The sequence below is a fragment of the Prionailurus bengalensis genome, chromosome A3, assembly GCF_016509475.1.
Source record: "Prionailurus bengalensis isolate Pbe53 chromosome A3, Fcat_Pben_1.1_paternal_pri, whole genome shotgun sequence".
Classification (NCBI taxonomy): Eukaryota; Metazoa; Chordata; class Mammalia; order Carnivora; family Felidae; genus Prionailurus; species Prionailurus bengalensis.
The window spans coordinates 55,301,539-55,445,717 of record NC_057354.1 but is presented as its reverse complement, the minus strand read 5'-3'; the positions used below and the strand labels follow the sequence as shown (position 1 = coordinate 55,445,717).

Genomic DNA, 144,179 nt, shown 5'->3' with positions numbered 1-144,179 from the left:
GAGGATGCTTCACGCTCCTGCCTACGCACCCAGCTACACCCAGAGAGCTCTTCCTCTCTCCCACCCCACAGCCCTCACCGCTGCTCAAGCCACAGGGGAGACTTAATGGAGCAGACTGATCACACTTCCTATCCAGCTTCCTGTGGAAAGCCAGTCAGCTGAGACCGGGAAGGGGCGGCCACCACACTCCAGAAGCCCCGTGGAAATCAAACGGGGAGCCCGGCATGGGGTCAGCTGGCCCTTTCAGGCTGTAACTTTGATACCTTTGATACAGGCTTGGGTTTCTCTAGAAAACACTGGCACTGCCTCACTCACGTAGCTGGGACAGAACACCCATGCCCAGTGTCTGGGCCAAGCGGGCCCAGCAACTCCGGCGGGCTGTGGATTTCTCAAAAGTATCAACGCCTGGATTCAGGAAATTAAGAAATCCCACGGCACGTCTTCTTTGGCAGTTTTCAATACGCGGTTTGATATCAACTTAGCCCCCAGATTAAAGCAATGAATATAATAATCACAAGGCAACAAGGTCAATGTTCTGGTGGTTTTCTCTGAAAAGCATCACTCTGTACAAATGGGAACTAATTGATAGAAGTCTCGTATGCGCGCGCACACACACACGCATTTGAGAGAAAAGCCCACCCTGTTCTCAGGAAAGGTGAACTATAGGGAGCGGGCAATTTCAGGTTGATTTATGAACTGGCAAAGTACTTCTGATTTGAAAAAAAAAAAAAAATTTTTTTTTTTTTTTTTTTTTTTGGCCAAAATGGTCAGGAGGTGATGAAGACTGACTTCCCAGCCATGCGCTGCCAAATCTTAACTGCCTGAAAACTTACAGAGATGCTTGATTAAAACTAGAATAAAAATCTCCAGTTGCCTTCAGCAAACCACAGCACCAGGGTGGGAAAAACAGTGCCAGGTTGTAGTTTAAGTATAGTTACTTGGCGCCTGCTGAAAGTACCGCTCCCTTCCTGTTTAATAATTAATTCAACTTTAAAGCCCCAAGGATCTGGACTCAGCACCAGCCTCACAAAGCAGCACAGAAACAAAATGCTTCCAGAGCTGGAGGGGGGACAGAGGAAGAAAGAATCTAACATTTCAAGAAACATCACCACATGGGGCCGGTGAAGGGGGGTGCTGGTGGAGGTGGAAAGAACCCGGGTGGAGAAATTCGAAATAAAATAAATAGGCACCAAAGCAAGGTTATTCACGGCCACTGGCACCAGGGCTGGGAGCCGCACAGTGAGCCAGAAGTCATCCATTCGGGAAGCAGGCTGGGCGCCCGCAGGCTAGTGGGGACCAAGAGGGTAATGGGCTCAGTCTCTGGAAAAGGAGAGACCCAGCCTCGCTCTTCATTAGTGGCCGCTGCTGATTAGTCGGAGCATCGCTCTGGAAAAAGCATCAAAGGTGGGGAGTCATTCCTGCCTGGGCCCCCCCCCATCCTCCACCCCTCTCCCCCCAGCCCTACGATTCCTCTACCAGGGGATGGCCAAGGAGTGCACTGATGCGGGGGCAGCCGTGGAGGGAAACGTGGACACACACACACACACACGCGCGCGCGCGCGCACACACACACACAGAGGGGCAAGGGCTTACTGAGTGGTAGCTGCCCTGTGTGTTAAAACCAGCACAGAAAACCGAGCAAGCGACCAGACTTAAATATTCACTTACAGAAGTTGACATCCCGTAAGCGCAAAAGGGTGCCGGACATCCAGCGGGGTTACCTCGCATTGTGCTTTGTGCTGTCTCTCTAAGCCGGTGAATCCAGCATGGAAAGAAATACACCGCGGCCGCTTCACCCGGGCGGAAGCCCCTAACAGCTCTTGAAATCTCTTATCACACAGGCCCGGGGAAGAGCGTTTCCAGAATACGCGCAGACCCACGTGCAACCACACCATCCAGTGTCAAACCACACGGATCGTTCCTTTGTACGCCAGGAAATCAAAGCTTCCCAAATCATTGCAAAGCGGTCGTAGGCACCAGCAATGAACAGATTAATTAAACGAAATGAAGACCCGGGTGGCCAAAGAAAAGAGGAACGCTATTTAAACACCAAATTGTATTTACTTTTTGCTTATTATTATTGTAAGGAACACATGGCATGGAACATTCACACGTATCCTCTGAGACTGTAGTAGGGTATTTTGAAAAAGACATTCACGTAATTAAATGGTTGAGTTGAACAAATAACGACCTGAAGATTTTCCCTAATCCTTAACAAAGGATGTTTTTAACGTTGTACACTCGTCAAGCTATAAGGATTGTCTTTTATATTTTCCTGTATACGTACGTTGGTTATAAAGTGTTGAAACTACACCTCCTTCATACCTATTTCCTCCCCACTCAGGCTGAAAGCATTGCCTTGAAAACGTAGCAACTCCCTTTTTAAAATAAGCCTTGTATTCCTCTCAACTGACCCCTCAAAACTGTGTGCCAAACTCAAGTTTGAAACTAGTTTCCAGTTATTAAACGATTTCAAAACCAGAAGGTCAATATGTGTGCTCTATTTTTGAGTCAGTGAATGTCTAGCTTCTGGGTTTTATTTTTTCATTTCCAGTTCAGGTTCAAGCTAACGTCCCTGTTTTCTTGTGATGCTAACGTCCCCTGTTTCAGGGAGGAACCCGACCTTGAGCGAGTTACTTAATCTTCCTGTGCCTCCGTTTCTTGACCTGGGAAGTGGGGAGAAACATCATGCCTGCCTCACAAGGTTGAGAAAAGGATTCAGTGGCATCGTGCACATGGAGTGTTTCGCGCAGTGCTTGGGTAGTGAAGCGTTATCCCTTCCTCACCTGCCCTTAGCTGACCTTCCTGGGGTGTGATTGTTGACTGCCCTCGGTATGTTCTGAGTCCTTGTGTGCTCCGTTTCATTTTACAAAATAGGTGAGTTTTAAAGAGTTGTCAGTTGGATTTCTATAAAGTCAATCATATTTCCGATACACGAGGGGGCCTTCCCATTTAATGGAGTCTCCACGATGCATCTTTTCTTAGGGTTGCAAATACCTTTGTGAGGAGAACGATCATCTTTCAGTCTTTCTTTTTTCTTTTCTTTTTCTTTTCTTTTTTTTTTTTTAATAGATCAGGCGTTTGTGGGAGTCAGTGCGTTGTAGTGGAAAGAACCCTGGACTGAGGCAAGCTAGCCTCTAGGTTGGTCCAGCCACTAACGGCATAAACGTGGCAAGTTACAAACTCAAGTACAAAGCACTGGGGAGAGTTTCCAAGCCGCCGAAGGAGTTCCCACACTCCTGGGGAGCACCTTGGGTTTGCTGAGCAGAGTGAGCCCTGAGGGCACTGCGGGGAATCTCCCTCTGAGGTGGTGGGGACTCACCTGCTCCATCGGTCCAGACTACTATGAGTCTAACGGAGTCATGAGTTAAATTAGATGGGCCAGAGGGTTTATGAGGCCCATCCATCCCCCCAGTTCTCTGATTCTGTGTGAATTATGGGTTCACCAATGTTGGGGTGATTCTCCAGTCACTGAGCCGACTCATACTCAGCAAGTTCTCAGTTGGTGTCAGCTGTTATTATTTAAGACAGTGTTTAACCCAGAGAGTGATTAGTATTACATGACTTGCCAAGCTGAGATATTTTAGCCTCTGTACTACTGTGCTAGGGCTCCCATAACAAAGAACCACGGACTGGGTGGCTTGAACAACAGAAATTTATTTTCCTACAAACCCTGGAGGCTGGAAGTTCGAGATCGAGGTGTGGGTCGGGTTGGTTTCTTCTGAAGATTCTCTCCTCGGCTGCAGATAGCCGTTCTCTCCCTGTGTGGTCACGTGGTCTTCCTTCCCTCCACACGTGTCTGGGTCCCAATCTCCTCTTCATATCAGGACACTAGTCATACTGGATTAGGGCCCATCCATATGGCCTCATTTGAACTTAATTTCCTTTTGAAAGACTCCCTCTCCAAATACGGTCATATTCCAAGACACCGGGGGTTAGAAATTCAACATATGGGAGGGGCAATTCAGCACACATCGGCCTCCATATCATCAAAAGCATTGTTTGCCTTAAGTTTTTAAAAATAACAGAAGTTCGGATTTGTACACACGGATGGACAAATGAAAGAATGGGCAAACGGCCTCCATCCAAACCCCCTTGAGACACTGTCCCGAAGACGAACCAGTGTGGGCTCTCTGACTGTTTGCCTATAACGAATAGGTTTCCGCAAAGGCGAGGGCTCGGATAACACCAGTGGCTGATGAAAGCAGTACACTTCTTGTCTCAACTCGTGAAGCTTTGATAACATAAACCAACCGGAATCTTCTGGAACGGGGTTCACCCAGGCCAGGAAGGAAGCTGTCAAGCTGCCTTGCTCTTTGGCTGGCTTGACCTACGTATTTTTCATAGAGAACTTTGAAAAGTCACTCTGGTTTTTTTTTTCATAGAGAACTTTGCAGCCTATCAATTTATGAAGAGACCGAAGAAATGTTTTACAAACACAGTCTGCAACTTCGCCTCCATAATTGTCGGTGACTGATGGGCCCTTGGCTTCCGGCCGTGTTCTCCCCTGGGAATGGCCCCTTAAACACTTTGTCCACAGTCTCTCTTTTGTACCATGGCTGTGGGAGCCCCTGTCATAGTGCAAGAGGAGACCGGGCTCATTATCTAACTAATTTCTGTTTTGTTTATTTTAAAAATTTTATTGTATTTTATTTTTAATTTTTTTAATGCTTATTTTTGAGAGAGAGACAGAGCAGGAGTAGGGGAGAGGCAGCAAGAGAGAGAGGGAGACGCAGAATCCGAAGCAGGCTCCGGGCTCTGAGCTGTCAGCACAGAGCCCGACGTGGGGCTCGAACCCACAGACCGTGAGATCACCACCTGAGCTGAAGTCGGACGCTTAATGGACTGAGCCACCCAGGAGCCCCACCAATTTCTGTTTTAAAACTTCTTTCCCTCAGTAGGTTTAGATGTCTGCTCATGCCCCCTTTATCTTTTTAGTCTCTCCTTTTGGGATTTGCTAAATATGTCCATGCAAGGAAGGTAGTTGAGCAGCATATCATTCCGTTAGATATTGGTCACCACATGGCTTGAGCATGAAGCTTTCAAAGAAAATTAAAGCGGAAAAAAAAAAAAAAGATCTGGTATTGGTTATTAACTCCACCTCAGGGTGACTTCTCTTCAGGGGCAATTAAATAGCAGCGCTGGGCTGTTAAGTTTAGTGGCTTTACTTGTCGATGGCACCTTTTCTTCAAGGACAACTTCAGTTCCGATCTGCTTTGATTGTGCGTGATAAAGCCAGGGCTGCCTCTGCAAAACCAGATTTTATTTGAAGTCGTAGGTGTGACCGCATGTATGTGCGCTGACCTTTCTTCTTTAAGAAACCGGTTTTGCATGACCAGGTAAATGCCCTTTCAAGGGGATTTTCATGGAACACTGGTGACATCCTGTGGTCAGCTCGGTTTAAGACAGCGACTGTCTCCAGGAATAGAGAAGCAAACGTCGTCCCACATAAATCCTACTGTGTTTTGCGAAATCAAACAGAAAAGACGAGACATTCGTAGCCTTCATCATCTTTTGAGCAACCCGGTTTCCCAGTGAACGGGGACCAAGGCACGTCCCGGTAATCGGTATTTGGGGGAAGGATCGATAATCCACGGAAACACAATACAGCTTCATCCGAACAGAAGACAAGGGCCATGATGTGAGGCGGAGTTCTGTGATCGTACCTGGTTCTGGCCATCTGCTACTATAAGTCCTCCGTACCTTGGCTCAACTTCTAGTCCTTGCAGGGGACAGCCTTCTGCAAAAGAGCACCCAGCGTGGCTTAAAGGGAAAACAGTGGGTATTTTGGCATTTTTACACCAGTGACAATAAATGGAAGCCATTTAGTTGTAAATGTGATATTACACTTGACGGTTTCCCCTGGCAAAGCACCGAGCGGCCCATACTGGAGAGAGAAGTAGAACGAAGGAACGGGGGAGCAAAGCCAGTCGCCAGAGTAGCCTTCCGAAGGGACTCGTAAAAGCATTTGTCAGTCGTTTTAGAATCATAACTCAGCTCAACACTCATGGACCAGGGGCAACCGGCTTGGTCTAAGCTGTGGCGAGCAGGCAGTGGAGTTTATGTTGTTCTTCTGTTTATTAAAAACGGATGGGAGCACTTGACAGAAAAATCAAACTTCTGGCCATGGCTCATTAATCCCTGTTGTATCTGTCAGGGGTGTGTGTGTGGACTTCCAACAAGCCTCCAGGAGTAAAATCGTGGCTGAGCATGGGTTGCTGTCTCTAATTTTGAATGGAAAAGGAGATGCCAATCACCTCGAAGGGGAGAAAATAGGAGCTTATTTTTAACCCACCTGCTTTGGTGAACATTAAGTATAAGCGAGTTGGTTAAAGAGAAAAATGATCATGGTGGATAATTTTACTGCCAATATTTGTCACCGAGCTGTCTCCAGGGAAAGCAGAAATGTAGAAGTGAATGTGGGATGAAGGTCTAACATTACGGCTCTTTTATGAAAAGAGCAGGTTGTGGAGAGAGATTGTCGGGGGAACTTTGCAGACTCCTACATGCATATGGTCATGGAAATACAGTCTTCTAAGAACTTACCTCCAGGCATCAGCCTCCCTGCTGGACATGGACATTAGATGGGTCAGTCCAGACTGTTTACAGCAACCCGGAAGAAAAAACCAGCAGCCCTTCTGTTGAGAACAATGATCATTTGTAAGAAAATGTGTGTTTCACAGCCTTCTCTGTGTGCTTGGTGTATCCTTAGCAGAGAAAGGCCACGGGCGCAGGAGAAATGCTGCTCTTCCCGCTGATTTGGGGCTTGGGCTCTGAATCTCCCAAAGCCTGAGATCCCTTGTGTGTGAAAGGCATATGAGGGCAATAATTGGGCATCCACCCCCGAGGCTTTCAAAGAGGAAAAATTAAATGAGATCGTGAGTGCAGGCCCTTTAACGCCAACACCCGGCTCATAGGAAGCACTCAGTGAAAGTTGTTCTTGAAATTAACAACGGTGACACCATCATCACCAGCATGGACCCCACTGCGCTTTCCCCACCCCACATTCCCAAGCAACCTGTCAAGAGTAGGGGACAGGAGAGAAGGGTGAGGTCGGAGAAAGGTCCCACTAGGTCAACTCACTCTACGGGCGGGGGCGATTACGAAACTAATCATTTTGAACTCTGCTCTGACTTAGGTGCTGCGAACTGTACAGAGAAGTTTTAAATATAGTTTCTGCATTCAATAAACTTAAATCTAATCCATGTTCGTGGATACAGGAAGTTTTCTGTGCAGGCGATCTTAAGTCAATAGCTTGAAAGCAAAGTAGGATGAAGCCCCTGAAGGGAGCCCAGTGCTAAGCGGGGCAAGAATTCTGGAGGGAGCAGGGGGTCAAACCTAGCACCTGCTACTCATTTGGGTTCACCCCCTAGGAGCTAAGGACAAGCTGGAATCACGCACTCCAGGATTTCCAGTAGGGCCCAGCACCTCCTTGTGTGTTCCTGGTTCTTTGTAAATTTGGCTTTTGTTTAGAAATGTACACGGTGGGTCCCCCTCTTCGGCTCATATTCTCTGCCAATAGCGAATTGAAACCAAATCGCCTGAGCAAGGAGCAAGTCTGACCTAGAAGTTAGAAGCTCTCATCACCCATTTCACTGTGGTGCTTCCTTCATCTATCGCCCAAATACCAAAGAGATCCTTCCAAAAATAGTTACTGAACACCCAGGATGGTGAGTAAAAACTATGGTGCCCCATCTGGCGGGAGACACCCAGACGGTATGGCTCCTCCACTGGGGAACCTGCATTCCAGGCAGAAAGGAGCCTCCTATACACAGAAGGGTACATCGTGAAACAGCAAATGTCTGTGGACTCACGTGAGCCAGCAAAACAGGACAGAGCAGAGAGGGAGCCTGTCTCAAAGTCACGAAAACGTTCTGAATCGAGAGGTTTTGTTTTAGCTGGGCCTTGGAAGGGACAATTAGGATTGGACAGTGTAATACAGGTGTCTGTAAGAGGGCGTTCCAAGAAGAGGGACTGGCAGAGCAGAAGCCTGGGGCCAAGACGTGAGGGTGTTTATACAGGAAAGACATTAGGAAGCCTGTGAAATGTCTTCTGGAACTCTTCCTTCCTGAGGACAAACGAAGACATTTCAAGCAATGCTTCGCATGGGAAGCTTTATCCTGCGAATCTGGTCGGAACCAGTTTATTCCACCCAAAGAGGTGAATCAAGATTCGGGAACTGAATGAACCCTGTGGTTCTTATTTATTGTTATAGCTCAAACCTGTTTGCCCCTCCGTTTCCCTCGTGGCCAGAGCCTGGGCATCGAAGGACCATGGGCAGCTGGGCCATAAAGGAGCATCGCGGCTATGAGCCACATTTTCAATGTTTATTAGCATTTCTTATTTGCCCACAGCCTGATTTCTTTTAGGCTGGGCATAATTTGCATGATTGAGTTAATCCAAGTGTGAAATGCACTAGGGGCCCCATTCAATGGGTGGCCGGAAAGGCAGCATTATAAGGACATAAACGCCTGAGCGGGGGCCCTGCCTCCCCAACTCCAGGTGCAAACAGACTACAATAGAACACTCAGACTGATCTGTGGGACGGAGAATGCTCCAGAAGAATGAACTGTGTGCGCTCGGCATCCGAAACGCATTGTTCAGCGCGCTTCTTCTCAAAATATTTTTCGGGTGAGGCGCTGTTATTGGAGCTGGGAAAGCAGACACTCTCCCTGCGGCGTCAGAAGCTCTGTCCTCTTGCGCTCTCGTCAAAGGGATCTTTTCAGGACTATACTTATTTTTTTAACCTTATATTTTTACGTGGTTTTACATTTACAGGAAAGTACCGCAGAGAACCTCCACGTACCCTTCACCAACTTCCCCTAATGTTAACACGTTACATATTAAACTTAGTACACTCCCTGTCACCCAAACGGTAGACTTCATTCGGACCTCCCAGTGTTTCCGGTAATGTCGCTCGATGCATTTGGAAAAAGATGGGCCACCCCTAACTGATTTGGGCAAATTTTCACCACCAGTGAATGTCATCCGTGATTCCAGTTTGCAAACTGATGGCCCTGCTTCACCTCTGGGTTGATCGGGGTGCAAAGTGTGCTCCCCATAAAGCTGAGCAAACCTGTTTGCTCAGGCAAACACGTGCACCCTACACCCTTCCTGGAACGTCTGAGGAGGACAGGTTTCTGCTCAGCCATTCTTAGGGCGTTGAGAGGGCCAGAAAGGTGGCTCCAAGGAGCAGCTGTTAATTCACTAGCAATCAATCAATTCTGGCTCCGAAGTACCAGACGGGGTCTTCAGACTCCCAGGGAAAATCCCGAAGGGTAGTAACACAATGATATTCAAAGAGAGGGCATTTGGTGGGGTTCTTACCAAGCAGGGGTTCTTGCCTTTTGCCTTTTTCCTGCACACTCCTTTAACAGTAATATATAATCCCTTATATCCGGGAATTATCCTTCCAAATAATTCCACTGTTGTGTGATTTTTCCGTTAAAATATTTTAGATCAGTGTTACCTTAGGGTTCATATTTTATAATCTTTACATCTTATTACCTATGAAATAGATCACATTTTGATTTTTTTCAAGAGGTGAATGACGTAGGATGTTTCACTATAAATAAGAACCGATTGATGAATTCATTTTGTTGATGAATTATTTTTTAATTTTTTTAACATTTATTTATTTCTGAGAGACAGAGGCAGACAGAGCATGAGGCGGGGAGGGGCAGAGGTGAGGGAGAGACACAGAATCCGAAGCAGGCTCCAAGTTCTGAGCTGTCAGCACAGAGCCCAACGCAGGGCTCGAACCCACGAACTGTGAGATCATGACCTGAGCTGAAGTTGGTCACTTAACCGACTGAACCACCCAGGCATCCCAAGCTAATTTTTAAATGATGCATTTTCCCATCCTTGGAGACTGAATGTATATTAAAATGCAGGTTGAAATTTAACAACACGTTATTGTGTCAAAAGGACTAAGAATCTAGTCCATGGTCTGATATTTCGAAATCTTGCATATTGCTCTTAAAAAATTAACTGGCATGGGGCACCTGGATGGCTCAATCGGTTGGGCGTCCAACTTCGGCTCAGGTCATGATCTTGAGGTTCATGAGTTCGAGCCCCGCATTGGGCTCTGTGCTGACAGCTGGGAGCCTGGATCCTGCTTCAGATTCTGTGTCTCCCTCTCTCTGCTCCTCCCCCACTCACACTCCTCTCTCTCTCTCTCTCTCCCAAAAATAAATAAAACTTAAAAAAATTAAAAAAAAAATACTGGCTTCTGTTTATGATTTTCACTTTTTTTCCTATCCATGATAAGATAAGGGAGAACATCTCACACTAACATTTGTAAAAACTTTGTAAACCACACATTGATTATATAAATAATTTTACATTTTTAATTCCCAGTAAGTTAAAAGCCCAATTGGATATGTTTTATCTTTTTAACATTGAATTTTGAAACTCTAGTGACATAATTGTGTGCAATATAAGACATTCTGTGGGTAATATTAAGAGAATTTGCGGACTCATTGCCATTTTATGCTTCTTATTAGTAACCATTTTGCAATGTCAATGTCTATTAAGTTTCTCTGTCTCATCAAACAGCCAAATACCAGTTTAAACAACATACTGTGCGACTAAGAATAAAAATTAAATCTGCGCAGTGGTCAAAACCATCCTGGAATAGGATGTGTTCAGGTGGGTGACGAAATCAGTTCGTCATTAGCAAGCTCATGAGATCCCAAGTCATCCCCAGGCAGGCTCTCTAGAGACCTATCAGAGGGCTCCAGTGTTAGAACAGAAAACCCCTCCGAGCGTTATGCCATCTATTTAATCCACTGAACAACCCGATGTTCTGGGACAACTGCCTGTACAGCTCAGGCCTCACATTGCAGAAGGGCCCATGAATGGGGACCACAGGCTTTGGACACTTGGGGACAGGGAAGAGAGGAATGTGGGAAGAAGGGAAACAAGATGGATGTTTGATCTTTTGCTGCTGATGAGCTCCCTCCAATTTCATCACCGTTGACCCCCTTCTCTCCTGTGGTTCCTGTTTCTGAAGATCCTTATACCCCAAATTCACAAGAATTCCTTACCGACACTTTTTTTTTTAAGTTTATTTATTTTGAGAGAGAGAAGGAAAGAGAAAATCTCAAGCAGATTCCATGTTGTCTGTGCAGAGCCCAATGCGGGCTCAATCCCATGAACAAAGAAATCATGACCTGAGCTGAAATCAAGAGTCAGATGCTTAACTGACTGAGCTACTCAGTTGCCCCTCCTACCAAAACTTTCTGAGAGATCATTCCACATGGGAAGCGACAAGTGGCCAGGTGGGGAGAAAAAGAACAGAGAGAAACTTATGTAGTCAACAAAAAAACGAGTCTCTAGCCTAAAGATAGATATATAGATAAATGAATCTGGTGGCAAAGACTTGAAAACATGTGTAACACAAGACATGGAACATTAATGAAATGATCCATTGTTGTAAACAATGCTACTATAATAAATTTTTTTTTTCAACGTTTATTTATTTTTGGGACAGAGAGAGACAGAGCATGAACGGGGGGAGGGGCAGAGAGAGAGGGAGACACAGAATCGGAAACAGGCTCCAGGCTCCGAGCCATCAGCCCAGAGCCTGACGCGGGGCTCGAACTCGCGGACCGCGAGATCGTGACCCGGGCTGAAGTCGGACGCTTAACCGACTGAGCCACCCAGGCGCCCCTCAATGCTACTATAATAAGTGAGGTTATAGAGTTTGGTATTTTGATTTTGTTTGTAGTTTTATTTTATCAACAGAACATCCCAGACTTCAGTTCTGTTATCCTCCCTCCACAAAATACGAGTAATTGAATTTCCGGGTCTTATACTCTGATCAAATTGTTGAAACCTCCTGGCACCTTAGCATGTGATACAACTTTTAGCAAAATATACAACTTTTCTTATGTTATAGGAGTTAACCTACAGCCTCTGGTGAGGGATTATAAATGGGAAAACATCTGGACCATTTGTAAAAGGGCATTTTTATATCATCTACTCTCTAATCCTCAATAGATGTGTGATTTCAGCAAACTCAGGTCTGATCGTCAATTCCCATCTGGTATTTGAGTTGAGATTGGGCTATGCGTAGGAAGACAAATCAGGGGCCTGTTTCAGGAGACTGGTGAAATACAAACTTCCCAGCCCTACACTGGGCCCTGCTATGTCCTTCTCACCCACCCACTGCTTCAGGATTGGGACTGTAGATTTTAAGAGGGCTCACTCTTGCATATTTACCTCACTACTGTATGCCCAGTGATTAGTTTTTAACTGGAACAGAGGAGAGACTCAGTAAATATTTATTTCATAAGTGAACGTAAGTCTACAAATGAACGGAGGGGTAAAAATGATGAAATCTACATGTCAATCAAGTAAGTCACACAAAGAAAAACACTATTAGAAGGGCTATACCCTGGGGTGCCTGGGTGGCTCAGTCAGTTAAGCATCTGACTTCAGGTCAGGTCATGATCTCACACTCCGTGAGTTCGAGCCCCGCGTCAGGCTCTGTGCTGACAGCTCGGAGCCTGTTTCGGATTCTGTGTCTCCCTCTCTCTTTGCCCCTCCCCTGCTCATGCTCAGTCTCTCTCTCTGTCTCAAAAATAAATAAAAGCATCCAAAAATTTTTTAGAATAAAAGAAGGGCCGTACCCTTTCTAGGCCAGTCAATTCATAAATTCAGATCTGCAAATGCCATTAAAAGAAAAACAAACTTGCAGTAAACCTGCCTTGTGGACAGTGGGTAGAAGAATATTTGCAGGAGAATGTTTCTTTTCTTTTTATAAGTCTGCTTTTTATTATGAGAATATCTAAATATATACAAAAGTAGAAAAAATAGCCCCCAACGTGCACATCACCCAGGCTCGATGGTTATTTACACAAAGCCAAACATCTGCTTCCCACTCACTCACCACTCCTCAACCTGCACTGGATTATTTGAAAGCAAATTCCAGACATTGTATAATTGTATCCATAAATATTTCAGAATATGACCCTATTAGTATTATTGTATGCAACTAAATTAACAAAAACTCCTTTATACTATCAAATTCTCAATCACCATTACCGTTTCCCACATGGTCTCATAATTTTTATTAAAATTTTGTGTATGTAATGTTATAAAATGTATAGAATTATTGAATCCCTATATTGTACACCTGACACTAATCTAACCCTGGTAGTTAGTAATTTAAAAAGGAAAACGATAAATAAAACACTTAACTTAAAGAAAAAACACCTCTGTTTAAGATTGAAACACGATCCAATCTGCATTTAGCTGATGTGTCTCCTAAATTTCTTTTAATACACTGTATCTCTTGAAGAAAACATGTTGGTTGTTTCGTAGAGTTGCCTGCCTTTTGGGTTTTCATTGCATTCCAACGGGATCTTCAATGGAGTCTCCTGTCTCCTGTATCTCCCATTAACCGGGGAGTAGAATTGGAGGCTTGGTGAGACTCAGGTTCATGCTGTGTACTTCCTATTACGTCACATCAGGAGGCGATGATATCTGGCTGTCTCTCTTTTTTTGTGATATTAAGAGCGATTAATAGGTTCAGGCATCGTCAAACTGATCTGTCCGTTGGAATGTTTGTCACCAGCTATTGACCTAGTGATTTAGACACCATTAGCGATCAATTAGCTAGATCCATTCTTTATCTGGGGTTTTAAAATAGTGATATTTTGTTTCTGCCATTTCTTGTGAAAAGACATTTAAAAAAAATTTTTTTTTAGTGATTACTTATTTTTGAGACAGAGACAGAGCGTGAGCAGGGGAGGGGCAGGGAGATCGAGAGGGAGACACAGAATCCGAAGCAGGCTCCAGGCTCTGAGCTGTCAGCACAGAGCCCGACGCGGGGCTTGAACCCTCGGACCGCGAGATCATGACCTGAGCAGAAGTCGGATGCCCAACTGACTGAGCCACCCAGGCGCCCCAGAGAAGACGTTTTTTAAAAACAAGTTGCTATTCTATGAGCATCTATATATACGTACAGTGAGGACAATAATACCCGCTTTACCTACCTCACAGAGATGCTATCGGGTAGATACATGAAGCATGAGGTAAACAGAAGTCACTATACAAGTGTGTGGTAGGCATCATGGCTGATCCCCCCAAGAGCCATTCCACTTTAGAGGAAGCATAAACAATAGTCATGCTGGTCACTGACTTGGGAAGGGGCTTGTGACTCCACCCTACGGATGAGTCGTGAGGAGAAGCGTCCCAAGAAGCTCTGGGGAAAGGTCCTTTCTTCTCAGATGGAGCCACAGGCAGAGACATTAGCTCTTTTTCTCCCCTAAACAACGTCATATCTGGGACGTCACCTGGAATGGGTGTTGTTACTTGCTACCCCCCTGAGGAGAGATGGTGAGCGCCTGGATCCTTGGCGACACTATTAATTTGCTGAGTCAGTCAACCCTGCCAGCCATCTGCAGAATCTCCTGAGGAGACATAGCATATGCATTGTTGATGGCCAGTTGGAGGTGGAGTTTCTGTTGCAACGAAAAATCATCCTAGCTAGTAAAGAAGGTCAGGAATGACCATGGCGGTGATGGTGGTGAATATAGCAGTGTAAGAAAAGCACTAAGCAGAAGTATTAGAGGTGTGGAGTAGAATTTAAGCGTGTAAACACTCAATGTTCGTCAACACTGACTGTATATGGATTCTGTATAAAGCCCTGTACAAAATGCTAGTATAATTTTAACCGGAGAGACTTCCAGAAATGACATACGCATAATTCCTAGGTAAAAGATGTCAGGACTGATTTCCACGCCGGGAAATGGTATCAGCGAATGACTTCGTGGTCCTTCTTGAATTGGGTATCCTCTCTAATCTTTAAATCTTGAAGTCTCTTTGAAGGGTAGTAACTTTACCCGAAGCATTAACTTCAGCTGCACCTTAGGAAACGGCTAGATGACTTCCCCATATTGTGACTTCCCACCCACAGCTCATAAGACACTGCCAAAGGTACTTTAGAATGTACAATGCCTTTCTCATTTGAAAAACATTTCTTTTTAGAACACAAAATACCGTGTCTTCTAGAAGATGTCTTTAAGTCCCAGAAATACCCTGTCTACACAAAAGCTTGCATCTAACGTATACACAACATCCCCTCATCTTAGATTGCAATGTAAAATTGTGTACTTGGGAGAATGGAAGAGAGTGACACTAAAAGTGCTTCAGGAAATGCTTAGACCTCCAAAATACTATTACGGGGCCTCAGTCTGAGAGGCCAGGCTAGATACAGTGGTGTACCGGAAACTGTCACCTAGCAGAAAACATTACAATTCGTCTCCGTGCCAGGAGGGACCTCATCCACCTGAAGAGAAAGGGTCAAACCAGGATAGAGTTGTGGACGTGAATGTAAAAAAAAATGGAGGAAAAAATGTGGGGGTAGGAACCAGGCCTTGGCTCCGTAGATGAAGCACAAAAGCCGACCCCAGCATCCCCGGAACAAATCAAATCAAAGACCGAACGTAGGACCCATCATCCAAGATGTCTTGACAAAGAGGAAAGGGTTCATGTTTGGTCCCAGGAGATGCGGTGAATGGGGTTAACAGACGGAGGCCCAGAAAAGATGAGGAAGTGGCTCTAAGATTGAAATCGATTTTACCTGACCCCAGCGTGATTATCTTGGACACCCAAGAAAACAGCCTTGCTTTCCGGGGTCCCGGCCCAGCGTGACCTACAAAAGGCGGTCAGTGTAGGAACGGGTGAGGCCTGGGATGAGTCAAGGCTCCCCGAGCATGAAGTCTATGGATATAAAGTTCCTGTCTCCCTGTTTAGTAGAGTCAAGCCATTTAGGGGGGTAGACATGAGAGTGCCCATGTCAGACACCAGGAGAGCAAGACAGCAGCCAAAGTTCAGTGACAGAAGGGATGCAGGAAGGGGCTAACGACTCAAATGACCAACTAGAGGGAGCCAAATCCTTACAAGAATAATCTTAAGACAAGGTCCAGGGGAAAGGCAAGATCAAGGTCATTAGGCCCTAGCAAGAAAAAGGGCAAGGATCAGTATTACCTCCGTCAGAACAGGTAAATGCAACGGAGGCCTATGTGCTAGAGGACCACCCGTGAAGGCACCGACACTTACAAGTGCCTCTCTCTCGGCCTTAAAGTCCTGGACGTTGACTAGAGCAGATAGCTTTTCACCCTGAAATCCTTACGGCGAGAACACGTATGGGATTGGTCTGTGACATTCCTGGCAAATGTGACAAAGCGTTTGGCTAGGTCTGGGCTGGGAAATCTTCCACGTGCCCCTCCAAATTCGCTGCTCCTCCTTCTTCAACCTGCCCCATGGCCAGGGAGGTTCACCTGTATGGACTGTACACACAGGCCCCATTGGCTTCTGGCTTCTGGTTGGTTCAGCCATGAGAGGATGCTGGTAGGAGGTCAGAGGGAAGGCAGAGCGTGGAGGAAAGGCATTTATTCCCTCAATAGCTTCCCTAAGTCCCTGTCTTCTGAGAAAGGCCACAACTTCTCCCAGCACACTCCATTCAGCCAACTCACACCCATACTTCCTATGCGCCCCCATCACACACACACACACACACACACACACACACACACACATGCACCCATGCATACACACACAGCTGACGATCATTCCTTCCCCGTGCCCCTGGTCAAGTTCAGGTGTGGTGAAGCTCCTGCTGTTCGTAGCCACAGAATCTGCACTGGCCCTTATTGCTTTTCCTAAACTTTGCCCGCGCGGTGGTAAAGAATCCTTTTATTAAGCTCCGCTCCGTTTCTCGATTCTGGATGTGCCATTACACGGGATTCTTACTGCTCCGTGCCAACCACTGTCAATAAACTTGGTTTTTTTGTTTCTTTGCTTGCAGGATGAAGTCTTCGAGGAGTTGGTAAGGCAATCTCCTGGCTTGTGATGAAAAAGAAAGGGCAAGATGACCCCCTTGTGGGAGTCCGTGGGTGGCAGTGATTGTAGGCTGAGCAGAGGGCCACGACCCCCTGCCTCTGCACCGTGCCACGGTGCTAACAAGAAAAATCAGCCTGGACACGCGTCACCAGGAGGTGTGCAGACACACTGCCGTGGCCAGGCCGGTCCATTCCTGCCTCAAAGCTGTTTCAGTGGGACAGCAACAGCAAGGTCATGGGGAGGGGGGGGGCCCAGTTTTGCAGGAAGTGCGGAGAACAGCAACAACTTAAGAGTGAGCAGAACCACGATCTGTTGCTGCTTTTGCATGACCTATTCGAGCCCTCTTTGGCAAAACTCTTTCTCCCTCTTCCTGGGAGGGTGGGTTCCCGGCCACCAGCAATCAATCACCTGCATGCGGGAAGTCAGCTCAGTGGAAAGGATCTTCAGGCCAGGGAAGGACAACCTCTTCCGGCATTCTTCTGCATCTTTACATTCTAGAATCTGGATCTCTGCTGGAGGTTGGCACATCATTGACTGCCTCACGTTCAACAGGACTCTCCAGTGCCTCTGCGCAGACTTCTACAAGACACCTTAGAGCTCTTACGTGAGGTCAATGACTCAGCGGTGAGCATTCATCAACAGATGAATGAGCTTTCTCTCAGTACGTTCTTTCTAACCTACATTAGGCAATCTCTTCAAGTAGCCCAGAGCCACCAGGTGATTGCAGATATTGTTTTAAAGTACACTATGTAGACCATTCTTCCACTCGTTTACTCACTTGACAAATATTTGTGGCTAGCTAGGTACTGGAACGGTACTTATGTATAAGAATTGATAAAGCCACGGTATGTGCCCCAAAGAGCTCCAACTCTCTTCAAGAAACGGAAAAGTCGACAACTGCCTAGAGCACAGTGTTCTTAGCACCCAGAGAGCCCAGGAACAAAGAGCAGTGGGGGGACAGGAAAGAGAGCAACCAATTCTGCCATGGTGGGGCTGGGGATAGGGAGTCAGAAAAGGCTCTCAGAGGTGGTGACATTTTAAATGGGTCTTGAAAGGTACTCGGGATTTTACTAGGCAAAGAAAGGAGACAAGGGCGTTCCGGACCAAGGGAACAGTATGAACAAAGACAAAGATTTGCCTCAGCCAACCTACCCCTGGTCCTTTTCTTTTATAACCTCCAAACATTGGAGGCTCTTGGACCTTGGGCCTGGGTCTTGAGTTTTCTTCTCTCCTCTATCACATATTCTCATCAATAAGCTCATCTGATTTTGTACATTTATTTATTTTTTTTTATAATATTTTTTAACATTTATTTATTTTTGAGACAGAGAGAGACAGCACATGAACGGGGGAGGGGCAGAGAGAGAGGGAGACACAGAATCCAAAGCAGGCTCCAGGCTCCGAGCCATCAGCCCAGAGCCTGACGCGGGGCTAGAACTCACAGACCGAGAGATGGTGACCTGAGCTGAAGTCGGACGCTTAACCGACTGACCCACCCAGACGCCCCTGATTTTGTGCATTTAAACCTCTGTGTTGGTATCTCCAGAACTCTCTTTTGTGCTCCAGGCTTATTATCTAACCATTGCCTGGACATTTCTTTTTAAAAAAAAAAATTTTTTTTTTAAGTTTTATTTCTTTTTGAGAGAGAGATAATCACAAGCTGGGGAGGGACAGAGAGAGAGAGGGGAGACTCAGAATCTGAAGCAGGCTCCTGGCTATGAGCTGCCAGCACAGAGCCTGACCTGGGACTTGAACCCATGAACCATGAGATCATGACCTGAGCTTAAATCGGACGCTCAACTGACCAAACCACCCAGGTCCCTGCCTGGACATTCCCATATGGATTTTAAGATGATCCCACCCAAACTGGCTCTCAAGAAAGGGCCACACAGTTCTGAAGTCCTTAAATCCATTCATTTCTCTCCATCCCTATTGTCACACTTGTGACTAAGCCACCTTCGTATCCTGTCTGGACCATTGGAATCGTCTGACAACTGGCCTCTCCAAGTCTATTCATATGGCATCCAGGCTGATGTTATTAAAACATAATTATTTTACTCCCCAGCTTAAAATCCTATGATGATTACTTATTGCATTTAAAAATAAACCCCAAGGGCGCCTGGGTGGCTCAGTCGGTTAAGCGTCCGACTTCAGCTCAGGTCATGATCTCACGGTCTGTGAGTTCGAGCCCCGTGTCAGGCTCTGGGCTGACGGCTCGGAGCCTGGAGCCTGCTTCGGATCCTGTGTCTCCCTCTCTCTCTGCCCCTCCCCTGCTCATACTCTGTCTCTCTCTGTCTCAAAAATAAGTAAAAACATTTAAAAAAAATAAAAAATAAAAATAAAAATAAACCCCACACTCTCTAGCCTGGCTTACGAGGGCAGCAGGATCTGGCCCTGCCCACCTCTGTCAGTTCCTAGAACCCACAGGACTCTTTCTAGCTTCAGGGTCTCCTTCTCCCAGAGCTGTGTATGGCGGATTCCTTCTTGCCCCTCATATGTTAACTGAAATGTTTCCTCTTCAGAAGGATCTCTCTCGACTCTCTTGCCTAAAATACCACCCCCTCCACTTACTGTCCAGAATATCCCCTTGTTGATTTCCTTTACGGAACTCACCACAACACAAGCAGTGCGTGGATTTTTAACTTAACCCTTATCGTGTGTCTCCCTCACTGGAGCTCAAGCTCTTCAACGCTAGAAACCCTGACTGTCTTGGCCTCTATCTTATTCCTAGAGCCTGGCTCGGTGCCTGGCACAGAGTAGGGCTGCACAATGATACTTGTCTGTGAAAAAATGAATCAATGAATAATGGCTCCCTCCTGGCTATCTCCTTGCCCTCATCACTGAACCCTTATCCCCTTCCAGGGTCCTCCTGGAAACTCAATCCTGCACCGGGTTCTGCATTGACTGGTTAAGAAATTCCAGAATGCAGATGTGGGGCGGACATCACAACATTTGGAGAGCAAAACTTCTCCCTGAGTCCCCCTTGCTACCCATTTAGAGAAGACCCATTGCCAATGGGGACATCCTCCTGGGTTAGGTTTGGTTTGACTTTTTTTAATCTAAATCAAAGCTTCTCCCCCAACCCCACTTCTACTCCCTCATTCCTTTCCTGCCCCTTGTCCACAATGGCTCAGAGCCAGGACTGACCTGCTGACTTCAGTGTACTTCTGATATGTTAGATCGAAGTGCTTTTGATGGGAGAGGTTGAAGGAGCTGGTGAATTACCTGCCTACTGAGTAAAGTCACACCAGGTGGTTGGACCGTTCTGACTCTTGCCCTTTTCTTGACCTTGCTCAGTAGGAGAGGAAGGCAAAAATAAAGATAAAGCATGAGCAGTAAGAACACGATGGTGAATATTAAGATAATTATTCATTCCCCTAGCGAGACTTACGAACAGCCTTCTGTAGCTTCGTTTACACTCCCCAAGTTTTTCAAATTTACTTTTCGTTTTCAAGATGATCATAACGAGTTGAAAAGAAGGAGATACCTGTTTGGGAAATATGTAATTTAATGCAGGACTTAATCTAACCATTAGGTGATATTCTCCTTTCTCAATTTATGTTGATTACAATCCACTTACTGTATGTGTGGACAAGTAATTTATGGTGGTTCAACCTTTACTGGATATAGATTATATGCTGGGTAATAAGCATAGCGGCCACAAGGGATCCAGAGATGAATTAGACACCTTATCTGCCTTGAAGAAAGTTCGGAGGGCAGGCGAACACGTAAACCACTAATTAAAAGCTTGCCACGAGGGTAGGGTGTGTGCAAAAGAGAGAAGGGGGAAAGTATTTTGGGCACAAGAGAAACAGAAATAACTTGCGGCCACGGGTCAGACTGTGGCAGTCTGTAAATGTGGCCCTGAATCCTGAGACTTCTTTCAGTGAGAGCAGATGTCTGTGTCCCCTGCCCTTGAAAATGGGCTCCCAGGGGCGCCTGGGTGGCTTGGTCGGTTAAGTGTCCGACTTCGGCTCAGGTCACGATCTCGCTGTCCGTGAGTTTGAGCCCCGCGTCGGGCTCTGTGCTGACAGCTCGGAGCCTGGAGGCTGTTTCAGATTCTGTGTCTCCCTCTCTCTCTGCCCCTCCCCTGTTCATGCTCTGTCTCTCTCTGTCTCAAAAATAAATAAACGTTAACAAAAAAAGAAAAAAGAAAAAAAAAAAAAAGAAAATGGGCTCCGGGACTACTTGATTGATAGAGAATCTGGTGAAAGTGACACGGCCGGTTCCCAAGCCTTAAGGAACTGGTTGCTTCCATTGCTTGCCTCTGATGTCGCTTGCTGTTCGAAGCTGATACCGTGCCTGGAGGAAGCCCAAAGTAGCCTTCCTAGAGAAAGCACGTGAATTGGGAGGCCTTCAGACTTGAGAGGAGAGGAAGAGCGAGATATGCTGGCCAGTGCCCCCACCTCTCTGTCCCTCACGCTTCCATCTGCAACCACTCCTTATTCTGCTTGTCTTGCTGGAATTTCTCTATACTTGCAGTCGGTAGGTAGCTGGCGCTGCAGTCATCCGAAGGCTTGACAGAAACACGGGGGGTGGCTGGCCTCTCTCCCTCTCCTTGCAAATATCAGGGCCTTCCCACGCAGCTACCCTTGCCTTCCTCATAGGACGGTGGCATCAGGGGAGTTGGACTTTTTCCACGGCAGCTATCTTCCCCCAGAGTGGGTGTCCCAAAAGGAGAAGATAGAAGCTTCAAAGCTTCTTATGACCTCGCCTTAAAAGTCTTGCTGGTTGGGGCGCCTGGGTGACGCAGTCAGTTAAGCGTCCGACTTCAGCCAGGTCACGATCTCGCGGTCCGTGGGTTCAAGCCCCGCGTCAGTCTCTGGGCTGATGGCTCGGAGCCTGGAGCCTGTTTTTACGATTCTGTGTCTCCCTCTCTGTCTGCCCCTCCCCCGTTCATGCTCTGTCTCTCTCTGTCCCAAAAATAAATAAACGTTGGAAAAAAAAATTTTTAAAAAGGCTTGCTGGCAACCCAGATTCAGCACCAAAGGGCCCATAAAAGGGCATGGCTACCAGGAGACATGGCCGACGACGGAAGATCAGATGGTAGCCTAGATATTACCTTACAGGTAATGTGGCATCATGGGAGGCTTTTAAACAGGAGCGGGATTTCATTTGAGCTTTGTTTAAAACACTGATTCTGGGATGAGGGAACGAGATCAGGAGGGATCAGTGGACGAGATCAGAAGCCTGTTTCTCTTCTGGGTGACACCGTGGTTATATGGGGAGGCTTGGAGATCTCTGAAATGCCTAGAGAAGGCGCAGGGCTGGAAACCCCGTGGCCTCCAAAGCAGAAAGTCTCGGCCCATATAAATGGGGCAGTCAGCGCTGCTGGGATGGAGAGGCTTCAGTATGATTAAATTCTCTCTACCACATTGCAGTGTAACTTCCTAATGTCCCAGAGGAAGCCAACAAATGGAGAATAGTTGGAAACAAAGTGGAATGTGAAACCAACTACGCAAAATGTAAACCACAAGTGGGGGAGAGGCAGACACAGAATCGGAAGCAGGCTCCAGGCTCTGTCAGCACAGAGCCCGACGTGGGGCTCGAACTCACAAACGATGAGATCATGACCTGAGCTGAAATCAAGAGTCAGCCACTTAACCGACTGAGCCACCCAGGTGTCCCTATATGGGTTTTTTATAAGCTCCTCTTTAGTGTCCTGTTGCCAGAGTGTTTATAAATGAAGAAGGAAAGGACCTTACAGCTGACCACAGTTCCCTGAATTCCAGATGCAACTCTGGCCACAAGAAGTATAGTAACGGCTTCTAAAAGCCGTAAAATCTGGGGCTTTGAGCTGCAGTCACTCAAACCCAGAGCAAAAAATTCTTTTCTATCATCAGAGAATTTAAGAATCCTCAGCAGTGCCCAGCTGGAAAAAAAAAAAAAAAATCAACAAATGCCACCTCTGTGGCTCCCATCTCTATTATTCCTACAGGGCTCGTATTGCACGGACTTTTTCAACCTGTTCGATATAAAGCAAGGTTTGGGGGGAACAGAGTTTCTCAGCCAGCAGCAACCACACCAGGCTGCAGTGTCTGTATCTTCACAGATCCGCACAGGTCACATCTCAGCGACACCAAGTCCTGGTCCATGTCGTCTCGGGCATCAGAAGGAGGCTGAAATCTCAAAGCCCCACGCGAGGTAGTCATCTTTGTGACTTTACGGCACCATACGTATGCATCCCTCGGTGTCCAGCCGGGAGAGGGAAACCACATCAGAGGTCATTTCACATTCACAGAGATAATCGAACATAAAGAACCGTTGGCTAGATAGCGAGAGTTGCAAGGGCAAAAGGGAAACAGTAAGATACGACAGGGGTAGCAGGTGCAGGAAGCAGCCCCCTCCTCCAGCTAGAAGCTGGAAGAAGAGGCTGGGCAGAGCTGGGCCCTGATGGTCTGAGAAGGTGCGGGCACCGCCCACTGCGGGGGACAAAGCTAGTCCTGGGAGCCTCGGCACAGCCACTGACTTGGTTCAAAGCCACCATTTGAATGAACACTGCTTGTGTGAGCGGAGAGGTGAGCCCGGCAAGGCTACAGGAGCGGGAGGCAACCGCAAAAGGACCAGTAACTCCCTCCACCTCCAAAGCGCACCTCCCCCGACTAGCACCCCCAACTGGCAGAGTGTGATTTGCTGATTCCCAGCCCCGGTATCGTAAATATTATGCAAGTGGGTTCTAGAGAATGGATCAAGAAACAATAGCTTAATAACTGGCACATTTAGTGAGACATCGGAAGTACAGTTGACCCCAGAATGCCATCCCTTACCCCCCCACCCCCCCCCCAAAAATCACAACACTAACAGACACTCATTTGGGAAAATGTTTTGAATTTAATCACTTGCTTTTTATATTAAGCCATTGCCTTGGTACGGGAAGAGGGGGGAAAAAAGTGTTACATTATTATTGGAAACCCTGCATTGAAGTAATGCAAATCTGTCTTCAAGTTCATTTAACAAAGTGACATTTAAATTACTAAGAAGAATGGAATAAACTCTATGTTATTTGCACTCTCCCAATACACTGGGATGAAATTGTCCTGGGATCAGCAACTGATTAAGCTGATTATATACCTCATACATGTAGGATGTGGTTTTCAACCGGCCACAATCAAAATACAATTTACTTCTGTTAGTATAATAATGTAGATACTATAAAAGCCATCTTTTGGTAAGTGTTTTTCATTTACATTTCTCCTACTATTAGCAGGGTATTTTCACAGCCTCACTCTGACTTCTCCCTGCCTTCAATTCCAAATTCTTAGAGTGGAATCTTTTTGACCTCCCTGGGTCAATACCGAAAGGGAAACTCGAGGCGCGGTGGGAGCGGAAGGGGGCCGAGCCTTGGGAACCACACACACGCCTATGCCAGCCTGGAAGGTGGGGCTAGAATGTGGGTGGTTCCTGGAAAGGTGTTGAGGAAGACGGTGTAGGCCAGCAGAGTGGCTCAAAAGTGCCAAGTTGAAATGGATCTACCCATCACAGTCATTCTCCGGGTGCTTCTGTTCTAAAAGAACATGGGGACAATGATCTCCATGAACACGGGCTCATCAAAAAGGAAGACAGCTGTATTGACTCACTCACCACTCGGATGACTGGACTCCTGTCTGCGGTCTCTCCTCTGATCAGCACGTCGGTGATGGGACGTGCTTCCTCAGATCATACGAGATCTGCAGGGCGTTATCAAGGCGTGGGCGGCTCTTCTCATTTGCTTCTAGTTGGTTATGCAGGAACACGTGCACCCCTAAGCCATCTGTCTGCATCCACTGTCACAACCCAGTCCAGGTGTAATTACTTTTGCCTATTACTACATCATCGGCCTGTTCTTGTCCCCTTCCAATTATTCTCCATTAAAGCAATCAGAGCGAGCTTTGGATCATCCCCTTCTCTTATTTAAAAGCTTTCAGAAGGGGTGGGCGCCTGGGTGGCTCAGTCCGTTAAGCGACCGACTCTTGATTTCCACTCAGGTCATGATCTCCACTCAGGTCACGACCTCACGGTTCGTAAGCTCGAGCCCCTCGTCGGGCTCTGTGCCGACAGCTCAGAGCCTGGAGCCTGCTTCTGATTCAGTGTTTCCCTCTCTCTCTGTCTCTCACCCACTCATGCTCTGTCTCTCTCTCTCAAAAATAAATAAATATTTAAAAATTTTTAAACACATAAAAATAAAAGCTTTCAGAAGTTTCAGGGCACCTTGGTGACTCAGTCAGTTAAGCGACCAACTCTTGATTTCGGCTCAGGTCATGATCTCACGGTTGGTGAGTGTGAACACCAGTGTGGAGCCTGCTTGAGATCCTTTGTCTCCCTCTCTCTCTGCCCCTCCCCTGCTCTCTCTCTCTCTCTCTCTCTCTCTCTCTCAAAATAAACTTAAAAAAAAAAAAAAGCTTTCAGAAGTTTCCATTTCACTTTGGCTGAAATAAAAAAAATGTTTAGCAGAACTTCCAAAGCCCTGCATGATCTTATCCCTGTTCAACCTGATGACCTCATTCAGTGCTATTCTCCTTGCTTAGTCTGTTCTAGCTTTGTGCCTGTCGCCCCGCCCCCTTCCCAGCTTTCCAGAATGTTCTTTGTTCCATGTCTTGTGCATATGACTTTTATGCATTCTTCATCCTTGAGCTCAGATGTCACTTACTCAGAAAAGCCTCCCTTGTTTCTTTCACCTTTTACCCAATTTAGAGAAGATCCCCCTCATCTTAATTATAACTCACCATCCAAATGAATTTATCTAGTTAGTATCCTGCTTCCCACCAGAAGCTAAGTCCCAGGAAGGTAAAGACTTTGTCTTTTTTTTTTTTTAATTGATTATTGTATTCCAGGTACCTAACCCAGGGCCTCACAGGCAAGGGTGTTCAATAAATACCTAATTCACTAAGTGAATTATTGGTACACTACCATACAGCCTGACTTAGCTGTCCTCGAAAGTTTTGTCATCCACTGACATAGAAAAGGCCAAATTTATCCCTTTGGGCCCATCATGTTGGTATCTTCTCAAACCACTTTCCCACTCAGGCATTCCTGACGTCTTGCCTCTCCTCACTGGCTGCCGTCTGCTAACATCCAAAGTCATACTAATTTATTCTCTGCCTCAGATAAGGTTTGCGAGGAACCGAAGCTGACCCAAAGCGCCAGATCGGCCTTTCCACATTCCCAAGTTGATGGAGGTGATTTGCCAAGTTAACAACTTCCTCTTCTGGCCTCAACCCCTTACCAGCGCTGGGAACCTCCCCACTGACAGTTTGTCCTTTTCGCCAAGGCCCCCTAACACTGTTTCTGTAAGTAAAGGGGAAATCGGTGGTGGTGGTAGTTGTTTTTAGTGTTTATTTTTGAGAGAGAGAGAGAAAGCACAAGCGAGGGAGGGGCAGAGAGAGAGAGAGAATGCAAAGAAAGCTCTAGGGTCCGAGCTGTCAGCACAGAGCCTGACGTGGGGCTCCAACTCACAGACCGCGAGATCATGACCTGAGCCAAAGTCGGACGCTCAATCGAATGAGCCACCAGGCACCCCTGTTTTTTGTTTTTTTTTAAAAAAGATCTTTTCCTTTTTCAATCTCCAGAGCAACCTCCTAAAATCATGAAAAAATGTTACTTCCCATTACACGCGTGGTCTGTGGGTGGTGTCTAAACCCAGACCGCTAGGTTATGGTCAGAGGACAGGAATTTTGTCTCTGAACTGAGAAAAACCTAGCCATTTGAAGGCGGAGTCTGGGCTCACTCAGATGCCAGGCACAATGCTGATAAAGCAAACAGACCTGGCCGCTGTCACATGCACCATGTGTTCTAGTGGGTGATGGAACCAGAAGAGAAACCTTCCCTTCCCCGGGGACCTGACGAAAATAGAAATACTCGTTTTCAGCAAGGAATTGACCTCATTGTTAATATTCCCTAAAACATGCCAAGATATTTAAAAATTAAGGGCCCTATGCTTTATGTATGTCATGAATATTTTACTTCTTATTTTCAAATATTCTGGCTCATACAGAGGCGGTGAAGAATATTTTACACTAGATAGGGAGATTTACATTTTCAGACATACACGTAAAGGAAAAATACCGAAAACACCCAAGAGGCCCTTTATTACCTTAACAACGATAGCAACATCCCTGATTCTATAGGTGGGCAGCAGTACGAATATACTTCCAGAAGGAAGAGCTGGAGGTCATTGAGCTTAAGGTTTTATAAGTTAGTAGCCGAGGCAGAATTATAATCTCAGTATTAACTAACACTAAACTAGTAATAATCGCTTCGGCGAGAATCAGATGTGTTTTCCTCCGCTGACCACCATCACGTTGCACCGTCTCAAACGGAATGCAGTCTTGTGCTAGCAGTGATATGACCACGTCCCTCCGTGAGACATCTGCCAGCGTGACTGCTGTGGTCCCGGATGGTAAGAACAGCAAAGACAGCGACGGAATTGGTCATACCTAAAAACAGAGAAAGGATGTGCCACCTAAAAACAGAGAAAGGATGTGCCATCATTAAACCTCTATAAAATAGGAACGTTTGGTGAAGCAACATAAAAAAAAAAAAAAAAGCAGGGAGTTTTCACTCCTACCAATTGTAAGCAGTTTGACTTTTTTTTTTTTAAGTTCAAATACTTAAAACAGAGACCTATGATCCAAACGGATAATCATAGTCGGAACGTCCATAAAAGCGCCTTTTTTTTCCAAGGCTTCTTTGCTCTCTTAATGCTATGCTGAGCTCTATGTGGGAAAGGTGAGCAGAGAAAAAAACAGTGGTCTTTCCCGGGTCATTGGGGACAGCCTGAACCCGCAGCTTTTCATCTTTAAGCAAACACATCGGCGCTTATACACTGAACCTGCGTTCCCCAATTCTGTGGCATTCTGGGAGAAAAAAGGGAGCCTTTGGGAACGGAGCCCGGAAGAGGCCGGAGCGGGACGCGGAGGCTGGTTAATTTCACTTTCTGCAACTTAAAAGCATGTTTTAAAGATTTTTTTTTTTATATCAGGAGGATTCTTGATCTAAAGAGGTACTTCAGGAAGTAATCAACTGTTTTACTGCCAGATTGAGATAATAGCTACTTCTCAGCCTATATAAACTTAAATAATATCCATATCTTGGCCCATGCACTGGAGAATGAAGCACTTCAGAACAGACTGATGGGGAAGGCTTTTGACAGCTAAAACCCCACAAGGCACACTGAGCAGGGGAGAATATGCACTGATCAAGCGGATGAGATAAGAGGCAAATTTTATCGACATCAGTTTATTCCTTATCACTCAGTATATGAGACAGAGAAGAGGAGAGTAAGTAAAAGGAAATGAGAGAGAAAAAGAATGAATGGGGATGTAAAAAAAAAAAAAAATCAGGGGCTCCTGGGTGGTTCAGTCGGTTAAGCGTCCAACTTGGGCTCGGGTCATGATCTTGCGGTCAATGACTTGGAGCCCTGCCTCCGGCTCTGTGTTGACAGGCACAGCCTGGGGCCTGCTTCGGATTCCGTGTCTCCTCTTCCCTCTGCCCCTCCCACGCTCATGCTCTCTCTCTTTCTCTCAATAATAAATAAACGTTAAAAAAAAAAAAATCAGCCTACTTGTGTCAAATATAAAGCATGTCTTCATCACTCAGAAACTTCCGGTTAGTTTAGTGAGTTTACTCAGTTTTAAAAAAAATCATTTAAAAATTCTTTTGTCTGTGTGCTTCCTTTCCTGATGATTTAATTCTCTACCCATTTCTAAAATACGTAAAAATCTGGAGACCCGGAAGCTGGGTCTTACGATATGTACTCATACATTTAAAGGTGGGCCTTTAGCGTGGAGCCAGACTGCCTCAGTGAACCGGTAGAGGTTAGATCTGGACGGCAGTGTGGACAGGGTGGCACATTGTGGAGATGTTCCCTGCAGAAGTGCATTTTACGCTGTTAGTCCCAAAGACTACTCTTCCATTCGCGTGCTGAACACATAATACAGGTTGAGTACACTTTACACAAAACTGTAAACTTCTTTCTTAGATTTTAAAGTATTTTTACCTGCCTTAACATCCATTTATAAAAATGGCAACCTTCTTATAAAAGAGCAGTAATTTTTCTTCTTCCTGTTTTGCAGCCCGAAAACTTAAGAGTGATGGGAGTTCCTTGAAATTTCAGAGCCCGTTATTGACAAAGGCCGAAGGGGATAAGACCAACACAAACAAACAAAAATTCCTTTCCACCAGAACACCTTGCCTTCGACACTAATAGCATCATTGAAATTCCATTCTGAACTCAACTTAACATAAAATTAAGAATTCTGTGCTCAGGGAGAGCTTTGAAAAATTAAGACACATCTTCCTAACCTTAAAAACTTCCTTTAAGGAATTGTGTTAAAAAAAAAAAAAGTTTCCACTCATTTTTCATTCACTAAGTAATAAAAGTAGAAGGAAGACAAATTGATATAATCAAGCCATAAACTCAAAAATAAGACTTAGTTTGACTTTCAGTTTCTACAGACATATTGCACGTGGCTCTTTAATTACCCTTCAACACCTAGGTGAGCAAGGGTTTAGGGCAAATCACTACCTTTCTTTCTGATGAAATAATGTTTACATTTTGAGCAGTAGCATGATATGCCCGTGATATTTACAGCAACAGCAACGATCGTTCTAAGAATTTTAGCATTGGAAACATTTTCAAGAACAACTATGTACTTACCTGTCATTCGCACCAGGAGGGGCTAACACTTCAAAGGAAACATAGGCTTTCATTCGCTAATCCGTTCATTCACGTATTAGTTGAGTGTCTACTACGGGTTTCAGGCACTAAGGCCATAGCAGTGGGGAAAATACCATGCACATTCACGGTCTAGTGCCCTACATCCTAGATGAGGAGACAGGCAAGAAACAAAGCAAACAAGGGTATAATAAGGAGATGATGATGAGTGTTTTGGAGAAACATGAAGAGAAGGAGAATAAGGGCTGCAATTTAAACAACGCGGTCAAGGGTGTGTCACTGAAAAGGGGACGTTTGCAAATATTCTTGGCGAGTGTCATATGAGTAACTGCGGTGAGGGGTGAATGTCGGGGGTGTGCGGGACCCAGGACGTGGGAGGAGCAAGGGGCAAGGTCCTACATGGGAGCATACTTGGCATATTTGAGAAAAAGCAAAAAAGAGCCAGTGAGACTGGAGAAGCTGAGCAAGGGGACCCAGTAGGAGCTGAGGTGAGAGAGGAAAGGGAGGGTTGGTAAGCGGGCAGATCCTGTGGGGCTTTTGTAGACATTGCAAAGACCTTCCTTTTACCCCGAGTGAGATGGGAGCCACTGGAAGATTTTGAGTACAGGAATGACAGGACCCGACTGACATTTCTAGACAGCAGAAGTGGAAGCAGGGAGGTGACTCAGGAAGTCATTGAAACGATCCAGATGAGATAAGATAGTCGCTTGAGCCAGGCTGGGAGCATGGAGGTGATGAGTCATGAGTCTATTCTAGGTATTCTATACATATTTTCAAAGTTTATTTATCAATTTGGGGGGTGGGGGTGGGAGTGGGGTGCTGGGCAGAGAGAGGGAGAGTCCCAAGTAGGCTCTGCTCTGCCACGGCTAGATCCCATGAACCATGAGATCATGACCCGAGCCGAGGTTAAGAGTGGGTCACTTCACCGACTGCGCCACCCAGGGGGCCCCTATTCTAGGTATATTTTTAAGGTAGACTCCACAGGATTTCCACTTGGGTTGGATATGGGCTATGACAAGAAGTCAAGAGCGCCTGCAGGTTTCTGCTGAATGCCGGAAAGGCAGGAAAGGGTGGCAGTGCAGCGGGGCTGGGGGAAGGGCTGAGGTCATCGGTTCACTCTGGGGAATGGTAAGTAAGTGATGAATACTGGACACCCGAATGGAGGGGTCAGGCAGGCAGTGGGATTTACCAGGCTATCATTCAAGGGCGTTCAGAACTGAAGATTCCAATTTGAAACGTGAAGCCCTAAAACTGCATGAGATTTTCAAGGGAGGTGAGTGCAGGCTGAAAGGCATGGAGGTCCCAGGACTACGCTCCGAGCACGCCAACCTAAAGAAGCAGAGAGATGAAGAAGAATGGGCAAAAGTAGGAGGAAGATCGGGAACTTGTGGCAAGCCGGAGCCCAACGAAGGACGTGTTTCAGGGATGGACCAATCAGCCGTGACAGACGGCTACGTGTAACCACTGAGAATCAGTGTTGCATTTAGCCAAACGGAAATCCTCATTGGCCTTGTCAGCAGACTGGGTTTAAGACAGGATAGGAGGAGAGCATTTGGCAAATTACCCAGTGAAAGAGAGCAGGAGAATGGCACCATGGCTCAAAGGGAAGTGGAACCAAGGCAGGGGATTGTACAAAATAATATGTGACACTGACTTCAGTAGGATACTCTGACATGGGCAGAGCCAAGGAATTGATGTCCTAATAACATTTTTAATTTCTTTTCATGTTTTTGATGTTTTTATTTATTTTTGAGACAGAGAGAGACAGAGCATGAGCAGGGGAGGGGCAGAGAGAGAGGGAGACACAGAATCCAAAGCAGGCTCCAGGCTCCGAGGCATCAGCACAGAGCCCAACGCAGGGCTTGCATTCACGGAGCGGGAGATCATGACCTGAGCTAAAGTCGGACACTTAACCGGCGGAGCCACCCAGGGGCCCCTAACATTTTTAAATATGGGCTTTAGGGGCCCCTGGGTGGCTCAGATGGTTAAGCCTGTGACTCTTGGTTTCAGCTCGGGTCATGACGCCATGGCTCATGGGTTTGAGCCTCGAACTGGGCTCTGCCCTGACGGTACAGAGCCCACTTGGGATTCTGTCTCTCTGCCCCGCCCCCACCCCCGCATGCATGGGTGCTCTCTGTCAGTCTCAACACATGCATGGGTGCTCTCTGTCAGTCTCAACACATGCATGGGTGCTCTCTGTCAGTCTCAAAATAAATCAATATGCTTAAAAACATAATAAATAAATATAGACTTTATTCTTCAGTGCAGTTTTAGGTTCACAACAAAATTAGGCAGAAAGTACAGAGTTTCCACATACTTCCGCCCCCACATAATGCACGGCCTCTCCACTATTAACACCCCACACCCTATGGCCCATTTGTTACAATCAAGGCACCTACCCTGATGCATTATCACCCCGAATCCCTAGTTGACATCAGGGTTCGCTCTTGGTGTTGTACATCCGACGGGTTTTTCACCAGTGTACTAATATTTTACATAATTTAGAATAAATTTGTGTGACAATGACTTTTTTACCATGGTAAGAACACTTAACGTGAGATGTAGCTTCTTAAATATTTTTTTAAAAATTTAATGTCTATTTATTTTGAGAGAGAGAGAGAGAGAGAGCATGAGCAGGGGAGGGGCAGAGAGAGAGAGAGAGAGGGAGAGAGAGAATCCCAAGCAGGCTGTGTGCAAGCAGCCCCACACCGGGCTCCACCTAATGAGTAAGATCATGATCTGAGCTGAAATCAACAGTTGGACCCTTAACCCACGGAGCCGCCCTGGCGCCCCCACCATCTTAAATTTTTTTTTAATTTTTTTTTTAACGTTTTATTTATTTTTGAGACAGAGAGAGACAGAGCATGAACAGGGGAGGAGCAGAGAGAGAGGGAGACACAGAATCTGAAACAGGCTCCAGGCTCTGAGCTGTCAGCACAGAGCCCGATGCGGGGCTCGAACTCATGGACCTGAGCCGAAGTCGGATGCTTAACTGACCAAGCCACCCAGGCGCCCCATAAATTTTTAAGTGCACAGTACAGTATGTGCAATATTGTAGGGCAGAGAGCTAGAACTTATTCATCTTGCATAACTCAAACTTTTCACCATTATGTGACAACTCCCCATTCCCTCTTCCCCCCAGCCATGACAACCACCATTCCACTCTGTTTCTAAGAGTTTGACTATTACCAAAATATAAAAGATGACAAATATTGGCAAGGATTTGGAGAGACTGGAACCTTCGTATACAGTTGGCGGGAATGTACAAGGGTGCAGCCTCCGTGGAAAACGGTACGAAGGTTTTCTAAAAAAAATTGAAGGGGTACCTGGGTGGCTCAGGTGGTGTAGCATCCGACTCTTGATCTCAGCTCAGGTCATGATCTCACCGTTCCTGGGATCAAGCCCCACGTCGGGTTTTGCGCTGGCCCTGTGGGGGCTGCTTGGGATTCTGTCTCTCCCTCTCTCTCTCTATGCCCCTCCTCTGCTCGTGCTCTCTCTTTCTCTCTGTGAAACTAAATAAATAAACTGTAGAAATAAATTAAAAATAGAACTTCCAGGCTCAGTCAGTTGAGCATCCGACTTCGGCTCATGTCATGATCTCACGGTCCGTGAGTTCGAGCCCCACATCGGGCTCACTGCTGTCAGTCTGTCAGCGCAGAGCCCACTTCTGATCCTCTGTCCCCCTCTCTCTGCCCCTCCCCTGCTTGTGCTCTCCCCCCAAAAAAATATTTTTAAAAACAGAACTTTCATATGATCCAGCAATCCCACTTCCGGGTATAAATATTCCCCCAAATTGAAATCAAGATCCCTAAGTGGTGATCCATTGCAGCACAAAGGCCAAGATGTGGAAAAAGCCTAAATGTCCACCGATTGAATGAATGGATAAAGAAAAGCTGGTATATACATACAATGGAATACTTATTAGCCTTAAAAAAAAAAAAAAAAAAAAAAGGAAATCTTGCCCTAGGCCACCATGTAGATGAACCCTAAGGACACGATGCTGAGTGAAATAAGCCAGTTCCAAAAAGACAAATACTGTATAATTCCACCGACAAGAGGTTCCTGAAGTAATAATATTCAAAGCCTTGTTTTCCAGTAATTAAAAACATTTTTAAATAAGTTAAGGTGGCACTCAAAATAACAACATTTTAAAAAGTGGTCGTATTTTATCTTCCACTGTTCTGTGGGCTAATCGGGATACATATTATCCACGAGAGTTTATAATTTCAAAAACAAAAGTACACAGGTCCTGCCTCCAAGGGCAGTGCTTCCCCTCCCCCCGCCCCCACACCATCCCGTGAGTACGCAACACTGTTAACCGTGCTCTGTCCCCACAGAATGCACTTAGATGTCAAACTGCTGTAAAGTGCTGCTGGCTAAGTAGCTATCAGGAATACTAACAAGCCTAACAGAATGTGGGAACCAGTTCAACGGGCAAACAAAATGCTTTATGTAGTAGATGAACCTTTCAAAGGACACAACGAAAAGAAGAACACACAAACACAGACAGCTCTGCACAAAGTACAATTGTAACAATATCTACTACGTGGAACACGCCTTCTCTCTGCTAAGGTTTCAGCATTCCTTGTTGCTCCCACCCCCCACCCCCATTGTTGGGGCTATTGTCCCAAGGTAGCGGCTGAAGTACCAGGGGGGTTGTAACTGAAAAGCTAGAAAGTGGCCGTGGTGGATTCTGGATTCTGAACTGAATCGTTGGTATCTGACAGCAAAGCCCACGTTGTTTTCACTGGCACCGGGACATCTTGCCGGAAAAACAAACAAAGAAACAAATAAAAAACACAGGAGTCAGTAACGTTCTCTCCATGACTCACAAAAATCTTCCTGGGAAAAATAGGAATTGCACATTTAAGACTAAAATGCTGGGGCGCCTGGGTGGCTCAGTCGGGTGAGTGTCCGACTTGGGCTCAGGTCATGATCTCGTGGTTCACGAGTTCGAGCCCCGCACTGGGCTCTGTGCTGCCAGCTCGGAGCCTGGAGCCTGCTTCGGATTGTGTGTCTCCCTCTCTCTCTCTCTGCCCCTCCCCTGCTCACGCTCTGTCGCTCTCTCTCTCTCAAAAATAAATAAACATTAAAAGGAAAACAATAAACTGCCACCCTAAAGGAAAATGGACAAGGGTAATGCAGCAGTCTGTAGTGTTGAATGCATTCTGTTCTTGCTGGAGAATAGAAAACGGCTCAAAGGAGGTCCCAGAGATAGTGGGTGACCAGAGAAGTTCAAATACTTTATGAACTCAGCTGATAAGATCATAGGTATCCAAACAGTTTCATCCTACAATTACCACAACGTGTGACTGTAGCCAAAGGAGTGAAGTGTGCCTTTGCCGTATTTTTTTTAACACTTTGCATGATTCTGTCATCCACCCAGAGAAACAAGCATCGACAATATTCAGCAGCGTGCCAAAAATCTAGACAGATTGGGTCAAGTTTCCATCATCATATTGCACCACATTATATTGCCATTTCAGCAATAATGTCAGTAATTAGATATTGGCTAAGTGCCTAAATCCTGGTTCACAGCTACGATTTAAATACATATCATACTAAATAGTGTCATTGTGCAAAGCCAAGAGGTATTCCGTGGTTGGTATTTTCCCCCTTCCTGAGACACAAAGAAGCCTATTCTGTTCTCCAGAATGCAGGTGTAACATTGGAAAATGCCTTGAAAATTCCACATGTGCATTTGCCTGGGAAAATAACTGATTTTTTTAAGTTATAAAAATATACCGGCTTTTCCACCTCAGCGGGCGGATGGAAGTGGGTAGAAATGTATCATTCCCAGCTGATATGTTTATGTTATTGAAACCTTGAAAACAGTTCAAAATAAACAGCCCTAAATAGTTAGGCTAATAGGCCGAAAGGTTTCTCATACTTACTGTTTTGCATTGAACCTTCGCTTGTACACAGGAAAATGAGATTAAGGTCATTTCAGTATATTTGGCACGTGTCTTTTCAAAAAGTTACTTGCTGTGGATGCCAGGTCAGGAAAAAAGCAAGTATCTTCTTAAACTCAAGCCCAATACATTTGTGGCAACCGCAGAATTTCCAAAAAAACACGGGTGGGAGGTGGGGACCGTGCTCTGTACACCTTCTCTACCCACGCGGAGCGTCAGACAAACGGGAAGTAGGATATACATCGGCGTACCATATCACTAGTTGACCCTGAATTTCATTGCAGAATGGCTTTGGTCCCAGCGGGCGCTATTTACAGAAAGCCTAGTTCAGTCCTCCTGAGCCCAAAGTAACCAGTCTTCGAATGTGATACTTACAAAAGGAAACAAAGGGCCTATTTGTCTGACAGTGTGGACCGAAAAGAGAAGAGATACGTGGCATGAACCTATCTTTCTGTCCTAACTCCCCTGGTCCTGAAAGGGCAGGCCTACGCTGGCCGACTCCATCTTGTTCTGTGTTCTCCACCTTGAGTGACTATGTCCCCGACATGACCCCTTTTCCGGGAAAATCGCAGAAACCTCAGATCGAGCCTCCTCCCCTTGAGTAACCTCCCGCTCACCCGTTCAAACTTCCTGATCAAAACACCCCCAGCGACCTGCGTAACAGGACTCTGACCCTTCCCCAGCCAATCGGCGGAGGCCACGGCCCTTCCCCAGCCAATCGGCTGCCCCTAGACCCCTATAAAATCTTTGTGCTTTTGAAACTCGCTCTCTCTCCCCGGTATCTCACCGCTGCCTCGGTGCAGGTAGGGGATTGAGCTCGAGCTAGCTCGAATAAAGGCTCTTTTGCTTTTGCATTGGACTCGGCTCCCTGGTGGTCTTTGCGGATCACGAATTCTGGGCATAACAGTCCCAAGCTGCACTGTCTTCATGGTCTGGGCACTCTTGCTCAGGATGGTTGTAAGTGGTCAAAGAAGTGATGTTAATGACCTATCCTGGACATTGGCTTGGCTACTGCTGGCCCCCTATTTTCTGGTCCTTCGCTGATTCTCTTGGGCGCATTGAGAAGGAGGCATATAGGTGAAAGCATTATGGTAGATCGCTAAATGCAGCCGTAATTTGTAACTCCACTCATCCAGACCTACCGTCTCTTTCTCCAGAGACTTTTTGTGTCTGGAGACCTTGGTGACCTTCTCTGAAGAGCAGAAAGCAGTGGAAGTGAGGTTGGCTGTGCTCCGAGCCCAGGCGTCCAGAAGCCTTGCTGCTGCTGCTTCTGGGAATCCTTTCGGCACAATGTGGACAAGCCCGGCCTGGCCTGCTGGACAAAGAAACACCACACGGAGCTGGCATCACAGCTGTTCCCAGTCGAGGCCCGAGACAGGTGAGGAAGGCTTGCCAAGAAAAGTCAGGCTGGGAACAGACCACAGAGGCAGCCGAGTGAGCTCAGCCCAAGTCGTCTGAGTTTGGGGTTCCTTATTACACAGCTATAGGTGACTGTTACAAGCCCTATAGGCCATAACAGCCCTCAACAGTGATTCCCTTTGCTCAGTCCTTTCCCCTGAAGGGAGGTTAGATTGTTTCTAACAGATCTTTATCTGCCAAAGGTGATTATATCAACAACTGCCTTATGTGACTTCAGAAGACAAGCTTCATTGTGAAAATCAAAAGGTTTCTCTGGATAAGGTAGGTGGGCTGGCCAACAAAGAAATTAACTCTAGTCTATCGTACAAATCAAGCCAAAAGGAAAGCATTGCCCTAGGTTGAAAGAACTATAAATCGAAGGTCCCCAATGACACGAATATCCAAAGACTCGACAGAAATGCCACCAACATAAAGATTAACTTTGACAACTCTACCAGGCTCAGGGGGCACAATACCATCTTAGGAAAGTGCCAGTAAGACATTTCTCCTCACTTACCACTCTCCTGCTCTCTGGCGCTCTCTGCGCTGATGGACAAATGGGGAGCCAAGCCCAGGGAAGAGAGAAAGGGCCATGCTCCGTTTCCTTGGCCTTCCTACAGAAGACACCAGCTGGGCGGGGAAGCAGTTTGCACCCAAGTCAAGTTTAAAGCCTTGATTATTGTAGAAAGGGTGGTACATCAGAGGGATCTAATCCTCAGCTTGAAGCTACAAGCTTCCCTGTAGGAGGCCATAATTCGAGTAGGTGATAACCAGGTACGACTGTGGTCTTGCAATCAGAGAGAGAAAACTGGCGTGCTAACCGCTTTGACCTAACTTTTGCTTTTGGCGTCCTAAAAAAATATAATTTAAAATGAATCATGGGGCGCCTGGGGCCCTCAGTCGGTTAAGCGTCCAACTTCGGCTCAGGTCACCATCTCGTGGTTCGTGAGTTGGAGCCTGGCATCGGGCTCTGTGCTGACAGCTCAGAGCTTGGAGCCTGCTTCAGATTCTGTGTCTCCCTCTCTCTCTTTGCCCCTCTCCTGCTCATGCTCTCTCTCTCTCTCTCTCTCTCTCTTAAAAATAAACAAACATTAAAAAAAAAGAAGAAGAATCAGAAAATCACCTGGCTCATAGATGGCAAATTATTTCTGAGCTTAGTAGTCTGTAAAATGTTCCTAGGGGCTATATATCACATCATATCACATCATATCACATCATATCACATATATCACATCATATCACATATATCACATCATATCACATATATCACATCATATCACATACATGTCAGAGAACCAGGCAGTAAGAGGAAGAGGACATTGTGGATGCCCAGGATGTTCTACTAGCAGGAATAGTCATGAGCTGGTGTTCGTAACATAACTGACAAGACAGAACAGGCGTCACTAAGCACCAGATTCAGTTCTTCGCAAAAGATACAAATGGATCACAAACCTGAAATTAAATATAACACCTCGAGGGAAAAAAAACAACACTAGTTTTTATACTGGACAACAAAAGTATGATCTACAAAAGGAAAATTTTGTAGATTAGAGCTCGACAAAATTAAAAACATTTGTTCTATGGGGCGCCTGAGTGGCTCAGTCCATTAAGCCTCCGACTTCAGCTCAGGTCATGATCTCGAAGTTTGTGAGTTCAAGCCCTGCATCGGGCTCTGTGCTGACGGCTCAGAGCCTGGAGCCTGCTTTATATTCTGTGTCTCCCTCTCTCTCTGCCCCTCCCCTGCTCATGCTCTGTCTTTCTGTTTCTCAATAATAAATAAACGCCAAAAAAATTTTATTAAACATTTGTTCTGTGAAAAACCCCATTAAGAGTATAAAAAGATGAACACCAAGCAGGAGAAAACCACATACCCAACAAAGAACTTCTATCTGGAATACGTAGGGGAGTCTCAAAACTCATTGTTAAAAAAAATTCTTGGGGCGCCCGAGTGGTTCAGTCAGTTGAGCGTCCGACTTTGGCTCAGGTCATGATCTCTTGGCTTGTGAGTTCAAGCCCTGCATCGGGCTCACTGTTGTCAGTGCAGAGCCTGCTTTGGATCTTCTGTCCCCCTCTCTCTCTGCCTCTTCCCCACTTGCGCACTCTCTCTCAAAAATAAATAAATCTTTAAAAAAAATTCTTGTTAACAAATAGACAAAAACATGAACATTTTCCTGAAGAGGATACATAGATGGCAAAGAAACAGGTGGAAAACTGTTCAATTTCATTAGTCATTGAAATCACCACGAAATACCATTGCACACCTATTAGAATGGCTAAAATAATTTAAAAAAAAACAGAGCTAACACGAAACACTGGTGAGGATGTAGAGAAACTGGGTCACTCATACATTGCTGGTGGTCATGAAAAATGGTACGACTGCTCTGGAAAACAGTTTGGCAGTTTTTAATAAAGCGAAATCGGTAACTATCATACAACCAGCATCGATCCCAGAGAGAGAAAAATGTATGTCTGTGCAAAAACCCATACAAAAATACTCTTTTTTTTTTAATTTTTTTAACGTTTATTTATTTTTGAGAGACAGAGACAGAGCACAAGTGGGGGAGGGGCAGAGAGAGAGACAGACAGAATCGGAAGCAGACTCCAGGCTCTGATGCGAGGCTCGAACCCACAAGCCATGAGATCATGACCTGAGCTGAAGTCGAACACTTATCTGACTGAGCCACCGCGGCGTCCCTATTAGTTGTTTTATTCATAATAGCTGAAAACTGGAAACAAACCAGAGGACCTTCAACAAACAAATGGTAAACGACCTGTGGTACATCCACGCCATGGGGTGCTACTCAGCAGTGACAAGGAACAAACTTTTGACTCATACATCCTCCTGCATAAACCTCCAGGGAATCATGCCGACTAAAAAGAAAAACAAAACTCAAGATGTTTGTGTCATTACATTTATATTAACATTCTTAAAATAATGTAATCACAGAGACAGACCAGATTGGAAGTTGGCAGAGGTTAGGGGCTCGGTAGCTGTGAGAAGAGGCTATAAAGAGATAGCATGAAGGGTGCCTGGGTGGCTCAGTCGGTTAAGCGTCCACCTCTTGACTTTGGCTCAGGTCATGATCTCGCGATTCTTGCGTTCCAGTTCTGCATCTTGGCTCTGCGCTGACAGCATGGAGCTTGCTTGGGATTCTCTCTCTTCCTGCTCCTCCCTGACTTACTTGTGCTTTCTCTTAAAGTAAATAAGCTTAAAAGAGAGAGAGAGAGAGAGAGAGCCTTTATAATTATGGAACTCTTGGGTATCTTGACCATGGTGGTGAGTACATGAATCTACATGGGAGATAAATCTGGACACACACTCTCTCTCTTTCTCTCTCTCTGTCAGTCTCTGTCTCTGTCTCTCTTCCTCCCCACGATCCCCCCCCAACAAAGCGCCGTAGAACTTTACAGCAGAACTTTACCAGAGAACTGGTAAAAGCTGATATAAGCTCTGTGGATTGTCAATTTCCCCGTGTCACATTGCTCCCTAATTATGCAAGATGTTACCATTGAGGGGAACTGGCTGAGGGGTACGTGAAACCTGCAAGAACGTTTTTAATTTTGCAACTGCGACTTCAGGCTGCAACTCTTTATAACTATTCTGAATCTTGTAATGTTTAATCTGTAATTATATCTTATTTGGGGGCTACTCTATATAAGGGTTTCAAAATAAAAATGGTAAACGAAACTAACAAAGAAGGATGCTGGACGGACAATACGGCACACGCGTTAACAACAAAGATGAGTCTCATGACCTGGTACAGGTTCCCAGACACCGGTCATTCATTCAGGATGGGTCATCTGAGATGGGGCTGAGTGGGTGTGGCTCGCGGCCACCTTCAGCTGGTTAGGCGCGTGCCTCTCATTCTCCATTTCATCAATACCGGTCACTCATTACTCAACAGCGCCGCCGGGGTGCTAGCCCAGGCACGTAGACCTAGGCTGAAATCTATTTGCCTTGCATCTCATCTAAGCCTCCTCCTAACGGATTCCTATGTGAGTGTTGGAAAGGGTGTGCAATCCACACCTCTGGCGTCCCTAGGGGAAGCTAGAGGAAAGGCCACCCGACCAGCTGCTCCCCAGCCTTCAGCCGTGGCAATACCACACAGTGACATTTACAGATAGCCGCCACACACTCGGAGCAGGGCTGTGCTGTGAATTCAATCTGAACTCTGAAGTACAAATGAGAATGAGATTCTAGCAAAATAAAAATGACCAATGCCTGGAGCCTGGGGAAATCTACACACCCTGCTAACTGGTGGAAATCAAGTCTTAGATGGATTCTGCCTCATTCTAGTTTAGTGTGTGTGTGTGTGTGTGTGTGTGTGTGTGTGTCTATATATACTTCTTTATGGCTCATCAGGGGATATAGAGCATCATTCTCAAAGTATAGAAGAAAAACCTATTTCTGGAAATGTCTATAGAAATCAGAAGAAAGTTTAATGCTTATGCATCTGATTAGACTGAGAAAAGACAATCATGTTCTCAATGACATAAGAAAAAGAAAGTCCTAATAAAATGCTATTAAGAAGTCTCAGAGAGATAAATAATTGTTTAAGGAACTTACGTAGCCACTAGCTCATTTATGACTTCAAGTTTTTTTAATAATTTTTAAAGTTTATTTTGATAGAGACAGAGACAGAATGAGCAGGGGAAGGACAGAGAGACAGAGAGACAGAGAATTTCAAGCAGCTTCTGTAGGGTCAGCATAGAGTCCCACGTGGGGCTGAAATTCATGAAACTGTGAGATCATGACCTGAGCTGAAATTGAGTTCGACGTTAAACTGACTGAGCCACCTAGGCGCCCCGAAGACCTCAAGTTTTTTTTTTTAATTTTTTTTTCAACGTTTATTTATTTTTGGGACAGAGAGAGACAGAGCATGAGCGGGGGAGGGGCAGAGAGAGAGGGAGACACAGAATCGGAAACAGGCTCCAGGCTCTGAGCCATCAGCCCAGAGCCTGACGCGGTGCTCGAACTCACGGACCGCGAGATCATGACCTGGCTGAAGTCGGACGCTTAACCGACTGCGCCACCCAGGCGCCCCAGACCTCAAGTTTTTAAATGGTGGGGTAAAGAGGATTGCCCTTTCCCCTTCTCAAAAATCACGCTGGAGTACTAAGAGAATAAGTACCTATAAGAGTATTAAAAGAAGAAACAGAAGCAAAATCCGTTTCCACTGAAATGAGGAGACATCTGTAAACGTGCACCTGTGAGGAAGGGTTGGCAAGAGTGGGGAAGGTCAAACAGAAGTGTGAAGCTGCCCAGTAGAGGTGTCCGCAGGTAGACTCTGGTGACCCAAGCCCATCGTGAATCTGCTCTCAGCCTGCTTCTCAGCCACACTTCCCTTAGCTGGTACTCTGCAAACCACATTTCTCCTGCTGGAGTCTGCCAGTAGAGGGTGCTAGAGAAGGACCAGAAGGAAGAAGAAATGGTGACCGCTGGTGCCACGGTTAATTCCAGTTTCCAGTTGTTGGTTTCTTCTACAGTCCCAGAGCATCATCCTATCCCCTCTGAAATAGCTGACAACTGCTTCTCCACGGAGGTCTGTGTCTCCCGCCCACCAAGCCTCTAGGTTATAATGACCTTAGGCTCTCCTCCGATTTCCTCCAGAGCTAAGAGTGGTGGGGGCCTCCTGCAGTTCCTATCGCTCTGTTAAGTTAGCGTCCCTTTCCCCATTTTCCATCTGCCCAGGATCTGTTTAATCCAGCTCTTATATGAAACTCACTGCTAAAATAACTTGTGGCGTTCTGTTTTCCTGACTGGACCCTGACAGATATAAAATCACTGTCCTCAGAAGTAAGTGACCCACTGAGAGGAGAAAAATTAATCATTCTTGAGGGCTGGTTGATCTAATGTCCCTGGCCTTGGTTTGATGGGGGAGCTTCCAGAAGCAGAGAGGGTGATGCTGCATAAACCATCACATAGAGCACCATTGCAGAAAGAGGTGTCTTGGTAAAGCGGGAGGGGAGGACAGTGTGCTGAGCCTCACGAACTGACTGCAGGGCTTATATTTCTTGTCTAGGGAGAAGTCACAGCCGAGAGAACAGTCATACAGGGTTCTGTCACAGGAATCCTTGCCAGCCTGGGGCGTGATCCTGCCTGATGTCTGACCTGCACCTCCCACAGACAACTCGTCCAGGAAGAACTCATCTCATTCGAAGATGAGTAACAATCCAAAATGAATTTGCCATAAATTATATGCAGACACATACCATGTTCTATGTAAGAAAGCAATAGCATAAGAATAAATAACCAAAATTCTAAGAAAGATATTAAGCATATACAGTCAAGCAGTACATTTTATAATGATATAAAATAAATAAATAGGATTTATTTTTGGATTGATAAGATGCTTCAACATTAAAATATTCAAATATTATGTTAATAAATCAAAAATAAAAGCCAGGGGTGTCTGGGTGGCTCAGTTGGTTAAGCGTCTGACTCTATTTGGGCTCAGGTCAGGATCCCAGAGTCGTGGGATTGAGCCCTGAATCTGGCTCCGCATTGAGTGTGGAGCCTGCTTAAGATTCTATCTCCCTCTGCCCCTCTCCCCTGCTCATGCCCTCTCTCTCTGTAAATAAAATAAAAATAAATAAATGAATGAATGAATGAATAAATAAATAAATGCCAAATAACTGGTGGTGATTTTTTATAGGTACAAAATATGAACAAAATTCTATACCTATTACCAAAACGTTTAATAAAAGTAAAGAATTTTTCTCAAATATTTTGAACAGTATTTATCAGAAATCAATAGTAAACAATTCTGAAAATTTACAGGTATTCTGACTGTCAGGAACAAGAGAAGTATGTTTACTATCTGTATTATTCACTGCTACGGTACTTTGGACAGTCTATTTAATGGAATAAATCTAGAAAACAAAATGAGAGGAAAAAGTGAAGTGGCAATATTTACATACGATATGGTTGTATACATAGAGAAAAACCGCCTGAAACAAATATAATGTTACACATCAATTGTATCTCAATAAAAAAATAAAGATTTACAAATTAATATCTTTGTTTCTAACTAGCCATAACTAGTTAGAAATGAATTGAAAATAAAATTCCATTTGCAAAAATGACAACTCAAAATTCAACAAGAAAAAAGTATATATACATATATATATATATGTATATATACATATATATATATATGTATATATACATGTAAAAAAAAAAACTATGCGGCATTAATGACAAACGTGAAATAAAGCCCCAACTGAATGGGAAAACATACCATTCTCCTAGACAGGAAGATTCAAATAACATAAAAATGTCAGTCCTCCCAAAGTCATATATAAACATTGTGCTTTTTCAGTCAGAATATCAAAGGGATTTTGAAGGAACGTAATAAATTGATTCTAAATTTCATCTGGAACAATAATTCCATCAGAATTGCCAAGAAATATTTGAAAAACAGAATAATGAGTAGAGGCATGTCTTATCAGATATGAAAATGTCCTTGAAAACTATTATAATTAACGTGCCATATTATTATACCAGGAATAGACAAATAGCTTGTTATAGCAGAATATAATCCAGAAATATGTATCTATTTAATACATGAAAAATGTGACATTTTAAATCAGTAGGTAAAGAATGAATTATTCAGTATTTGGATAATGGAACAACTGAATATCCATTTTGAGTAAATCAAACTTAGCTTCCTGCATTATGAGATATATATATGTATATGTACATGTATATGTATGTATATGCATATATACAATTATTTATCAGTGATGGTTTACAAAACCAGTAGAGAAAAATTTTAAGAAAGTTTTAAAAAATCTTTATTGGAGAATGACCTTCTACATAAAGTCCAGAAACCAGACAAAATTGGGCATAATTCCTAGATTTTCCTACTAAAATTTAAATTTGCTCTATGTTGAAAAAAATACCATCGACAAAGTAAAAAGATGAAATGGATTAAGAGAGAATGTTTGCAACTCAGAAAACACAGAGGGGCCAGCAGGGAGCTTCAGTCTGCTTTCAACTTGAGAGTTTTGGTGACCTGGTGAGCCTCATCATCAATTTTCAACAGCTCGGGAGAACAGGGGTAGAAGAAAAGGCCCAAAATGCGAGTAAGTAGGACCTGTTCGCCACCCCACAAACCTGGAACATCAAAGGGCTACACTCTCACAGTAAGGTTAAACTAGAAAAGACACTTCCCCTACTCCATTGGTCTAGAAAGACATGACCAATCTCTTTTTTTTCTTTTTTTTCTTTTTTTTTCTTTTTTTTTTATGTTTTTTTTTCTTTTATTTTTTTTATGAAATTTATTGACAAATTGGTTTCCATACAACACCCAGTGCTCATCCCAAAAGGTGCCCTCCTCAATACCCATCACCCACCCTCCCCTCCCTCCCACCCCCCATCAACCCTCAGTTTGTTCTCAGTTTTTAACAGTCTCTTATGCTTTGGCTCTCTCCCATTCTAACCTCTTTTTTTTTTTTTCCTTCCCCTCCCCCATGGGTTCCTGTTAAGTTTCTCAGGATCCACATAAGAGTGAAACCATATGGTATCTGTCTTTCTCTGTATGGCTTATTTCACTTAGCATCACACTCTCCAGTTCCATCCACGTTGCTACAAAAGGCCATATTTCATTTTTTCTCATTGCCACGTAATATTCCATTGTGTATGTAAACCACAATTTCTTGATCCATTCATCAGTTGATGGACATTTAGGCTCTTTCCATAATTTGGCTATTGTTGAGAGTGCTGCTATGAACATTGGGGTACAAGTGGCCCTATGCATCAGTACTCCTGTATCCCTTGGATAAATTCCTGCAGTGCTATTGCTGGGTCATAGGGTAGGTCTATTTTCAATTTTCTGAGGAACCTCCACACTGCTTTCCAGAGCGGCTGCACCAGTTTGCATTCCCACCAACAGTGCAAGAGGGTTCCCGTTTCTCCACATCCTCTCCAGCATCTATAGTCTCCTGATTTGTTCATTTTGGCCACTCTGACTGGCGTGAGGTGATACCTGAGTGTGGTTTTGATTTGTATTTCCCTGATAAGGAGCGACGCTGAACATCTTTTCATGTGCCTGTTGGCCATCCGGATGTCTTCTTTAGAGAAGTGTCTATTCATGTTTTCTGCCCATTTCTTCACTGGGTTATTTGTTTTTCGGGTGTGGAGTTTGGTGAGCTCTTTATAGATTTTGGATACTAGCCCTTTGTCCGATATGTCATTTGCGAATATCTTTTCCCATTCCGTTGGTTGCCTTTTAGTTTTGTTGGTTGTTTCCTTTGCTGTGCAGAAGCTTTTTATCTTCATAAAGTCCCAGTAATTCACTTTTGCTTTTAATTCCCTTGCCTTTGGGGATGTGTCGAGTAATAGATTGCTACGGCTGAGGTCAGAGAGGTCTTTTCCTGCTTTCTCCTCTAGGGTTTTGATGGTTTCCTGTCTCACATTTAGGTCCTTTATCCATTTTGAGTTTATTTTTGTGAATGGTGTGAGAAAGTGGTCTAGTTTCAACCTTCTGCATGTTGCTGTCCAGTTCTCCCAGCACCATTTGTTAAAGAGGCTGTCTTTTTTCCGTTGGATGTTCTTTCCTGCTTTAAGACATGACCAATCTCAAACCGGTTGTTGAGTAGCAAAACTATAACCCATCCTTAAGGCAATGAAATACCCTGAATTCAATTTAACTAGGGGTTTCAAAAAACCTCAAGGCAAGAATTTAACCTAGAATGCTTTGGGAGTGTTCCCAAACATTTGGCAAGAGCAAACATAAATCCTTTCTTCAGAAATGCACCTTTATCCAAGGTCCCAAGTATTTCCCTCCCTCTCCAAAAGAAAGAAAGAAAGAGAGAAAGAAAGAGAGAAAGAAAGAGGAAAGGAAAGGAAAGGAAAGAAGGGAAGGGAAAGGAAAGGAAAGGAAAGGAAAGGAAAGGAAAGGAAAGGAAAGGAAAGGAAGGGAAGGGAAGGAAAGTCCAAAGAAAATGAATGTTTTCAATCAAAACAAAACAAACCACAAAAACACAAGCACCATAAGTGAGCATAGCACCAACAATAGCGGAAAAATCTGATCTACAAATACTTTAGATGAGTTATTCTGAAAACATAGTCCCTAAACTAAGCAACATCAGCATCACCAGGGAAGTTGTTGGAACTACACATTCCTAGGCTCTGCCCTGACCTGCTAATCACAGGCCCTAGGCATGACACCCAGCCATGTGTGTTTTAACAAGTTCTCAGGTAATTCTGATGCACACTCAAGTTTGGGAACCTTTGCTTAAATATTAAATTTAAAAACCCAATGTATGGTGCAAATATATTTGATGTGTTTCTCAAGAGAGGCTTGGAAACATGACAAAAGAGCAAACAATTTTGAATAAAGCCGAGCAGGGCTTTCAGAAATGAAAAATACGGTAACTGGAATTTAAAATTCAATTGATCCATTTAGCAGTAGACCCGATGGACATAGCCAAGGAAAGAATGAGTTACCTGAAAGACAGAGCCCAAGAATAGTATGGAACGAAGCATGGAGACATAAAGGAGACGAGGATGAAAGGCAGATTTAAAGACTTCGTGATGCACTGAGTGAATATGCATGTATTGCATATTTCATGATGTAAAGGAAACATTTTAAATTTTTTTTAACGTTTATTTATTTTTTTGGGGACAGAGAGAGACAGAGCACGAACGGGGGAGGGGCAGAGAGAGAGGGAGACACAGAATCGGAAAGGCTCTGAGCCATCAGCCCAGAGCCTGACGCGGGGCTCGAACTCACGGACCGCGAGATAGTGACCTGGCTGAAGTCGGACGCTTAACCGACTGTGCCACCCAGGCGCCCCGTAAAGGAAACATTTTTAAATGCTTGAATGACACCTATAATTAATACAACCCAATTAATGTATACGCATTGAGCGCTGCACCCCACAGAGAAGTCCAAAATCATAAAGGAGAAATGTGGCCTTCAGGCCATGGTCACCCAACAAAGGATAGAAGTCACAGCAAAGGGTGAAGGTAAAAAGGTGGGTATGGTGAGCCTACAGCAGCATTCCTAGAAAGGAACACAGGGCCAGAGAGACCAGAAGCTTCTCTCCACACCAGAGGAGCAAAGGGTCTGAATAGGCTGTTAACAATATTGGATTCGGCCGTGGTCCCTAGGGTGGGAGTAATCTTATATTTGCATTGCTTTTAAGATATGAATATGACAACTTTCAAGTTTCAATCAGGCTTCAAGAGAAAAGGCAGACTAAGTTAAGGGTCTTTGCACTTTCCTACAAGAGAATTCAGGACATTTATTTCCTAGTAAATTGAGTGTGAACTAAAAGTTGTTGCTCATGGCAAGCAATCAGGACCAACGGTACTTGCAAACTGCATTATATGTGGGTTTTATATGCTTTAGACAGTATATGGTTGACACTAACATCTAAATATAGTGGAAAAACAAAAACTCTTGGAAAACTAAACAAAATGCTCTCTCCTGCACATGATGAAGAGTATCCAACATAAGGCATACCTGGCTGGCTCTGTTGGAAGAGCGTGTGACTCTTGATCTCAGGGTCATGAGTTCAAGCCCCATGTTGGGTACTGAGATTACTAAAAAAGAATAAAATAAAACTTTTTACAATAAAGAATATCTAAGTTAAAACAATAGCCAACACCATACTTTCACAAATCACCCAAGAGATTATCATTAAGTAAAGAAGAGGTCAAAAATGGTTGCTATCTACAAATTACTCCCATTGAAAGTAAAACCAAGAAGATTCACTGAATAACTCTACCAAATTAATTTATGGGCTATGAGAATTTAAAATAAGTATGGTAGAATTGATACATAAACTTTCTCCTTGTCTTTGAGATTCTTCAATTTTATGGTACTGTACTCAGAGGAAGGATTCATTTTATTACCCAGCCCGTGAACTTTTCCAACCTGAGGTCTTTCATTATTTCTCTCCTTCTAGAACATGGAATATTAAATTCTATTTAATAACAGGCAATTATTTTTAACAAGAAACCAAGTGGAAATAATAATTCAGAACTGTAATTGCTGAAACAACTGAATGGAAGGGGTGAATGTCAGCATGGATTCCACCGGAAGCAGATTTTATGAGTTGAAGACCAGGTCAAGAAATCCTCTCATCAGCAAGTAGTAAAGGATCAATGTGCTGGTAACAGGAGCACCAAAAGGACAGGGGAAAACAGAGGGGAGGAAGCATTTGACAAAGAAATGATAGGGGTGCCTGGGTGGCTCAGTAGATTAAGTGTACGACTCTTGATTTCAGCTCAGGTCATGATCTCACAAGTTCATGAGTTCAAGTCCTGAGTTGGGCTCTGCACAAACATTGCAGAGCCTGCTTGGGATTCTTTTCCTCTCCCTCTTTCTGCCCCCTCTCCTGCTTGCACTCCAAATACACACACACACACACACACACACACACACACACACACACACATATATATATAAATTATAATTAGTGGAAATTCTCAGAACTTTACAGAGAAAAAGCAAATCACATACAAAGGACCAAAATAAATCACGCTTTCAACAATACCACTGGCATCAAGAAGGCGGTGTGGTAAGACATTGAAGACCCCCAAAGAGATTGGCTACATGGGATTGCATCCTTGCCTCTGAGAGGCAGGAAGAGGAGAGAGGAAAGATGTGTAGAGACAAGTTAGTGGGGGAGAGTGAGCTGGTCTGAGGCTGGACAGGATGCCACCACATGCAATCACAAGAAATGTCCCAGTTGGTGAAATAGCCAAAGAGTATTTTTAAGGACAACAATTTTGAAGAACTATATGAGCCACGGCTCAGAGATTTATAGTAGAATATTTTCTTCTGATGAATGCTTTCTATGAGTGTGTGTGTGTGTGTGTGTGTGTGTGTGTGTGCACGCACATGAAACATTCACAGAAGGGGTTGAATGTACCATCTGGATTGATGTGTAATAAATAAGACAGCTTCTCTGAAATGAGGAGCTTGGAGACAAAGGTGATCAAAAGGGTGTGAGCTCCTAGGAATTTTTAGAAATCTTCAAAGGCAAGGAGGGTAGGACATGCGCAAAGGTTTGAGTCAAGCCCACCTGGACAGCCAGGGTCTGGGGGACTTCATTCCAGCTGACATCTGGGCGACAGAGCACTTCTACTTCCAGAACAAAACTGTGCTCTCCACGGTGGTTCCTGCACCTGGGTTCTTTTTTTTTTTTTTAATGTTTATTTGAGAGAGAGAGAGTGTGTGTGTGAGCATGTGCACACTAGTGGCGGAGAGGCAGAGAGAGAGAGAGCAAGCAAGAGAGAGAATCCCAAGCAGGCTCAGTGCTATCAGTGCGGAGCCCACTGCAGGGCTCGAACTCAGAAACCTGTGAGATCATGACCTGAGATGACATCAAGAGGCAGAAGCTTAACCAACTGAGCCACCCAGAAGCCCCAGCCTTGGGATCTTTCTGTATGAATTCCCTGATAAATGTCCTCACTATCTATGGGCTCGTACAACTTCCTCAGTTTGCTCCCTCGTACTCTGCCTGTCTTCCTCATTAGCTTGCTTTTCCTTCCTTCCTTTTGTGGAAACGGCATTTTCCAAGGGTTCCCAAGCACCTCCCTTCTGCTTTCCCGAGCTCGCTGATCCAGGAGGTGAGCCCGGAAGCCGTGGCTGGCAGAGTTCCATCTCAGGTACACGTGAATCACCTTGAACTCAAGGGGCCCGAATGGCTGCAGATTCACCATGTGTTTGGAAAGAAGGGGGACTTTGTTGTAATATTCACTTCATTTCAAACTTTTCCAACTTCTTCTGTAAAGTTTCGTAACTATTTTCGATTTCGCAGGCCATATGGCCTCCGTAGCAACCATGTAGTTCTGCCATTTTGCACGAAAGCAGCCATAGATGATATGTAAACAAATAGTTGTGGCTGTGTTCCAGTAACATTTTATTGACAAAAACAGGCAGTGGAAAGGAGTTGGCCCACACGCCTTCTTTTGATGTAAGCAAGCACTTGCCAAGATGAACACCCCCCCCTCCTCCAGGATGTTAAGTATAGCAAAGGCCTGGGGAATATTGGCCCAATCTCCCTGTCGGTGTCCAATCCCTCCCCCACGGTTTTTGCAGATTTCAAGATTTCTCAAGGTGAATTTTAGCTCTAGACTTTGGCTTTTGTGTGAGTTGCCTCTGTCGTGTACCTGATCTGCCCTGATTTATGTATATAAGCCATTCACTGACTTCCTGAACCTTCCACATGATATTTTGATGACTGTTATCATTTTACTAGGGCTGCTGTAACAAAGTACCACAGACCGGTAGCTTAAACAACAGACATTTATCTTCTCAAAATTCTGGAGGCTGGAAGTCCAAGATCAAGGGGCCGGCGGGGTTCGATTCTTCTGAGGCCTCTCTCTTTGGCTTGCAACTGGTCGTCATCTGCTCCCTGTGTCTTCACGTGGCCTTCCCTCCGTCTGTGTCTGTGTCCTAATCCCCTTCTTACAAAGACACCAGTCATTTTGGACCTGAACCACCCTAATGACCCCATTTTAATTTACTTTCTAAAAGATCCGGTCTTAAATACAGTCTTATTCTGAGGTAATGGAGGGTTAGAACTTCAACTCCCCCTTCAATATGAATTTAGAGATAACATAAGTTAGCCCATACTCATGAGAATATAAATTTTATAAGGTCTTATGGTTATAGCAAGGGGTTCTCCATATATATTACATAGCAAAATTGTTAAATTGCTTATGAACCATTCCTATTGTTAAAAGCCTTTTTTAGGAGCGCCTGGGTGGCTCAGTTGGTTAAGTGTCTGACTCTTGGTTTCAGTTCAGGTCATGATCCCATGGTTCATGAGATTGAGCCCCGCGTTGGGTTCCATGCTGAAAGTGCAGAGCCTGTTTGGGATTCTCTCTCTCTGCTCCTCCCCTGCGCTCTCTCAAAATAAATAAACTTAAAAAAAAGCATTTTAAAAAAGTTTTTATTTAAATTTCAGTTAATTAACATACCATGTAATATTAGTTCCAGGTGTACAATATAGTGGTTCAGCAATTCCGTACATTACTGGGTCATCATGACAAGTGGATTCCTTAATCCCCATCACCATGCCCCCACCCACCTCCTCTCTGGTAACCATCTGTTTGCTCTGTAGAGTTAAGAGTCTGTTTCTTGGTTTGCCTCTCTCTCTCTCTCTTTTCCCCTTTGCTCGTTTGTTTTGTTTCTTAAATTCTACATATGAGGGAAATCATATGATATTTGTCTTTCTCTGACTTATTTTGCTTAGCATAATACTCTCTAGCTCCATCCACATCATTACAAATGACAATATTTCATTCTTTCTTATGGTTGAATAATATTCCATTATATATATATACATATATATATGTATATATATACGTATATATATATGTATAATATAACATATATATACCCCATCTTCTTTATGCATTCATCAGTCAATAGACACTTGAGCTGTTTCCATAATTTCACTATTGTAGATAATGCTGCTATAAACATTGGGGTACATATATCCCTTTGAATTAGTGTTTTTGTATTCTTTGGGTAAATACCTAGTAATGCTATCGCTGGATTGTAAGGTAGTTCTATTTTTAACTTTTTGAGGAACCTCCATACTGTTTTCCAGAGTGGCTGTATCAGTTTGCATTCCCACCAACGGCACAAGAGGGTAAAAGCCTTTTTCTGACCACTCTGCCACTCTAGGTTTAATTATTTTTTAATTTTTTATTACTTTTTACTTTTTTTTCAACATTCATTGCTTATTTTTGAGAGACAGAGCACAAGCACAGGAGGGACAGAGAGAGAGGGAGACGTAGAGTCTGAAGCAGGCTCTGGGCTCTGAGATATCATCACAGAGCCTGACACTGGGCTCAAACCCATGAACCGTGAGATCATGACCTGAGCCGACATTGGACGCTTAACCACTGAGCTAGTCAGGCGCCCCCTGGGGAAGTTCTTTTTAAACTGAAGGTCCTTTCAAGATAGTTGAGTAAGGCTAGTGCTCCTTTTGGCTCTGAAAGTACAGTTGTATCATCCTTGAAGGACTCAAAGTATTTTAATATACATTTTATTTTTCAATCATATCAGAATTACACGTTCAAATAAAACACCTACAATACACGGAAGGGAAAATCTGCCACAGTCATGCCACACTACCCGTCCACTGTTAACTTTTTGAGGCTTTTACTACACTTTCTAACACAGTGATGACTACGAGATGTATACGTTATTGTCTCTTGCGAAGAATGTCTTTTTGTCCATAAAGGTAATTAATTAGCTGGGTTTATTTCTACTTTGTCTCTGGAAATTATATCTGCTCAAGTACGAGGAATTTACCAGTGAATTACGTTATTAAGACATGGCCTGCCGTTCTCACACGGATGCTTGTCTGAAAGATAAAGGACAAAAATCAAAGCAGTGTTAGTTACAGACAGCATTCACCAATAACTTATTCAATGGTATTCAATAGTAACTATATTAATATGCTCCTTTTTAAATCAGCTAATGGAAAGTTAAGTGTTAGCAAGGCCTGTTCCCAGATTTAACAAGAGTCATCAGCTTCCTGATAGTCAACTTTTGGGTTGAAGAGGTTTTTCAATGGAAATGTGTGCATTTGATGAATGCTAATTGCATGGTTCCAAATCTTCTTTAGCCAATCCGTTTGCAGCTGTTATCCAAGTTATTTTATAAACGTCTGAAACAGCTGTCAACATTTTGAGGGGGAAGCTCTTCAATCAATGAATTGACAGAAATGCAATACTTAGATTTTTCTGAGCAGAAGGCTCGAGAACATAATATACATCTATTTAGTGATGTAGCCAGCAATGAAAGGCAACGATTGATACTCCCATTGTGTTTTAAAGTGTTGAAGAAAATCTTCATGCTCATGGGCATGGAAAGTACATCTTAAGAGCACACTACTTGGAGGGGGGGAGACCCACAAAGTCAAATGGGATGTTTGAGTGTCCTAAGGATACAAGCAATGCAATCTTATTTCCCGTCAATAAGAATGCTTCTGATGGTATATAGCAACATTGTAAATCATATTTTAATTAAAATTTTAGTACTTGTTGATGTTATTTGTTTATTGTCTCAATAAAACATTTTTAACAGATGACATCTGGACATTTTGCTTGATTTCTTTCTTTTTTTTGCTCTATAAAATTCTTTAGTAAATCTAATTGTTGGGAATTGTATCAGACTGACAGCTCCGGAAAACGAAGCCTTTTATTCAGGCTCAGAATCTGTGTATTCGGAAAACAGCTCCCTTTATGCTGCTATGGGCCTCAGTTGCATACCGAAACTAGAAGGCTCAGGTCACTTTTAACCTTCATGGAGCATTTGCTTCTTTGCTAAGGTTGCCACCTTTGGGGGGAAAAATGAGCATCTGTAATTGTGGTGCTTTCCAGAGCGTCACGTGTCCGAAACAAGGCTGAAGACCGCTACGTCTTTCATCCGCAACTGGTCCATATGATTCCTGTCCTATCATGACCTACTTAAAAATAAGCCAATGTTTTCTTTGCACGAATGGGAGACAAAGCCTGTCTGCTCTGACTTTTTCATGGAACCATGTCCCTGTGTGAGCATGTCAATTTTTCATGCCGGTAACCAAAGAACATGATGAGGGTACGTTAAGTTTGCAAAAGTCTGCCTGGTTAAGTCATGCTGGCAGAACACATATACTCATCTCGGCAAACTCGATACTGATGACTGCATATATGAAAACATTTTGCTATTGGGGCTGTTCCCTAATAGATGAAAACATCAGCAGTCATGGCGTGATATCCCTGGGCAGTTTTTCAAAAACACAAAATCATCTTTTAACTTTCAAATGATCAAACATAGAAAGTCCTCTTTGTTGACCCTGAAATTTCTTCAAGCATTGTGGAATAAGTTTGTTTGTTTCCAATCAGTGTTTCCGTCTTTATTACCTTCTCTTTCCTCTCTTAACCAACCTACTTCTAGGGTTAGTTACCATGGAGCCACCAGAAGCAGATACCGAGACAAAGATATGTGTGCAAATGATTTATTCAGGAAGTGCCTCCCAGGAGAAACTAATAAGGGACTGGGGAAGCAAGACACGGAAAGGCAAAGTGCAAGCCAGGGTATGATCTCAGGCAAAAGTCCCTGGAGAGAAGAACGAGCCTGATCCGGCAGGGGAACTGGATTACAAATTTTGCCTCAGTGTATCCGAACCGGAGGCAAGAGAGCTGGGCTTTCGTTGGCCGCACCAGTCAGCCATTGGCCAGGGGCTTCCCCCGAGGAGGCAAGAATTCCCAGGCATTTCCTGCTTTCTGTACTCGTGCCCAAAGTGACTTCGGCAGACCTTGGGCAGACCTCCAAAGAAAGACACAGGTGTGGACAGTTACAAGCAAAAGCATACAAAGCCAAAGGAGGGGTGTATGAGAATAAAAGAGATCCAGCTGAATCTGGCTGAGCCCCAGCAGTGTTCAATACACATAGGAACATTAGACAATATGCCTGGAATTGTGAAGTGAGGATAAGAGCTCATTCAGAAATCATGAGCTCCGTCCTGGTAGAGTACAAAAATGTGCAGTCATTTTGAGTAGCATGCTCATGGCCATGAGACAAAGAAAGCACAGAGCAGAGATTCCCATGCTCGTTAGAATCACCTGGGAGCTTTCAGAACTCCCAAAGCCCAGGACATACCCCAGACCATTCAATCACCATCTCTGGGCCTGGTGCCAGACATCAGTGTTTTTTTCAGCGTTAAGAACCTTCGGCATAGAATATGGTCTCGATATTGATGACCCTTGCCAAAGGATGTCGTGGTCACCTTTCCTAAAACAGGTTTTGCTCATAACCTGTAAAACAACAAAACAGAGCGAACAAACAACAATCGGGTGCCTTAATGTGATAGATAACATGTTAGTGGGAAAATGTCTTGCCTTTGGCAAAAATATCAGTCGATTTCCCTATTAGTATAGGGTTTGGTACTTATTTTAAAATTGTTTAATTGGTTCAGGGACAAGTTTTAAGAGTTTTGCAGAAATCTACGGGGAAACATTGTAATATTTTAAAAATGCAAAACAAAGAGAACTATTTTAACAAATCATGAGACAGCTACCTTTTACCTTATAAAAATAAAGGGAGGACTCTGGGAAGACGGCAGAGTAGGAATCGGTCTCCCCACCTAGACAGTAATTGCACTGGCAGGATCTGTCTCATCTAACGATTTTGGAACTCTGGAGTCTATTGAAGGCTTGCTACTTCCAGGGGAAGTAAATTTTCTGGATGGTAAATTGCACTTAATTTCAGTCAATTTCATTGTAGCAACTACCCATCTCCCATCCTCTGGCCCCACAAAGACAGCTGTGCACACGTCTCAGGAGCAGCTTGCATACAGCTTGAGGGAGCCAGGGTGGATAATAAGGACTCTGCCTCCAAATACCAGGGATCTTTGCTCTGATCACTGATTGCTGGAGCCGAGCGCAGACACAGAAGCATTGTTGCCTTCCTCACTCCGCTGTTAGAAGCCTTTCCTCTTTAGGCTGAAATGACTGTCAGAGGATTTAAAGGGCCAGTGTCTTTCAAAATTTTCTTTTGTTTTCTGTTCCCTCTCATTTCCCTCTTTTGGCAGCCAGATAGTTAAGGTCTAGGCTATTCAAAAGTAACCACACATATGGGGAAATTTAGAAAATCATCAGGCATGCCCAGGGAAAGTTGCAGCCTCAGCGAGGAATTGAGAAGACCTTTAGTTTATACCTCAGGCTGATCCCCAGCACAGATACAGTCTACGGCAATCAAAAAATAAAAACAAAACCAAAAGTTGGCAAACCCTGGGGAAAAGGGAGAATCTGATTCCAGGGTTACCGCATTATTAGATAAAAATGCCCAGTTGTCAATAAAAAAACACAAGACATTCAATGAAACAGAAAAGGGTGGCTCATTTAAAGCAGGGGAAAAAAACAACAGCGACTGTCTCTGAGAAGAACACACGATGGACCTACTAGGCAAAGACTCTAAAACATCTGTTTTAAAGACGCTCAAAGAACTAAAGCAGACAGGGAGAAAAATCAAGAAAATGCTGTATAAACAAAATGAAAATAACAAGAAAGAGATTTAAAAACCTAAAAAAAAAAAAAAAAAGAAAGAATCAGAAATTCTGGACCTGAAAAATACAGTGACTACAATGAAAAATTCACTAGAGGGATCAGAGGGATTCTGAGGCAGATTTGAGCAGGCAGGAGAAAGAATCAGCAAACCCGCATATGGAAAAATTGAAAATATCAAATCTGAGGGAAGAAAAAAGATTGAAGAAAAGTGAACAGAGTCTAAGGGACAGGTGGGACACCGTAAGCCAATCAGCATACACATTGTGGAAATCTCAAAAGAGAGAAGAGAGGGGCGCCTGGGTGGCTCAGTCAGTTAAGTGTCCAACTTCGGCTCAGGTCATGATCTCACGGTCCGTGAGTTCGAGCCCCGCGTCGGGTTCTGTGCTGACAGCTCGGAGCCTGGAGCCTGTTTCGGATTCTGTGTCTCCCTCTCTCTCTGCCCCTCCCCTGTTCATGCTCTGTCTCTCTCTGTCTCAAAAATAAATAAACGTTAAAAAATAATTTAAAAAAGAGAGAAGAGAGAGAAAGGGGAAGAAAGATTATTTAAGGAAATAATGGCCCCCAACTCCCCAAATAATGACCCCAAACTCCCCAAATTTGATGAAGGACGTGAATATAAACGAGAAGTTCAATGAACTCCAAACAGAATAAACTCCAAGGCACCCACACCAAGACCCATTGCAATCAAGCTGTTGAAAGCCAAAGATGAAGAGAGAATCTTGACAGCAGCAAGAGAGTAGTGGTTCTCAACAAATAAAAATCCTCAATAGAATAATCAGCAGACTTGTCATCAGAAACTTTGGAACCAGAGGCAGTGGCTGATATATTCATGTGCTGAAAGAGAAAAACATCAATCAAGAGTCCAAGATTCAGCATAACTGTCCTTGAGAAGTGAGGGAGGATAGTAAGACATTTCCAGATAAACGAAAGGCAAGGGAGTCTGTTACCACTAGACCTGCCCTGTAAGAAATGCTAGAAGGAATCCTGAAGGTTGAAATAACTGGACATGAGACAACTCAAAGCCATATGAAGAAATTAGGACCTCAGTAAAGATAAATATAAGGGCGGTTATAAAAGCTAGTATTAATGTAATTTTGATTGGTAACTCCAGTTTTTGTTTTCTACATGATTTAAAAGACAAATACATTTAAAAAAAATCATTGGTCTAAAAGATAGTGTTACTTTAACTTTGGTTTGTGACCCTACATTTTGTTTTGTGCGTAAGTGAAGAAACTAATGCATAAAAAAATGCAATTACTAGTTTACATTTTGGACACACATATGTAAAAACATAATTTGACATCAATAACTGAAAATAGTGGGGATAGACCTGTATAGGAGAAGTTTTCGGTGTTACTGAAGTTAAGATGGTATAAATTCAAATTAGAGTGTTTTGACTTTAGGATGTTAAATGTAATCATGGTGATCACAAAGAAAATACCTATGGAACGCACACAAAAGGAAATTAGTACATTTCACTGTGAAAACATCAGCTAAACACAAAATAATACGGTAATGTGGGAAATGAGAGACAAAAAGTAATAAAGCAGGCAGAAAACAAATAGTAAAATGACAGAAGTCTCTCCACAGTAGTTTTTTAAATTAATTTATTTATTTTGAGAGAGAAGGTGTGAGCGCACAAGTGGGGAAGGGGCAGAGAGAGAGGGAGATGTGGGGCTTGATCCCACAAACTGTGAGATCATGACCTGAGCCAAAATCAAGACTCAGACACTCAACTGACTGAGCCACCCAGGCACCACATCAGTAATTACTTTAAACGTAAATGGATTAAACTCTCCAGTCAAAAGACAGATTGGCAGAATAGCTTTAAAAACATGATCCCAATATATGCTGTCTACGAGAGACTCACTTTAGCTCAAAGACACGAACAGGTTGAAAGTGAAAGAATGGAAAGAGATACTCCATGCAAATAGTAACCACACAGCACATTATTCACAATAGCAAAAATGTAGAAGCAACCCGTGTCCACTGGCAGGTGAAGTGACAAGCAAAATGTGGTATATTCCTAAAATGGAATTTATCCCACCTTAAAAATAAAGGAAATTTCAGGGTGCCTGGCTCAGTCAGTTAAGCGTCCGACTTCAACTCAGGTCATGATCTTGAAGGTCATGAGTTCGAGCCCCACATCGGGTTCTCTGCTGTCAGCACAAAGCCCGCTTCACATCCTCTTCTCCCTCTCTCTGCCCCTCATCTCCCTCCTCCCCAAAATAAATAAACATTTACAAAAAAAAAAAAAAAAGGAAATTCTGACACATGCGACAACATGGATTAATCTGGAGAAAATTATGCTATGTGAGATAAGCCAGTCACCAGAAGGCATACACTGTCAGATTCCACTTATATAAGGTTCCTTAAGTAGTCGAATGCATAAGGACAGAAAACAGAATGGTGGTTGTTAGGGGTTGGGAGAGGGGGTGAATTGAGAATTCATGGTTTCAGGCTTGCAAGATGAAAAGAGTTCTGGGGACGGACAGCGGTGATGGTTGCACAACCGCGGTACTTAATGCCATTAGACGGTACCCCACCAATGGTTAAGATGGTAAATATTATGTTATGTGTGTTTTACCACAACAAGAAAAAAGACACATTAATATCAAGCTAAGAGAGAGAGGGCTTATGTGGAAAGGATTGTAAGTTAAAGAAGGAAAATGGCAAGGAAAAGACAGAAGGGATATCTCACCCAGTTGTATTTCTAAATCCTTATTTATTCATTCTTCCTCTGATTTTGGAGAATCAGCTTGAATCCCCGGCTAACGGGGTATTTCATGAAACCTGGATACCAGTATTTAGCGCAAATTAGTGTTTTCAGTGATGAAATTATGTCAAAAATCATTAAAGGATTTTTTCACATTAGTCAGGGTATTTTGATTCCCTCTCTCTCTCTCTCTCTGAATAAATTAAGAACATCTAAGAAATTTAAATGGTAATTTCATTTTTCACAACCAATCTACCTAGTTAATGTTTTATTTTTCCTTTGAGGTATTTTATTTTCATAGTGTTAATAGGTGTTTTTTTTTTCTATCTAAAGATAAAATGACACTTTCCCATTGTTAATATGTGCTTTTAACATTTAAAATATGCAAGCCAGTGTATCCGAACTTGACCATTTCTGGTATGCTTAAAATCTAATTAGACTGTTGTGTGAATCAAACGAGGTAAAATATATAAAAATGCTTTGGAAAATGTAGATTATTGAATAAAGTTGAGGTCTACATTTTGTTTTAGACACAGTAATAAATCTAATTATGAAGAAAAACAAATCTCACAAAGTGGAAATTTGTAACATAAAACATGGAGTTGTGTATCATGTGCAATACATTCATTTTAATTAATTCCTAAAGGTGCTGAGCTTTGGGTACCTCAATTAAATAATCATTACAATAATTCACTTATAGAGATATGTGCATGCTGGGTCTGCACACAACACGAAATGGAGATGTCTGAACAGAAAAAGAAACACCAGTGAAATTTTTTGGGAAATGAAACAATCAGGGTTTCTAAACTCAGGAATTAAAAATAAGTTAAAAAAAAAAACCTATTACGTATATGAAACAAAGGAGAGAGGCATTTGCCAAGAAACTGGCAGTTCTTCTTGTTACATCCTTCACCTCAAATCACAGAAACAAAGCCACATCAAGGACACGCTGTTTGGAAAACTGACCTGATGGTCATTGTTTTCTGACTAATCATGTTGCATTTGCCTTGCTTCAAGGTCTAAGATGCCACTTTCCAAACATAGAAGGAAGGCATTTTCTGAAGCGTAAAAATCATCAATGATACTTTTCTGTATAATAAAAGTAAAAATGGATCCATCGGGCCACCACACTGTTACTGTAACGGCCAATCTTACACGGAGCCAAGTAAGCATCAAAATAAATTTGGTTGCCAGAATAAAGAGAAGGCGCACCCAAACATGCTCCCAAATTCTCAGTTTGTACTACATCCTTAATTTAGGAAAAGGAAATCAAGTGACAAAGTTATCAAAAATATCTATATGACATCAAACAAAAATTGGAGAATAACCAGTATATGAACCTTGAGCATTGCAGGATGGTGGAGATAGGAGAAAAAGACAATTTATGTTTCATGTGATCATTCATTTAGCCAACAAGCATTTACTGATTGCCTAGCATTGTGCCAGGCACAGTCCAGCTTTGGGATACAATATGAACAAAAGAGACATGGACCTTGCCCTCAAGGGATTTATTTATAAAAGGACCTCAGATTCATCTCATGTAAGCATCCACTATGAAAGCAGGAAAGTTAAAGACTCCCTTGCAGCTTGAGTTCCAGGTATGGATTAGTTTCTACCGACCAGAGAGGGATCCATGTGAAACTTAAGCCAGTAACTGGTTTGAGTGGAAAAGACGAGCAGAGCCAAGAGGCATATCCAGTTGGCTGATGCACGTAATAGCAGTCGTCCTTGGAGAGATGTTCCTCGAAGTACGGCTACAGTTTGATCCACTTTCCCTTTCAATGATTTTTAAATACCTGGTAATAAATCCCTTTCTACTGAAACCAGTTAGAGTGGATCCAATTGCCTGAAAGTGAACACAAACTGACACAGTGTTATTAACACGACGCTTGGACCCATTGTCTGGCAAGAATTCCTCCCTGCTGCTGGGAAGCTATGAATCTACACTGCTGATTATGGACACACAAAAGACAGAAGACGAAAACCCAAATCTCGTTTCTTTTCTCACATTCTCTCTTTTCAACAATAGGCCAAATGTGTATTAAAAAAAAAAAATCTGGAAGTAATGCTACCTCATGCCATCAATCTTACCTTTGACATAACTGCATGAGTTGTTGAATTCTTCAGTTGAACTCTTGATTCTAACGACGTAAAGAAACACATTGCACTGACTGGATAAGAAGTTATAAGGAATATGAATATTTGGCAAGTTTGTGCCTTGAGTTCAGAGATCTACAACTAAAAAGTGCCGGACATCTAAATAAGATGGCAGGAAACCATGGGTTTACCACACAAGCCTAAGTATTTGTAAGTTTCAAATTGGGTCATTAAGAATGTAACTCTAACAGTTTGGTTCAAAAACTGATATGCTTATTTCAGGAATCTGTATTTCCCAGGATAAAATGTTCCATTGAGTCTAAAGCCAGAATAACACCATGCAGGTGTTTACAATCTAATCACAGCAAACTATTCATAAAGAGATGAGATAGTTTAATCAGACACCAGGCTGTGATATGCTTCTTGAAATTGGACACAATTTCAGGTTTCAGATATGATACTTGATTTTGGAAAATGGGCCAGCAATGTGTCTTCAGTGGAAATCGGAAAGGTGGCATGCAAATGCTTAAGAGTCATTTAAGGATATTGAAGAATAATTTTTAATCGCCTGATTTGATAAATTGAGATGGAAAATTCTGCTTTGTAGGTATTATAAAATGGGGTAGGTTAATTGCTTTCAGAGAGGGTTTGGAAGTGGTTCTGCATAATGGTAAAGAAATGAGTTAGATGGTTTTCTTATTTTGATTTGCAGCTCTATAAAACATTTAGGAAATAAAACCATCTTGATCCATTTGGCAGGAAGTAATGTTTTCCTTCTCAAAGTCCCAAATTACTTTGCAATTCTTTCATGACTGTATCACAATCTTTCTAGAATGATCATATTTGTGTAAATATCTTTTTCTCTATATGTGTTGATAAGCCCTTGAAAGGCAGGTATCGTATTAATACCCAGATGGTTCCTATCAAAGAGAATTTCAAAGTATGTATCAATAAATATCGGGTGATAAAGCTAAAATAGTTTTTTGTGCAGATTAAATTCTGACTGCAATTCCTAAAGTACCAAATTTCCACTTTTCAGCTGGGCAGTCGAGTCAGAAGACATTCTGGGCAGATTTATCTATGTCTCCAAAATATGAAATATCCAGTTTCCTGGTTGGCCTATCTGGAAGAATCCTGTGGGCCCTAGAGCCCTTGCTATCTTTGAGTAGGCAAAATCTGAATAGTTCTGGGGTTCATGTTTACATCAGGAAACACTTAACGAGTGCATATGGGTAGCACTCAGGGTGGGCACTGTAGGAAGCAGGGTAGAGTATGAACATGCATGGGGACAGCCTGAGTGGGGTCCCAAGAGTGGAGGGGACATGGTGAATGGAGGGTATGTGGTCAACTTAAAGCATCCATATTTAAACTTCACACACACACACACACACGCCTGTGCAGACCAAGGAAAACGTACGTGAAGGGCGACCAGTTTTTGACCTCTGAAGAGCAATCTAAACCGGTGTATTCCACAGGAGATGGGATGCGTGGGAAGTATGAAAGCAGCAGACAGAATTAAGTGGGGTAGGATGCTAAGGCAAGAGGACAAGTGAACAGGGTCCCTAAAGAGAATGGTTAACAGCAAGCAGATACAATGTATAAAGGGGAGAGTGAGGGTTCTAGGGGCGCCTGGGTGGCTCAGTCGGTTGACCGTCTGACTTCGGCTCAGGTCACGATCTCGCGGTCCGTGAGTTCGAGCCCCACGTCGGGCTCTGTGCTGACTGCTCAGAGCCTGGAGCCTGTTTCCGATTCTGTGTCTCCCTCTCTCTCTGCCCCTCCCCCCGTTCATGCTCTGTCTCTCTCTGTCCCAAAAATAAATAAACGTTAAAAAAAACTAAAAAAAAAAAAAATAAGTGACTCCGAGAATGCTCGAATCGGAAATACGCAGAGGTCATTTACTTCCCTCACTGCAGAAATGCACTCATAATATTGCTAACAAATGAGTGCCCAGCAGTGGTCTGAGTGATTTAGAATATGGGAAGCTCACTCACTGTATTTCTAGAAATAGCATTCTAGTTGGAAGTAGAAGTTTCGGGACGCCTGGGTGGCGCAGTCGGTTAAGCGTCTGACTTCAGCCAGGTCACGATCTCGCGGTCTGTGAGTTCGAGCCCCGCGTCGGGCTCTGGGCTGATGGCTCAGAGCCTGGAGCCTGTTTCAGATTCTGTGTCTCCCTCTCTCTCTGACCCTCCCCCGTTCATGCTCTGTCTCTCTCTGTCTCAAAAATAAATAAACGTTAAAAAATTTTTTTTTTAAATAAAATAAAATAAAGGGGAGAGTGAGGGTTCTAAAGACACCCTTGTTGACGAACTCACGGTTCTTCCAGGACCGGGCATAATATGGAAGAGTGGTTGCGTGTGTGTCCTTGGGCGCCATGGTGCCTGGTTCCATGCCTTCCTAGTTGTGGAACACTATGCAAGTTACTGAACACACCCCCGCCCCAGCTTCCTTATGTCTAATATGAGGAAAATAATAGTGCCTCCCTCATAAGGATGCTATGATGCAATGAGGCAGAAAGCCAGAACAGCCCCCAGCTAATGCCATATAATGTTGTATAATGCTCCCTAAATTAACATTTTGTGCGTGTTCATTTGCATATGATGTATAACTTCTATAACTCTCTTTTACGTTTCTTAGACTCGCATCTCATGGTCCATCTCAATCCATCCGCTTTCTCTGATAGGTGAGAAATATGTTGCTCTTCCCTTTGCTTCTCAACAGCGTCAGAATGAAAATTACACCTCAGAACACTTCTACTTCTTCTTCTTCTTCTTCTTTTTTCTTTTTTCAGGTCCAGATGACAATCTTCTTCTATAACTTATTTACATCGTTAGGCTGGATCAACATCTTAGTAGCAATGCACTTTTTAAGGCACCTCCCTGCTGGGTAAAGTGGCCCTTCCTGTTTGTCCTAAAATGGTCTCTTTCTGCCTCAAGTTTATTTTGCTCTGCTATATAGTTTTCTGGAATTTGATTATTAAGTCTGCATTTGTTTTAACCGGGCCTGCACTGATTTTATTGATCTTGATTATACTCAAAACGTCGTTATTTGATTATATTCTTATTTGATTATATTCTTAACGTTTATTATTATTATTATTATTATTATTATTTTTGCTCTGACATCCTAGTATCTCAACTATATTCAGTCAAACAACTCATTTTTTCTAGACCTTCTTTACCTCCACTTGGCCTTCATCACAAGAAAGTCCTGTTTGGAGCCCGAATGTACCCTTAGCTCATGGTTGAAAGAAACACACATAATGTCAAAGAACATTTTCCACACGCTATTATTTCTAATAGGGAAAAACACTTATAATTCCACCACCCAATTGGAATAACTACTTCCACTGTCTACATGCACTTAAAAAAATGACTTAATCTATGCAAAATAATTACGAATATGGTCAAGAAGACCCTGGCCCTAAGCACACTGCCCCTGCACCTGTGTATGTTGGAAATCATTTTCAAGGCACAGCAAAAGGTCTGACTGATCCACCTTTATGGTCCCTGTAAATTTGTTTTGTTTTTGATAATGAAGCCTGGAGAAATGATTCTCGAAGCATCATAACAGCATTGACTGACAGCTCCCTAAGTGCTGTGTCTTTTATAGCAACCATAATTGACAGCTCATAGGTAAAGAGCATATGTAGACGGATTGAGCCCACATTGAACACAGTGGGGGAAAACACCAAAGAAGAAATTTGTTCTATTTTTTTATTAATTAAAATTCGATTAACATGGTAAAATATATGCATCCTGGGAGAATAGATTCACTTGTAGGCTGAGACAGATTCAGTTTTTAAGCTGCTATAGGAGCTTCTTATATAGCAATTATGTACTAAAATTACCTCTCATAAATGTTTTTACACTTCAGTGAAATTTGCATTTCCTTACCCCACGTACACTGCTTATTTAGCTGGGAGTGGTCTAGGTCATTAAAACTTTTTAAGTTGTAGATCCAAACATCGCTGAAGTTGTGTGGGCACCTGCCTGTGGAGGGTAAGTTAAAAATGTGGCCCCATTAAAAAGAATCCTGCAATGCCACTTCTGGGTATGCACCCAAAAGAGTCAGAAGCAGGGATTCAAACAGATACTCGTGCCCTCACATTCATAGCACCATTATTCACAATAGCCAGAACGTGGAAGCAGCTCATGTGTCCCTTAATGAATGACGGACAAACAAAATGTGGTATATACATACAATGGAATACTATTTGTCCTTAAAATGGGATGAAACCCTGAAACATGGTACCGCATGGGTGACACGTGAAAACATAATGCTAAGTTAATTAAGCCAGGCCCAAAGGGACAAACATTGTGTGATTCAACTTACAAGAGGTACTTAAAATAGTCAAGTTCATAAAGACAGAAAATAGAATGGCAGTTACCAGGGGTCGGGAAGAGGGTGGCTGGGAGGTGTTTCATGGGGCTCGAGTTTCTGTGTGGGAAGATCGACGGTTTGGAGATGAATGGCAGTTGTGGTTAGACAACACTGTGAATATCCTTAATGCCACTGAATTGAATACTTTAAAAAGTGTTAAAATGGTAAATTTTAAGGTATGTATTTTTTAACCATGCACGCACACAAAAGACATGTAGGAATCTGTATGGTCAGTCCAGATGGTCAAGTTGAAGGAGTACTGACACGGATGAAAGGTAATTGAGTCTGACCTAAATAAGAATCATGAATTATTTGGACGGTTTTGTGCTGGGTCCCCCTCTCAGATGTAATAGGTCTGGACTGGTACCCAACAATCTGCATTTCTAACAAATTCCCTGGGGTATTTGTTTTCTAATGCTGCATAACAAATTATCCCAAATTTTAGTGGCCTACGAGAACATATTTTTTTATCTCAAAATTTCTGTGGTCCAGGAGTCTAGTGGTTCTGGCTCAGGATCTGTCATGAGGTGCCAGTCAAACTGTTGATGGAGGCTGAAGTCATGTGAAGACTTGGCGGGCAGGACCCAGTTTCAGGATGATTCACTCCCTGTTAGCAAAAGGTGTAATTCCCTACTAGGTTGGTCTCTCCATATGTCTGTCTCACCACAGGGCATCTGAGTTGCCCAGAGTGGATGCTTCAAGAGAGTGAGAGTAAGCAGGAAGCCAGCTTTTGTGACTAGTATCCAAATTCTATTTTTCAGAAACAGGTCATTAAATGCAGCTCATATTCAAAAGGAGGGGCTCGACCTTTCAAAAGGAGGAGTACTGAAAAACCAATTTTAAAGGCCAATACCCTGGATGTATTCCTGGGGCTGCTATAAGAAAGTACTGTAAACTGGGTGACTTAAACACCAGAAATTTGTTGTCTCACAATTCTGGAGGCTGCGAGTCCAAGATCAAGATGTCAGTAGGGCTGGTTTCTTCTGAGGCTTACGGGGGAAATTTTGTTTCAGAGCTCTGTCCTTGCTTCTGGTAACCTCATGCTTTCCATGGCTTACAGATGACCATCTTCTCCCTGTGTCTTTACATTGTTTTCCCTCTATACATGTCTATCTCTAAATCAAAATTTCCTTTTTTTACAAGTACTACTGTCATATTGGATGGAGACCCACTGTAATGACCTCATTTTTACCCGATTACCTCTATAATAACCCTACTTCCAAAAAAGTTCACGTTATGAAGTCCTGGGTGTTAGGACCTCAACATCTTTTGAATTGGATACAATTTAACACACAATACAATCAGGTAATACTGAGGGTCCTGCTCTGGGGACAATACTTTCGAGAATCACTGGTCTAATCCACTCCTTGGTTACTCCAATGAGAAATGTAGGTTTTTCGGATCTCTGTTATCTGTGGACCCATGAAACCTTTGTGTTTTTTATAGGTTCTAGGTTCTTCATATTGACTCACAAAGCTCTGAAGTTCCAGGAATCCTTTAAAGGGGTGTGTGTGTGTGTGTGTGTGTGTGTGTGTGAATTTTCTGGAAACCTCATCATTCATCATTTCAGCTATCTACACTGGGAAGGAGAAGAGAGAGGGTAGGAGATGAAGAGGAGATAATGAAGGAGAAAGGAGTAAGGAGATGAGATATGAGAAATACAGGAAAAACAAATATTGTACCAATTTAGACTCCTACCATAGCCTGCTACATCATCCAGTGTAAGGCAGGGTGGGAGGTGAGATAAAATCAACTCTTACTGTTATATGTATCTATATTTTTAGAAATTCAAGAAGAAAATGAACACCTGTGTATCTGCCAGTCATCTAAAGACAAAGAACAGTGGCAGGGGCACTGATGTCTCTGTGTGCACAGCTCACAGCACCCTCTCCCTCCTTCCTGGGTTATTTACTAGTCCCACGTTTGTGTTTATCATTTTCTTGGTTTTCATTATGGTTTTACTACATACAGATAGACCCTTAAACAATATCTTGCCTAGTTTTACCTGTTTTTGAACTTTACATAAATGGAATCAGTCTAGGTGAGCATATGTGACTTTCTGTTTTTTTCCTCCACCTGGTGAAACCCATCCATATTGCGTGGCTGTGGTTCATTCACTGTCATTGATGTCTACCCATCCTCTGATCCATAGATAGGTTACTTTTGCTGTCACACACAAAAAAATGTTATGAACATTCTTATGTTAGTGTTATCCATATGTGTGCACTCCTTGGTGAGTTAGACACAGAGACGATACCAGGGGGAGTTGCCTCACAAGGCCATCTTTATTTGCAGCAAATAAGGAGATCGGGGGAATAATTTCCAAAGCTGTGACTCCTGCAACAAGGGTAAGCAGGTTCTTTTTATTGGGGTTTGGATGAATCTTCAGAGGGGCAGGTCTCATCACTGAATATAATGGGCAGGCATCAAGTTACACATTCCCACTCAAAACATGCCTATACATATATTACATGTCATCTAATGAGGCTTATGTGCCTCCCTGGGTGGGGATTTTAACATTATCATGAAGCTCAGGTAACTGTCAGTCACTTTATGATTCCTGATTCATCTCCCCAGGCATCTGTCCTGGGGGTGGGGGGGGAGGTCATATTCAAAGGTTTCTTGTCTTGTTCCAGCAATTTGTTAGTTGCTAAAAGATAAAATCTGTAGTTAGGCAGAAGCTTCTAGGAGTTTCCTGAGTGCAGGGGTCTCGCTGATGACACTTTTACATGTCTCTTGATACACTGTGTAAGAATTTCTGCAGGGTATATGCCTAGGAATGTAACTGATGGAGTGCAGGGTGCACTCCCCTTAGCATCACTGATTGGTTGGTAGATTTCAGGAGGGTTGTACTAGAACACTCCCACCAGGAGCACCTAACTTATTGCTAGCTCACAGCTCAGCAGCACTTATTATTAGTTCAATATTTTGACTTGCCTGATGTCTACCCTACAAGCTGACTTTAGAACCAAACCCTCACATTAGATGTGACACCACCATTTGGGACTTTTGGGGGACTTTATGATCCTCATGCCTAGAATGCCTGATGCCTCTGACATAATAGGTGCTCAGTAAATGAGAGAAAAATCAAATGAATCTTATGCTTTAGCTGTTTGGTAAAACCACACTTTTTCTTTCATTTTAAGTGTTTATCAGCACATTCCTGATTCCAATCATTCTTTCTGACTCCAAACTATGTACCTAATGTCAACCGTTAGTGGTATATTTTTTCCAAACTCAAAGGTTATGCAGGAAATTTAAGGCAGCAGTCCAAGTGTTGCCCCTAGAGGTAGGAAATGTACTACATTCACCTTACTGTAATCTAGTAAAAGACTGTAACATGAATTTAGACCAAAAAAAAAAAAAAAAAAAGAGAAAACCTCCATAATTCCTAACCTTAATTACATAACCTACTTCATTCTTATATGTTCCAACATGTCATTTTGTAAAAAAAAAAAAAAAAAAATAGTAAAAATTCTGCATTCACATACTTATTTGATTGTTTTACACTTAATTAAATTTCCACAGTTAAAACCATTTTTTGTGACAATGTGTAGGAATTGCTATTTAAAGGCATCTATTTTAATGAGCTATAAAGTTTTGGTTCCCAAACGCTAGTTTGCGGACCTCTGCCAATTTCTGATGGAAGTTATTAGCCTAAAAGGTACTAACAGAAAAACAACAGAGTGAGCTTTTCAATACAATGAAATGCATTTCATTTAAAGGAACACCCCCCCATTTCCCCCCTGAGATTATGTCATTTCTACCTTTTTAATGACAGAATGTGTTTTAAGAAATTATGGTGTATTTATTTGTTTGACTACTCTGTCTGAACTCAGATTTTGTGTGTGTATGTTTGTGTTTTAATTTTACTAATCCTTGAAGTCTAAATGTTTGGAAGTCCTTTCAGAGCAGTTTAGTGCATTATTTAAAATGCATTTTGTAGGAAGCACCCTGGGAGTTACTCTCAAGAACACACAAGTCTCATAAAGCAAGGTATACTCATTTCTATTCCGTGACTGTGGATTTAATTGATTGGTTGCAAGTAAGGCTTAGGACTAACACTATGGGGAGTGGTGTGCAAAGATGGGTAAGACTGCTTCATCCTTACGTGTTAATGGTTTAGTCTGCACGTTATACAATTAGAAGTGTGTGCCCTGGAACGTAGAGTGGTTTGGCAGCTGCTCAGGAGGGTGGAGACCCTGGACCCTGAAAAACGTGGAAAGGTATACAGGAGGGGAAAACCCTACTAGTAAGATAGATAGGAGCCAAGGTCTGAAATCCATTCTTGTGTGAGCAAGGAGAGCAGGATCCGGGTTGGAGCGTGGTGAAGACAGACTGCAGAGGGAGATGCGGGCGGGTTGCGCAGGTTCTCCCGTTCCGGAAGAGCCTGCTAGAGGTGCAGCACTGGGCCAGGGAAGGAAGGGTGGGTTAAAGAACCACATGGAAGTCGTACCCAGACTTAGACAACGACAGAATTCAACAGCTGCAGCAGGTGAAAGAGACCAAGAGGCCTCTTTCGGAAAGAGGCCGATACTCTTTCAGCTTGGGGCTACTACGAACTAGCGGATACTACGAACTGGCTACTCCAGGGGGTGGAGCCGGACACGCCCCTCGGGGCGTTCACACACCCAATCAGCGACGAGCCGCCCCGCCCCACGGGGCACGCCCCCTGCTCCTTTCCTACACCCTCGGAATCCCCCGTCTCCCACAGGCGCCTGCGCAGCCGTCAGGCCCCGCCCCTTCACCCTCCAGCCCCGGTCTCCAGCAGCCAAGATGGCGGCTCCCTGTGTGTTCAGCGGCGCAGCGGTTTCCTACCGGCTCTTTCTCGGAGGTAGGGTTAGCCTTGCCCTCAGACAGGGCGTCTGGAAAGCCGCGGCTGCTGAGTTGCAGGTAGGTACCGGAGAGAAGTGGAGAAGTGGAAATACTGGTCCGTTGTAGCGCGAGGATGTGGAGCCGGCGCCGCTACCTTCCCCTGGCGTCTCGCGTGCCTGCCGACGGGGACCCTAGGGTCTTGGGTATTTAGTAGAGTTGTGCGGTTGAGAGAGGAATGGGTATTGGCTCGCAGCGGCCACTTGGGGTTGTGTCTGGTTTTCGCGGGGTGTGCAGTGAGGAAGTTACCTGCAGACGGAACTAGAGCGACCCCCTTTCTTGAGTTGGCTGCCAGGCAAAGGGGAGTCTGTGCCTAGGTGCGGAGTAGGGTCCGGTCCCTCCCGCCTTCCCCGCGGTCCAGTGGGAAGGAGGGCCGCGCCAGAGGCGGCGAATGAGAACTGGACTCCTGCAGTGAGTGGTCTGGAAGACTTCGCAGTGGATAGGATTGATAGCGACTTTAAAAGTGCCTTGCATCTGTGCAGTTTCTGTTTTCTTAATTTTCCCGACACCTTGTCTCTGGAGAGGTGGAGCCCAGAACTTGAACGTTTCCGCTCATCCTGGGGGCAGTGAAAAGCCAAGATTCTAGCTTCACAGCTGGTTGAGTGATGATGCCATTTACTGACATGGGATCCCAACAGGAGGGACAACATTTGAGAGGGTAGAAAACGAGTTCAGTTTTGGATAGAACTATATTTATTATACAATTATAATTGGGATGTCCAAGTGGAGATTTCCACTAGGCTCAAAGATTGGCAAGCTTGTAGGTCAAGAAGAGTACTGATTTACAATCCTCTGTTACCTGGTAGATGGTAATTGAGGCCTTAAGAGTGAATTCAAACACCTAGTAAAGGTGTACTGAATTGGAATAAGTAGAGGTACAGGACCCTGAAGGACAACAGTCAAGGAAGAAGAGCCTCCCAGAGATTGAGAATGAGCTGCCAGAGAAGTAGGGGGGAAACCAGACAGTGTGGTGTCATGGAAAACAGGTGAATGAAGTAGGGAAAGTGATAAAGAAGTACCAAGTATTGTGAAGAAGTCAATTATTATGATTTAGAAACTATTGAAAGGGGTGCCTGGGTGGCTCGGTTGGTTGAGCCTCGCACTTCAGCTCAAGTCATGATCTTCCAGTTCCTGAGTTCGAGCCCCACGTTGGGCTTGCTTCTGTCAGCGCGGAGCCTGCCTTGGATCCTCTGTCCTCCTCTCTCTGCCCCTGCCCTGCTCGCTCGCTCTCTCTCTCTCTCTCTCTCTCTCAAAAATAAACAAACGTGAAAAAAAAAAAACTTGAAAAAAAGAATAGTCTATTTTAACGTAAATCAACCAGTCCACCTATTCATTTGTCCATCATTTGTTTTTTAATACTTTCTCGGTGAAAAATATGTTGGAAGTTTTTATTTTTTTCCTGCATCTTATTTGAATATATTTTTCCTGTGTATGCATAGTCATCTATAAAAGGGACTGTTGCATATATAATGTTTTTTTGCTGACACTTAATATGTGTCTGGGGGAGAATGCTAACTTTCTCTCCCTCAAACTCGAACATGCGTATCCTCCTGTGTCTTTCTCTATGTTCTTTTTATTGCGTGCAAACATCCATGCACGTGCATGCTTTCCAAAGAAGTAGATTCCATTCTACATTTTGCTTCTCCAACTTACATATATAGTAGAAATTCCTTCAGGTCACCTGTTATGTATCTAACTTCTATATAATATTTTATTATGAATGTGTCAGTTAATATTTGATGGCCATTTATTTTGTTCCCATTTTCTTCCCACGAATAAAGAGTTCAGTAAACATCGTGGCATAATTCTTGGTACTGTTGCTTTTAATTGTGTAGTAGAGAGTTCCAGTTGTGAGATGCTTGTTACAAAGTATGTGTTATACATCTTAAATTTTAATAGGTATTTCCATATAGCTTTCCAGGAAGGCTGTAGCAATCCACGCTCTATCTTTCATGTATGAGAGTGCCCCCTTTTCTACTGGCATCAGGTATGTTTTCCATTAAGATGAGTGAAAAATTTAATTTTCATCTCCCTGACCACTCTTCAAGGTTTTTTTCCCCCCATATGGCAAATGTTTACTGAGCACTTTACTTGAGCCAGGCACTGTGAAGTAAACAAATCATTATCGAATAATTACCCAGACAGTATTGACCCATAGCACTCTCCAGGGATGATCCTGAGACTGCCAAATCCCCAAATTCGTGAATAGTATCACAGCTCATGTTTTACCACGTGAAGTAGGACTCAGACATAACTGAAAGACTTAACTGACCCCTGTCAGACCCTTACTGTTACCATATATATGGTTAAAGACATTTATGAAGCTTTTTTCTGGCATAGAACTTGTCTGTCTTATTAAATATTAATGTTTCTTCACTTCTGTCTCCAGCATTAATAGTTGTATTTCTCTTAGGGGCCATGTTTCATAAAACGATAGAAAAATAATAAATACATCTCATACAGGGTATTTTTGCAGTTTTTTTATATCTAAAAGTGTGACAAGGTGGTGATATAAATAGCTATTACTGTGGGTCACAGTCAGAAAAGTTTGAGGAGCACTGATGCCACAAGGAAAAAGAAACAAGTTTTGTTAAACTAGGATTCCTGTGGGCTCAATTGGGACCCTCACCAGCAGACTTCCTCTTGCATACCACTCTTGTGGTATACGCATTTCATATTAATTTCTCTACAACTGCAAATTTGGGGTGGAAGAAGGAGTCTTACGTGTGAATGGCAAAACTTCAGATTATGAACCCCCAAATATCAGGGACTTACATACAGTGTACTGAGATTTGCAGAGGTAAATACAGAAGAGCCCAGATGTGCAGTGCCTAATGCAAATGAGTTGTAACACGTAGAGTGGTGCGGTGGGCAGTTTCTCAAAGGAGGTGATAGAGTCTTCAGGAGCAGTGAGGAATTACATGATAAAAGAGAGGTATTCTGTTCTAGGAAGATGAAATAGGTTACAGAAGGGGCCAGATGTGTACAGAGTGTGTGGACTCTTGCCAACAACAAATAATTGGTTCTAGCAGTTACAATTGGTGTAGTTACAAGAATGGTGAGAGACGGGAAAGTTTGGCAGGGCCCAGGTTATGGTCGGTTTTGCTGTACTAAGGTACTTGAATTTTTCTTTCTTTCTTTTTTTTTTTTTTTTTTTATCTTTCACTAATGAGAGTAGCACCGGCATTATTATAAGCAGGTGACAGTCATGGTGTCCTGCAAAGGTTACCCGTGAATTCTTAAACCCTCTATCAGTATAAGACAAGAATACTGATTTAGTTTCCCAAAGTATTATTTATTTGTGACTTTCATAATAAGTAAACCAGTAGGCCAATTTCTATTTTTTATTTTACTTATGATTTATTTTTGAGAGAGAGCAAGAGCAAGCACGAGCTGGCGAGGGGCAGAGGGAGAGAGAGAGCCCAAGCAGGCTCCGTGGCCGGCGCGGAGCCCCAGCGCAGGGCTCGATCTCGCTACTGTGAGATCACGATCTGAGCCAAAATGAAGAGTCGGATGCTTAACCGATTGAGCCACCACCCAGTTTCTATTTTGAAAGCTAGTATTGCCAAATGTCAAGGAGATGCCCTCTTTATTTTCTACTAAACGCTTAGTGCTTACACTTTCTGTTTTTATTGAGCCAATATACTTCCCTTGTGGGATTGGACTATCTGCCGAAGAATGACAGGCACAATCAGTGGCAGTTTGGGAGCTTGGCCCTTGTAGATTTTGGTTTTATTGGAAAAACGTTGTTGTCCTTGTCTTAAGTATCTGTTCTTATCCTGTATTTATCACAGCATCCAGTTGGTTTACGGTAGGGTCTTAATAAACTTTATTGATAAATTGCTTAAAAACTCTTCGACAAACATATTTAAAAATCGACTTGCATTTGTATCAAATGCTGTATGCAGTTCTGTAAATTAGTTATGTTTTTCCCCAGGTAACTTTGAATTTTTTAAAAATCCCATTTTGTTAGCAATGGAGATAAAAACCCCTTGGTGGGATTAGTTGTTTCTTTTGAGATCTCACCCTGTCCTTTAAAGGATAGATTTAGTGTGTTCCTCATTACTCCATTATGAAAAATATTGACATTAAAAGTAAAATATTGACATTAAAAGTAGCATTTTCCTCATGTAGTAGTTTCTTACTTAAAGAGAGGCTGATAATAGATGCTACCATCATTCCCACCTATTTTGTCCTTATAAAGCAAATAAGTAAGTTTCCTTGTACTGTGCTTCATTGTTGTAATTAGGATGATGAATCAATTATTTATTGCCATGTAACAAGTTACCCCCAAACTTAGCAGCTTAAAACAACAGACATTTGTTACGTCGTCGTTTCTGGGGGTCAGGATTCCACACACAGCTTAACTGGGTTTTGTGCTCACAGTCTCCCATAAAGCAGCAGTCCAGGTGTTGGCTGTGGCTTTAGACCTCTCCAGGCTGGAGGGTGGAAATCTACCTTCCAGCTCACTCTTTGTAGGTGTTAGCAGGATTTATATCTTGGCAGGCTGTTGGGCCGGCTGTTGGTTGGAGGCCACCCTCAGTTCTTGCCACGTGGGCCTCTGTAGGGCAGCTCACCACATCTGGCTTCCATCAGTTGATCAACAGAGGGGGGGAAAGAGGGAAGGCCATCTTTTTGTAACCTAATCTTAGAGGTGACGTTCTATTACTTTAGTAGTGTTCTATCCGTCAGAAGCAAGTTACTCAAGCGCGCATTCGAGGGGATTGACCAGGATGAATATCAACCAGTAGACTCACTGGAAGCCATCTTGGAAGCTGCCTACAACTGTGAAAGATCCACATTTACTTCTTTTTTATTATCTCAATGTCTCGTGTGTTTAGGTCTTTCCCTTACAGTTGGTTTTTTTAAACCTCTTGAGAAAAATAGCATAACCTTTGTATGCTTCCTGCAGTGCCCACAGACACCTCCTAGATGCTCATGGATCATTTCTTGAATTAAACGTGAGGAGCTCTAGGGGCACCTGGGTGACTCAGTTGGTTAAGCATCTGACTTCAGCTCAGGTCACGATCTCACGGTTTGTGGGTTCGAGCCCAGCGTGGGGCTCTGTGCTGACAGCTCGGAGCCTGGAGCCTGCTTCGGATTCTGTGTCTCCCTCGCTCTCTGCCCCTCCCCCACTCATATTCTGTCTCTCTCTCTCTCTCTCTCTCTCAAAAGTAAATAAACATTTTTTCAAAATTTAAACATGTGAGGAGTTCTTACATGTAGGGATATGTGCATGTGTACATGTGTGTATGCACATTTGTATATGTGTGAACACCTGCCACATTCTTTTTTGCCAGATAGATAGTAGCTTAAATAAGAAAACTGCATTTTTACCTTGTTTCATGTTTGCTTTTCTCAGTATGGCAACGTTCTCATTTTAACACCACTCAATTCTGCTTGACAGTTATTTCTGTTAAAATTCAGTGTATAGCCTGGCCCATAGTAGTTCCTTAAATTTCTTCAATGAACTTGTAAAATAGTTTACTTTTTAGAATTGTACTATAAAAATTAAAGCACATTCAAGCATTTGCAAAAATAAAATACTGTAAGGAACCCATGTATATGTCTGTCAGTCAGCTTCAACAATTATTAATGTTTTACCAATCCTGTTTATCTTCCTACCTTTTTTTTTTTTCTGTAGGTTTTTGTGTAAATCTCAGGCTTTTTGTTATATTACTCATATATATACTTGATTTTTTTTTTAACAGGTAGATTTTTTTTTTTTAAAGAGCATAGCTTCCTTGGGGCACCGGGGTGGCTCAGTTGGTTAAGTGCCTGACTTCGATTCAGGTCATGATCTCGTGGTTCATGGGTTCGAGCCCTGCATCGGGCTCTGTGTTGACAGCTCAGAGCCTGGAGCCTGCTTTGGATTCTGTCTCCCTCTCTTTCTGCCTCTCCCCTGCTTGCGTTCTCTCTCTATCTCTCTCAAAAATAAACATTTTAAAAGTTTCTTAAATAAATAAAAGAACATAGCTTCCATGCCACTATGCACATATCTAACAGAAAGAACAATAATTTTTTTTTTTTAATTTTTTTTTTTCAACGTTTATTTATTTTTGGGACAGAGAGAGACAGAGCATGAACCGGGGAGGGGCAGAGAGAGAGGGAGACACAGAATCGGAAACAGGCTCCAGGCTCTGAGCCATCAGCCCAGAGCCCGACGCGGGGCTCGAACTCACGGACCGCGAGATCGTGACCTGGCTGAAGTCGGATGCTTAACCGACTGCGCCACCCAGGCGCCCCACAATAATTTTTTAATATCATCTATTACCTATTCCGTGTTCAAATTTCCTTGGTTGTTCCAACAATAATCTTTTATAGTTGGTTTGTTTAAATCACGATTCCAACAAATTGCATATATTTTATTTGGTGAATATGTTAAGGCTCTAAATCTATAAGTTTGTGGAGTGAATATAAATGGTGAATTTTGCTCGAGTAGTGTAGGACATTTCCTTGTTTGTCTAACCTGGTGTCCATTTCCCCTTCATCAGGGCACTCCTATTTTCTCAGGAGTAATGAGTTCTTCCCCACTAGATACAGCCTGGAAGAACTATCATCTGGGGCATCTGACCCAAGGTAGCCCCATTAGATAGTCCCTCCCTTGAGATCTTGAGCAGAGAGAGAAGGACCGTTGGAATAGCATTTTATCTTAATGGCCAAGACTTCATTGAGTGTGCTGTGGATCATTGGCGTTCCTGCTTTTTAGCTGCCTGCTTCAACTATAGTCCTGCTAGTCTATAGCAGGACTATATTTTCTTTTGCTTGCATCCAGAGACCTCTACTTGATGAAAATAAAAACTCATTCAGAAAGGTTACTATCATTTCTCTCTTGGTGTCCTTATATTGTTTCTTTCCACCTTTTCTCTAATCTGACTTCAGTCTTTACCTTTTATTCCTTGAAGTATTTCTTTTTTTGCCTTTTCTGTTCAGATTAGTGGTGCATTCTTCTTTGTTCCATTTTTATCCAATTGAACGAAAAGGAAACTCCTCAATACTCTTGTAGTATCATTAGAGTAGTGTGTGGCACTGGCATTTGGCCAAATTTGGGACATCACTGCTCTGTCAGGATGTGTCTGCTTCTTTGGCAAACCTGCTTGATTGAAATTATAGTTGTCTGACCCACTGATTATCTTAAAAAAGAAACAAATCTGTCAACTTGTATCTATACCATTCCGTAAAAACAGAGTGTGAGGAAAATTCTCTGCCACAGCTTTTCAGTCGGAAATAGAACCTATAGAATATTTGGTCGGGGCTTTGTACTTACCAGTAGCAAAAAGCACATTCTCTCCAGGAATTCTGACTGCTCATAGCTAAAGATCTAGTCGATTCAGATTCAGCCTCATCTGACTTAGTGGATTGTACTAATGAATAATGGTCTCTTTTGAATGTAAATACTTTTGTGTGAGTCATTGCTAGAATAGCTTAGAACATTTATAAATATATTCAGTACTCTGATACTGATGCTGTAATGGCTTTGTAACTTTAATAAATATGAATTTCCAGAATGTCATATTCTTAGGCAGTACACTTGTCTTTGAAAAGATCCTAAAGAGATTTTTATGAAAAATAACAAAGTAGGGACTTTTTTAAAAAGTTCTTTCTAAATGAACAACAATAAAATTTTTTTGACAGTCTTTTAAGACTCATGTTAAAACTAAGAAAGCTGCCAGCTGTCACAAACTCGAAGAATATAGACAGACACAAGATCAAGTGAAGATCAAGTGAAAAAATGAGTCTTCCAGCCAATAATCAACTCTTTTGCTTGAGGTGATACTAAAATGTTGTCAGAACAAAATAAGAAAAGGAACCGAATCGGAGAGAGAGATGAAGAAAACAAAGAATATTTACTCAGCAACATGGAAGAATTTTTTTGCTATAACTCCTTCACACTGTCAAGGACATTTTGAAAATGTTGGGTGAGGGAGAGCTGTATGAAACAGGGGATAAGACAAGAATATACAATTAAATAGTTAAGGAAAGATTTTTGAAGATAGATCAGTGATTTAAGAAGCTAAAAATTCAGAGTGGCTGCACAGTTGACACTGTAACACAACACACACACACACACACACACACACACACACACACACACGTCTCCAAGGAATAAAGGTTTAAAAATCATACAGAATGCGGAGCAAAAAGTAAGAAAGAAGTGAAGCTGATACGGTTGGAGGACGGAAAAACAGAATTTTTATGGTCGAAAAAGAAAAGATAAATAGGTGAGAATTGAATGAGTATCACTTTCTGAAGTTGATAGAAGAAATATATTTAAACATTTTATTCAGAGACATAGGTAATCACTACTGAAATAAAGGCAGGCTCTATAATATCCAAATTGCCAGATCAAAAAACAGATATAAAAATCTACAGACCATCTAGTAAAAGAAAGAAAACAGGAATGAAAGCATAACAAACAATAAAGATAAAATCAGATGAAAAATGAGACAGAATATTTATGAAATCCATTTAAATGTATTAAAAACTCAGATTGGGTCAAAAAAACTAAAATTATTCAAAATTTAAATGAAAAGTACTGGCAGTGACATTCCAGGGAAATACAAATTGAACTTTGAAAAGGTTGCAATATTATGATCTAGTAGAATTAAATTAAAAATAAAAGTATTGCCTGGGAATGGAACACTTTATAATGCTGAAGGGTACAGTCTGCCCTAAGATGGAACTCTCCTGAGCTAAGTAGTGCATTGAATATTCCACTGAAACATACAAAGGAAATCTATAGGAAACAAAAAGGTAATTGACAAAGAAAATATTGTAGCTGTTGTATAGATGTAGATTCATAACTGTTTCTTTGGTAGTATATTCCTGGCACACCTCCAGTATAAAGGGGTACTTAAATTTCTTTTTCTAATTTTCTTCCTTTAATTGTCCTTCCTCCTTTATAACTGCTGTATTGTTGCTCTTTGAATATGAGGTATTCAGTCCGTCAAGCCTGTCACTCCTTACTCTGCAGACCCATCTCGCGTCCCGTTTTATAAAAATAATGGCCGTAAGGCATAAGTAATCTTACCTTTCTGCCTGCCTTCTCTCACATACTGTGTTGTTTCTTTGCATAGTAGAATAGATGTTTCTTATTCTAACACTAATGCCTGCATTTCCCCTACATTGATGGTGTCACATCATGTCCCATGCTGATTATTAACAGACGGCATCTCTAGCTCAGATCTTTCCTGTGCACACACCCACAGAGCCATCTGCCTCACGGACACCTATCTCTCTGGAGATGCCCATCAAGCATCTCAAACCTGTCATGCCCCAAATTGAACTCATCATTTTCCTCCCTAATCTTACTCTTCCTGTAGAACTCATTACTTCAGTGAATGAGTCTCCTAGTGAATCCGGGAGACTTCCATTTCTCATACAGGCTGTGGTTGGTGATTGGTGGGAAGTGTAGTGGGTTCACCTGTATTACACATGGGTTGTTTTAGCTACGGACAGAAACATTTTGTCATATGACTTCCAAAACCCACAGCATAATCATCCTTTTGGCAGTGGAGTATTTGGGAGAATCTCCTCTCCTGAGTGACTGCTGCCTTCTCCTCCAAATTCTTGGGATAGACAGGCATTTTCTCTTCACTTTGAATATAGGAAGCAACATCTTCCAGTGTTCAAAGAAGACATGGAATCAGAAAAAAAAAAAAAAAAAAACAGAAGCAAAACAGAAGCAAAACCCTGGAAAAAGTAAAAATAACAAGATGGTAAACTCCTGAGACAGGGATTTGGTCCTGGTGGCACTTGGCTGTGGGGAGAGGTGGCAGGGTGTACAAAGGGGCAGGCTAACTGTACTTAAGAAGTTTGGGTCATGTCTTTATTTGTTGGTAGTGATACTTTCTTTATAAAGCATCTCAGGATTCCTGACTAATAAAGAGAGAAAGTCCTTTGTGCTCCCCTAAGGAAAAATAAACTCTAAAATTTCATGGAATTTTAAATTGCCCTATCTTACTCATTAAAGAGTGACAAGAAACCATTTTATCACTATTTTGATTTGTTAGTTTAAAAACATAATTTTTACTCTTAATAGGGTACAGTGATATTTGTCCTGTAGTTTTTCTTCTACTTTTTATTATAACTATAGTGACAAGTGATTATAGTTATTTGAATCTCTGCTTCTCAGAGGGCTGGGGAATGGATGAGAGAGGGATGGTGGTGGTGTGGTGGTATTGTGCAAGAGAGATTTTTATGTTGATGAAAAGGGAAGTGAATGAGTAACTAAGAATTGTAGTTCTTAAGATCTGAATTGCTTAAGAGTGTTTGAAAACTGTTGAGGCTGGGATGAAGGTTGAAAACCACAGGTTAAGGTTCTGAGAAAAGCCAGGAGCAGAAGTATCTGTGCTAGTTACATCCAGCTGCTGAATGTACCTGAGCGGTCATTTGAAAACAGTTTTCTGGTTCTTTAGCACCCATATTGGAAGTGAACTATTAATGCCTTGGGGGAGGCGGGGGGGATTCCTAGTGCCACAGCATGAAATGATTCACAGCAGCAAGTGTGATACCATTACCGATACTTTAAAAGGAGGGGAAAGCCCTTATTTCTACAGTTAGCATGTGGAACCAAATTAATGATAAATCTTGGTGTTTAGTGAAGCAGTCTCTTCACTGAATCAGCCTAAGATAAGGACCACAGAAGAGTCTCCAGCTAAGCTAAACTGTTTTAAGGCATTGAAAGATGGGCTATATTTGTACCCTTGAACCAGGTGACTAGTCTAAGTGTGCTAATTCCCAAGTGCATGTCCCTTCCCTCCCATGTCTTCTGTTTGCTAGTTTCTGCCTGCATGTGCATTTGCCTTTTTTTTTTTTTTTTTTTAAAGTAGGCTTCACACCCAGCACAGAGCCCAATGCAGGGATTGCACTCAGGACCCTGAGATCGTGACCTGAGCTGAGGTCAGGAGTCGGACACTTAACTGACTGAGCCACTCAGGTGCCTCTACATTTGCCTCTTTTTAAGGGAGTGGCATTTTACTCTTCATTCCCTGTGTGTCAGATATCACAACTAGTTGTCTTTGACCAATCAGTATCAAATGTGGATGTTTGTCATAGATAAGGAGGTGGCATATCACTTATAGGTATTTTGGGTTTTAATGTGTTGAAATGCTAGTAGTTTAAACTGCTATGTAAGCAGAAGCTTTTAAAAAGCAAGCTTTTGAGTGGGGGACAATTTCTAGTAGCTTTCTTAACAAGCCTTTTACCTGTTTCCAGACTCTTGCCAACTGAGTACTGTAATAAAGACAACTGTTTGAACATCCTGTTTTATGTAGAGACAGTGGCCTACAAGATCACTATTTGTTTTAAAATCTTTTTTCTTTTTGTTTATATTTTCTGCTAGATACTAAGGCTAAGACACACCACAGGTGTAACAGCAAAGAAAAATGTTGCAGCCTTAAAACGTGAAACTTACACAGTGGATTTTATTAAAAAGCAGATTGAAGAGTTCAACATAGGAAAGAGACATTTAGCCAACATGATGGGAGAAGATCCAGAAACTTTTACGCAAGAGGATATTGATGTAAGTACAGTTACTCTGTTGGGAAACTAATTACTGTAGTTTTAACTGTTGAAATTACTTTTCTCCAGCTTGAGTTCTTTAGCTCTGTGTAAATTTTAATCAAACTGTCAGAATAAGGACAAATACCACTATGCGTTGCATGTTGGAACCAGGCTTTCGAAGAGAGAGATGCTACTCTGTATTTCAAGCATTACAAAGCAGAGTGAGTTTTAGATTTTAACGAGAAATGGATAACTTTATTGTTTCAAGGTCCTAGGAGCCACTATGAATGCTTATACACAATTTGGAAACATTTATCCAGTTGTGTAGTCTTAAACTCCACTTTCTTGCAAAATGATGATGGAAATATAGTCAAGTATACAGGAAATTCCATAAGTAAACCTGAGTCAAGTGTTTTTTATTATCTTAACTGTACATAAATTTTCAAAGTCAGGGCATGTTCTAAATGATTTGAGAGTTGAGAGTTAGAACTCTATTATTGTTCCACTCTTGAGTTGTTCTAACTCTATAAAAGTAGTAATGATACATTTTTGCTAGACATGTCCCAACATAGTTAACAAAGATACTTAAAATTTAACAACTTTGTAACTTGTTCTAAGTTTTTTTTATTCTATTTTGCATTCCATTATAGTTGACATACAGTGTTATATTAGTTTCAGGGGTACAATATAGTGATTCAACACCATACAACACCCGGTGCTCATCACAAGTGCACTCCTTCATCACTTATTTAACTCCATCCTCCTACCAACCTCCTGTCTGGTAACCATCAGTTTGTTCCTTAGAGTTAAGAGTTTGGTTTTTGGTTTGCCTTTCTCTTTGTTTCCTTTGCTCATTTTGTTTTGTTTCTTAAATTCCATGTAAATGAAATCATATAGTATTTGTCTTTCTCTGACTGACTTATTTCACGTAGCATTATACTCTCTAGCTCCACCCATGCCATTGCAAATGGCAAGATTTCATACTTTGTAATGGCTGAATAATATTCTTCTGTGTGTATGTGTGTCTCGTATCTTCTTTATCCATTCATCTATCCATGGACACTTGCGCTGCTGTTATAGATAATGCTGCTATAAACATAGGGATATGTGTATCCCTTTGAATTAGCGTTTTAGTATTTTCTGGGTAAATATTCAGTTGTGTCATTGCTGGATCATAGGGTAGTTCTATTATAGATAGATAGATAGATATAGATATATAGATATAAATAATTTATCGTGAAGTTAGCTAACATACAGTGTATACAGTATGCTTTTGGTTTCAGGGGCAGATTCCCTTGATTCATCACTTACATACGACACCCAGCGCTCATCCCAACAAGTGCCCTCCTCAATGACCATCACCCATTTCCCCCTCCCCCGCCATTAACCCTCAGTTTGTTCACTGTATTTAAGAGTCTCCTATGGTTTGCCTCCCTCTCTGTTTGAAACTATTTTTTCCCCTTCCCTTCCCCCATGGTCTTTTGTTAAGTTTCTCAAGTTCCACATATGAGTGAAAACATATATCTCCCTTTCTCTGGCTTCTTTCACGTAGCGTAATACCCTCCAGTTCCATCCACGTTGTTGCAAATGGCAGGATTTCATTCCTTCTCATTGCCGAGTAATATTCCATTGTGTATATAAACCACATCTTCTTTATCCATTCGTCAGTCGATGGACATTTGGGCTCTTTCCATAATTTGGCTGTTGTTGAAAGCACTGCTATAAACACTGGGGTACATGTGCCCCTATGAATCAGCACTCCTGTATCCTTTGGATAAATTCCTAGTAGTGCTGTTGCTGGGTCGTAGGGTGGTTCTGTTTTTAACTTTTTGAGAAACCTCCATACTGTTTTCCAGAGTGGCTGCACCAGTTTGCATTCCCACCAACAGTACAACAGTACTTCTTTTTCTCCACATCCTCTCCCAACACCTGCTGTTTCTTGTGTTGTTGGTTTTAGCAATTCTGACAGGCACGAGGTGATAGATATCTCATTGTAGTTTTGATTTGCATTTCCCTGTTTTCATGTCTGTTGGCCTTCTGGATGTCTTCTTTGGAGGAATGTCAGTTCATGTCTTCTGCCCATTTTTAATCGGATTATTTGCTTTTTGAATGTTGAATTATAGAAGTTCTTTATTATTTTGGATACTAATGAATTGCAATATCTCCTCCCATTCCATAGGTGTACTTTCACTTTGTTATTTCCTTCACTGTGCAGAATCTTTTATTTTGATATAGCCTCAGTGGTTTATTTTTGCTTTCATTTCCCTTGCCCCAGGAGACATATCTAGAAAAATGTTTCTGTGGCCAATGTCTGAGAAATTACTGCCTGTGCTTGGATCTCTTCTTGGATTTTTACGGTTTCAATTCTCACATTTAGGTCTTTAGTCCATTTTGGGTCTTTTGTTTTATTTGTTTTGTTATGTTTTATTTTAAGAGAGAGGGGGCCCAAGTGAGCGAGGGGCAGAAAGTGGGAGAGACAGAGAGAGGGAGAGAGAATCTCATGAGGGAGAGACAGAGAGAGATTAGGAGAGAGGGAGAAGGGCTCACCCAAAGCAGGCTTGTGTTCACCAGAGCAGGACTCATGCTCACCCAAAGTGGGGCTCGAACTCACAAATCGTGAGATCATGACCTGAGCCAAAGTCAAGATGCTTAACCGACTGAGCCACCCAGGCGCCCTTTTAATGCATTCGAATTTATTTTTGTATATGGTGAAAGAAAGTGATCCTTTTGTATGTAGCTGTCCAGTTTTCCCAACGCCATTTGTTGAAGGGACTTTCTCCTATTGGATATTCTTTCCTGCTTTGTTGAAGTTTAATTGACCACATAATTGTGAGTTTGTTTCTGGGTTTTCTATTCCATTGATCTGTGTGTCTGTTTTTGTGCCAGTACCATATGATCTTGATCACTACCACTTTGTAATATAATCTGAAGTCTGGAATTGTGAAACCTCCAACTTTGCTTTGCTTTTTTAAACTTGGCTTTGACTATTCAGGGTCTTTTGTGGTTCCTTATACATTTTAGGACTTTTTGGTTCTGTGAAAAATTCTGTTGGTATTTTGATAGGGATTGTATTAAATGTGTAGGTTGTTTTGGGTAGTATAGATATTTTAACAATACTCGTTCTCCCAATCCATGAGCATGGAATGTCTTTCCATTTCTTTGTGTCGTCTTCAATTTCTTTCATCAGTGTTTTATAATTTTCAGAATATAAGTCTTTCACCTCTTTGGTTAGGTTTATTCCTAGGTATCTTATTGTTTTTGGTGCAATTGTAAATGGGACTGTATTAATTTCTCTTTCTGCTGCTTCATTATTAGTGGGTAGAAATGCAGCAGATTCCTGCACATTGATTTTGTATCCTGTGACCTTACTGAATTCATTTATTCTAGTTTTTTGGTGGAGTCTTTAGGGTTTTCTATATGTAGTATCATGTCATCTACAAATAGTGAAAGTTTTACTTTGGATGCCTTTTTTTTTTTCCTTCCTGTTGTCTAATTGCTGTGGCAACGACTTCTGGTACTGTGTTGAATAAAAGTGGTGAGAGTGGACATCCTTGTCTTGTTCCTAACCTTAGGGGGAAAGCTCTCAGTTTTTCCCCATTGAGTATGATGTTAGCTGTGGGTTTTTCTTTTATGGCCTTTATTATATTGAGGTATATTTCATTTAAACCTACTTTGTTAAGGGCTTTTATCTTGAATGGATGTTATAATTTGTCAAATACTTCTTATGCATCTGCTGAGATGATCCTTTCTGTTATTGATGTGATGTATCACATTGATTGATTTGCAAATATTGAACCACCTTTGCATCCTGGGAATAAATCCCACTTGACTGTGGTGAATGATTTTTTTTTTTTTTTTAAGGTACTGTTGGATTCTGTTTGCCAGTATTTTGTTGAGGATTTTTGCATCGGTGTTTATCAGAGATACTTGCCTATAGTTCTCCTTTTTTGTGGGGTCTTTATCTGGTTTTGGTATCAGAGTGATACTCTCTTTATAAAATGAATTTGGAAATTTTCCTTCTGTTTTCTGGAATAGTTTGAGTAGAACAGGTCTTAACTCTTCTTTAAATATTTAGTAGAATTTGTCTCTGGAGCCCTCTGGCCCTGGACTTTTTGTTTGTTAGGAGTTTTTTGATTACAGATTCAATCTTCTTGCTGGTAATCAGTCTGCTCAGATTTTCTATTTCCTGTTTCTTCAGTTTTGGGAAGTTATATGTTTCTAGGAATTTTTCCATTTCTTCTAGATTGTCCAATTTGTTGGCATATAGTTTTTCATAATACTCTCTTACAATTGTTTGTATTTCTGTGGCGTTGGTTGTTATTTCTCGTCTTTCATGGGTAATTTTGTTTATCTGAGTTTTTTGTTTTTTGTTTGTATGTTGTTTTTGATGAGTCTGGGTAGAGTTTTATCAATTTTGTTGATTTTTTTCAACAAATCAACTCCTGGTTTCATTGATCTGTTGTTTTTTAGTTTGTATATCATTTATTTCTGCTCTAATCTTTGTCATTTCCTTACTTCTGCTCGTTTGAGGTTGTATTTGTTCTTCATTTTCTAGTTCCTTTAGGTGTAAGAGTAGATTATTTGTGATTTTTCTTGCTTTTGAAGTAGGCCTGTGTTGCTATAAACTTTCCTCTCAGAACAGCTTTTGCTGAATCCCAAAGGTTTCAGGCTGTTATGTTTCATTTTCATTTATTTCCATGTACTGTTTGATTTCTTCTTTGATTTCTTGGTTGACTCATTCAGTGTTTAGTAGCATGTTATTTAACCTCCATTTATTTGTGCTCTTATCAGTTTTTTCTTGTGGTTGGTCTCTAAATTTATAGTATTTTGGTCAGAAAAGATGTGTGGTATGACTTTGATCCTTTTGAATTTGTTGAAGCTTGTTATGTGGCCTAATATGTGATCTGTTCTGAAGAATGTTCCACATTCACTTGAAAAGAATGTTTATTCTGTTTGAGGATGGAATGTTCTGAATACATCTGTTAAATCCATCCATTCCAGTGTATCATTCAAAGCCGCTGTTTTCCTTGTTGATTTTCTGTTTGGATGATCTATCCATCGCTATGAGTGGGGGTGTTAAAATCTGCTACTATTACTGTGTTATTATCAATTAGCTCTTTTATGTTTGTTATTAATCATTTTGTGTATTTGGATGCTCTCATGTTGGGTACATATATATATTTATAGTTGTTATATTGTCTTGTTGGATTGTCCCCTTTATTATTATATGATGTCTTTCTTTGTCTCTTTTCATAAACTTTGTTTTAAAGTCTATTTTTGTGGAGTGCCTGGGTGGCTCAGTCAGTTAAGTGTCTGATTCTTGATTTTGGCTCAGGTCATGATCTCACGGTTCATGAGTTCAACCTCTGCTATTAGGCTCTGTGCTGACCGTGCAGACAGAGCCTGCTTTGGATTCTCTCTCTCTCTCTCTCTCTCTCTCTCTCTCTGTCTCTCTGTCTCTCTGTCTCTCTCCCCACCCCCCCACCCCTCTCCCGCTTGCTTACACTCTCTCATAAATAAGTAAATAACCTTAAAAAAATGGTCTGTTTTTGTCCAATGTAAGTATTGCTAATCCAGCTTTTTTTTTGACATCCATTTACATGAAGTTTCTTCCCCCTCACTTTCAGTCTGCAGGTGTCCTTAGGTCTGAAATGAGTCTCTTGTAGGCATCGTATAGATGGGTCTTGTTTTATCCGCTCTGTCACTGTATGTCTTTTGATTGGAGCACTTAGTCCATTTACATTCAAAGTAATTATTGATAGATATGTATTTATTGCCATTTTGTTACTTGTTTTGTGGTTGTTCATGTAGTTTTCTGCACACAGTATGCTCTCACTTGCAAATAGAAACAGCTTAACTTCTTTCCTTCTAGTCTGGATCCATTTTATTTCTTTTTCTTCTCTAATTGCCACGTCTAGACGTTCCAGTAATGTTGAACAGAAATGGCAAGGGTAGACATCCTCATCTTGTTTCTGATCTTAGGGGAAAAGCATTCGGTCTTTCACCAATAAATACATTAGCAATGGGCTTTTTGCAGATACTCTTATCAGGCATAGGCAATTCCATACCCAATTTATTGAGTATTTTTATTGTAAAGAGGTACTGGATATTGTCAAATGCTTTTTATTTTTATTTTTATGTTTTGCTTTTATTGAGACGATCATGCCTTTTATTGGTATGGTATGTCACTGTAGTTGACTTTTTTATGTTTTTATCATTATTAAGTTAGAGTAGTAACAGCTACTTTCATGTTGTAAAACTGAAGAGATAAGCATAAGCAAAAAAAAAAAAAAAAAAATTATGACATAGCAAATCGCAAAGTCAGTCATAAAGGAGGGTCTCATTTTACCGACAGATTTGTTCTGGACTTGATGGAAGCAAATGCTGATTTTCTAATTATTATTATTATTATTTTATTTACATAAATTGATGTGGATGTTAAACTAACCTTGTGTTCCTGGAATAAATCTCACTTTGTGTGGGTCATCATAAAATGTGTTTCTGGAGTTAGTTTGCTAGCATTTTGTGGAGGATTTTTGTATCTGATTGATACTGATCTGTGGTTTTCTTGTAATGTCTTCGTCTCAATTTGAATTCAGGGTAATATTTGGCTTCATTGAAAGAGTTGGTGGGTGTTTTCTTCTGTTTTCACAAGAGTTTGTGAAGAGTTGGTATTCTTTAAATGTTTGGTTGAATTCATTTGGGCCTCGGATTTCTTTGTGGTTGGTTTTCTTTTTACTGCTGTTTGCATTTAAAACTGGTTCTCCTCGGGGCACCTGGGTGGCTCAGTTGATTGAGCTTCCGTCTTCAGCTCAGGTCATGATCTCTCCACTCGTGAGTTCAAGCCCCACATCGGGCTCTGCGCTGACAGCTCAGAGCCTGGAGCCTGCTTTGGACTCTCTCTCTCTCTCTCTCTCTCTCTCTCTCTCTGCCCCTCCTCCGCTCATGCTCGCTCTCTCTCTCTCTCTCTCAAAAATAAACAAAGATTCCAAAAAAAATTAAAAAAAAAAACAAACAATAAAACTGGTTCTCCTCTCTCTTCTTGGGACCTGTGTGCCCCTGAGTAACTGTTGTCAGCAAGAGGATCCCACTACCCAACTGAGTTTACCACTATGGCATTTTTGAGGATCTTTACTACCTTTCTGGGCATATGGGGCATGTTTAGCTTATAGAAAGAAATAAATTCCTTTAGTGGCTTTGTAATTCTGTCTGAGAAGATAACCATTTTCACACTGTTAGTATTAAAAATTAACTGTGTTGTTTGGAGTGGTTATTTCATTGCTTAGATACTTAATCAGAATATTAGTTTGGGGTGTTAAAAATACTTGCAAGAGGATTTAACTTCTAGGTAGCAGACACAGTCTACAATTTAATTCATTTACCTGCTTGAAAGTCTAGGCTCACTGTGTAATTTTCACATTGGTAAATTAGGTGCCATTATATTCAGATTAAACGATTTGTTATTTTATATATTTTAGAAATTGGTTTTTCCGTACTACTTATCCAATTGCTAAAATAATGATAGCTGAAACTATCTGTAAAATGTACTTAAGCAAAAATATTTAAGATTGAAAACAACTTTCATATATGAAGATATCTTTAAAATTTGTTAAGGTGTTTGCCACAGACACACATGGGTGTCTCCATCTAGCATATTCTTTTTGTATTATTAGAGGAATCTAAAAGGATCCTATCATTCAGTCAGGTTGAAACAATATGTTTTGTTCTGGTTCTTACAATATAGAATTGCTTTCCGGAGAAGAGGTATTTAAAATCAGTATGTGAATGTGAGAGGTGACAGCTTCTCTGTACTTTTAAAACTGCATGTGTGTATGCAGATGGTGAAAGTAACTTGTTGTTATTTTGTGTCCTTTTGCTAATAGAATATAGTAAAAATCTCCCTTAGATTTAGCCAATAGAGTGATAAAATCATGAATTAACATGAAAGCCATCCAACTGCTTCTTTAAAATTTTCTAAAATGAAGCGGAATTTCTTGTGTTGTAAGGAATACATATATCTACAGAACATATAGGACTTTGTTGTTAAATTTAAGTTGTTTTTTTTTTTTTTTTTTTTTTTTTTTTTAAAGAGATTCATTGTAGTTGAAGTGATGCTTTTGCAAGATGCAGAACCTGGAATCAGGAGATTCCTTGCAGTGTCAGTAACCACTATAATGTTTGGCAAGTCACAGCACTCTGTCACTTGATTTTCTCATCTCTAAAATAATACCTGTTTGCCTACCTCAGAATATAAGTAGAGTATGGGATTAATGCAGCGTGTTATTGTTCTCATTACTGTTAAATGTCATAAGTAAAATCTACTATAATTTGAATCATTCACTAGTTCTCTAATTACCTTTGTCACACACATCTCCCATCCCACCTAAGACTGGATGTCGAAGAGAATAATAGGAAGTGCCGTTGAGTATATTGATTTATCACTGAGTGGAACCAGAGATTGCGTTGTAGCCACAGGTTGGATTTGGTTTCACCTAGCACACTGCCTAAATGCCCGTGTGGAAGTGAATGGTGACCCCAGTGACATAATTCTGCCGTGTTGGACTTCCCTGCAAGTGATTGATCTGCCTCACTAAGTCTCACATTTAAATCAATTAGCTCTGGGCATTTTATTAAATTTAGTGGACTGTCTTTGGCATCTAAGTAGATGTAAAAGCAAAAAAGGACAGAGACAACCAGCTCAATTCTTTAACCAAAGAATTAAAATTATATATACCTATTGCAGTTCCTGTTTGTGTGTGTGTTTTCAAACCTATTATTTGTGTTTGAGATTTGGCTGTATATATAACCTGATGAGTCTTATGTAGCGTTTCCATACTGACACAATGCTTAATTATTTCTAAAGACAAAACCAAATAAATTTCAGATACCCAAAATCAGGAAAATGCTTTAAGCTTCCAGATAATCTTTTGGAAGAACACTGTGATTGCTTTTACATATTTAGAAGTTGTAATGCTTTTTTGTTTTTTTTTTTTAATTTTTTTTTTAATGTTTATTTATTTTTGGGACAGAGAGAGACAGAGCATGAACGGGGGAGGGGCAGAGAGAGAGGGAGACACAGAATCGGAAACAGGCTCCAGGCTCTGAGCCATCAGCCCAGAGCCCGACGCGGGGCTCGAACTCACGGACCGCGAGATCGTGACCTGGCTGAAGTCGGACGCTTAACCGACTCCGCCACCCAGGCGCCCCTGTAATGCTTTTTTGTAATGTGTTTAAGAATTTAAAACCAGGTACAGTAATTTTTCTCTTATTTTATATGATGAGGAAATTAGACAATCTGCAAAAGTGAAGTTTCCAGATAAGGGAAACTATTTTTAATTATTATCTGTAATGAAAAATACCACCACTTATCAAAAACCTCCTATGTATGTGCAAGATGCTGTCTGGGAGCCTGATATACATTACCACATTCAGTCTTTATAAAAACCTTATGGGGTCAGTATTTACTGTTGAGGAATCCGGGGCTGGCCAGGTCTTTCTGTATGCAAAGCCTGTTTTTCCACACTTTCGAAGATTAATTTTTTGGGTAACATTTTCTAAAATAAATGATGGTCTCCCCAGCCTTATTTAGCAGAGTATAGGGAGTGTAATTTAACCTTACTACGCCTCAGGATTTTCCTTTTAGCATGGTTGTTGAGCTGTGATAACCCTGACTGTGGCTCGTCGTTCCTGTTTGTCCCTGTACTGAATGGCCTGGCTATGCTTTATTGCTGATCCCTGCCATCTCCTTTCCTGTCAAGATGTCTGTGAGTCTGCCTCTGGCTGCTCTCCCCTCCAGCCTTCTGGCATAACTAAACTTGTTAGGCCTGAGAATTAAAACTAACAGCCACTGAACTTGGCGTGAGGACCTGCGTGTCCTTCCTACTAAGTAAAATCGTGAATTTATTGTCGGCTAATTCAGCTCTTTGTAGGCATTTTTCTGTGGATTTCTAGGTTTAGAACTTTATTGCAGAAGGCTGAACTTGAATAGAAATCTGGCCCTACTGAGTGCAGCATATAGAATATGTGAAATTATACCTTGCTAATCTTACATGCTATGTATGTATAGCATGTATAAAGGCTTTTAAAAAGAGTACAGGGGCCCCCGGGTGCCTCATTCGCTTGAGTGTCTACTCACTTGAGTGTCCACCTGATTTAGCTCAGGTCACGATCTCACGGTTTGTGAGTTCGAGTCCTACATTGGGCTCTGCACTGAGAGTGCAGAGCCTGCTTGGAATTCTCTCTCTCTGCCCCTCCCCTACTTGCATGTTCTCTCTCTCTCTCTCAAAATAAACTTAAAAAATACTTAAAAAAAAAAAGATTACAGTTGTGGATTTGCAAAATAAAAAGAGATATATGTTATAAAATTTTCTGAATAAAAATAATTCTTGTCACTTTTAATATTTACTTAAAAGTTACATTATTTAGAAGTTTATTATTAAAGCTACAGCACTGTATATTGGCTAGCATTTTTTTGTATGTGTGCAAAATTACTTTGCTGTATTTAATGCTCAACCTTGGTATTGTATTGATGTGAAAAAAATTTTTTAGTTTGTGAAATAACAAATTAACTAGAAAGAAATTAGTCATGGGCAGAGTAGATTTTCTGCATTTCGAGATAGTTTAATTTTTGCCTACTGTTTTAAGTTCTTTTGAAAAGAAAGAAACCACTCGTTGCACTTCCCCACTGAACCACTATGATGCTACTTTACCTCCAGCAGATCTGAGAGGGTCGGTCCCCTCTCACAGTCAGTAGTGTATATGGTCACTTGCTGGAAATACTTAAATGCTATGCTGAATGTTTTGAAAATCTGTCTTAACCCTGTGGTTCTCAACTCCTGTTCCTTAAACCTTTCACAGATTACTGCCAAATGTTGATCACCATGTAAAAAATATTTTGCTCTATAAACCGTACGGTTACCCTGAGGAGGATTGAACTGTCAGATTGAGTAGTGAGCCGAGTGGGTTCTGTATTCAATGTGAAACAGTTCCAACTTGGCCAAGAGAAGACTATGTGTACGGAGACTGTAAAGAAATAAGCCCCCAGCGTGTAACGGAGGCAGGGTTGCATCCGTTTTCCTTAGTGACCCAAGGCAAAAGGCTGGTCCAGTGACATTGTAACACATTGTTATGCTAGAGTAGACAGTGGGTTACGGTTATTTCAAAATCGTGCTGTCAGCACCCAAAGAAGTTGAGGATCACTGCTATTTGCATGTCCCTTTTTGAATTAAGTAGTATCACTTACCAGTTTTAAGTTGGAGACATTTCGGTTGTGTTAAACGTTATGGATACAGAATTGCACTTTTACTAATGTCTTTATTTGGGAATTAAAAGTTAAGTTCTACATTACTATAGCATTTCAGGAAAAAAGCCAGCAAATTGATATATAACACTGCTGAAGTCTACCAATTACTTTTTAATTGGTATTATAGACCTCATTCTGAAACCAGAATGTTTTATTCTCCTAAGTGTGAATATGCTGTATGAAGTTTCTCTAATTGATTTGCTGTGCCCATTCCATTTGATGTATCATTTTTCACAATATTTCATAATTTGTGCTCACTTCTAATGAACAGAGTCGTTAGGACAGGCATGTCTAAGTACAACTGACAGCTAACATTAGGTGCCAGATGCAGTTTATAAAGCTATGTAGAACTGTAGAGAACAGTTTAAATAAATTAGCACCTGTACATTAGTCTCACTTGCTGGTAATTTATAAGCGAATCAGTAGAGATGACATTTAGGTAAGTCATTGATCAAGTTAACAGCTGCAAACCCACTGCCCAGCTGGGATACCTAATTAATAGAGATTGCATTCCTGACCCGGTGCTCCTCCTGGGTTGAGCCTGCAGTCCTTTTATACTTTGATTTAAGCCTAAGAATGTAGTCAAATACTTCGCCTTCGTTTTAGAGAACGCCTGAATTACCCAGTGTTCTAGTTAGACACCTAGAAATGTAAGACACATATTTACGAGATGAGAATTACCTTACTCCGTGACTTATGTGGGTGAATTTTTTTTTAATTTCCATTCTTTATTTTTGTCAGTATTTTTTTGTTTTAGATTCAGGTAAACCATGCTGTCGTCCAATAAATATTTTTAAATCTTTATTTTATTTCTAGGGGGAGGGTGGAAAGGCGGGGGGAGAGAGAGAGAGAGAGTGAGAGAGAATCCTAAGCAGGCTCTGCACTGTCAGCACAGAGCCCAATCTCACAAACCGTGAGGTCATGAGCTGAGCCGAAATCAAGAGTTGATTTAATCGATGGAGCCACTTAGGTGCCTCTAAATTTTTAAAGGTTTCTGTACTTATCATTAAATGTATGCTCCACTTTTTTTATTTACAAAAGAAGCAGGATTTTTGTGGTTTGTTTTTTTGTTTTTGTGACAACCAACTATTGAACCTGCATCATGTATATAACATTGTTTTCAAATTTGACGTAACACCTAAGATTTAAAATACCTAAGAACTTTGCCAAGTTGAATTCCAGAACTTAATATAGGAAATGTTAATCTAGAACTTATTATAAGAAAATACTTTTTTTCCCCCTATCCCTATGGCTCAGAGTTTCTTCTGAGTGAACTTAAGTCTGAAAGATTAAGTCATCAGCAACCTTAAATCAGAGTAAGGCAATGATTTGGCATCTACTTCAGGTGTATAATCGTAGACATTGATGATGTTTGCACACGTGTCAACTACAAGCTACACCCAGAATCTGGTTCCTACTAAGAAAAGGTTCTCTTGAAACCCAAATGCTAGCCTAAGACAAGTACCGATGTTGAGCTAGTAATATTGTTTTCAAGCTTCTTGAAGAAAATTGATCCCCTACTGATACACAGTTGGCCTTTCCACAGCACAGGGTTCAGGGGTGCCACCCCCCTGTAGAGTCGAAAATCCTCAGAGAACTTCTGACTCCCCTGAATGTCACTTAGCTACTTATTAATGGCCTCCTGTTGACCAGAAGCTCTATCGATAACCTTGTATCGATACAGTTGATTAGCACATACCTTGTATGTTGTGCGTATTATACACTATGCAGTTACAATAAAGCAAACTAGAAAAAAGAGAGTGTTAAGAAAATCACAAGGAAAACACATTTACAAGTACTGCACTGTGTTTATCAGAACAAAACTCAGCGCATACCAGGGACTCACAGGAATTGAAACCTGTGTCGTTCACTGGTCAAACGCATATATTTCTGTTTTTTGTTTCTGTGGAAGAATTGGCTGTTTCTTAGTTTATGTAATAGTTTTTTATGTAGATTGCTTAGAAGTGAAACAATGCTTATTTCAGATGATTAGGAAACTTCCGTTAATTCTACTGTAGTTGATACATGTGGTCCAAGTGGGCTAAACCACAGTTCAGATGTGAACTGCCAGTTCTTCTCTAATTTTAAGATACTTGAGGTCCTAGGCCATGTCCTGCTGGTGCTTTTTCTCTAGTGCCCAGTAAGTGCCACACATGTACCAGGAACCCTGGAACATTACAGGGGACGAGTTTACATGAGCAGAGAGTCAAATATTTCTCTCACCGCCTTCCTTCACTGATTTTCTGGTTGACTTAACCTCACCTATCTTAATATTTCAATTCTCCGTTTTTTTATCATGCTAATGTAGATACTTCTGAATAACATCAGGAAAACTTTTTAAAAATGTATTTTAACACTTTCTTTGCCTTTGTTTCTCATTTTTGTTTCTGGTACTTCTAAAACTTTCCCAACCAAATCTTTACCTTAATTTAAAATTAAAAGAAATTTTTTTAATGTTTATTCATTTTTGAAAGATAGAGGACAAGCAGGGATGGGGTGTGGAGAGAGGGAGACATAGAATCTGAAGCAGGCTCCAGGCTCTGAGCTGTCAGCACAGAGCCCGACGCAGGGCTCGAACTCCCGAACCGCGAGATCATGACCTGAGCCAAAATCAGGTGCTCAACTGACTGAGCCATGCTGGCGCCCCACCTTAATTCAAAATTTTGTGTGAAAAAGCCCTTCTGCCCCTAACCATTCTTGCTGCTGCTTCTTTGTTATACTTATTTGAAATACGGTCCTTAGCCTTATGTTGAATTAGGAATAGTATTGTTAGGTATTGTGTATTTTGGGAAGCCCCGAGGACTCAAGGCGTGAGCCCGTGGAAGACTTTATCTTCTATGAGATGTTTTTCAGGTGCGGGGCAGAGGCTGTCGTTGTAAGGAGTGAGGGTGAAGCTGTATGCCATCTGCAGGGAGAGCTTGGGGAAGTCTCTCGAGCCTGTGGCTTCGGAGAGAAACTGATTGAGGAAGCCAAAGGGGCAAATTAGTGGCGGTATGGAGAGAGGTGGAGAGGTAGATGCCGTATTTGGAAGGGCTTGCACAAATCCCTTTCTGCTGAAGTGTCAGGTCCCCGTGCCCTAACAGACCCCCGTAGGGGTTTGGGATGTGCCTGCCTGGCCTTGATTACACACAAGTCATCCTGGTCAAGGAAGGTGAAATCTTATCCCTGGATAAGGAGACAGTCTGAAAGGCAGGAAGCAGGAAAGCTGTCGTGTTCCCTGGTGGGTCTCGTCGCAGGGGCCGGTACCCTTACAGCTGATGGCAGAGCTTCTGTAACGAGATGGCAGTGACTTGGGTGACACCGTGCTCGGAGGTTGGTGCTGGCACAGCAGACTGCAGCGCACACGCACGGTCTCATACTTTGCAAACGTGCACAGTGTCCAGGAGCTGTGTCACTACCAGCAGCGGTAGAGAAAGCTGATGGGTGCCTGCCTCCCCTCACCATTTCTGCCTTTAAGGTGGAGGTGGGGACCTGGACTGAATGCTCTGCAGACACTGGGAGAGGGTTCCCTGGAGGGCATGTTGCAGACGAGGCTCTGTCCTCATGGGCTCTGGAGGACGACCTTGTTCCGTCAGGTGGGCGTTCCGAGGCCACAAGAAAGAAGGGGATGCTTGTCATTTTGGTTGTTTTTTTTCTTCCTTTTGCTTTGTTCCTAGGAGGAAAGAGGTGCAAAACAAGCAGGAGTTTTCAGTGTTGGTCACAACTCGGTATTTACATCTTTTTCTTTCCAGTAGCAAGTTAAGATTAACTGGAAAGGAACAAACGGGGGTGGCAGGAGCCGCCAACTGTAATAAGGGCCCCTGAATTAATAAACATTACAAGAGGACTAATTGGGGATCTGTGGAGTCTTGTGATATTACTTTCATTTTCACCCCATGTGAGTGTTCGTGTGTGTATGTATATGCCTAGGTTTTCCTGACACTTACTGTATATAAATGTTTCTGCCTCCTGTCCCCAGCATTCAAATTCAGGCAGAAATGGGGTATAGAATCCAAGTTCTGAGACACAGTTAAGTTAAAGTCATTCTGGTTAGTAGCAGAGGGCCTCAGTGGTATCAAGAGAAATGTCAGGAAATTCGACTTTCTACAGCTTTCCCTGATGCTGAGTTCCCCATCCAAGCCCCCAAGGAATCAAATCACAGATCCAGAGTATTAAAATGCCCTCACCTCACAGAAGAGAAAACTAGGAATGGCTATCAAGTTCATTAAAATGAACTAACGTTAAAGTTTAGTTCCTCAGTCACACTTGCCACGTGTCAAGTGCATCATGGCCGCATGGGCTACTGGCTGTCGTATCAGCCAGCACAGATTATAGAATATTTCCATTATCGGAGAGACTTCCTTTGGACTGTGTTGACCAGAAGATTGCTCCGTCATTTCCCCCCAAGTGAGAATTTGTATCTTTTGCCTTGTCTTGTTTGAAAGAAAGAGAACACTTTGGAAGTAGAAGTAATATCATTCTGTGATTTCATTTTATTTTGTCTTTCATTAAAACAATTCAAAATACCTGAAATACTGGTTTTGAAAACAGTTCAAAAATACACTGAATCAATGGAAATTTAGAAGTGTAGACAATAGTTGCTTATATCTGACTGAAACAGCAGTTGCTTATATCTGACAATAGTTGCTTCTATCTGAACTGAAAACAATTTCAGTTCAATTGTAAAAGAATAAGATTCATCACTTGTATGTGTGTATGTATCTGTATACACACACACACACACACACACACACACACACACACATCTATGTATTTATGTAGGTATATTAAACATGGGGGTAGAAACCAGAACTGAAAAAGCGAAATATTCTAGGCTAATAGCAATAGCAGTAAACATGAATTTGTATACTTTTTCCTGTGAAAATTTCAGTCATACAGAAAAGGAGACATCATTGTACAATGCATACCCGATGACCGTCACCTACTTTAAATAACTTGACATTTTGCCATATTTACTTCACCTTCATATTTTGTGGCTGAACTACTTTCTCTTAAAGTCAATTACGAACATTAGGGTACTTTAGCCCTTCGTGCATGAGTGCATATCTCCAAAAAATTGGGATGTTTTCCTGTACAACCACAATACCGTTATCACGTTTAACAAAATTAATTTGAATATAGTCTGTAGCAGGGTGTGAGAACATTTATATATTAATCTGTATTTCAGTTTCCCCAATTGTCTATAAAATGTTCTATTTTCTAGTTGATTCACTTGAGGACTCTGCAGTCAATTTGGTTCTTGATTTATCCCTTGACTACAGTATTAACCCTTCTGTCTGTGGTTTTGCTTTCTGTGGTTCCAGTGATCTGTGGTGAGTCCCAGTCCAGAAGCACATGATCCTCTCTCTGCCATATCAGAAGGTCATTAGTAGCCTAATACTACGTTACAGTGTCTACATCACTCACCTCACTTCATCCCATTGTGTAGGTATTTTATCATCTCAGACTATATTATCACCTAATAATATGGTGAGGAATTATGAATTAGTAAATATGTGTTAATTTGCTTTTAGCTGAGATTTTTTTTTAAGACAGTGCTACTTTTCCTCATCCTTTCAGGAAACTGCAGAGTATTTCTAGCAGATTCTTTATTGGCTTGCTTTTATTTTTTCAAAACTGAGATTGTCTGTAAGACGTAGACGCCCCTTGCAGTCAACACTTTATTTTCAAGTTCTGCCAATTAACTTCCTCGTGACTTATCTGAGTCTTAGTTTTCATGAGAAATCCAGCTGTGGGATGGAATTCTTTACATTTTCATTCTCTTCTTGGACTCCTAAGTTAATGGTAAGTTTTATATTTGAAAATGATGCCAGTAACAGCTTGAACCGAATTTGAAAGTTGGTTGGATTTCCCCCCTGTAATTATGGAGCGCTCACCCCCAGCTGAAGAGCTGTCCTTTAGTCCTCCCCGCTAATACTCTCCCCCAGGCCTGGAGTCAGTAGCCCCTTGGCCAAGATGTCTGACCAGCCTTGTGTCCTACTGTGGGAACCAGGCCTGAAGTCTAGGTGGCCCACAGGTGCTGTAGGCTCTTGGTGGCCCTGCTGAGACCGGTTAGATTTGGAAAGATCTGGCTTATTTTTTAATTTTTAACATTTTCCTCAGTTTTTTATTTTGACATTTTTCAAATTTCCAGGAAATTTGAATATTCAACGAAGACAAACATGCACATACATATATACGTATACTTTTCACATAGATTTGCCAGTTAACGTTTTGCCACATTCCCTTTCTCTCTGTACATTAAAGCTTTTTTTGAATAAGCCGTTGAAAATGCAGATATAACACTTAACCCCTAAATGGTTCAGCATGTACTGCTAAATACATACAACCTTTATACCATTTTTTCCACAATACCACTATTGTACCTAAATGCAATTATAATAATTCTATAATGTCATGCATTATATAGTCTATACTTAAATTTTCTCAATTTTCTCCCAATGCCTTTATAGCCAGCTAGTTTTGTAGAACTCAAGACCATTTGTCTTCTACAGTTATCCCACATTCTGGCTTTCTACTTCCTTGTGATTAGATTTGGAGTATATACAGATAGTTCTCCCATGATATTGTGTACTTCTTGTTCCCTCACACCGGGAGGCACATCGTGAGTTTGTCCCACTTATTGATTGTACATCTTATCCCTTGGTTAAAACTAGTAACCGCTAGACCTCTTTATTGTAAAAGGAACTTCTTCCCCGCCTTGTAACTGGCAGGTAATCTCTGGGGTGATACTTTGGATTCATTTGAATATTCCATTCCCCAGTAACCTTTCAGCCAATGATTTTAGCATCCACTGGTGATCCTTGGCTGAAACCGGTGATTACCTTGAAAGTTATAAAACAATGATTTTCTACTTCCGCCATTCCTTCTATTTTTATTTAACTGGTATTCTTTCATACAGAGGCTTTCCTTTTCTCCTCGCCCCCTACTTCAGAACTCTGGAAAAAAGAGAAAGCCAGTGAGCCTGTGTGTGTGTGTGTGTGTGTGTGTGTGTGTGTGTGTGTGTATGTGTGTGTGTGTGTTCACAAGCACACTCTTCAACATGTGCATATTGAGCATGTTACAAGGCATAGTCATTGTTCTTTTTGATGTTCGCGTTGTCCCAGGTATGGCCAGTGGGAGCTCCTTGAAGCTGGCTTCTCTTTTTGAGCACTTCCTTGTTTTCTGGCACAGGAAAGTGTCTCAGGCTTATTTTATACTTTTCCTGCCTAAGGCCTAACCATTTCTCTGCCATACGCTGTTCCTTGTACTAAGAAATTGTATTTAGAAACTAAGATCTGGATGCTAGGGGCCACCCATTGTTCCTAGAGTTTCATTGCTTCTATGCGCTTTCAGGGGACACAACTAAAAACTAGTATCTTTTAAATATTAGAGGAATAATGTAGGAAATCATATTTTTTAAAGATCATGAGTGTGTATTGATTTGTCTCATTCAAACTGACATTTCTTTTATATTTGTATCTCCTCTACAGTAAAATTTTGGTCACTGTAAAATTAATATATGTATTTACTTTATGCTATGTAATATACACATAATATTTCAGAATTTTAGTATTAATATTCCTGACGCTAAGCCTTCCAAATAAAGTTGGGGATTTCTTTGCAGTTGTTTTTGTCATTAGAAGTTAGGTTTATTTGTTTATGTCTGCATTAAGTTTTAGAGTTTGTTTTGAAAATTTTAGTCTTTAATGTATATGACATATTCACGCTTCAGAGGACTCGTCCCCATGCCCCTCACCTGCTGCTGCCCACCCCTTAATAGATGATTTTTTTTTTAGTTTCCACTTTACCTTTACGTGTGGAAAGAAGCCGATGTATATCCGCCCCCCATTCCTATGTGTATTATCTTATTTCTTTTTCTTACACCAGGTCACACTCTAAGTACATTTCTTTTGCATCTTGCTTTTACCTGTCTTTTTTTTTTATGGCTCGAGTGCTTGATGGCAAGGGTGTGCCATCATTTATGCAACCAACCTTGGCGGGGGGGGGGGGGGGCGGTGCTGAGTGTTTCTCATATTTTATTGTTATAAATCCATGAATAAGCTGTATGTTGGTTTTGCCTGTGGGGGTGTAGCTTGTAAAGGAATTCACCATGTTTTTTCTTCTAGTACTTGTTTGATTTGATTCTCTGTGTTTAGCCGTCTGACTCATTTGAAGTTTATTCTTGTGTATGCTGTCGGGTTTGCATCCACTTTTATCATTTTCCAAATGGCAGTCAGTTCTCTCAACATCACTTATTAAAAAGTCCACCTTTTCTCCTTCAGAGAAGGAAGGCAGAGGAGTCTCTGGTTTTAGAAAGAAAAAAAGTTCACAAAATGAGCCCTCTGATGTTTGATCTAAGAGTGTCTTCAGTGTCGGTTTTATTGCCAAGAGGCCGAATGGGAGAATGAAGCTCGACCCAGAGTCACAGACGGGCTCCCTAATGTAATGGAATTTACAAGCCCCAAATTACAGGCCCCTACTTTCGGGGGCAGAATCTGGTCTAGCACATTTCCTGTGAGGGTGGGCAGAGAGGCCCATCGTGAGAACAGCCTCTCTAAAAGAGCAGCACTGTGTTTCCATGAGCTGCCAGTTCATTTAGGGTTCAGATACAGAGCTAATAAGATCCAAGGCCACAGACTTCTCATCCGACACCCTTCAACAGAAATGACAATGCACGTGGTTTGCTTTTCATTGTGAGGAGCGGTGTTGGAGAAGAAGACGCTGGAATGAATGGCTTACGCAGTTGTCAAGGTGGCGGCGTACGGGGAGGCGAGGGGCATTTGGAAACGTGGGGGTGAGATTTGTCACAGGCACCGGGGATGTTACTGGCATAGGTTGTTGGGAAGGGCCGGCGTGCTGAGTGACCTGCAGTCCAGGGGAAGGGGAGGGCTGCCTGCACCAGAGCTGTCCCACTCAAAATGCCAGTAGCATCCCCATTGAGAAACAGACATTTAGGAGAACTTGGCTGGAAAAAATGTAGCTTAAAAGCCTCTCACAACTTCTAGGAAGAGTTCAAAGAGTGTCAGAAAACGTCGGGGCTGTCACGGTGGATGAGACTTACAGCCTGCTCTTTTCCGTGTTCAGTCTTTGATATTTGCACTGCCAGCGGAGAGTTCGAAGGGGTGCTCTTGAGCACAGAGGTTGTAGACGAGTGCCTCTCGTTTGCTTTCAAAAAAGAGAAGTTTGCGGTATCACCTCTGTGTTTCAGAGTTGTTAATAACCAGTTTAATAGTTACAAATTATTTTTATTTGGGGGGATATGGATGTGGTGATTTTACTATCCCATTGAAAAGATTATGAGATGAGATAATGTGTATGAAACTCTTACTTTGCAATCTGGCATGTAGTAAGCACTCAGTCACTTGTGTTTATATTAACTGTTAATGAACCTTTGTGTGTCTTTTCAGAGAGCTATTGCTTACCTTTTTCCAAGTGGTTTGTTTGAGAAGCAAGCCAGGCCAATAATGAAGGTAGTTATCTTAATATTTTTTAAAAATTTCACTTCGGTTTCTATGTTACAGTAATTTATCTAATGCACTTTAATTTATTTTACAGCATCCTGAACAGATTTTTCCAAAACAGAGAGGTAAGTTGGCTCAGGAATGAATGAACAGCTCTTCCTGTACTGCAGTGTTACGTTGCGTATCTGCAGCCGCTCGCACATGGTGGAGATGCGCTCCTGTGTCATGGCCATCGTGAAGTCAGCCAGTGATATTTTATACCTAATGAGAAATGACTGCAATTTACAAACTGTTTTCTTAAAGTAAGTTATATTACAATCAGGTCAGGTTAGAGTTCGTGCCTATACTAATGTCATACTAATCCGTTTGCATTCTAATATGCTTTTTTGAGGAAGAGTGTGGAACAGATCTGCTGAAGCCTAATGCAGTTTTTTTTTTTACTTGAAAATTTAAAATTTTTGTTCATTTTGGAAGCATATTGTCACTGAATATAGATCCTCCCCCCCCCCTTTTGATCTTTCCTTACTTTATTGATATAATTCCATTGTCTTTTGTCTTGCATTGTTTCTGATGCGCAGTTAGCCATCATTCTTGCCCGGCCCTCTGTTTTCTCTGGCTTCTTTTAAGCTTTTCTCTTTATTTTTTAAATGTGTAAAATTAAATCTTGAAGAAGACATACAAACCAGGAAATCATGTATTTACTGTTGTCTAATTTACATTAAAAGCCTATTCCCCAGTGTGGACTGGTGGTAGTTGTCAGTTAATTTAAAAAGTACTAAAGCCAGAAATCACTTCTTAAAAACACTTGCTATAAATTTACATTTATTCATCAATCTTTTCCTATAACCCTAGAGGGTATTTTTCTTGGAGTAGGTATCTGTTTCTCCCTGTTTCTCTGGCATAACCCTGCTGTCGTTGACGTATCATCAAAGTGTTTTAGGTTTGGTTTCCTCACGGTGGAGCACAGAACTTAGACTTTCCAAGAAATCTGAGTGCAAAATATTTCTTCACTTCTGCAGACTTTTTCTCTAACCACACTGAAGATGGACAAACTTGGTTTTTTGGTAACCTGCCTTTCAGTTTTTCTAAAGCATTCAACTTCATTTTCATAGATGCGAAAACTGTCTTTTCTGTTTCCACTCATATTTCATCCGTTTATGTAATACTTAACTCAGGTAACTACAGAAGGAGGTACAATTGTAATAAACGGGTTTGGGAACGAACACAACTGACTCTTAGTAAGCATGTAACTCGGCAGCAAAAATGTGCCCGGTAGAGAAGAGCCCAGTAGCCGCAGATGCTCGATGTGCAGGCAGCATTCATTACTCAGTATCTAATTAGAGCTGATTAAATAGAGATTGGTAGGAGAGCAGATATTTCTATAAAAAATGTATTTGCGTTGCCTTGATACTTCTAAGTCTTAACCTGTGTGCAGAGCCTGGCCTTCTTTCATTCTGCTGCTTCCCTTCTCTCTTCGAAATGAGAACTTGTATTTTGAATCCCGTTACAAGTATTAGGGGTCTTTTTGTAAATACATTCTGTCTTTTTATATTTTCTCATTTCTTTGACATGGTTGATTGTAAACTATAACACCAATTCAATTAATAGCTCTTGGAGACATCATACATGAAGGCTGTGTTACAAGTACAGGTCAAATTTAAAGATGCAGCTCAGTTTAGAAATAAAACTGCATATACAAGGCATACACACCCAGACCTAGTGGTGTTTCTGTAAATGTGTAACTGATTTTTTTTTTTCTTATCTTTAGTGGCTTGTCTATTTTTCAACCTCACAGGCTCCTCACTTACGTGTCTTCTTCTCTTTGTTCTGTGTATCTCTACTCTTTGCATCTCTTATGCATCCGCCCCTCTGAGGCTGTTTCTTTCAAATCTCACCAGCTTCTCAGTATTAAAAGTTTGTTATTACATCACTTGGAATGCAACACTGAAACTTCTAGAGATCCCTGCAGAATGCTTGTTATTTTGGAACTGTGTCAGTAGCAGTAGGATTTTATTACACTGCAGTTAACTGTATTTAAACAGGACTCCTTGAGAATTAGCAAATTTCCTTTTGCCACCTACCTACCAGTTTTGCTGTACTTTGTAAACATAGGCAAACTGATTTTTTTATGTTTAAAAATACCAGGGAAATTTAGATTTGACTAGACTATGATGTTTGGAAAGTGCCACCTCTTTATTAAAAGATGAAAGCTTCCAGATTGAGTTAACATAAAAATCCTGCTCTGCTGTTACAGGCAAGTGATAAAAATATCGGAAAAAACAAAGACATATACCAGATTGGTGACAGGCTCAAGGAATAGCACCTAATACTAGATGAAATGGAATTCAAGGAGGTCGGGGAATGGTTCGATGAGACAAGAATGTTAATTTATATTGATAGGATCTAATATCCATTAAGTGGTTTTGACGACCATGAACCTTTTTGTACCAAGCATTTAGCATTGAAATGTTCATAGCAAAAGCTGTTAACTAAGGCTCTAAAGAATTTGAATAACACAGCATGATTTTAGAGCTACACATACAAGTACAAAGAATACATTTTTCTGTATGGATGCTAATGGAATATTAATAGAATTATATAGGTCATAGAGAACAATCTAACAAATTCCAAGAATTTATATAGATTAGATTTTCTGACTTAGAATCAACAGAACCATAAAACTGTTGGATTAAGGAGGAAATCCACACTGAGATTGCAGATTATTTAGAAATGTAGAACAATGAGAATGGTTCATAGCAAACCCAGTGGGATATGGGCAGGTGTTATACAGAGGCAAACATGTATTTGGCAGACATTAAGAAAGACTAGAAGTAAATGAACTAAGTATTCAGTTCAAGAATGTAGGAAAAGAACTCTATTGAATGAAGAAATTTGAAAGAAGAGGTAGGATAAATAAAACCAACTGGTTCTTTGAAAATTGATCAACTTCTGGCAAGTCTGGTCAAGGAGAAAGGAAAACATAAAAGGACAGTATTAAACTTTTTAAATAATATTCAGAGGGTATTATTAAAGTGTAAGATCGTTTTGGGGTAGCTTTATTCTAATTTGAAGAGTATCCTAAGTAATAAAAATGACCAGTATTTATGGAAACATAGAGCAAGTCAGGCCCAGCTCTTAGTGCTTTGTAGGTATGTCCTCCTAATCCTCACAACAGTCTTGTTAAGTAGATACCATCGTGTTCCTCATCTTACAGACGAAGGAATTGAAACACCAAGGACACACAGCTAGGAAGCGACTGAGGCAGGATGTGCACAGGCCCCAGCAATCGTTGCTCCAAAACACTGCCGCACCCCACTGACTCTCACACAGGTAGTTTGAAGAAAAATATGATTCCCCAAATTGTCCTAATCAGGAGAATACTGGTTAGACTCAAAGCTAGAGAAGTCACAGGTAGTCAGAGAGGAGCAAAGCCCAGAGCTTCTGTCCGTGAGGTCTGTCATACCTTGGCTAAAGCTTGAGCTTTTTAACATGTTGCAGAGCAGAAAAAAAGAACGAAAGCTTGCAGAGTCACTTTAAAGGCTCACACAATTATTAGATCTAGACATGAATCGCATAAATACCTGTAGTCTGTTCTCACTAAATAAAATGATAGCAAACCAAATAAAGCATTATATGAAAAATGTGCCAGAACCTTTTTATCCCCAGGAATATAAGGATGGCTTAATATTAGGAATTTATTAATGTGTTATTTGAGTCAGGGGAAAAAACATTTTCATAGATGAAAAAAAGGTAATTTAACAAAATTCAGCATTTTGGGGTTTTTTTAATGTTTATTTTGAGACAGAGAAGGAATGTGTGCATGCATGAGCTGGGGAGGGGGGGGAGAGAGAGAGAGAGAGAGGGAGAGGGAGAGGGAGAGAGGGAGAGAGAGAGAGAGGGAGAGAGAGGGAGAGAATCCCAAGTAGGCTCCTTGCTGTCAGCACAGAGCCTGACCCGAGGCTTGATCTCACACACTGTGAGGTCGTGACCTGAACTGAAACCAAGAGTGGGATGCTTAACCGACTGAGCCACCCAGGCACCCCCAGCATTTATTTTTTGATGAAACTCTTAAACTGGAATTAAACAGAAACTTTCTCAGTTTGAGAAACAGAAACACATTAAATTAAAAAAAGCTATCATTGGATTCCTTTACCTTAAGTTCAGAAATGTATGTCTCCACTTGCCCCTGGTACTCGGTATTGTTTTGAAAGGCTTAAGCAGTAGGATTAAAAAAGGCACCGAAATTAGGAATAAGTCAATTATTATTTATAGAGGTTAGGACTGCCCACTTAGAAAATACAAAACCACAAACTTAAAAACTACATTAGATTTACAGTAGAATATCCTTATTTAAATATCTGAATATTGGAAACATTCAAATTATCAATTATTCTAATATTTGAAAATGATACTCCGTTACAAAAACATGCCCCAAATCGGTGAAGGATGAAATGCTAAGCGTGCAGAGATGATATGAGCATCCTGCCAGTTGATGACGAGGTGGTCAAAACCACACAAACCAGTATGGAATGGAGCGTAAGGATGATCTAATAAGTAACATGATGGTCTCATTGGTAACAAATAAATTGCGATTTTTTTTTTCTCTGCCTGTATGTATTTTGGTGGACAGGAACTGTTTTAAAAACACCGAATTGCAACATTACAAATAAATTCATGTCTGTGTGTACACATACAAAAATATGTGTCTGTGTGTATTCTACTTTTTAAAATATTTTTCTTCTGTATACTTCTTACTCATCTTTGTTCTAATCTTCCATCTATAATTAAATTATTAAAGGCTGCCCATAACTCCTTTTGCTAAAGTTTCCTTTGTCATCTCTTGATTGAAAGGAGTTCGTTTTCTAGTCGATTCTTCAAAGAGGGCTCATAGATACAAAAATTTTAGACCTCTTATGTGTTTAAATTGTTTTCCTATAGCCTTGATACTTAAGGACAGCGAGGCTGGAGGGAAAAATCTTTGGTTCACGCTTTCTTTTCTTGAGTTTCTTGAAAGTGCTGCTCTGTTGTTGCTTTGCTTTGGCTGTTGTTCTTGAGAAGTCTCATATCAGTCTAGTTATCTTTCCTTAGGAGTCATTTAACCTCTTCCCCTGGTGGTCCTAGAGATTCCTTATCTTTGTTTAGTAACTTTATGAAAGTATGTCATTGAATTGACTGGTAAAGGTTAGCTTACTGTGCTGCTGATGAGCTCTTTCAGTATGTAGATTCAGGTCCTTTACATCCAGAAAGTTTTATAGATGTTAGTTCTGTTCCATTTTTTCTTTTTGTCCTTTGGGTCTCCAATTATATAAATGTTATTCCTTCTTTGGTTGCTTCCCACATCAGTCGTGGTCTGTCTGTCTGACTCCTCTTCTTCCTTTGTCTCATTTTCATTTTCTTGATTGTTTTTCTACTTTTTCCCCCAATGTCCTTTATTATATTTTAATCTAATTCTTCTTTGAGTAACGTATAAGTCAGTCTACATTTCTGATGATTTAAAATTTTTTTTTTAATTTTTATTTATTTTTTGAGAGAGACAGAGACAGGATGTGAGTGGGTTAGGGGCAGAGAGAGAGAGGGAGACACAGAATCCGAAGCAGGCTCCAGGCTCCGAGCTGTCAGCACAGAGCCTGACACGGGGCTTGAACTCACAAGCTGTGAGATCATGACCCAAGCCGAAGTCGGACGCTCAACCAACTGAGCCACCCAGGTGCCCCTACATTTCTGATGATTTTAGCTTTTTCTTCTGTTTCTTCTCTGATTAAGTTGTTTCATTTCTTTTAGTTTTTTGTCCATTATGATCCCATGTTTCGAAGATTTGATTCAGGGTATGTTCCAGTAAACCCAAATGCTTGTTTGAGGATACTTAATTCAGTTTAGAGTGTTGCATTTCACCCTTTCCTTCTGTTTTGCCTTTGGTTTGGGTAACATTTTATTCTGTATACCTCTTACTCATCTTTGTTCTAATCTTACATCTATAATTAAATTATTAAAAGCTGCCCATAACTCCTTTTGCTACAGTTTCCTTTGTCATCTCTTGGTTGAATGGAGTTCATTTTCTAGTAGATTCTTCAAAGAGGGATCATAGACACAAAATTTCTTGAGCTGAACATTTGGATTATTCTCATTTTCTGTTTTAACTTTGTAGCAGTCTTTAAAAAATAGATGGAAATAGGTGTCTGCATTTCTGTGGACAGAAGTGTCCTATTTCTTAATCCACTCAACGGAATTAAAAAAAAAATTGTATCCATAAGATGACAGAATTGGGTCAAGACTTAAAAAGTTCATTATGAATTAAGAGATTTAGATTCTAGAATAGAATTAAAGTGGCTAGTTGAAGGATAAACATACAACTCTCAAATAATGGGTAAGATTATACCAGTAAGTCACAAGAAAAGCAAAGGAGAGAGATCAATAAACTATTTTAAATTCATAACTTCTGAATTGGAAAAAAGACACTATAAATTTAAAAAGCAACTAGAGTGCCTAGGTGGCTCAGTTAAGTGTCAGACTCTTGATTTGGGCTCAGGTCATGACCTCATAGTTTATTAGATCGAGCCCCACATCAGGTTCTGCCCTGACAGCATGGAGCCTGCTTGGGATTCTCTCTCTTCCTCTCTTTTTGCTCCTCCCCACCCCCTCAAAATAAATAAGCTTAAAAAAAAAAAAAGCAACAAACTAGAGAAAATTTGAAACAAGACAGAGGTCTGTTATCTAGAATAAGTACTCTTAAAGTTAAAAACAGCTTAAGAGAAAAATAGGCGATTCATTAATGAAAATACAAGCAACCAGTAAACATAGGAAACTATCAGATCAGAAACCATGCTCTATAAAACAATGAGAAGAAACCATTATCCCTTATCAGATTGGAAGCTGTAAGTATTACGTGTCGGCAAAAAACTAGAAACAATCTAAATGTTCACCAATTTAGGATAGCTAACTAAACTGTCAGAGAATCCTACTGTGGAGTAATATGCTGATGATCGAGAGAGGTAGTTCTAGTTGTGTTAGTATAGATAAGACACACTGTTGGGTGAGAAAAGCAAGTGAAAATGCTGTAGTATTGTCGTAGTCCATTCAGGCTACCACATACCAGGTGGCTTACAAATCACAGAAATTTATTTCTCCCAGTTCTAGAAGCTGGGAAATCCAAAATCTCACTCTAGTGAAGGCCTGCTTCCTGGTTCATAGACCACTGTCTTTCCCTATGTCCTCACATGGTGAAAGGACCAGGGATCTCTGGGGTTCTTTCTGTGAGGGCACTCCTCATTCTATTTATGAGGGCTTTGCCCTTATGACCTGATTACCTCCCCAAAGCCCCACACTGAAATACCAGCACATTGAGGATTAGGTTCCAACATGAATTTGGGGGGGCAGGGGAAGACAAAGAGTCTATAGCAAATATGTAGGGTAAATACAGCTTAATAGCACTCATGTTTTTAAAAAAACCATGCAGACAGTTCTATTTCAGTAGGTGTGTGTATGTGTGTGTGTGTGTGTGTGTGTGTGTGTATACACACACACACACATACATACATATACTGAGAGAGTCCAGAGCTGTAAACTTTAACCTTGCCTCTGGCAAGAGAATTCTAATATTTAATCTGTATGAGAGGAGTGAGTAAAAGAAATGTTCAGAGGGAAATTTATAGCATCGAATGCATATGTTAGAAAAGAAGATCTAAAATCACTTAGTAAGTTTCCATCTTAGGAAACTAGACAAAGAGCAAATTAAATCCAAAGTAAGTAAAGGAAAAAGAATGATAAAAATTACAGCAGGAGTCATTGAAGTTGAATACAGGAAATCAGTGGAGAAAATCAACAAAAGCTGGTTCTTTGATCATAGATTGTATACATCCGTTTTATGTTATCGGTAAAATCGATGAGCCTCTAATCAGGCTAACTAAAAGAAAGGAGCGAGGATACAGATTACAAATACCACAACTGAAAGAGAGGATACCACTACAGATACCAGGACATTCAAAGGATAATCAAGGAATACTATGAACAGCTCCATACCTACAAACTGGATAACCTATGTGAAACGAACCGATTCCTTGAAAAATACAATCTGCCAAAACTTACTCCGGAAGTAGACACTTTGAATAGGCCTATGTCAGTTAAGAAAATTGAATCAGTAATTAATATCCTAGAAGACCTTGGGTTTGGCTATGGCTTTTTATATACAACACCAAAGGATAAGCTGGATTCCATTAAAATTAAAATTGCTGTGAGAAAGACACTGTCAAGAGAATGAAAAGCCACAAAGAGGTTGTAGAAAATATTTGGAAAAGACCTATCTGATAAAGGACAGTTACCTAAAATACACAGAGAACTCTTCAACTCAACAGTAATTTCTTACTGTTGATGACCCAATTTAAATATGAGCCTAAGTTCTTAGTAGATACCACAGAAGATCTATGCGTGGCAAATAAGCATATAAAAAGATGCTTTGCATCAGCGAAATGCAAATTAAAGCAACCCTAAGACACCACTACACACCTTTTAGAATGGCCAAAACCCGAACACTGACATTATCAAATTATGCCAAGGATGTTGAGCAGCAGGAGCTCTCATTCTTCGCTGGTGGAAATGCAAAAATGGGACAGCCACCCTGAAAGATATAGTTTGGCAGGTTCTTACAAAATTAAGCATCCTCTTCCCCTGTGATCCCAGCACTTGTATTCTTCGGTATTTATCCAGAGGGCTTGAAAACTTAAGACCACACAAAAACCTGCATACAGATGTTTAAAGCAGCTTCATTTGTAATTGCCCAAACTCGGAAGTAACCGAGATGTCCTTTGGTATGTGTATGGATAATTAAACTGTGGTAGGTACAGACAACGGAATATTATTCAGCACTTTTGAAAAGAAAGGTGCTGTCAAGCCTTGAGGAGACTTAAATGCAAATTACTGAGTGAAAAGCCAGACTGAAAAGGCTACCTACCGTATGATTCTAAGTATAGGACATTCTGGAAAAGGCTGAACTATGGAGACCATGAAAAGGTCAGTGGTTGCCGGGGATTGAGGAGAGTATGTGGAGCACAGAGGATTTTTAGGGCATTGAAACTACTCTATGATATTATACTGGTGGATCCAGACCCCACTGAGTATACAACACCAAGAATGAACCTAATGTAAACTATGGCCAGACAGAGTACGTTCACTTGTAACAAGAATACCACACTAGTGGGGGGGGGGGGGGGGATGTTTATAATGAAGGTGGCTATGCATAGGTGGGGGCAAAGATAGTATATGGGAAATCTCTACCTTCCTCTCACTGTTGCTGTGAAATATTCTAAACCAAAAAGTCTAAGAAAATAGTGAAAGGAGAGTATATTGTGTAAAGTTAATTTTATAGAAAACATAGTTAAATGAGGGAGGGGGCAGTGTCCAGAACAACAAAAACTTAAACACAGACACAAGTTAACAAAAACATGCAAGAGATTTATGTTGAAAATTATGCAGCTTCAAGATCATAATTGAAAATCTGAATAGCTGGGAAGAAAGACTTCATGTTCCTGTAAGGAAAGATTGCAAGGTTGCTTCTTTTCAAGGTATTAATTAGCGTAATTTTCATCAGAGTCCTGGTAGGACTTTTGGGGGAAAGACAGTTTTTCAATTTTAAGATCTTTGACAATGGGACTCATTTTACAATTAACGTAAACTATGATGATCAGCTTTTTTTCCTTCTCTCTTTATTTTATTTTTATTTTATTTTTTTTTTCAACGTTTATTCATTTTTGGGACAGAGAGAGACAGAGCATGAATGGGGGAGGGGCAGAGAGAGAGGGAGACACAGAATCGGAAACAGGCTCCAGGCTCTGAGCCGTAAGCCCAGAGCCTGACACGGGGCTCGAACTCCCGGACCGCGAGATCGTGACCTGGCTGAAGTCGGACGCTTAACCGACTGCGCCACCCAGGCGCCCCTATCCTTCTCTCTTTATAGAACATACAGGATAGGGCATCTTAAAATCTGGAACATCTTTAGATTGAATGAAATATCATGAAATCAAATATATATACATGCACGCACATACATACTCACGCACTCACACTCATGAAATGAGACCCAATTCAGAAACCCCTCCAAGTTTTACAGTAGAGTTGTATCTGCAGCCATGAGTTTTATCTTTCTAGGGCACATTCTGACTTGAATGCTTTAACGATACAGTGAAAACGGATTGCAGAGTAAAGTTCTAAATCTTGGAAGATATGCAGGATTTCATGAAGTCTATGAAAATGATGTGGGAGAAGTATTTAATTCATCCATAGCCATTGGCAAATAAGAATTTGGTTTTCTTTTTCAAGCTGAAATCCCTATCAAGACTTTCCTTCATAATTTATTAGAAATTTTGGTCTTCATTTTATGTATGTTCACTTAAAGTGGCCTATGTGTAATGTCAGCTATCCTCAGAAGACAGAAATATCCTACTTCTTGTACAGGTGGTATTTCAACAAAGCATAGTATCAGAAGAGTAATGGGATAATGACTCTTCGCTGGACAAAGTAATAACTTGGATTTCTGCCTCACGAACACAAATTTCATAGAGGTGAAATTTCTGCACATGAAAAAAATAAAAATTCCAGAAGAAAATATAGGAAAATAGTTTTTAGGAAGCCAGTCTTGAAGCATGCTCGCTCAATAGGAGTGATGTTGTCCCTGAGGTGGCATAAAAGGGTGCATAGGAGGTGAGAAAAGTCTGAGCTGTTACAATGTTTATGGCCCTCCAGAGGGCCACCATGTACATCAGCAAATATGCGGTGTATTTGTGGTATTGAAATTTCATGGAGACAGAGGCATTTAGAGCGGGAAATGTCTAACAAGGCTTCTTAGTAGAGGTGATAGTGAAAAACAGTCAAGAAATGGTGCCATGGAGGAAGTGACTGTGTCACACGTGCTATGTTTCACACATGCTATATATACACATGCTGTAGACACACACACATATATATACATTTTAAACTTACTGGTTATGAAAGACCTGTAAACCAAATTAAAAGGTGGGTGACAGATTGGGAGAAAAGAGTTTTCAACTTATGTAGTGGACAAAGGAGTGTACCCTTAACATATTGGTGTTCCCACAAATGGTTAACCAAGAAACAACTCAGTAGAAATAAGGGCAAAGGATGTGGAGTTAGGTTTGGTTTATGTAGTGCAGTGACTCCATTCCTCAGTTTATTTGGTGTTTATTAGATGTGAATGACCATCTGTATTTCAAAAGGAATTACACATAACACCTTCAGGGGCCCCTTCTGTTTTAGACGTTTAAACTCTCAGAGGTATGTCACCACAGAGTTGGAACAAATAATGTGGCATGGAAAAATCCATTTAGGGTTTTCCTTTGTTATAGTGTGCTTTTTCCTAACGTCCTGAATGTACGATGTCATTGATTTTATCCGTTTTCCTTTTAAGGAATATGGGGGCGTACTGTATTTACAGCCAAACTTAAATGTTTTTGTTCTAACAAGAAGATTTGGGCTATTTTATATGTGTTTATTTAAAACAAGTTCTAGAAATTCTCATGGTGAAATATATAGGAATATGTTACCAGATATAAACGTTGTTTTATGTTAATGAATATGGAATTTTAAATATCCTGAATATTTACAAGTTAAACATGCTGAACTACGTATTAAAATACTATATATTAATGCTGTTTTGTTATTTTAAAAGTTAATCGGAATTATAGACCTGTCTTACCTTCAGTTAAATACAGCTCTTTGGGCTCTCTCTGTGTATATTTTTATTTTTGTTTATTTTTTTTCCATCTGGCTTTTCATTAGCAATCCAGTGGGGAGAAGATGGCCGTCCATTTCATTTTCTTTTCTATACTGGCAAACAGTCGTATTATTCACTAATGCACGTAAGTATATGACATTTATGATTAATAATATGAACCGTAAGGTAAGTGACTAATTATATCAGAGATTAGTCAGCTTCAGAACTTACCTTGTATGTTTCATATTGAACTAAAACTAAGACGTCTAGAGGTAAGGCAGTGTGTTGAAAAGCTTTATATTTTATTAATTCATTTTTGCTAATGGTAAACATCACAGAATTTATATCAGGGCGGTTTGACCTTCAAAGGCTGTTACTTCCAAATTAAGATCATTTTAGGGGATAGGTGCTCAGCTCAGTAATAAGGCCCGCGTGTGCGTCGAAGGTAAAGGGCGAAGCAGGGAAGGGGACAAGTATATGCTGCTGTCAGGGGCTGTAAGGCCTTTACCGTGGGAGAGAGTCCAATTGTTGTCTGTGCTTTTTGTTTATTCATACATAATTTTTGCTTTTCAGAAGCGAAGGCAGTGTAGGAATCTAGAATTTGTGACTCCACAAGACCTAAGAAATGATTTTATTACACTTTGACTTGCAACCGCATTTAAGCGTACTGGGACCCGCTTTTATTTTGTTTCAGAGCTAGAGGTGTCTGATGGCAGATTTGGGAAGTCCCTAGGGTACCACGAATGAAAGGCCTGGATGCTAATATCCAGTTTTCAACAGCAGAACCCGTTCACCATAAGAACACGATGTCAAGTTTTATTTTCTTCATTTTGTGATTTTTAAAAGTTGCGAAAACATTCACCGGGCTTCCCCCGTCCCCCGTCAGATTTCAGGTTGCTTGACTCCCAGGCACACATTCACTCTGCTGTTTCAGGACGCCCCGGTGTTTATTTGTGCGCCACAAACCCACAGGACAAAAATCCCCCCTTGTCAGGTACATTTATTTCTTGGGGAAGAAGAAAAAAAAAGAAAACCTTCTTTTCGCTCTTTGTTGACCTTGGGCAAATGAGCTTCTTGCCCTGGCAGAAATGAAATGAATGATAAATGTAGAGGGTGTCTTTGCTGAGTAATGGAGCCGCGGCTGGCGCTCCGCCGAGCTCCTCCGCGCCGCCCGAGGCTGCCCGAGGACCCCTGCTGTTCATTTAAATAGGTATGTCAAATCTGCCTCCCAACGCCGCTGGTTTGATCTGTGGTAATATTTGTGAAGGTTCCATATGGACTTGAGCCCCCTGCAGTGCTAAGAAATAATGTACAACGCTTCATGGTGCAGACGCAAATTTTCTCTGAAAAGGGATGCGGTGCCGCGTTTTAGCTGTCGGAGGGGATGATGGAGCTGACGCGCTCGGCCTGTCAACTTGTTACACGGATGGGTTGCACGCAGCGAAGCTGTGGAAAATCTGTGCCTTTTAACTTTTCTACTTAATCACGGTTGTAGCATTGCCTTTAGACTGTATGCTACATTAATTCTCTTCCTGCCTTCTGCCTTTCATCCCAAGTTTCACGGAAAAAAGTAAAGCATGCAGGTCTTGTAGAGGAGCCTTATCAAACAGCTGTCATCTGACAAGCCATTTGCATTTGTTTGGGCTGAAACTGAGCGACCCAAGGGCAAGATATTTTGTTGCATTCCATCATAATGAAGAAATTACACATTGCAAAAGAGGCCCAACTTTTATTTTGGCTGCCGTGTGTGTTTTGGAAAGGTACCGCTCCAGAAACCGGTCGGTTTCTCCGTAGATGAAACACTACCATAGTCTGACTCAAAGGTCGAATGACATTAATAAACGTGTTTTTTTGCTTGGTTTTTTTTGTTGTTGTTGTTTTTCTTTTTGAGTAATACAGTTTGTGTCGCAGAGAGCAGAGTTCTTTGGGCTTTTTCTGTGTCAGTTAAATTCAGTAGTTTCGGTCCGGTTTATTTCGTCGGGGGTTTTGACTCCCCTCGCAGCGTGGGGCCTCGCTTACACCCGCGAATCACAGATCTTCGGGCTTAACTTGAGCGTTTAGTTCAGATAATTAGTAAAACCTTGTGTCTCCCAAACTTTCTCGAATGGGATTTTAAGGTGAACTTCTGTAGGTAAGAAAGGATAAATGCTTTCCTAAACATACGCCAGTCACTTCAGCGTCATGTGTGGCCAGTTTTATTATGAATTCACAACTGCAGTCCTACCAGCCTCGTTTTCCCGATCATGCCAGATACCCTTTGTTGCTTTGAAACAGTACGTGACTGAATGAATACTCACTGACTGGCCACTTTACAGAAGTGGTTCTGTGGGGGAAGGCCGCACTGGGTATAAAGTAAAAGGTTCCAACTTGAAGCCGCTTCGTGTGTTTGCCGGCTCCTTTGTTCTGCCTTCTCTTGGAGGGGGGTGGATGGTGTTCCATTCTGTGGGAGAGCGAGCCCCGTGCTGCTGTCCCACGAAGCAAGGACTTGGCCCCCAGAGACCGAGGCAGGCACTAAACACTTCGGAAATGTATCGTCGTTGTTACCGTGTCCCTTTGGTGTAATTTCTTACCACGTGACCAGGTAAAAAGACCCTGAGCCGGTCTCGGTTTTCATCCTTGGCCAACTGTAATTGTGTGAGGCATGGCAGTCAAAACAAAGCAGAAACAGAACTCAAAAAAACCCCCCACAGATCTAGATCCTGTATGCAGTTCTGCCAGGAGACCTTTCTGACATCAGTTAACCTTTTTATCGTCTGTAATAATGCCGGTTCCTCTTTTGAGTATTTGGTCGCCGTTTGTTATGTGTATGGAGCTTATCTATTACCTTACAGCGGCTAATACGAGAGAGTCCTGGTGTGGCTTACGGTGAGGGAGAACATATAATGCTTTAGTGAACACTGTCTCCCACTGGCCTATCATTAGTCCATCCGGGCTTTGTGGAGAAGCGGGAGGATTTTGAGGGAAGATGAGGACGAGAAGAAAGCAATTTATTGTTCCCAGAAGTGAAGCATGATAGGAAAGCGTAAAGTGGAGGAAACGTGCCGATCCGTGGCAGTCTCAGACTTCGTAGATGTGTTTTACGTTCTAAAGGATGTTACCCCCTTCGTTGGAACTCCCTTTTTCCTACGGAGACAATGTATGTCCTCAGGTTCCTGGGGAAGTCAATAAAAAAAAAAAAACACTTCCTTTACCCAGTAGTGAATAAGGTGTACCTATGTAATGTAAAAAGTATAGAACAGTACAAACAGGTCGTGTCTTAAGCAGTAAAAAGTGGTTTAAGGAAGAAGAAATAAGACACTCAGGGAGTTTCTCCAAGGATGGTTGAGTACTGAAAAGGGAGCTCCACGCTTGCTTGGCACTGGCTCATCTGTCTTTTTTCACCCAAAATGGATGGCTTTCCATTTCCTTAATAGCCATGTGACGAGTAGCACTTGTATACTTTTCAGACATGATTTAGAGTTTCAGTTTAGGGTTTCAGCCGCGGCAGGAGGAAGCAAAGGGAGAATGAGAGAACTTTCCTGAAACAGCCAAGCCCAAGTGTAAAGGAAAGGGAAGAGTTTTTAAAGAGAATACACGTGTTTGTGCAGAAAAGAAAATGCTGTACCGTGGACCGACTGAGCTGGGAGTAGCCGAGGGCTAGATGAGGAGGACCGCGTGTACATAGTTAAGGGACGGGCCGGAAGGGCGGTCTGCCTTTGGGTCGGCCAGCCTGCCGGGGCTACATACCCCTTGTCCACAGCAGCCGGAGCCTGGCCAGGCCGACCGTGCTGGTGGCAAAGAAGGCTGGACCCATGTGCAAGACAACTGCACCTGCAGCCTGGACAGTCATGGTCGAGTTTGGGCAGGGCCTTTAATTGTAGGGAAATGTGAATTCCGGGTCACTCGTTAATGCAGACACACGCTTTTGAAAAATTTTAAGTTCGCTCACTAAAAGTGAGTTGAAAACTATTTAAATTTCATTACGGGAGGTGATTATTTGACTCTGAAGTGGGAACCCTCTGTAAAAGATGATTCGTTAAGTCCAGGCGTGTCTACTGCAGCCTTTCCCAAAGTGGTTGCTGAGAAACACAAGTTTATCAACTATTCGTCATGAGAAAGGTTCTGAAACTGAGTGAGTTTGGCAGTGCTGCGTATTGCACCCTGGGGAGCTCTAACAAGGAGCTACGCTGCAGCACGATAAAGTCCTTCGGTAAAGAAACCTGTTGCAGTGACCCACTACTGCTCAAACAATGGGTCACGGAACCCTTCCTACCCACAACACCTGTTAACGCCCCATGAGACCAGTACTTGGGAAAGGTGGCACTGATGTTGCAAACAGGTGTCAGATACATTAGGCATTTGCTTGAACTTTGACAGGAGCCCCCTCACCCCAATTTTTAAGATACGATTGTGCATCTCTAAAAACGGCTCTGGGAATTGAGCATCTTATAGAAACCTCACGTTCAGGACTAGTTTGCAGTAAACAATGGATGATTTTCAAAGTATTTCTATAAATTGAAGGAATTACATGGCCACATAGGGAATTTGTACCCAAAAAAGTATGAAACTAAGGAATAAGTAGATCATTATGTATTTAAACTATTCTGGTTAAAATTTGAAAGAAAACCAAGTAATTCTAATCCTGATAACTTATGCATAAATGGGATTCATTTGCCTTTTGAAGGAAGGCTGACTTATTTAGAAATTCTCTGGTTTATTTTAAATGACTTCAGTAACCTTCTGTGTTCATAAAGCGCAAGAACAGCAGCCCCAGAAGCATGCGGCTTCATTATGTGAAGATTCCAGACTCCCAATAAGCCAAAGTCCTGGGGACTTAGTATGGCAAAATTCTCACGTCGTTTACATCTTCTTTGTAACCCTGTGGTGAATATTTAAAATTTTTGATACAGTGTCCTTATCTTTAAAAATGGAGTTAAAATCGTGATCCTCCTCACAGTGAGGTATTATGAAAGAACTCCTTTAAAACTATGCCAAGTGCTGATTTTTAAAAAGCTCCGGATTGGTGCTGACATTATCTCTGCATGCTCTTTTAAGACTCTGTAGCTCTATTGTGTTAACAGAGTGATAGCAAGGGTCTAGGGTAGTATGTCACCTGGAATATTAGGTAAATAGCGGTAACTGTGACAAATGAATTATATATTATGTTTGTTTCATTTCATTTTGTATATGCCAGTAGCCAAAAAATTGAGAAGATTGCTAGCTAGGGAATTGAATTCTCTGTGGGTTTTTTCTTAAACAACATATTTTAAGTCGGTTACTTTTCTGTTATTTAACTAGTATCTAAGACGGTAATTACTATTAGTTTATTATTGTATGTTTTGGGTATCAAAATACAGTTGACTTCCTATACCACCCCCACAAGAAATTTTTATTTGTTTACCTTGCCTAAAATTGGAATTTCTACATGATTAATACAGCCAAAACAGATTTTAGAAGGATACTAAAAATCATATTGCTTATGCTCGGGGAGGGCTTGGTTTAAGTATCCTTTTTCTGCAACCTGAGCATCTGGTATTTTCAAATTAGGCACCTTCTAAATTTGACTCATACATTATGGAAATCTGATGACACGAGGGGTGGATAGGCTTGCTTTGATTTTATGAAATATTAATCATAGCTGTGATTAATGATTCAGCATTTCACATCTGGGTTATTCCTGTCATATTTGAAAATTATACTATTAAATACAGTATATAAACTTAGTGTAGGTGGGGTCACTCTGATTCTCTAGTGTCCTTTAAAAATTAAGTGGAAACTTAACAATATACCAGAAGCTACCAGTGATAATCTGTGATGTTGACAGTTCCTGGCATATTTTATACCCTCAAGGATTTTTAGATACACGTTAGTACACATCTCTTCAGGGAGTTGAAGCTATACAATCTACTTTCCAGAGAGCTGTTGTCTCTAACTAACCAAGATAGAATCTCAAGAGCGGTTTTATTATATAGAGAAGAGAAAGAATAAATAGAAATGGTACACCGGTAAAACTGTTTCAATTGTTAGACTCTTGAATGCCACACCTCCCCCCCCCCCCGGCCCCCCGCTGTCACTTCTTGACCGTTACTACAGGTCAAGCACTGTGCTAAGTACTTGACGTGTGTTTTCCTGTTTGAAGAAGTATATGGGGTGGTGTAATGAGAATCGTGTAAATTGGTGGGTTACAACCATCAAAGTATAAGCATCTGCCCTAAATGAATAGAATGTACTGTGTTTGAAATTTGGCATGTACTTTTCATGGGTGTTTTTTTCATATTACACACTTTTTTTCTGATTATTTCACTTGGACTATTTAACAAATTATTATGGAGCTAAATATAACCCTGGAAGGTAATAATAGTATAGTGAAAAAAAAATGGGAAGAAGAGTATGGGCCTAAAAATTGTCCCAGAGTCACTGGAAGATGGTGGTGACTTTAGCAGCCTACACACTGACTTGAAATTTGACTATGAGGGGGCGCCTGGGTGGCTCAGTGGGTTGGGCGTCTGACTTCAGCTCAGGTCACGATCTCGCCGTCCATGAGTTCGAGCCCCGTGTCGGGCTCTGGGCTGATGGCTCAGAGCCTGAAGCCTGCTTCTGATTCTGTGTCTCCCTCTCTCTCTGCCCCTTCCCCGTTCATGCTCTGTCTCTCTCTGTCTCAAAAATAAATAAAAACTTAAAAAAAAAAAAAATTTGACTATGAGGCAGGCCTATTATTATTATTATTGCCTTAGTTATTACAGAAAATAACAAAAGAGCCTTACCAGCAGGGGAGGGCATCATTATTACTATTGTTGGTGTTCTCTTGGACAATTTTTTTAGCTGTGTTTGAAAGATACAACGTGTCTGACTTACATATTCTCAGAATCTCCAGACTCTGGAGCAGACCAGAGAGACTGGCGCCATCCCTTTCCCAGACGCCGAGGTGCGGCAGCGTGGCTGATGTCCTGCCTGCTCACAGGTTCGTGCCAGGTGCACGGTGAGGTGCTCTCGGCACCGTGTCTGTTCTGCTTCGTACAAGTGGGGCAGGATTCGTTTTGTAGGTTGTTGTTTCTTCCTTTGGTTTACCTGTTCCTTTATTTGACCTGTTCAGAGCACTTGAGAATTACTTTCTAGAAACAGTTGCACAGAAATGATTCTGATATGGTGGCATCCAGCTGGGGTCACAACCCAGTATCTTAGCCTTTTAAAGTGAGTTAAAAGCACCCACAGCACAGTCAAATGAGGCTTCGCCATGATTCTTGCGAGAGAAGTGGTAAACTTTTGTTTTAAGTTGAGTAGCAGGCACACATGCTACACGTGGGTGGTTCACATTTGCCTTTGCTTTCTTTGGGGTAGACCGCTGTAGTTGTGCCGCTACAGGTGATACATTTGTACTTCGGATGTAGCTGTAGACATTGTTACGCTTAATGTGCACGCTAGAGTACGATTAACTGATTTTGTCCCTTCGCTGTATTGTGTTGAACTAGACTCTTGGTACTTCTAGCGTTCACATCCAAACTGCAGTGTATATCACTTGGGCTCATCATTAAAACAGGTCACTGGGCGCCCCCTCAGACGTTCCTCATCTGAAAGTACGGGCTGGGACCTGAGAAGTTGTATTTCTAACCAGTGCTAGGCTTGTGTGCTGCTGCGTCTTCCCTGGGAATTTTCCTTTGAATTGCTGACCCAGCGATGGTTTCACTCTGTTTGAGATACTCACGTACACTGTTAATGTACACACAGGTACATACACAGACCGGGGCAAAGGGACACGTACCCTTTTACTAGAACAGACTCTGTCAACAACCTTGTGACTGTGTGTGTGTGTGTGTGTGTGTGTGTGTGTGTGTGTGTGTGTAAGAAGTCGCATCTCACAGGGGCGCCTGGGTGGCTCAGTCGGTTGGGCAGCCGACTTCAGCTCAGGTCATGATCTCACGGTCCGTGAGTTCAAGCCCCGCGTCGGGCTCTGTGCTGACAGCTCAGAGCCTGGAGCCTGTTTCGGATTCTGTGTCTCCCACTCTCTGACCCTCCCCCGTTCATGCTCTGTCTCTCTCTGTCTCAAAAATAAATAAAAGTTAAAAAAAAAAATTAAAAAAAAAAAAAAGAAGTCACATCTCACAAATTTGGAATTCTCAAGACTGAGATATGAATGGACATATCCATTGGTAATAAGCTGTGTCTTCATTACCTGACATTAGCTAATGATATTGGAAGGGGTCATTCTCAGCAAGAAAATAAAAGTCATGTCACCTCCATCTCATGCTTTGAAAATGTCTACTCATTGGGTATCCGTATGGTAGATGATGGTAAATTATCAATGCGTGGGGGCGCCTGGGTGCTTCAGTTGGGTAAGCGTCCGACTTTGGCTCAGGTCATGATCGCGTGGTTCAGGAGTTCGAGCCCCGTGTCAGGCTCTGTGCTGGTGGCTCGGAGCCTGGAACCTGCCTCAGATTCTGTGTCTCCCTCTCTCTCTGCCCTTCCCCCACTCATACTCTGTCTCTCAAAAATAAGTAAAACATTTAAACAAAGTTTTAAAAATTATAAATGAGTACACACATAGTGGATGTGAGTCCTCAGTTAAATTTGCTCAGTCAAAAAAACTGGGAGACAATTTGAGTGATTCTGCTTTTGTCAACTCATTTCTTGGAAAATGTATTTTCTAGATAATCTTCATTGCCAGATTATTGCTTTTTACAAGTTCTAACAAAATGGCAGTTTTTCCCGTTTGCATTATAATTTAACAAGTGACATAATACTCAGTCTTTGTTAGAAAGTAAATTAATGGGAAGAAATCAAATAATGAAAAACGTAGTAGCAAACTTTTTAAGATACAGACTAACATGGTGAGGACTTAAATATTATGTAAATATTGAATATTAGATAAGTAGTTCAGCTACAAATGCCATAACTTTTATTGGTTAATTTCCTAAGTTTAAAGTGCATATTGCTATATAAATTATGATTTTTTTTTTAAAGGAAAATTTTTGGTCCTACTCGTGGAACTTAAAGGAAGATAGTTCATAGCTTTGTTTTGTTTTTACCAACTTCACTGGAATTTTTTTATATAGAGTTCTTTACAGAGTAAATTTCTTATAGGGTTATTTAAAAATCAGTTAAAGTATGGCACTGCGTGTGATACAGAAATCACATTGAAATTACTGTCCTTTAGTTTGAATGAGAAATAGTATAATTAAAAAGCACTTTCAGTATTATTTGCTGTGCAGCTAGATTATGTGAGGTCACTTCTGAAATGAAGCCTGCTCACAGGGAAGGTAGGAAGTAGAAATAATGTACTGTATCTCTTATTTTAGTGTGTATATTTTATTTGCCACAGGAAGCATATGGAAAGCTACTAGATGTAGAAAAACGTCAGAATCAGTTGCAAGCCAAAGGTCTATTTTCAGAAAAAACTAAAACCAAGTAAGTTCTTCTCTTGCATTAAAACATATGAAAAATTTGGGGCTCCTGGGTGGCTCAGTCAGTTAAGCGTCCGACTTCGGCTCAGGTCATGATCTCACAGTTCCTGGGTTCGAGCCCCACATTGGTCTCTGTGCTGACAGCTCAGAGCCTGGAGCCTGCTTCGGATTCTGTGTCTCCCTCTCTCTCTGCCCCTCCCCTGCTCATACTCTCTCCCTCTCTTCAAAATAAATAAACATTAAAAAAAATAACATGAAAAATTTGAATGAAAAACATGACACTTGTCATTGGTGTTTTTAGGCATATTTAAAGGCTAGGAATTTGTTTGCTATTTCAGCATTAATCATTCAAGTTAGGAGCCAGAATAATAGGTGAGTTTTAGGGGCGCCTGGGTGGTGCAGTCGGTTAAGCGTCCGACTTCAGCCAGGTCACGATCTCGCGGTCCGGGAGTTCGAGCCCCGCGTCAGGCTCTGGGCTGACGGCTCAGAGCCTGGAGCCTGTTTCCGATTCTGTGTCTCCCTCTCTCTCTGCCCCTCCCCCGTTCATGCTCTGTCTCTCTCTGTCCCAAAAATAAATAAACGTTGAAAAAAAAAAAATTAAAAAAAAAAAAATAATAGGTGAGTTTTTTGTTTGGGGGGAAGTTGATATTAAAGTTAAATCTGCATTCCAGATTTATGTATTAAATGACACTTAATTTCTATATTTGAAGATGATGTCCTTAGAATTTTTGTTTATATAGCTGCCTATTCACTGAAATACCAAAAACAAAGATTTGGACTTCCATGTGGCAGTGGAATCAGATTAGATCTACAGTGAAAGACTGTGATGGATTAGATCTGTCAACCTGGTTATTTTGGCCTGTTCACTTAACTTTTTCTTAGGCAGAAGACAAGTGTTTGAGCATCCCTTGTTTAAGTCGTAAATCCTTCCCCTAGCTCTTTGGACTTAATACTACTTTAGTCCATTGACAGGCTAACTTTGTGTCCATAACTTCTCTTTTGAAGTGAATTATGAAAAGTAAGCACCATTTAAATTTTTAAGAAGCCTGGTACCTTTTAGTATCACATGAGTTCCACAGTGGCATGTTTAAATCCTCAAACAAAACATTTGCTAGACTGTGTATCTTTATTCTGAGGTAGAATAAGGGCATGAGCTAACACTTCTCAAAAATAGTTTACTTGGGTTTTAAGGCTTTAGCATACAAAAATTTGTTTTCTAATCAAGAATCGCTACTACATGTGTGATCTTTTGTGATACAACTCTAATTGCATGGTTAATTTAAAAGAGAATATATGTGATATTTTAACAGAGACCTGATTGGCAGCAGATGGCTGATTAAGGAGGAACTAGAAGAAATGTTAGTGGAAAAACTGTCAGATCAAGATGTGAGTAATTAATCTTTTAAATTTAAGGGGACCTGTGCCATAAGAATGCAGACAATTGCTGTATTTAGGATCGTCATAGTAATGTTTCTCAGACGCAGGTGTTCCTAAGACAGTTTTCCTTTCTAGAACATATTTACAGCTGATGTCTGCCACAGGGCCTTACTGTGGTCAGGAAAGTGACATGCCTGGTGTCTAGATCCTCGTGTGTAAGTGCCTTGGTGTGCTCGGCCAGTTGTTCTAGGGGACTGTTGCAGATGTCAGTTTTCACTTTCTCCGGTAGAGCAGATAGCTGATTGTATAAGCTAATGGTAAGTAGAAGGAATCCTCAGAGGTTAAGTCAGAAAAGAACGGAGCACACGGTTGGTTACTTTCATGCAGTGTGCTGCTCCCCGGCTGACCCGCGTGCAGGATCTGTAAGGACAGTAGTTTTCATCTTGGAATCTGTAACACCACCTGCATCAGTCATTTGAAATGCTGGTTAGAAAACGCGGTTTCCCAAGATTCAGACCTACCTCAGAATTTCTAGGGGTGTCCTCCTGGAATTCCTATTTTTAACAGCTCCCTGGGGAGTATTCTACCCTATAAAGTTTGTGCTCCCGCATTAGGTTTTAATTGGAGTCTTTTGCTAAATGTTATAATACATGCCAATGTTATCAGAGGAAATTTGATGTTTTACATATGTGGGTGTTCCAAATTTAGATTATTCTAGAAGATTTGAATGTAAATTTCACAGATTGCTCCAAGAAGGGTTTTTTTCTTCCATGGCACTGGCTAACATTGTTAATACCTTGCCACCCGTGTTGATTTTAAGTCATGTACTTAAATTGCTCTTTTTCTCATTTAACATATTGAAGAAATTAATGATTTGGAAACGTTGCAATTTGCTTAACAAGGTGTCAGGCATTTGGTGAGCGGTGGATCTGGAGTTAATTTCTAATATCCTAACTGCCAAGTCGGTATTGCTGCATGGATCTAACTGAAAAATCTCTCTTTGCTTCTTCATTGAACATGTCATTTCATTGTGTCCTCTGTTTTCTGACTGCTTTGATCTTTATACTACAAGTTTGGGGTTGTTAGTTTTTTGTTTGTTTGTTTTCTCCCATTTTGAAGACATCCCAAGGACTTCATTACAGGTACGCAACAGGAAAGACAAAACAAATAGATACATTTTATATACATGTGTGTATATATATATATATATATATATATATATATATATATAAAATACGTGTCTATCACATGCATAGATGGTATATGTAGTGCATACGATAGTCTTCTATACTTTTAGGGTCCTGGATAGCAACAGAAATCCTGAAACGGATGGCTGGTATCCAGATGAGGGAGGCAGGGACTTCTTAAACCTTCACCCTGGTCCCGGAGAAAGGCCATGCTGTACTTGTAGGTACTCCTTTGTACGTTCACAGTCAGTGTGTGGTGGGATTGAGAGAAGCGCTGAGAGCCAAGGACGCAGGCCTGTAAATGGAGGGCGAGAACGGAGCTTTGTCAGGCCGGGTACCACAGGTGGCAAAGTGTGTCACCCTTACTCAGAAAACTCCCTTCTCTTGTGCGGTAACAGCACAGGAAGCAGTCATTGGAGCCATCTGTTTAATCTTACTGGTGAGATTGCTCCACATTTCAAATTATTAATGGCGGATGTTCACAATGAAGTCAGAGGTGACAGAGGAGTGTGATTTTTAGGGCTGACAAAAACATACATAAGGTTATCAAAAATTGAGTCTCACACTGCACATTAACTAAGGATCTCCAGTGTTAGTTGTCTCCTTCTGCGTAAACACTTTAGAGTGATTACTGTGGCTTCTAATTTTAAGGGGTTAATACCAAGTTGTTTACTTTCTAATCACATGTTCAAGAACTATTAAAAAAAACGCACAGAGTAGCAGGGATAATTTATTTCAAGAGGTTGCCCTTTAAGTCAAGTATCTCTTGAATTTTTAAATAGCTTGATTGTTCGGTTTTAAAGGAAATCATAAACATTAAAGTAACACAGCTTGAACAGCTAAAGATATATTTGCCAAATATATTATGAAATATAATTTAAGAGGTACATTTTCTCAAAATCAAACTCTTCCCATTTTACGATACATAACTTACTGGAAATTATTTTGGAACCTCCTCTTGATCCAGTTAATAAAAGAGTAGAAATTACACTTGAAGATCATCTAAATATGTTTTTAAACGAATTTAAGTCTCCATTTCATGTAATTAGAATACAGAGAAATGGACTTTTCTTTGCATGGTAAGTGTCTTTTGTTTCTTAAGAGAAAAGCCTGGGCACGGCGGGTACGCAGGGAAAGCGTTGCATCTGCACGCTGTTTAAAAGCAGCATGTGAAGGTGCACGGGTGTCATCCTGTCAAAATTCATCAAGAAAAGCAACATCGGAAAGATCAAGTATACAAAAATAGAAAAAACTTAGCAAATGCAATTACACTTGCATCTTCTAATGAATTTTTATTTTATTGTCTGCAGTATGCACAGTTCATTCGGCTGCTAGAAAGGTTATTGACAGTGGAGTGCAGTGCCGAAGAAGAAGAGTTTGTGCAGAGGTTTCGTAGGAGTGTAACTGTTCAATCAAGAAAACAGCTGATTGAACCCTTGCAGTATGACGGGCAAGGAATGGCCTTCAGCACAAGCGAAGGTAATGACACTCTGGGGAGAGAAAATAAATTTCGTGAAAACGGAGAAACTATAGTTATTTTTATTTGCTCTTGCTCCCTGGTATTCATTTGGTTCATTTGGGGGTTTTTTCTTTGTGTTTTTGTTTTGTTTTGTTTTGTTTTGTTTTGTTTTGTTTTGTTTTTCACTGATGCCACATTGGATTTTCTGATTTTCAAGGCTCTACTGAAGTTTTGAAAATCTGAACCTTTTAAGGCCCCAAGAAAAAATGTGGATGTTTGCCTACACAATCACGTTAACACTTTATTTTCGCAGATCTATGTTAAATCTTTTTATTTTCACCTTTTCAACTGCCAGAAAGAAAAAATGTTCCTAATAAAGGTTTCCTGTGTAAAATGAAAATGCTCGGGAAATCTGCTTGTCAGATACCGAATCCGTGAAACGTGGTCCTCGCCTCCCTTCTTCCTTGTGGCCAGGCGGACATTCATTTTGCTGCTGCTTTTAAGGACCGACCCTGTTACATGATAGTCTTGCAGCTCTTCAAAATTGAAGAAACGAGTGTTTTCAAAGAAATGGGACCTTTCCTGAGGAATCCTTTCATTTCTCCCGATGATATTTTTTCATACCCCTCATATATTTGTAAAAGCTGTCGGATTAAATACACTCTGATGGATTGTAAACGACAAACACTGTAAATTGGTCGTTTTTCTCAAGTATCATAAATACATAGGAATCATCTCACTGCTTATTGAAACTGATTGAAAATCATTGTGGTATTCCTAAAATGCAATTGAGGAACAAAACTACCCCATAATAAGCTTTACTACATGGATTATGGTGTAGTCACCTGTTTTGTTTTTGTTTGACTTACAGTAGTTCTAGAACTTCCCTATGCCCCCTGTATATATTGTCATTCTGGGGTGTGGGGGGGGAGGAATCTAATGTTCTTTTATCGGTCTCAAAGCATTGGCCTAACGGCCAATATCTTAAAAGACTTTCCCTGGTAGAAATTTTATATTTTAAAGGTAAAAGAAAGAGTGCAAAAGCAGAAGCCGTTGTTTATGAGCATGGAAGTGGAAGAATAAAAGTAAATGGAATCGATTATCTGCTTTACTTCCCAGTGACACAAGACAGGTTAGTTTCTGCTTTTGCGTTTGCTTTTCGTCTTTGTTCTTTACATTAAGGGGGCTTCCGATTTTCCGATTATGTATGTCTGAATGATGGTTTCTCTTTACCAGTGTAATTAATTTATCAAACTAGCTAGAGGGAAGCTACCACTATTCTTTATGTAGCTTTTCAGGTTTTGGAAAAGCGTCTCTAGAATTCCTCATCAGTTGAATCTTCCTCCTCTCTTCATCAGCTCCTACTGGAAGTGGAGTATTTGGGATGTAGCTCACATTCTGGAATGCAGACTATGCCAGAAGGAAAGAAGAGTAGACTACCACCTTGTGTTTCCCTAGTTGGGGGGCGAGGGGGTGGGCAGTGGATCCACACAAAAAAACAAAAACCAACCTTGGCCCTTACATGGGAAATATTAGAAAAAGTCTGCTTTGTCACTTTGGATTTTTCCTACTCAAAGGAAATTGATTATATATTGAGCAGGCAATGAAACCTGACGTTTATGTGTTAAAATAGGAGCTCATCAGGCTTTGCTTTAGTTCCCAGGGCTAAATATGGCAGCTTTATGTTTGGAACTTTGTAGCCCATGGAGAAACAGACATTAATCATAAACAGGTATCAGAATTCAAGTCCTCGAAACGTGATCCTCTTTGATCTCTGTGGGTCACTATCTAAAGGCCTCTTTTGGAGACGGTTATTATTTTTCTAGTAGTTACTGTCCTTATCCACAGGTAACACAAGTTCTGCATGATCAGGCCCTCCTCTTTAATCCTCCTGTTCCCTGAATGTGTGGTGTGCTATTTAAGGTGAAAGGGGGCAGGAGCTCTTACGATCCCCATGCTTATGTAAGGAAAAGAGAACCCTGTTAGTGTAGTGCAAGCTTCTGGACTGCATACTTACTTCAGGAAATGTATGTTTATTTTATTGCCATATATGTCTGGGTCAAAGAGTAACCAAGTCCGTTCAGCTTGTAGTTCACGGAGTGAACTAATTCTGCTGTCCCTCTCGCAGGGAGATGGGTGGAGGAAGCCCTTCTTTCCCTTCAGAAAAGCCAAAGAGAGACCCAGAACTTGAGCATTGGGAACTGCTTGGAGCAAAGGCATTTGACCCTAACTGTCAGTTTGCTTTCAGATAGAGCTCCCGATGATTTAACAAGTCTCAGTTTATGGCTTGGTCTCATAATTAAATGGTAGCCTTACAATCCTTAGAACTTGTTTTTCACTCTGAATTCAGCAGGCATCTGCTAAGGATTGTCCGTGTACGCAGTCCTGTTCTGGGCGTTGTGAAGAGATCAGAGCTGTTGAAGATAACGATTTCTGTCATTAAGAAACTTCTTCTCTGGGAAGCCTAAGGCTAGTCTTGGCGGGAATGGGCCCCCAGACCATCTCGTCTTTGAGCGGTTGCAGGGATTTGGGGCAGCTGTGCTAGCTGTGGGCTGGCCTTTCCTCATGCGGAAGCAGCTCGAGAGCTTACAGATTCCGCAGCGAGGCGACCACTGACCAGTAGGAAGACAGCTGAATGGAGAATCAGATGATCTTGCTTCTAGTTCTGTTTTCTAGTTGTGTGACCTTTGCCCAGATACTTATAGGTCACTTGGCTAGTCAGCAGGAGAGAGTTGGACTTCATCTCTCAGATGCTCTTCTGAAAGTCCGCTGGACTGCTAGCTATCTCTCCGGAGCCCTTTCTTCAGGCTGTTTGCACAAACATAGCAGACAGATCATTGGGAGCACTGACTGTGTTGCCTTCCCAGGGTTATCAGAAAACTTGTTCATTCGTTCATGTGTCACTTACACATTTGTTACTATGTGCCTAGCACTGTGGGATACAAGGATTAATAGCCCTTCTGATTTGGAAAGGCCTTTGCTCCATCAGCCAACCATTAAAGCAACTCTGAGTTGATCATCTGTACAAAAGAAACACGTTCCTCACACAACACTAGCCATGTAATAGGGGAGATAAGGTTAGCATTCTGAGTGGTTACAGAAAAAAAAAAAAGTATGCATTTGTACAGATGCTAAGTTACAGGCTTTTGAATTGGTGCCATAAGGGGTAGTGTTCAGAGAAGAGAAAGGAAATGGTTTTATTTTTATTTTTTTTCAAAATAACTTTGGTTATATAACAAAGAACAAAACAAATTTGATTCTTTTTTTTTTTTTTAATTTTTTTTAATGTGTATTTATTTTTGAGATAGAGACAGAGCATGAGCAGGGGAGGGGCAGAGAGTGAGGGAGACATAGAATCTGAAGCAGGCTCCAGGCTCTGAGCTGTCAGCACAGAGCCCGACATGGGGCTCAAACTCACAGGCCATGAGATCATGACCTGAGCCGAAGTCGGACGCTCAACCAGCTGAGCCACCCAGGCACCCCAAATTTGATTCTTTTAGCCCAGGATTTCCTCTGAGATGCCTGCGAGAAGATGAAGGCTGGTTTTGCCTATGTTCGTTTGCAGTCCAGAGGAGCGAAAATTGATAGCTGTAGGTAATCATTTCCCTTTGGGTGTTTTTTCATCTGCGTATAAATTTAGTTTTGTTCCTCCGTGTGCACCAGCTTCCCAACCGTCCAGACCCTTCACGATGGTCTGTCTTACCTTGACCGGTCCGTCTCAGTCACTGTAGTATATCTGGAGTAGATGGTAGAATGTACGTCTTCTGAATTTTAGTCTAGGTTTCTTTTTTATTTATTTATTTATTTTTTTTCAATGTTTATTTATTTTTGGGACAGAGAGAGACAGAGCATGAACGGGGGAGGGGCAGAGAGAGAGGGCGACACAGAATCGGAAACAGGCTCCAGGCTCTGAGCGGTCAGCCCAGAGCCCGACGCGGGGCTCGAACTCCCGGACCGCGAGATCGTGACCTGGCTGAAGTCGGACGCTTAACCGACTGCGCCACCCAGGCGCCCCTCTAGGTTTCTTTATGTAAGCATTTGTTAGGGAATCTTAGAATCTTAGGAATTAAGACAGATAAATGTTTACGCTCCCAAACAAGTGGGTGACCAGAGCTTCTCTTACTAATGTCACGTACCTGTCACTGACTGCTTACCTGCGTTGATCAGTGCAGAGACCTTCCGTGTGCTATGGAAACAGCATCCCTACTGAAGCAGTGCTATTGCAAACTCCAGTTAACAATGTTCTTGGAAGGTCTTGTTCAGAGAGAAGGTTCTGCCCATGTATCTACATGCGATTATTTTGCTCATGCAGTCCAAGGAGTACAATGTGAATGTCCCATCCGCATCAGTCTTTCAGCATCACTGTGGGACAATAAGCTTTATTTGGGGTCCAGAAAGCCACACTGTCAGATAAAGCAAGCAAATGCAATATAAATTGGCTTTGCTAAATATTCAGTAGAGGTATTAAGGCAAAATAGCAGGGGCCCCTGGGCGGCTCGGTCGGTTGAGCGTCCGACTTCGGCTCAGGTCGTGATCTTGCAGTTCGTGAGTTCGAGCCCCCCAACAGGCTCTGTGCTGACAGCTCGGAGCCTGGAGCCTGCTTCTGATTCGGTGTCTCCCTCTCTCTCGGCCCTTCCCTTGCTCACACTCTGTCTCTCTCTCAAAATAAATAAAGGTTTAAAAAACTTCAAAGAAAAAATAGCAAAATCCAAGTCCCTGACAGAGGCAGTGGTGAACACTGTACCTGGTACATAAATGATGTTCGAATACTTGCTGGGTTGAGCGAGAGAAGCTCCAGGGCCGTGTCGTGTCTGTGTTCCGGTCTCTAATCCGGGGGTGCCTGCCCGTGCCCGAGTGGGCACTCCCTGACTGCTGCGGGAAGCAGGCCTGGCCGGGGTTGTGCGGCGTCACCTGGCACCTGGCGGGTAGTGGGACCCCGCCACTTCGAGAACTGGTAATAGGAATGGGTGTTTCGGCAGGGGGAGCGTGGGGGTGAGAGGAGTGGAATGTGGTGCCAAGACTTTTAAAAACCAACCACGCCAGGATATACAGCACACACTAGACAGGTATTTATGGTACGCCTTGTTCAGCGAGTCCAGATGGCATTTGACGTTGCTTGCCGACTGAATCCAGAGAGATTCAGCTGACGAGGGGAGGTCCCCCACTTTGAGGCTTCTTTACGAGGTTATCCTCGAGCTTCGCAAGGTTCTCGTGAGAGAAAAAGGGGTCAGCAGTGAGAGAGCGTATATCGCCGTATCCAGGAAGAAGGAGTCAACCTCGCATTCCAAGTATCAGAAATACCAGCCGTCCTTCACTTAATGGGTTTGGCCATGAAGTATGATCTCTGGCAAGCCTCATACGCTTTGTATACATGTTGAGAATGTGAGCAGTTCCTAAAGCGGGTATCTTTACAGTAAACTTCCTTTCCTTGTGACGCGTTTTAGAGAACAGCTGATGTTCCCTTTCCACTTCCTGGACCGGCTTGGAAAACACGATGTGACCTGCACCGTGTCGGGTGGTGGGCGGTCTTCGCAGGCGGGAGCCATACGCTTGGCGATGGCCAAAGCCTTGTGCAGTTTTGTCACCGAGGAAGAGGTCGAGTGGATGAGACAAGGTACGCGCTGAGGTGGGAGTTGGGGGTGGGGGGGCAGCTGTCTCCGTGCGATCTGTAAGTGGTCACGGAGTCCCGCACCAGTTACCAGAAATCAGAGAGTACTTGGTATCGCAGATTGCTGGCTTCTCTTTTCGTGCTCCAGGATCATAACAGTGTTTTACGGTTTTGATTTCTGTGAGGTGAGTTTGAATTAAAAAAAGAAAAGGAGGTCCTCCCGGCGTCCGGGAAAGTTTCTTTTGGCCTTTAAGGCCTAACCTCTTATCCAGTGTAGCAAGCGCTACTCCATTGTGTTTCACAGGTGAACCGGTGATGGGTTTCTTTGGTTTTTTGGTTTTTTGGTTTTATTTTTTTAATGTTTGTTTATTTCTGAGACAGAGTATGAGTGGGGGAGGGGCAGAGAGAGAGGGAGACACAGGATCCGAAGCAGGCTCCAGGCTCTGAGCTGGCAGCACAGAGTCTGATACGGGACTCGAACTCACAAACCGTGAGATCATGACCTGAGCCGAAGTCGGTCACTCAGCCGACTGAACCACCCAGGCGCCCCCCGGTGATTGTTCTATCATAGAAATTTGTAACTGTTTGGTGTAATAACCAAGCCCATACTGTTTCCAACTCATTGGAGATTTTTGTTTTTCCACTGTGATGTGGCTGTGAATTTTATGTTGTCTCATTCACTGCAACACTCTTGTCACCTCACCATGAATACAAGAGTCTGTGCAGTGTGAGAAAGAATACACAGTCAATATGTCCATTAGGGCCCCACTTTCACACTTAACTACAAATCAGGGCAGTTCTAGCTGAAGGTCACCCTTGAACTGTTCACAAAGGGAAGAAAGCGCTGGCTGCATGGCCTGGGCGAGTCACTTAGCGCCTCTGTGCCTGCACTTCCCCTCTGGGCACGCAAGCTGGCCTCTGCACCCCCTGCCCTCCCACAGGAGCCCCTGGGTCCTCACTCCGTGCTGCAGATCAGCACCGCCTAGGGCTTAAGTTAGTTGAGTTTTTAAGCCTCTTAAAAGTCTGTAAACAAATTGATTTTTAAGAAACCCACTGTTTTGTGGGATTCATATCTAGTCATTAAAATAACTTGTAGGACCTTACTTAACAGTTCTGCTAGTTTGACTTACTGTGTATATTAAAAAGTAATAAAGTGTTATTATTTATAATTCAAACTAGAATTTAGACAAGTCATGTCTGCATTTTGTCCAAAATACTGTTTTATTCCATGCCTTTAAAAATTTTTTTTTTCAACGTTTATTTTTATTTTGGGGACAGAAAGAGACAGAGCATGAACGGGGGAGGGGCAGAGAGAGAGGGAGACACAGAATCGGAAACAGGCTCCAGGCTCTGAGCCATCAGCCCAGAGCCCGACGCGGGGCTCGAACTCACGGACCGTGAGATCGTGACCTGGCTGAAGTCGGATGCTTAACCGACTGCGCCACCCAGGCGCCCCTATTCCATGCCTTTTAAAGACAAGTAAATGCAAAAACTTACATAACAAGTGATTGAGGTTTCCCTTTGCTTTACGGCCATTCACATACTCCTAATAAGATACCTGCACCTGTATGCAGTGACAAGAAGTGCTAGTTTTGGAAGAGTGAGAAAGACACTGAAAGACTGGGGTCTGTTTACATATTTATAAAAGCAATGTAAGAGCTTTCTTATCACTGGTATTCTTGAAATCTGTGGTTCCAGCCACCACTGGGGCACATTATTTGGGGCATATGTTTGAGAATAACTCATTAATTGCCTAGAAATCTTAATTGCTCCTGATGATTAAGAGAGTGGAAGCTTCCAGAAGTTTCTTTTCTCAGATATGTTTGATAAGTCATACTGTATGTGTTTGTGAACTCATGTTCTTAACCTATAGTGCCCATATACTCCCTCTTACTTCACCATACAGTGCTGCTTTTCTGCCTCTTCTCCATTCGAACTTCCACACCTGTAATAATAAGTCGGCGACGTAAGTCCAGTCACAGTGAAGAGTGCCCGCCCACATAAGAGCAGACTTAAGTTGAACAGGCTTAAAAACTACAAGAACCCATGGCCCTCATGGGATAAGTAAGGAGAGCAGACTCAAACAACGTAGCTGGTGTTTGTCTCGAAATGGGGAGAATGTCCTAAAAGAGTGAAAGCAAACTGCTCTCATGAGATTTATTCCAGGCTGGTAAATTATTACAGGTCTGGTTGCTTTCCGGCTAGGCAGCGTGCTATTTCCATGGTTCATAAAGGCCTCTCTCTCTACACTGCAGCTGGACTGCTGACTGCCGATCCACGGGTCAGAGAACGGAAGAAGCCAGGCCAGGAGGGAGCCCGCAGAAAGTTTACCTGGAAGAAGCGCTAAGTGTTCTTTCACAGGAGAGGAGAGGAAACGCTGTGTATATGTGCCCGGCATGCGGCAGACATATGATAAATATTTGCCGGCCAGTGTGAGGGCAACACTATCGGGCGTTTGAGTTGTGAGACGGTTTATTTTTAAATGCTACTTCGTAAAGGTTACCCTGTAAATACAATTTTTAAAACATGTTTAGCTTCATTCTGCTGCTTTATTTTTTAAACTTTTTCAGAAGGTAGTTTTAGAAGCATGATTCATAGAATTTTGGCATATTAGATCTGAAAGGAACATTCAACAAAATCTAGTCAAGTAACCTCATTCTGCAGACGAGAAGGCCCGGCCTCCAAAATGAAGGGACCCACCAGCGCTACACTGCTAACTGAACAAGAGAGGTTGACCAGAACTCGCTTCTCCTGCTGCTGTGGTTTTCCCGTACGGCGGCTGTTATCCCATATTTTTCAAACTGAGAGGTGAGGATGCTTGTTCAGAAGAATGAAGTAAGCTGTGAGCGTCTTTGTCAGGAGCCGGAGAGGGCTGGGCTGCCAGGCGTCAGAGGAGTGGCTTCAGACAACAGGCCAGTCTCCCGCCGGCCCCTGGCAGCCACCATCCTCCTGTTTCTATGGGTTCAACTTCGTAAAGATGCTACATAGAAGCGACACCGCGTGCTGTTGGTCTTCATCCAGCTTCTTGCCCCGAGCGTAACGCTCTCCACGTCGGGTACACGCTTTCAGCTACAAGGTGAATTAGTTCTGAGGATCTAACATGGTGATGATGATACTGTACTGTTACAATGGAAGTTTGCTTAGAGAGTAGACCAGAAGCACTCTCACCAAAAAAGGTGGGGCCGGGGGGGGGGCGTGTAACTCTGCAAGGTGATGGTTGGGCTCATTAACTTGATGGTAGGAACCCTTTCACAAGTCATGTATATGTGCACTAGCCACCCCCCACCCCACCCCGGGCATTTGTTCCAAGACGCCCAGTGGATGCCTGAAAGCACAGATGGTACCAAACCCAGTACATACCGGGGCTTTATCCTGCACATAAATATCATGATAAAGTCTAGTTGATGAATTAGGCATAGCAAGAGATTAACAGTAATAAAATAGAACAATTACAATGTGCTGTGATAAGAGTTACGTGAATGTGGTCTCTTCAAAATACGTTTCTGCACCGTATCCCCCTTCTCATGCTGCCATGAGATGACAAGATGCCCACGCGAGGTGATGCGGTGAGGTGTGTGCCCTGGGCCTTGGGGCATAGTGTTAGGCCACTGCTGACCTTCTGATAAAGTAGCAGGAGGGTCGTGTGCTTCCGGACAGGGGTTGACCTCGGGTATCTGAAACCACAGATAAGGGGGACTACTGGATACCACATCATCGTACTGTACATCTGAAATATATTACTACAACTTCGTCAGTTCTACCTCAGTAAAGCTGCAGAGAGAGCCAAATGGAATTAGAGTCTGTAATCACTGCTATAGTGTCAACAAGAGACTAACCCAGGGGAGGGAGGTGCTCCCCCAGCCCACAGAGGTCTCAGCAGAGGTGTCCGAGGCAGGAGATCCAGAGGCTCTGAAGGAAGGCGGGGAGGCCGGGAATTCAGAGGCGGAAGAGCAGGGGTGGGGGCCCAGGTGTGGAGTCCTTGACTGCAGGTGACCCCTCCCCGCCCCCCGGGGCGGCCGCGCAGTAGCCATCTGCAGGTCAGCGGCGGGGAGGGCTGCTTCCCCGGTACAGCCTTGGTGCCTGTGTTGGGTCTGAAGGATCACATTTAGGTTTTTGGCCAACAGCTGGACAGACTCCTTAGTCATAGCTAAATGTTAACTTGAGTTGGTTATAGGATTCCTAAAGTTCTTTGAGAAACTTGGATCTTAACTTTATTGCAATTTTGCAGTAGGCTTCTGGCGGGGGAGAAGGTAATTGGTGTCAGAGGTACCTTGAATCTATTTTAATACGGTTGTTTTAATAAATACAATACTTTTTTTTTTAATTTTTTTTTTCAACGTTTATTTATTTTTTTGGGGACAGAGAGAGACAGAGCATGAACAGGGGAGGGGCAGAGAGAGAGGGAGACACAGAATCGGAAACAGGCTCCAGGCTCTGAGCCATCAGCCCAGAGCCCGACGCGGGGCTCGAACTCACGGACCGCGAGATCGTGACCTGGCTGAAGTCGAATGCTTAACCGACTGCGCCACCCAGGCGCCCCGTGGATTTCTTTTCAATAAGCACAGTACTGTGAATATATCTTACCATTTTTCGTAATAACATTTTCTCTAGCTTGACTATAAGAATATATAATAAATATACATAAGATGTTTTGAACAAGTATTTGTCATCAGGAAGGCTTCCGGTCAACAGTAGGCTATTAGTAGTTAAGTTTTGGGGGAGTCAGAAGTTACACAATTTTCTCCTGCATCGGGGCAGTGCCCCGAGCCCCCACGTTGTACAAGGGTCATCCTATAACAGAATATGAGTGTTAAGTGCCACCTTCCTGTAAGGCAGCTCTAGGGAACACGCTCCGAAATCTGTCCCTCATGCAGATCACAGTTGTTGCAGGAGCAAGAGGGACTCGAAGTAGGGGACCCCTCTGGAGACTGCAGTGACACTGAGGGAGCAAGCAGAGTGACCAGAAAGGAGATGGGTGTGTGGAATGTTCCAGAGATGGCCTGGACAAAGGTGACAGACTACTGTAGGAAGCAGGGGCTGTAGATACCAAGCAGGAGAGTAAGCGGGCATCTGGTAATTCAGAGAACCACAAACCCAGGAAGGGCAGTTGGTGGCAGAGGGGACAGTGACACGACAGGGGCCGGCTTGGGTTTTGCGGAGTTTCCGGTGTTTGGGGACTGCTGAGTGGTGCTGCCCGGCACACACTTGGGAACCGAGAGGCTGTAACTCGGATCTTGCGGATCTTGTGGATCTTGCGTGCGTCAGGCTGGAGACCTATTGGGGAGGCCGTCACATGGTGGGGCATTTGCAGTGCGGCTGGAAGGGACGCACAGCAGAAAGAAGGCAGAGACTCCGCTCTGGGCTTTAAAGCCTGAGGTAGGGAGAAGAGCCAGAAGCAGCACCAGTGACGGTGGAGGAAGGAGGACATCTGGGGGGTGAAGCTGTTGGTGTCTTCCCCGTGCGGGCCAGGCAAGTGCTGGCTCCGGCGGAGACGCGGGTTTGTGTGCTCGGCAGATCACCCTGCCCTCCGAGTCTCAATTTCCTCACGTCAGGGTGGGGTCACGGTCTGCCCTGGCAGCGCCCGCATCAAGTAAGATAAAGTGGGAAAGCCTGTTCCAACTGCAGCCCAGGCACCGGGCCATCCGAGTGTGGGGATGGGGCAGCCAACCAAGAGGATTAAATCGGCTCCAAGCCCTTGTTTCTTTGCTCAGCTGGAGGCGGGCTCTTTCGCAAACAAGTGGTTAGGGCAGGAGCAGCAGGCACTTGGCTTTCCAGCCTCTGGTTCGTGACCTTCTCAGCCACCTTGGTCGGAAACTTGGGGAGTGTGTCCGAACACCCCACCCACTGGGTGTGTGGACAGCGTTGGGAAGGGCTGATAAGAGCCAGTTTCTTAAAGTAGGCATTTGACAAGATTATGGCCTCGAGATAACAGCAAGAGCTAATGGCTTCTGTAGTTCCTACTCGGTGCCAGATACTGTTCTAAATACTTGGCAAATTTAATCCCTGCAGGAACCCTGTTAGATAGACACAGAAAAATCATCGCCCAGGGAGGTTAAGTAACTTTCCCAAAGTCACACAGTGAGGAAGCAGCCAAGCCAGGTTGAAATCTGGAAAATCGGCTCCAGCATGTGTGCTCTGAACCCACCGAGGCAGGACGGGATGAGCACGTGAGCCGCCCGACCACCTGTGCTCACATGGCCCACATTGTTTGGTGCAGTCAGAAGATTCGACAGAGGAGGCGGGGCTTCCGGCAGATCCTAATGGACAGGTAAGCATTGATTACTTCGCATTTGTACCATACCCTACGTAGAGCCTGCATCACATCCAAAGAGGGGTGTCATAGCCACGCCATTGAGATGGGATCACTAGGACAACAGTGGTGGGCCAGATGCCTGGGGAGAAGGTTCTAGGCGAGGCGTGGACGACGACAGCAGTCCAGGGACGGAGCCCGAGGAAGGTGAGACCCCCGCCAGTTTGCCCACGATGGCCCAGCCTCCACCCCTCATTGTAATTGGTTATCTCAGTAGAACTGCTAAGTAGTTCTGTCTTTTGCTCCCCACACTTCAGGGCACAGGTGAAACCTTCCAGTCCTTTCCAAGGTCTTGTGGCTCTGTCATTTTTCCTGGGCGTAGGTCCAGTCCATCGCTCTCACAAGATGCCCAAAGGGCTCCCTCCCTGTAATGGTAAGGACCACTGGCAGAAGGTTTTTGTTTTGTTTTGCTTAAGGAAAACAAGCCTGGCCTTTGGGGGCAGGCCCGAATGCGGTGGGTGAGGCAGAGCAGGTGTTGTAGGACACTGGGGAGAGGCGCTGCACCCGGTGGGGGCAGAGGGTTGGGGAGATGGGTCCATGGGTGTCCACTTAATACGCCTTCCACAGGTGATACATTGGATTCTCATTCTGCGCTGTTACATGATAAAAGTAACTGCAGGGCCACCCTGAGGCGGTCCGTGGAGGTTTCAGAACAGTCTCTGGAGTTCGTGACTGTGACCTCGAGCAAGCTGACCTCCTTACCCCTCGATTGCTCATTCGCGAAGTGGGGAGAACAGTGGCACACGTCCAAGGATCACGAGGAGTCCTGAAACCACAGGACGTGCTCTATAAACGTTGGCTGTGACTCTCATCCAAAGATCCCTCTTTCGCCTCTGTCATTCGGCTAAACAAAAGTGCATGGTGACCCACGAGTTTGGAAGAAGTGGTGATGTCAGCAGGTGGTTTCCTTGAAAATGAAGGAGCACGTCATTCAGTAGGTGTTTTCCTCCTCGTGTTCATGGACTACCCAAAACAAACTGAAACACAGTGGCACAAATGGTGGAGCGATTTGATGTTGCAGAACAAGTGTTTCCGTGTCTGTGAAAAGATCCAGGCCAGACTGGATCCAGGGACACACAGACATCGGGAGTATTTAGCCTGGGAAAGCCCCCAGGGTCACGGTAGAGGGCACCTGGCGAGGTACTTGGAGGCGTTTACGAGGAAGGATCAGTAGGTTGTGTTTTGCAAACACTGAAGTCAAGTGCCTTTAATAGTCTGTAACACAGTCCCCAGAATTAACAGGCACTGAACTATAAAAATAAAAATCATCACCTCACAGAAATTATTGCCCCTTTGGTGAACAACTGTGTGGTGAAAAACAACGGAACTTTCTCCTATTCCAAGCCTTTGGCTAAAACAACGCATAACTAAAAACCGGAAATAATTTTTGAACACTGACCTATAAAAGCTACTGAACATCACTACTGTGCACAAAGTCTTAGCAAAGAATTTTTGCTGTCATTTTACAGGAAGTAGAATACAAATCATTACTGAGGTGCAAAGTGTGCAAAGGATTTTCAAAGAAGAATTCAAGTGCTGTCATAGTATTACTCGTCCGTCAATCATAAACCGTTAGCTTCTTAAACTAAAGCATCAATATGGGCACCAAATGGCTCAGTCGGTTAGGCATCGGACTTCGGCTGAGGTCATGACCTCACAGTTCATGAGTTTGAGCCCCGCGTCAGGCTCTGTGCTGATAGCTCAGAGACTGGAGCCTGCGTTGGATTCTGTGTCTCCCCCCTCCCATGCTTACTCTCTGTCTCTCAAAGAAAACAAAACAAAACAAAAACTAAATCAATGAAATTAGTATCATAGATAGATAGATAGATAGATAGATATAGATATAGATATATATATCATATTAGTATCATATATATGATATATATGAAAGGAACCACAGATCAAGTATTTCACTAGGATTAGAAGACACTTCAAGTTTCCTCGTGTAAGTCATAAATGATTATGGAGCAGAGACCTGTATTAACCATGTGTTTCTGATGCGTTCACATCCTGGGGCCAGACCTGCCTGCCAGCGAACCTTTCATATGCAAACCAACCGGTCCAGCCTCCACACCCCCAGCCACCGCCTGTTTTGGCTGTCACTCTTGAGGACACCCTCCTCCTGCCCTAATCACCTCAAGGCTATGTGTCCCAGCTTCCCCTGGTGCTTCCCTGCATGGCCCAGTGTGGCACTGCGTGCCCATTCCTCTCGGGAACTGTGACAAAAGACTTTCCCATGGCAGTCACCTCCTGATCTGTTGGCCTCACCATACCCGAATCATAATAAAACCTACATGGTCAACAAGGCTTCAACCATGAAAGGCACTGCTATACTATGACCTCTCTGTTCTACGATTGCGGTAACTTCTCTATGTTAGTGCTTTTTGTTATTCAATTTACCACCCTTTCCTAGGGTGGTAAATTCCTTTTTTTTTTTTTTTAATGTTTATTTATTTTTGAGAGAGAGAGACAGAATGTGTGCAGAGGAGGGGCAGAGAGAGAGAGAGAGGGAGACACAGAATCTGAAGCAGGCTTTAGGCTCTTAGCTGTCAGCACAGAGCCCAACGCAGGGCTCAAACTCACAGACTTCAAGATCATGGCCTGAGCTGAAGTCTGGAGCTTAACCGACTGAGCCACCCAGGTGCCCCCCTGTTACTTTTCATTAATTCACCCTTGCTTCAGCTTTAACAAAAGTTAGAAGCACTTCGGGATCTTCTCGGAAAACTGTTCATGAGAAGTCCAAATTCCTTTTGCATTTTCTCAGCACCTGGTTGCACTCATCCTAAAAAAGATTGAAACCTCTTCAGGGGAGCCAGCCTCACAGTGTAAGGCCTTTACCTGAAGGTCAGGAATGAAAAGATTCCTGCCCAGCTCTTCACAATCGTATGTAACCTTCCTGGAAGCCCTCCGCACTGAGGCCACCACGGCTTCTGGAGGAAACTGTTCCCTCACAGTGTCCCCCAAGCATTAAGGTGAATTTCTCTTTTATAATTTTCAAGCATTGCTTCTCTGAAGTGAGGGGAGGAAGTGGCAGAGGGAAGGGAGGTTTTCACAGGGGTGTTCAATGGATAGAGTTAAGGAAACTGAGTATCGGGTCAGTCGGTAGTGGTGTTTGCTTAGGATTGGGTGCTATTAGGACTCTCCTGGTCGTGGGCAGCAAAAGCCCCAAACTTGGACTTTCTACCGCAAAGGGGATTTTCCAGGAAGCTCTCAGGATATCTGGCCTATTTGCAGGAAGAAGTGTGCCGCCATCTTGCAGGAAGGGAGTAGCGCCTCAGGTTTGGAGGACGCCATGCTTCCAGAACTCTCACTGCGCCCTCTGCTTCCTTCCCTTCTCGCACAACAGCTACTCCTGCTGGCTCTCGTATCTCCTGCTTCTCAAGGCACTTCCAGCGATGCCAAGAAACCACTCATGAGCCCACCTCCAGTTGGCTGCAGGGAGCGGGGCTTGTGTTGGAACTGTGGCAGCTCCCACGGAAGGCCGTGGTTGGAGGCGGAGACGGGACAACAACTAGAAGACAGCAGGTCCTATTCCCAGAAGGCAGTGGTCCCGCAGACAAAAGAACCGTGCATCCCAGGGTCACCCCTGGGCCATCTTAAAACAGAAGCGGCCACTGAAGGTCTGTAGGAGGCAGTCTGAATGCTCTCTCTGCCACACAGTTGCTGGGAGCCCCTGACCATTAAAGAATATGGCCTCTACCCACCTTTCTGGGCTTATTTCTTCCAACACCCTCCCAACAGCCATCTGAGGTGCTGAGGCCTGGCCTCACCATCCCCCCTCGATCTCCTCTGCTCTCACAGCACTGGTCCCATGCAGCAGTCACAGCACTCAGCCGGTAGTGTCTGCGCATGTATTTTCTTCCCACCAGACTGTAAACTCAGCAACGGCAGAAAGAATGTTCAGCTCGTCTTCGTGCCCCACGGCCTGGCTCACAGAAGGGACAGGAAGAGTTCAAGGACTTCATCACTGATTCCTCATAAA

The 144,179-nt window shown here is 42.3% G+C and overlaps 1 protein-coding gene across 1 annotated transcript; it reads left to right on the top strand.

The window, feature by feature from the left end:
• Positions 1-70,753: 70,753 nt before the first annotated feature.
• On the top strand, positions 70,754-137,357 carry MRPS9 (mitochondrial ribosomal protein S9). The gene is made up of 11 exons (XM_043603048.1): positions 70,754-70,931; positions 82,255-82,434; positions 103,107-103,169; positions 103,255-103,285; positions 114,945-115,024; positions 124,175-124,260; positions 125,567-125,642; positions 128,131-128,299; positions 129,303-129,411; positions 133,724-133,893; positions 136,143-137,357. Exons 1-11 carry the CDS (start codon positions 70,815-70,817, stop codon positions 136,232-136,234), a joined length of 1,173 nt encoding a protein of 390 aa, XP_043458983.1. The 5' UTR covers positions 70,754-70,814; the 3' UTR covers positions 136,235-137,357.
• Positions 137,358-144,179: the final 6,822 nt, after the last annotated feature.

Bases quoted from the DNA above. Each gene is read 5' to 3' on its own strand.
- MRPS9 (XM_043603048.1), top strand. From the start codon at position 70,815: ATGGCGGCTCCCTGTGTGTTCAGCGGCGCAGCGGTTTCCTACCGGCTC. The intron at 70,932-82,254 runs GTAGGTACCGGA...ATTTTCTGCTAG, and splicing joins CCGCGGCTGCTGAGTTGCAG to ATACTAAGGCTAAGACACAC. The intron at 82,435-103,106 runs GTAAGTACAGTT...GTGTCTTTTCAG, and splicing joins TTACGCAAGAGGATATTGAT to AGAGCTATTGCTTACCTTTT.